The following is a 112,621-nucleotide window of genomic DNA, read 5'->3' as shown; positions in this document are numbered from 1 at the left end:
TTTTTGGAAACATGTTCTATTGTCTAATTAAGTTAAAATTGAAGCCATTAGAAATATTGACCATCAGTGCAATTGAATAAAAAATGAGAAGCTTGCAAACCTCAGAATATAATTTCAACTGTGAAGTACAGGGGGGAACAGCATGATGTTGTGTTGGTATATTTTACTGCACGAGGGATTAAAGAACTTCACAAACTCGATGGCATCACAGGAGAGGAACATTACGTTTAAGAACTGAAGCAACATCTCAAGGCATCAGCCAAGCAATTAAAGGCTTGTGCGCGAATAGGTCAAACAGACAATGACTGTAAGCATACTGCCAATTAGCCACACAGTGGTCCAAGGAGAACAGAGTCAATGTTCTGAAGTGTCTGTCACATAACCATGAGCTCAGTCCAAAAGCAAATTTTAGAGCTTAAAATGGTGTGTGTGAGCAAAGTCTACATCTCTGATTGAGTTACACTGTTCTGAGGACTGGGCCAACATTCCAACAAACTATAGTGGAAATCTTGGAAAGGATGTTCATACAGTACCAAAATAAATGTCTATAAAGTCAGAATTCAAATTATGAAAAATATTCTCTAAAAAATGCTCTAGCTCATTGATTTGGCATTTTAGCAAATAGAAATAATTTTAGTAGTCCTGGTTGACCCGGAGCATCAAAAGCTTAATCTGGTTTAGTATCAGACAGTAAGAAAGAAAACTTTGTGTTTTTACACGGTGTGTTACATGCTGGCTCAAGAACTGCAACAAACAGGAAGGCAACATGAGGTGGTAGAATTTTAAGGAAATAAATTATTTATCTAAATCAGGAAAGTAAAAGGTTTGATCAGTTGTCAGTAATTTCTGGATGTGAGGAAATCTGTATGGTAAAAACCCCCAAACATAACCAAAATACAAATATTAGAAGTTACCAGGGAGCACTCCCCACTAAGCAGAGGCGTCACCACTAAAGAACAGGTAGAAACAGATTTTAAAGGGTAAAGGAACATTGAATCTCATACCACTAAAGGCAGGTTGCAGCCTGAAAAAGAAAAGAAAAAGAGACCCCCTAATATTGGGGTTGTCACAAGGACACAGGTAATTTCCATTATTGTTAATTACACAGGAAAAATTCACTGTGTATATGCAGCACTAACATTGAGTATCAAGAACTGTACACTGTAAAATTTGCCCGTGGTTTGTAAACTACAGTAAGTATTTATTTTTTTTTTTCATGTTGAAGCCAGTAGATTTTCTTTTAAATCAGAGCTAAAGTTTGATTTTATAGCCAAACCAGTCCCAAGTTTAAAAACACAAAAATGATGTGGGTTATTTGACACCTAAGATATTATCGATGTGTGAATGAAAATCTTCAACAAACACCACTAATCAACAGCAGAGCCTCTAATTTCCAAATAATGTGCTTACTGTATATGTTTTGCCACTAATCAGTAAAATCACCTCTTAGAAATAGGAACAATTATAATCACAAAGCAGAGACAGATATTTAGAGTATTGTTAATTATGAGTACTATCTGAACACTGATGTGAGTTTCTCCAGAGTAATTAATTTAATTGTTGAATTTTTACAGCACTTAAAAAGTTTGAGAAAAACCTAATGAACTTGACAAGGCTGCTCGACTTCTTTCATTTCTATTTTGACCTTTAATACTTAATTAAGTGTTTTTAATTAATGGGGTCACTTTGCAATGACATTAGTTCTCTATATATTTACATGAACTTGATAGGTTTAGGTTTTTTGTTAGTCCAAAACATTTTTTCCAGTCCTTTCTGTTACACATATCCACAAAAATACGACATATATTTAATGGACTACTCCCTTGCTGTCTTTTTTTGTTTCCTGCTAAAAAGATTATTATAAATTACGAAGGGCTACACCTTGGTCTGTTTAAAAAAAAAAGAGAGAGAACCAAACGTGTTATCCTGCAATGCTCATTAATCAGGTTGTGTGTTATCCCTTGTGAAAGAGTTTCCTTCTACAAAGAAAAATATTTGCATTAAACTGATGTACTTTTCTTAGGAATGAAAATGAAAAACCATAGGACAAATCTGACCTATGGTCTAACCACACCCACTGATTGTTGTGATCCTAATCTTACTTATTGTCCAACCCTCCCCATAGCTCACAGAACAAGCCTCGGCACAATGTGTGTGGCTGCTTCTATAAAATATTCAGAACAGTAAAGCAATGGGATGTAAAATTCTCAGGATAGTTGAAACTTTCAAACAACGGAATTCTTTCCTTACAAGGTGTGCTGTTTTTGCAGGTTTTCTTCTCTTTCTTCCGTTTTTTTTTTTTTTTTTTTTTTTTTTTTACACATTTTGACCTTGTCTGAGAAATAACTTGGGTTCTCTGAAGGATGTGCAATTTCAAAGCACATGCAACCTGAATCTGAAATTAATGAGAATACTTGTTATCTCTGATTATTGTTCCAAGCGTAAGCTGCTGGTGTGTGGGTTTATGATGTCTCTTTGTCTTTGGGAGTTCAGACTTTAGGAACTGGATCTATTTTAGAACTCAAGGGTGCAAATAAGGGCTCGCATGTGCACGATAAAACATTTCTTGTAGTTCTATAACTAGAACCATGACGCGTTTGGAGTTGTGTCTTCAAATCTACACACAAACAAAACTTGTCATACAGAAAGGCAAATATGGGAGCTCAGGATATTTCTTGAGAGGTCAATTGTTTTAGTGGAATGCAAAAGAAAAAAGGCCATTACTTAAAAAACATAGACCCTTTTTTAAAGGTTTTCACATTTTATGATTTACTTTATCACTTACCCCTTGTGCTGCAAAACAGCCTTATTTGTTCAAACATGAACATGCCTGAAGATTATTTGTATCCTGTGATTTATAGGGTGTGGCGTTCAAGGATGTGGCTTCCTTCTGACCTGTCCCTCCCACACTAAATCAGATTGGGATCTTGGTAATCTAAAGGATGGGTAAAGGAAATGGAGGTACTTCATCTGTTACAATGTTGTTTCTAATGAAAATAATAAAAATAAAAAAAATCACAGAATCCACTTTTATCATCCCTGACACTTAAACATCCTCTTAACCTATACACCCACACACTGTATGTTGCCGTCATGTTGTCTCTGATTGCTTTTTTCCTGTCCATTAGTATGCTGCTCAGTCACACGGCTCATGGACGAATCGACTGAATGGAACGTGATCGGTTCAACTTCATAATTCCACTTTTATCAATTGATTATGTGTCAGATGTGTAAGACATAAACAGCTCTGTGGGAGGTCACGTTATTGATTTCCTCAGGACTCATGCTGTGTGCTTCTGTGCCAGTGACAGGCCAGTGGCAGAAAAATCATACCTTTTGTAGTCATGATTAAATATCCTTTTTATGAAAAGTATCCCTATCCTTTTCATTAAAATTACAATCATTCACATGCTGTGGAAGGCAGCACCAAACTGAAATACCTGAAACAAATCACGGTATTCACATAACTTAGGATCCCTGTGTTACTCAGACAACCTTCTCTTCTCTCCTTTAGACGTATGCGGCACTAATCATGAATTCTGCTTTAGAGAAAAACCGAATGTGCTGCTTTATTGCTGTGTGATTCTCAAGGGTATGGTGAAAATTGTACATATTTCTATACAGTTTCACATTATTGCAGCATACTTTAAACTTTTTGCTTCTATCGAGGAGCTGATCTGTATGCATACCTGTGTCCATGCATATGATGTCAGTCCCTGGACGGACTTTCTTTTGATATTCAAAATGCAGATTGAAGCATAATAAAACTGTTACCAGACATGTTTTTTTTTTTTAAGTCCTTTACTCAACCAGTCCCTGAGCATCTACATGGATAAAAGTAATGCCTACAAAACTGTTAGTCTCAGCACAAGAGCTCCTCCTTTCCCGAAATGGGTTCTTACTCACAGTGTTTAAAACTAAACTTGAGTCTCATCAAATCTAAAAATGCCAGACCATGCACTTGTACATACATTTTATAGATAAACACATATTCTACCACAGATTGCAATCTCAGAGTTTACCCTTCTGGAACTGTACCCACTCATTCTCCTTGTTACGATATTCCCAGTGCTAGGCTGCTGATTGCATCACACAGACATCTGGGTCTAGATGTGCGTGGAGATGCAATTTAAACCGAGCCAATAAATCTATATCAGCTGCTTTCTGGGGCTCTCAGGTGTGTCTTAAAGACATATATGTATCTTCCCTTGTCACAGCCTTGGGTAATCTGCTTTCGTCCAGTCAGGCGACTGAGCACATGTCAAACATGTTAGGGAGAGCAATATAAATGCGTATGTGAGTCCATTCATGTATCTTCACTGTACTTGGTGACGGATACGTTTAATATTTAAAAATGACAGTCCTGCAAGGTAATCTAAATAAAATAGCATAAAGACGTTATGTTAGTCATAAAGCCTTTGTTTTATATATATATATATATATATATATATATATATATATATATATAAAGTTGATTTTGTTCTGTATATTTCCTGATAAGAGACAGGGGGACAGCTGCACTATTTGCCCCGGCTTAATGTTGTTCTGCCTCAGCAAAGGTTTGATGGAGCAAACATTCCCACTTTGATCACAGCATTTTCACCTCTTCTGTCATTTAAGCTCTGCTCAACAAATGATTAACCTCGAATCATTCCTACCTGAAAATAATCACTACCAACATCATTAACCTGGTTGACCTACAGTTTCTCGTTCAGCTCATTTTTCTCTCTGGTTAGGCCTGTTCTCCTGCCATTCATCACTCCATTTTGACATGATTTCCAAACTCCACAAAAGAAGAGAGGCATGTCTTATTGATTTCCTGGCAATGCCAGAGACTGACCAAAAAGAAAGTGATATAATGCTCATACTGTGGTACTGAACAGAAGATGAAAAGAGAAAAAAGAGATGCTGTATTATTGAAAATATACATTTCTCTTTGTCATAGGTATTTGGCTCTCTTGACTATATGAGCTCCTAATATAGACACTAACAGGTTTTGTGTTACATCTCAGAATGGTTCTAAAATAAAATAAAATAAAATAAAATAAAGTGAGTAAGGTAGCTAATGTATTGGATGACAGATTTTCCTTAAAAGGGGAAACTAATTTGTCTCTGGCAACACTTTAGAGATGTATGTCATTGTGTCTTGTTTGGCTTTAGTTTCTTCTCACAAGAAGCTGCCCTACATTTTACCTGCTGCCCATTAGAAGATTGTCTCCTGCTTTTAGGGGGAATAAAAGGAGCCGGTTTGATGGACATCACTGAACTTATTCAACTCTATGTGCTGATAATGTAATAAATCTCCAAAGCCCAATTTTTTTCTCATTCTGCCAGTGCTCGGGTAATACCTAAAAGTTGCAATTGGACCATATGACTATAAAATATATAGCAGGATTACATAATACAAAGGATTGACATATCACAATTTGAAATGACAAGATCAGATAAATAATCTTTACTTTAAAGCTTAGCAGTTTAACAGTTTTGGTAAAATTCCTGCTATAATTATGTTTAAGTTCTAACTTGGTGTTCAACAATGGCATGCAATATGGAACCATGTCAGGGCAAGCTGTGCAATAGTCGACCACTGGTGAAATAAAAGGGAAATATTGCTCTCCACAGAGGAACAAATGAAAGCATGGACTCTTAGAAATAAATAAATATACAAGCAATGAACCGAAGATTTGCTTGGTTTCATTTTCTTTTTCAGTGGGAAGCACAGGAAGTGGTGCTCCTGACATTTTGTTCACTTTACTTTGTACATAGTTTATGATGATGTAATTGTCTTGGCTGTGTCACATGTGCCAAACCTATCATTGTGGCCTTTCTTTAGCAAAACTAAAAGGAGAGTTTTTTGTCTTACTTATTCAGTGTATTGTATGAGACACAATTGCTCTCCTCCTTGAAAAAAGAAACTTCAAACAGAACTTCCTACTCATCCTAGTGCTCTGAGGCTTTGTTTTAATTTTCTATGACAGCACCAGAACACTTGTACACAAAATGCTGCTTGCTACCATTTGTTGCAGAGGAATACAAGGAGTGAAATATCCTTACAGGGTTTTTATCTCTGACATGTCTCAGTTGAAATTAAAATTTTAACTGTTGTCATACAGCGACAAGAAAGGACGGCTCTCTGTGGAGCAGAGCTTTAAGAGATGCAACTCGTCCTTCATGACTTCACAAACAAAAGGAACCACCTGTCAAAAAAGACATTTCTGAATTGCTAGGCCTTTAGCGAACAGAAAAACTCTGTGTAAATCAAATGTTTTAGCCGCGACTCAGACAGAAATTGAATTCGCCTCAGCCTCTTGAAGATAACCAAAAAAAAAAAAAAAACCTAAGCCAGGCTTCAGTTTCAATGTTGCATTACACATCCCTTCTTTAATTTTTACATCCCAAGTTTTTATGCAAAACTTGTATATTAGTAATAGTTGTACACCAGTGGTTTAAGAACCTTGACCATAATCGAAATAGGCTTGAGTTACATTGTGAAGTTACTTAGTACTCATTATTTTCATCTAGTTGGTGAAGGTAAAGGCACCATAATTCTGTCAGCATGGTGTGCCATACCAAAGTGCTTTTTTCCAACACACAGGCAAACATAATTCATTATGAAACATTTCTTTGGATTTTGGCCTCTTTCATCATGCAAGTGCAGTCAGTCAAGGACAACAGTCAAGCTTTTGTTTCCTGTCCACACTGGCATAAGCACAGGCAGTGTGTGTGATTTGTTATATCAAATGCATTTTCAAGGATACAAGCCGTTTTTGTAATGGTGCCAGACTGCTCATTTGTTGAGAAATGCATAAAATAGCTTTTTTATAAAATACAATCGTACTTGTAAACTAGGCCATAGAGTATAAAGATGTACAAATGCATGATTCTCTCTTGGACAAGCTCTAGTTACGTAAAGACTCTGCCACAGTCTACCTGTGCTTTACCCACCTTTACACTTTGGTTTTGTTCATAAAATAAATTAATTTTAGGGACTTTTCAAGATGTGACAAATCATCTTGACTGCCAGAGACTGACCAAGAAGAAAGTGATATGATGTACAGAAGATGAACAGAAGATGAAAAGAGAAAAAGAGATTCTGTATTATTGAAAACATACATTTCTCTTTGCCAAAGGTATTTGGCTCTCTTGACTATATCAGCTCCTAATATAGACACTAACAATTTTCAAGTTACATCTCAGAATGGTTCTAAAGTGAAATAAATTATTAAAATAAAGGGAGCAAGGTAGCTAATGTATTGGATGACAGATTTTGCTGAAAAGGGGAAACTATCAGATGCTAAATCACACTGGCTAATGAGTTGGCAAAAAGGCACAAACAATGACACCAGAGCAGGTATCAGGCAGGATTGTGAGATCGCAACTATCTAACAAAGGCAACATGACAAATAAGGCAATCTCAAACAAAGAGCAAGAGAGACTCCAAGCAGTAACGAGGCTAGTGTTGGACACACAATGGGAAGTAGGGAGGTGTAAAATCAGGCAAATAAACCAGGTGTAAAAATACAAGAGCACCTAGTAGACAAGTAAAAAATGCACGGTGGAAAGGATGAATATTCCTGAATGGGTGAAAATTATGAACGGCACGACTCAAGAAAACTAATTATATCTCCGCCATTAGACAAAGATGTTAAAGCCCCCTTGTAATTAACAATTCAGTATGCAAATCAGGTCGCCTGAAAAAATCTGATGCCTCCACCATGTTTTATTTTAGTAAAAATGGAGACATCTCAGGTCAAACAAGTCTGGTTTTTGAAATAAATAATTGCTCTGTGAAGAGGCAAGCACTTATAGTTGTTAATTATCTCCTGCAAAATGTTGAAGTCTCTGTCAGACTTTGGAAAAATAGACTTTTATAGATTTTGATTTAATCAAATATTTTATTAAAAGTTAACTAAGATGTGCCACCCATCTGTCCATCAATCTTTGTCATCCATCAACAAGCTATAAGTGACCTAAAATTTGCAAAGGTCATTAGTTCATCAACTTGCACTCAAACCTACAGCCTATTTAGATATCACCAGTTTACCTAGGCATGCACTGAAAAAACACACATACTGCACACACCTGAGATATAAGCCTTAGACCTTCTTGCTTCGAGGTGACAGTGCTGACCACTACATCACTGTACGGACATTGCACTATCCAATCTCTTAAAATTACTTTTAGGAAGAGGTAGCAAAATAAAAGTTAAGTCATCAATTTTAGTTGAATCACTTTTTTTCCGGGTTTCATTTATCCAGCCACATGTGACACTGTTGCCCTTAAGGTCAGAAGCTTTAATCTCTGCTAGGTTCCCATATGGATTACTATCAGTCTCTCTGGAAGCTGTTACAATTACTTTTATTACTAACCTCAGCGACATCATGTCGCCCCGTTTTCTGTGCACTGTTTTTCCACCATCACACTTAAGAGGATTACATCAATTTTAGTAGCAGAAAATGTCAACGTGTAACACAGCAGATGAAATCTAACCTACACCATTACAACAAAGAAAGCGTTTTTGGGTCCCATATACTCAAGGGTCTATACAACATAATCTGTTTCAATGGACTGATAAAATAAATGTTATTCTAAAATAAATCCTTCAGGTGTGGAAATTGTCTTTCCATTGAAGAAATTGTTAACTGTAATTAGGGTTCCAAGTCCACAGAAGCAGGCTAACGCACCATGCTAAGCTTGGCCATTTCTTGCTCCCAGCATAGTGGGGAACTCTATTGTGGTTGTAGGGATTTTTTATTTCTTACTAATTATTATTAGTGTAAAACGTGTGGGCCAGAAGAACCAGAAAATGCTGGGATAAGCTGATTAGGCAATTTGGCAGAAAAACCCAACTACTACTCAGACTAAAAATTTCCTACCCCTCAATATCTTGGGAACCCTATTGGGGAAGACAATGTGTTTTCACTAAGGACTCCTAAATTGTGGGGCCTTTTCCTAAAGAACCTTATATCAGCTCAATCCTTCAATGACTCTACATCACTTTTACATTGGGCAAGCCCACTTCTACCAAACTAGATTCTTTTTCTATAACGAGACAAATGCAAAGTTTGAATTACGCCTCCTACATTGTAAGATGGATCAGCGTAACACATGGTGCATAACGTTTTATGAACCTGGCCAGTAAAACTACAAGGAAAAAAAATAGTTTTGAAAATTTGAAAAACAAAAACAAGACTTTTATTGCACACTAGCACAGCAGTTAGTTCTATATCACCATCATATCTTATGGTTACAAAGTAAGCACTGAGATCCTAAGAGGGGATTAGAGATCGCCGCTTTACATTGACATTTATGCGGCCTTAGTAAAAGAGGACGCAATACGGTCATATACCAAAACATGAATATGACTGAGATAACATTGTGCATAAACTAAGTGTTCAAAATGCAATAATCTAAGTAAAGAAATTGTGCAAATTTAAATGAGGAATTATGCAAATAACCTTATGGCTTTTTTCTTCTTTTGTTTAGTATCATACCTAAAGAGCATGGTAAAATACAATCGGATTCTTATTTAGATGTAATTTGATGTTGCACTAAAACAATTGAAATGTTCTTTGGTGCAACTATGACACTTGTCAGCTTATACAAACAAAACTTTTTCTGAGATTTTGATTCATTTGCTGACAGACAACCATACACAAAGATTTATTTCTATTGTGAACTGTGAGAACAAAGCTGAAGAAAGTAAAGCTCCTAAATCAAATCAGTTCTTTCATAAATCCATAAAAAAACAACTTTGATCTTGCTGGGCTTCAGAATCAAATAGCGTTTTGTATTCTTAGACATTAAGCCATAAGTGATAAATAGAAAGAATGGGAGCACGGAATGAGAGGTAGGTCCCCACACATTATTTTTTTTCTTTAAATTGTCTTATAATTGTTAATGCGACTGCATTGAACATGCTTGGTTTACAAGTCTGCAAAGTTTAAAAGGAACAGATCACATAATGAATTGAAAAGTATAATACATTGAAAATACAAGTATTTTCTTTTGTCTTGGTTGAATTTTAAAAAGAGTTTTATCCAGAAGCCAGCCTGAGGGTTCCTTCTATTTACAAAACTCTTTGCCTAACTTGTTCATTATTTAAGACGAGAGCAGGTCAGGTCTGAAGTGTGCTGGCAGAGGTCACTGTTGGCTGTCACTGTACAGACGAGGAGAGACAAAGGCAAAGTCGGGATACATAAACAAGGCAACATGACTCACAAGTGCTGCTGGTGGGTAAAAGGTCGCTCACTCCTGCTAATCCACAAATATGCCTGATGTCTGCACATTGTGCAACACGACAGCAAGATCACGTTACAGAAATTTGACATCAGCATGCTTTTTTTTGTAGCTGATTGTTGTGTCCAGTGGTGTCACAGGAAGCCAGTAACATCTCTGATGATCTGATGTTATGGTGTACATTTTCTATGTTCAAATATTTTAATAGGATACATTGTTTTCTTAAATAATAACAAGACAGATTTGAAGAGCTTATCTCATGCCACTTTGAAGCATTTTTATGTTGATTTATCTCTTAAACACAAATATTGCATGCATTTATTTTCTATCTCCACAAATTCTGGGCTAATTGTATAACTATTTTTATATATTTGAAATTTTAACTGTCTTTTAAAGTTGTAACTGTGACCTAATGATAAGTTGCTGAAACAACTTGGCTGCTGCCATAGTGTGGGATAAAAAAACTGCATATTTACAGTAGCGTCTCAACATTATTGCTGAAAATGTAACATTTCACATAACATGCACATCAGTATCAGCGATATAGATGTGCTTTGAATCTTGCAGGGATGGCTTACCTGTTTCAGCACATACTCACACCATTCAAGTTTACTGACAGTATGATGAATCCTACTCAAAGTTTTCATCTGAATTATAAAGATGGGAATGGAAAGTTATTGAACCAGGCAACAGTTTTTAAATCTATTTATGTTTCAGAAAGCTTGAGTGAACTGTAACCACAAATATTCTTTGATGGCAATAGCAGCACCCAGGATGTCTTGATGCTGCTGTAGCCCACCTGCTTCAAGGTTTGACATGGGCATTCAGAAATGGTATTCTACATACTGCGGTGTTAACAATTGGTCAGTTGAGTTGTTGTTGCCTTCTACTCAGACCCCCCTCCCTACCTTACAACCAACCTACAGTCAAAGTACATACACCCAGTCAAGAGGAAACTGGGACAGTGTACATAGGGTATAGACATTTTAACTTGTCGAAGACCTGATACTCAAAAATCCAGTTCTGCAAATAGTGGATGTGCCTGCACATTGTCCCAGGCTCATTATTTAATTAGTTTTAATTAGCTTACAAACATATGGGTATGCTTTCACATAACTATTCTAACAATTTTCACCCGAAGTCTAAACTCACACATATTAACTGTACTGACGCATGTCCACCTGTAGGTTTATGTGCCCATAATAATTAGGATGTAGAGAAAGCGCTTTCAAATCTATTACAGTAGGAAGTGATATTGAGTGCACAGAGGTCAGGCCAAAATGATAATTAGATGATAAAATTGATTCCAGCTACTTGTTCCATTTGCTTCAGGCCTTGCTTGTCCTATTTCCATTCTTTTGTCTCTGTATATTTTTCCCTCCATCTGTGGTGGAGGCTGGCCACCATCAGAGTACGGAGGAAGTCACTGAGCAGTGGTGCACCCGCACAGACTTGAGGGAATAAACGGGTGGAACATGGAGCTATTTTGGTTGCGCTCCTCCGTATCTAGGTCTACGTGATTAAAAGAGTGGTGCCTATATGCCTAACACCTATTAAATTTCAAATGAGAAGGTGTTTCACGTTTTATAATAGTAATTATCACCAAACTGAAATTATTTTCACACAAATCTTTTTTTTTTTTTCTCATTATTTCTCAAATACAAACACATTCCTGTTTATTTATATTCTGGACTTTTCTTTCTCTTTTTCAGCTGGTGCTAAACATGTAGTGCAAATGCCACATTGACTCTCATGGGCTTCCATATCTAACCCAAATCCTTCTTTTTAACTTGAAAAATTGCTCACTGTGCTAACCACAAGGGACTTGGAAGAGAAATGCCTATTCTTCCCAACACTGCTGCTTTAGGTTACTTACTGTAAGATCTCTCTTCATTCTGTCTTACTTTATTTTCTGTCTCCCTTTGCTTAAGCTCTTCCTCTTCCACTCCCACCGTACCAACAACCCCTCGACTCTCGAGATCTGACCATCATGCAGCCTGACCGGCTTCAGTGTCACGGCTTTTTATTCTACACGGTCAACATGGCAAAGAGGTTTGTTGTGGAGGCCCAGTTAAAACAGTAAGCACTGGGGCAAAGCCTAGTGGGGCCGTGCTGAATGGATGAGCTGTCAGGCAGCCAGTTCTGTGATGAGAAACCCAGACTTCCTACATGCTCAGAGGGAAAGGATATTGGTTCCTGTCGACTCCCCAGCAAAAGAGTGTCCCATGCCAGAACTACCCTGAAGATGTCTTTGAAAGTAGGAGGGGTATTTGTCTGAAGGAATAGTGCAAAGCTGTCTGGGGATTATAGCCTTCATTTTTAACTTTCAAGCCTGGCACCTATTTTACATGCACACACACACAGCATGCATCCATGTCTCAAACTGTCTCTAAATATCTTGATTTTTTGAAACAAGAGCAATGGAGACACATCTTTGCACTTACTACTGATTGGATTCCTACTGCATTGAATCTTTACTGCAATATCTTTGATCCTCTCAATTCGATATTTCTGTTTAAATCTTTTTACAATTATGTCTCAGGAATGTTTGCTGCGAGATGTGCCGCAGGGAGTCCAAAAACTGACAACAGACTCCGGGGGAAGGTAGAGAAAGTAGGAGGGCAGGATAGGAGAGAGGATATAGAGGGAATAAGGAGACAACCGGGGTTCCCATGAGAAATAAGATGACAATGGTGTCTGATAACGCGACATGGAGTGACAACACAGAGAAGCATTAGTTGGAAGAGAGAAATGAGGATGAGGACAGAAGTTAAAAATAAGGAGACAAACTGACAGTAGAGACCAAAGGGATGCCAATTTCAGTCTCTCTATTCTTCTTTGCGAAAGTAAACTTCCCAGTTTTTGTTATTGCATACGAGGCACGTATCACATATGCATCTCATTCTGCTTCTTTAAGCTCCATAATGAAAGTAAGCCAGCTTCTGGTTTCCTGACAATATGAGCCAATCTTTGTAAAATGTCCTTTCTTGCAAAACGGTCTCTTTTTTTGTGCAATAATATTGTTTGAAGTCTAGTGAAACTTTGGTTTCGCTTAACATCTATTTGAGAGCTTGTTTAAAAAAAAAACAAAAATCAGTCAAACAACTAATTGACCAAGAAATAATTTAACCAATTTACTAATCAACCACTCAATCAATTGATTAGACCACTAATATGTTTATATACAATTATAACATTTGTGCAGTTTTCCTTATATTTTTCTTGCATATTTCCATTGAAACGAGACACAATGTTTTATTTATTACAAACATCCAATGTTGCCACATGTGCAGATGAGTCTATCAAACAACACCTTACTGCATTATAACAATTAAAAAGGTTTGGCTCACAGGAGTCAAATCTTGCATGACAACAGCAATTGTTGGAAAAAAAACAGACTGTCTGGCTTCCATATATTTAATTTATTATTTGTAGAAGCAGGTGTTGTATATAATTGCCCATAGCTTGCAAAAAAGCCAATAAATGTCAGGCAAGCTAAAAGTTGGACTGTTTTATGTTTTCTAACTTGTAAAGTTTACTACATGATTTTCCCCGTTTCCATTTTTTGTACCTGCTCTCTGGTTCAGGGTTGCAACTTATCTGAAACCTATACCAGCTGACAAGGTGCAAGAGAAGAAGTAAACGTTAAACATATCGCCAATCTATCACACTGCCAGGCTACGCAGGCACAACACAGTAAAAGATCGGTCTAGACCGTGAACCATCACAGATTTTTTTTTCCCCCCATAAAAGAATAAAAGTTAAAAAAGGCTACTTACATTTCGCGTTGTATTTTCTGGCCAAATAATGACTGTTGAACTAAATGAAACGTAGGGGTGTTTTAAAAAGAAAATACAAAGAGCTGTTTGAATCAGCTATAATGTAATTTGCTTCAGCTTCAGTAAGAAAGTGAGTTTCAAAAAGTGAAGGAAAAACATGAAGGGTAAAGAGTACATGCCAGTGAAGCAATAGGACAGAATTAGCTCAAAAGGCCAGACGTACAAAAAAAAAAAAAAAATTGGTCTATGGTTAAAGAGAGGAGGCAGGCAAAGTAAAACTGTTGAGATGAGTCGAGAGAAGCAAGAGCAGGAAAACATCAGTGGATAACTCATCGCAATGCAGTGCAGCAGAGCCGCTCCCAGCCTTCTCAACAGGAATCCCATCTTCAGAGCTCAGAGCAGGTAATAGGAATGCTCTAACCATTACTGTGGTGAGAAGAACAGCAAAAACTCTGTGTTCTCTCTAGAAGCCATAGATAAACTCTGATTCAGCAGCAATCTGACCATGCACGCCAAGAAAAGACAGTTTAAAAGCTGCCTGCAATTTATGGCACCTGACTTGCATATATACTGTGATTTAAAACACAATTCTGAAAATGTACACATTTTTTTTTCACTTTAAGATTTTTTTTATTATTATATTTGAAGTCTATTTTGTTGCATTTTTGAAAGTCCATTTGCTTTAAAACGTAATTAATTCTGACAAGCAAATTAGCCAAAACTCTTATCTGAAAACCTTTAAGTCAGCATTGCTGTCCCTTAAAGGTGAATATAATCTTATTTTAATGCATAGTTTTCATCATTATCTACAAATAATTGCATCTATTTTTTTTCAATAAAAATAAAAATCTGTAAGAACTGATGAGTGAAAGAAATTAGTGCACTAACAAATTTAAGCATGAAGTAGATAAGATTTCTGCTTGGTTGGTGCCAGCAGAGTTTGGATATTGCTCATTTGCAGTTGATATCCTCATATGACATGACGGTGGTAAGGCAATTCAGAAATTAAAAGTTTGAGAAGGAGGAGATAACCAAAGTAAAGTAACATAGTAAAATATCCTGTGTCCCACCCAGTGCTTTAAGGGGGCTGGTTTGTATGCAGTTCCACCATTTCTACATTTTACCCTTCAATATACTGGAACATTTTTTTAAACCACATTTTTTTTCTGGTGTTGTAACAGGTGTTAAAGTCTGTCCATGGTTCCCCATCAATATACTCCCAATACATTTCTGCACCATACAGCCAATAAAAAAACCGTGTCCACTTGCTCCTAATCCGTCACCAGCGCACTCTGCTGGTACACAGAGGACTATGGGAACCTGTCAACCTTCATGCTCAATAGACATAGCACAATGTGCAGACAACCACTAATGACAGGCATTATCGAGAAATTTAACAACAACATTTTTAAAAGTCAAGAACAGGAAGACCAGAGTAATTAATTAGCTGTGACTTTTTTTTTTTTTTTTTTTTTTTTACCAGTTTTCATAAAATGATTACTGAATTTGATAGTTTTCAATCTGGGTTAAACTGGACTGCCTGTAACCAGATCTAAATCTGACTCCATTACTTGACTGTATTGGAATGCATTGTTTTTGTCATAAACTGCTGCGAGATTATCTTTGTCGTGATTTGATGCTATGAAATTTGCAATAGAAACGGTTCCATACTTTGTGAACAGAACAAAATGTGAGACATCACTTTGTGTACTAATGTCATTTCTTTATTAATTTTCCTTGACAGTTTTATCATGCTTAGGGTGTTGCATATAGCTCTGTATATATTTGAACTTTATGAAAGAAGAGCTTTATTCTTGATAGAAAAATAAGTCAGCTGTTCAGGAGGAATCATGTCTTTCTCTGTTGCTATCATTGCTTCTTGTCTCTCATCCTGCTAACATAATCAGCAGCATAATCAGCTCAATCTGTTTGTCCTGTGCCACTGGTGGAATTGAAGCTGTGCTTGCCAGCTTTCCTGGATGGCACTCACCAGCACATTGAATTCAGATCAATTGGTATTCACTAGGCATCTCTTGCTGCCTTTTTGCATTTGTCAAATCCTGGCATGAAAACAAGTTCTCCCATGCCCCTGGTTGATGGGTCATCTGGTTATAATCTGATCCATTACAGTGATTCCATGCGCTGCTTTGGTAAACTTTCACTAAATGTGTGCAATCCTGTCCTCACGTTTGTCCCGTCTCTTCACTTTGTTTCTTCCACTCACAGAGAGCAACACGCAACACCCACATCCCTGCCAATATGGAAAAATTACACCATGACTAAACACAATTTCACAGTGAAAATAGAGATTTGGCCACAACAGAAGCTAAACATTTATTGTTTTTGTTTTTGTTGTTGTTGTTTTTCCCCTTTCGCACAGTGCTGAAAATTTTGGGTCGTGGAAAGATAATCATCTATGGCTTCCAAAGATTAGGAAGCCAACCACTTTTCCATGTCTTATGGTAATGAAGGGTTGTTTTTTAATAAGATACTTCTAGAACTGCTCTCCTAATATCTCAGCCTAAGTGGTGATGGGGGAGAAGGGGGCACTAAGGTCAAATCCAGATTAAATTGCTACTTACTTTTTAATCCTGAACTTTTAACTGTCTATGGAAACACAAAGATTTCATAGATGACTATCATGCCTTTTTGTTGAAATTAAACTTGGGTAAGGTTTAAATATTTGCTTTTAACTTTATGTGAGGGGTTGTACAAGTGTTTCTGTTATTAAAAAAACTTAACAAAAGACCATCTAAATTTGAAAGTCTCAAAGGTACAATGATCAAAGGCTGTAGCTTAAATATTCCCTGTGAAGTAGCTTTATCAGACCGGATCTCCTGCACCTGAGATCTCCTCAAACACTACTTTAATTAACAGATGTGACTTATCAAATATGTCTTTGAGACTATTAAAATATTATTTGCATGTTTAATGAGCCATGTGCATGGAGCCAGAAGTTACACTTAATGGTATTATCATAATTTAATGAGCACTTCTGTTACATTGAGGAACACAGGCTCACCAGTGAGGCTGTTCCAAACTTTAAGGGCTACTCTAAAGCTCTTATATCACTCATGTTTGGAGAGTTATTCTCAGCATTAACAAGAGAAGTCACATCTGCTCAAGACTTTCCCTCCTCACCCTTTAGAGGTCCATCCCTCCTATTTCCAAAATTAAGCAAGAGCACAAAAGGGACCACAGATCGATGAGCACTCATCAGCTTTGCCATCTGGCCTCAGTTTGTTTTCTTAGCAAATGAAGATGATCATTGAGCAGAGTTGGTAATGAAACTGAAATCTACTGGGTTGCTCCTGTCTTACTCAGTCCCTCTGCATTCCGCATCAAACTTTATTCGAGAACAGATACTGTGACACATTAAGCAAGCAAGAACAATAACATGAGGACTGGTAATATTTACATGTGTTTTTTTTTCTTCAGATTTTCTTAGATAGAGCACCATTTATTTCGTTATTTTTATTGGCTATATTTGTTTCAAATAAAAATAAAATGCACAAGACTAAACTCAAAATTCTTCAGATACCTGGATTTTATGTTTAAATACATTGCACAAAGAAAACAAATTTGATATTTTGTAGTTTTTTTTTTAATGGATAATATAAACTGACACATTTCAGTTGAATATTGTTAAAGATGTTTCAGTCTGTTTGCCCCAGTTCCTGTTTGCATTGCTGCACCACGAGTAAACAAGATGTGGCTGCTCTGATATGCACTGTGCTGCCAACTGCTTTATTTTTCCTGCAGCAAGACCCTTTACTTGGATGGCATAACACACCCAGATGGTAATCCCATTACCCACACCAATGCATCCAACCAAAACAACCGGCAGAAGTCAGACAGAGACTAAATAACTGATCTAGACATTTTTACCAAGAGTAACCAACCACACAAATTCATGGTCACCTTTCTACTTTCACCCATCAAGGCATGAAGTGTCCAAAATAAAAAGCCTAATAAAAAAATCTGAAAACATGAAGAATTGAATAACATTATAAAGCCCAATGAAAACTTACAAGCCAGAGCATGAACACAGAATTGCAAAACCAAAACACAGAATATTGCAGAATATTAATGTCGCAACAGTACATTTTAGAATAACTTTCCACTTCCCTGTGTTAATGCTGAACATAAAAGCATGAAATATGAATTCTGTAAAGTAAAAATCATGAATATTCTTTGTGATCTATGCTGAGGGTAGCTAGTTTAACACTTCTGATCACAGGCAAAAGCAAGACATAGTTCTGCAACATTTTCATTCACACTGGTTCAAAAAGATCCATCCAAATTTTACGTATCTGGAGCTTACAAGGTTTCAAGACCTGAGCAGAGATCCATCCATCCATCCATCCATCCATCCATCCATCCATCCATCCATCCATCCATCCATCCATCCATCCATCCATCCATCCATCCATCCATCCATCCATCCATCCATCCATCCATCCATCCATCCATCCATCCATCCATCCATCCATCCATCCATCCATCCATCCATCCATCCATCCATCCATCCATCCGTTATTGCATAGCTTCTCTTTATGACCTTGTTTAAAGCATATTTCAGCGGGACAAATTTGAAACAATACTTTTAAAATCCATTTTTTGCAGAAGTCCTTCAAAAATAATCCAGATTTTTCTGACGTGATCTCCAATCATTTTAGCCAACAATGCCACCACTCCCTTTAGTTCATCACTGTAGAATATGATGTTGGGATCAAGTGCAGAGAAAGTACAACAATTAGGAAAAAACCCATAAATTGCAGAATTTTAACATATAATTATTGTAGAGCCTTCAGAAATAATTTAAATATAACAAAGTTTACAGAGACACTGAAAATGTAGGACAATTAAACATAGCCTTAAAACCATAGATATAATAGGAGCAGTAGCTATATCTTTATAATTATCTCACTATGGCGAGATTAGAATATCTTCTAATATCTTCTAGGAGACCTAATCAAACAGGTACAGCATTACAAGTAAGAAGGTACAAACTAAAACATTGACATTCACATCAAAATAGATAAAGAAAAAATAAAACTAATCATATTGTTTTAAATGTAACAATGTGTAGCGTTGGATTGGAGTTTCTCTCGTTTCTTACAGAAGTCTTTAAAATAACTTTAAACTCAGAGAGTCAAAAGCATTTACCTTTAGTGAACTCTCAAGATCATTTTATGACCATGGTGCAAAATAAGAGAACACATTTCAGTCAAGTTTAATACAGAAACTGAACTTAAAGGGGAAGCAAACTCAGTAATTACAAATCATAGTAAGTGTTTGAAGATGTTACAAATATACTCAAAGACACAATGACATTACCCAAGAAAGTTTTGAACATAAAAATGCCAAGAAACCAGGTTATAAAATACATTGTAAACATTTCTGTACAAGAGTAAGGAGAACATGGGTTCATAAAATGCTCTGAGTTCTTTTTTTCATTTCTTCCAATAATTAAACCTTTAGATTTATTCATCTTACCTCTAATTCACACTAAGTAAGAAGTAATTTGACAGCCTGTTCACCTGTCGGGGGCGCCTTACTCAACACAAATAAATAAATTAATTAAGTCATGAATTAGTACTTAATTAATTAGTACTTTAAGTTGCACAAACTTGAAGTAAATAGTTCGTAGTCTGTTGTCTGCATACACTTTGATCTCAATTAGAATAGCAAGGTTTTTGCTTATTTGTGTAAAAACAAATTCAAACAACATATTTTGGGTTTTTCTCTTACTGTCACAAAGCTGTTAACATCTAATCTAATAAATAAAACTAACATATTCCCTTCAAATATTCACTTTGGTCAGAAGTACTTATTTGATGAGTGACACCCTTTGAAAACTAGGGTGACTTGGTTTTATTTAGTATGGAAGTGGTGACAGGAAAACACATTTTGTTTTAGTATAACACACCTTCCTCTTCAGCGTGCACTGCAGTCCTTCCAAAGTGCTCTTCACACTGACCTGTCAGTTTCCAACAACAGAACTTTCACCCTGACTCGTATTATACATATATAATTCCCCATTCAACACCCAGGATCCTTTGGGAATTAAAATGAGGGGCCTGGGGGATTAGAAGACAGTGATTAGTGGCAAAACCCAACGGTTTAAACGGCACATGCCCCAGTAAGACCATTGACACCACCCCGTAGCCCATTCCTTTGTTTGTTTGAATCACACTCCAGCGGTACCATACCACCCTTTCACAGTTCTCGTTCATTAGCTTCCTCAATAGCTAGGCAGCTTTAACTGCTTCTTCGCCCAGCTGCCTGTCTTAACTGCCCACACAAGGGCTATTGAAAAGCTCAAAATCAATAGTCTTCTCCATTCACAAAATAACGCCCTTTGTAACTCATTCATTACGCAAGGAAAACTTTTATATATCTTTATATAACATTTAAGTGATACCTAGTCATTTACTAACAAATGACTATAAAAGTCTGATGTTACTTCATTCCATTGCTATGTTTGGGAAAACAAAACAAAACAAAAAAAAACATTTTTAAATGAATACAAAAATCTGATTGGTCAGAACACTGACGTGGCACGACACCATTGGTGGAAAGCTTGAGTTTCACATCCCTTTCAAATGATGCATGTGGCAGATGCCAGGGGTCACCGGGGTCCACTTCCAGCAGATGACTGTCACGGAAATCTTCACATCTATTCAAATGCGTGAGGCCCCAAAATTCCAGATCAGCAGCGACAGGATGTGATGTCGTTTTCTGGTAAGCTGATACACACAATGTAGGAGAACAATAGCAACAATACGGACAGCACGTGCTCCATTGTTGCGGTGGAAACTGAGACATACGGCCTTTTCCCCCTGGGGCTTCCTTCCACCTCATATCTGTCTTTGTTGTCATTGGTTGTAGACAGCATGTGACTCCAATGTTCTCATTAAAAAAAACGTGGGCCCCACTGTTAATGTTATGTTTTTAAAAATAAGTACATGTGTGGTGGTTGCTGAGGCCATAGAAGAAAAAAAAAATATTTTATTGAAAGTTTGTATTTCACTTTGTAAACTGAGGATGGATAAATTGAATGAGTTGCAATTAACGGAAACAGAAAGGCAAACCTGAAAAATCCAATCAAAACTCTTTTCTGCAAAATCCAATGGAAAGATGGAGAAACTAATAGTCCCACCTTTGTACAGTAATTGTTGAATTTGATGTTACTCGGCATATCAGAGTGATTAATTCTGGTTTTGGTATATTTGTATTTGTTCATTTGCCATTGTCAAAATATTTTTGGCAGCAGTTTTTTGTTTCACCGCATTGACAAGAAAAATATAAGCAAATTGCTCATGGTCTAATGTTTTATTAGATTATGTATAGCCAACAAAACATCTCCAATTTACCTTGGTAGTTTGGAAAAATAGATTTTTTATAATCTAGCAAAAATAAACAAAAACATTACTGCTCCTAAACCTTGAATACATGATATGCCATGCAGACAAGCATGTTCTGTCCTGTGTATCTGGCAAAGGTAGAAATGTCAGCCAGTAAAGAGCTTTATTAAATGGAGCTTAACAAAATCTGCAGAGGTGTTGTTCAACAGTCGTTTTACAGCCAACCAGAATAGCACTTACTTTGTCAGTTTTAAATAGGCTGCTGCTAAGATTCAGGGAGTTGCAGGCTAAGGGTGTGCAGTGGAAGTAGCACTGTGCCACTAATTTGTTGTCAATATACACAAAGTATATCTAAAAACAGAAGTCTGATGAAAGATAAAAATGTATCCCAAACGGTAAATAAAGTACTCAGTGGTGCAGAGACAAAATGTGCTAAAGGGACGGTATTTTTTTAATATATTACAGTCTGAAAAACTTTACCAAGCTCTTGATATGTGATATTTTCAAAGTCATATTTACTTTTTTCAAGTTCTGAACATACACTTTTATTAAATATTTGAACAATATCAGATATTATCCTTACTCGTTAATGGTGGAAAACAACAGTTTAGATTACATCTGCGCAAAACTGAATTAGTTTTATGCAGGGCAATAAAACTTATTCGGCTGAATTATTTTCATCCTAGCATGAAAATATTAGCATTTACATTTTTGAACCCATTCTTTTATTTATTACATTTAATTATTACTAAGACTAATTTGTGTTACTATAAAATTAATAGGAATAGTTTTGGTTTTTGGAAGCATAGGAAAAAGCTGTTCAGCAAAAAAACAAAACACTGCCAATAACAGTAACGTCTTCTGTATTTATCAGCTGCATATGCTGATATTAGAAGAGAATGATATCTTGTGCGGGTTTGTGTTAGTATTTCCTGCCGGCGCGGAAGCAGCGTGCTGAGCTGTTAACGCGCTGACTGTTCCTGCTGCCCTCTGTGTGCCAATGCCAACTGTTAAGAAATTAAATTGATACATTTGTTATTGAGGAGCTTACCGTCTTGGAGGTACACTACCTAACTGAGGGGTTATGTAATTGATACATCTACTTGTGGGTGTTGGAGGAAGTAGAGGAAATTATGCATATTTATGAAAGGGTAGGAAGGGAAATTTAACAAGGGATCTCTTTTAGTGCTGGAAGGATTTCCGAATGGCTTGCTTTTGTTGTCAGGAATATTTGTTCAGGTTTATTTTGTTTTCTACACAACCAGTGGACCTCTGCCAATTGCTTGTTTAGCTTCCACAAAGGTCCTTCTTATGAACCTTTAATGCTTTAAAATGCTCTTTAGCCATGTTTTTTTTTTCTCTGAACCATTTAAATGTCAGCTTGTCTAAAAAGTAGCCTTCAGTAATCTTTTTTTTTTTTTTTTAGAATCAACCAAAAACAACAATCAGTTTACATTGTAACCTCACAATAAGAAATCTTTTCTTTTTCATTTACTTTCTGCTTGAGTTGAATAAGGTAGTTTTGAATTTAGTTGAATTCGTAATCTGAAGTTCTTTACAATAACTCATGAAAAATTGTGAGCAACCATTCAAACGTTTTCCTCCAATCACAAATAAGAATGGTGAGCATGTAGCTTTAGCATGCCCACCAAAATCTAATACTAAAACATACTCTTATTTTTTAGTCTTAGACTAAAAATTATATCCACAGTCTGTAAACACCCATAGCTTCCTGAGACAAGTGTCTGTGCAATTTCATCAACTCATGCATAGTGTAGTAAGCACGGATTGTTGTAGTGCCAGCAGTGTTACTATAAATGATTTGGTGCACTGTCACTGAGTAGGCATGAGGACGCAATGGCCAGTACCCCTTTAAATTATCTAAAGATTGAACAGAAAACATACGTGTGGGACAGTAAACAGAGTGGACATGTTGCAACTGTTATCACACAACAAAAAAATACACCATCACCTTTTCACTGAAGTTTTGTGCTTATATACATCAGTCCGCAAACTTTTAATTAATGTGGAGAGGTGAGCCCACAGATGATGATAAACTGTTGGATGAATTCCCTGGGACAGATGACAGATTTTTAGTTTTACTTGCACAATAATAATGGGATATTAATCTTGTCCATAGAGGAACTATCTATGCTAAACAAATATATTTTTTTATTAAGAATCCCTGCAAACTCAATAAATCATGGATATACAAACCTCTTGGTGTTGACACATAACCAACCTAATATTTTAATTATCTTCATTTGAGGCAACTAACACTAGACAGTAATAAAATTTGCATCATACCAAGTAGTAGACTTTGTACATACTTGTATAACATTTGTACATATTTTTTAAACACTGTTAATTTAATGGCTAGATGTCTGGTTTCTGTATCCATACTGCATGTACTATGCCTTTGTAAAAAAAAAAAAAACATTTCTGAAGTGCTATTACATTCTCATAAGTGAAAAGAAATTTATGTCCCCCACTTGTACACTATTTCATAGGTTTCCACACACATTAAGCTCTTTTAAATGGTTATTTGTTTTCAGTTCATTTTCATATGCTTTTATTTCTATCAGTATAACCCTAAACTCCCACTATGTCCTCCACAATTCTTTTTTTTTTCCAAGATAATATTACTTTTCTCATCCCTAAATGCAGAAGCAATAATGAGCAGAGGCATCAATCCTACTTTCTGACGTTTTACGCTTGAAGAAGAATTTTCATGTCAGGCAATAACTGCTAGTGAGCCTCAGTGGCACAAGCTCTGGGCTTGCGCCTACACCAAAGCCTAATGGGATAAATCAGCTCTTGCATAACTAGGGGCAATCACTCACTCCGTCTCCCCCATGACAGAACTCAGTTATGGCTTCTGGATAATATCATTTCTGTTATCTTAAGATATCAAATTTCTGTCTTTATTGGCAAAGACCTTAGCAAATGGAAGGTAGTTTGCTTGCCTTGGGAGGACAGGATGAAAAATGAAAGAATATTTATCTATCTCAAAAGCCCCATTTTGGGTAGAGAGCTCAGGACTGAGGTGACATGTTCACGCAATCAGCAATATCTCACACACTTCAGTGATACTGATGTTTTATTAAAGTAGAATAGTAAAGTCTCTACCAAATGCACAACTTTTGCACCACTGGTTTCTAATTTATGAATATCACATTGTGATCTTATCATCGTGAAATATTCAAAATGTATATAAACCTTTTTTTTAATTTGTTGCTTTTTTTTAAAATTGAGGTAATATGCTCATGTAATAAGTAGATGGCTTACTCTGATTACTCATTTGTCTTCCTCAGTTATTTGAAGTAGACCAGGGACCCTCAAGTCTAGACCAAAAGGCCTGGAGTCCTGCAACTCTTTGATGAGTCTCTGCTTCAACACACCTGAGTCCAATAACTAGGTCATTAACAGGATTTGGAGAACTTGACTGCACAGTGAGCTGGTGATTGAGGCATTTGATCCAGGTGTATTGGACCAGGGACACATCTAAAAGTTGCAGGACGCCAGCCCCCGAGGCCTGGCTTTGAAGACACCTTGTGTAGAGTATTGTTCTGCCAGCACTGCAGATATAACTTCTTCGGCATAAAGCTCTGTGCTTTACATCAGTGCAAAACCAACTTCCCACTAACACAATAATTACTGTAAATATTTGGTTCCACTGATATTGATGAGGGAGACGAAACACTGCGTGACGTTTAACAAAAACAAATCTGGAAGTTTCTCAGTAAAGTTAAGGAAAGAGCTCCATAGTAGCTTATCCATGTGTGAAAAGGATGCATTCCACTTTTTTTTCCCACCATTCTTTCACAGTTTGAGCTTGATGAATCCTGGCAGTGTCATCCTCAGCACATATTACCACGGCAATTATGAGGAAAACCATGGAGACATTAGATTTAGTTAAAGATTCTACTGATGCCAGATCTGAAAATGTACTGAGCTCTATTGACCCCTGAAAACACTCTGTGTGGTATCAGGACATACACAGTGCCTGTTCAGATTTGGTATTATCATGTGCCCTGGCTAATAAGGAATTAATGAGACAAGCCCAAGAACCACCATGCACACCTGTATCAATTTGTGTTGTATCATCGCTGCACTCTTTGAAAACGAATAGCCTCATCACAGAGCAAGTTGTCAGTATAAGTATCCAAAAGGATTTTAGCAGACTTAATGATACCAAGTAAACATTTTCCTCATATATGACATTACTTTGCTTTTCCCTTAGCTATGTCAAAATAGCTATGAACGATGAACTAGAGCTATGTCTAACGAAATGATCCAAACTAATTGAAAAACTTGTTCCTCCTCCTCACCTGTGGTGGCGCTGCACAAAGAACTACAGAAAGAATCGAAACAAAACTTCTGAAGAAGACCCGTGCAACTTCCTTCCTCACAAAATGTAAACAAAAATCGAGTAGTGTGGGACTTCATTGACATTACTGGTTTGGACGTCATCTCTTAGCCACTGCAGCTAGTGACACAGTGCTCTATCTGAAATTCCTTCCACTGAGTTTGTTTTCTCTAGTTCAGTTTCAACTGGAGAAACTGAACACATAACAACATAAAATATCCTTTTGTTATGGAAATGTTCTGCTCTGTTTTAGAATTATAGTCTGCCTGTAGTTTGGCAATGACAGGGAAGAGAGTGAACCCAGTTGTTCAGTCTGTCATGGCCGCGCTTTTAAATATTGAATTAGCATTAAGAGTTACCTTGTTCAGCTTCTCTTTTTGCAGAGGAGAATGGTTGTTTACACCACAGGCAATTTCCGAAAAGCTTCGTAGCCTTAAACTGGCACATTACATATGTCACAGGAAAACGTTTGCGACTGGGTGCAATTTTAAATTTCAACACAGTCTACGCCTCCAGGGAGCAATTATTTATTATCTATAGTCAAGAGTCCAGACCCTTTGTGTGAACAAAAGCTTAGAACTGTTTTTAAGAAAGCTAGGTAGCTTAAACAATTTAACTATATTGTACTGTGACTTTATACAAGCATTCAAAACTAACTGTGACTTAAACACAACATCACAAAATACATGTCTTACATTTGCGACATTCGTGGGATAATATATAAATAAATGGATCCATGGAAGAAAACATACATCTTTAACATTGGAGCTTTGTCCAATCTTCATCTAGAATCGCCTGACATATTTAATTGCCATTACAGTTACAACATAAACTAAAACCCGTCTCTTCAATCTGATCACTTAGATGTATGTTGTTACCAAATAATCAGAATAAGTTTAACAGTAACTGTTTTGAATTTAATTGATGTTTCACCCTGCCAGTGTTTCTCCTAAATATTTCTATTGCAGTTGATTCATTGAAAAAAAAAAATAAAATCAAGACTATGGCTCTCTATGTATGTATATATTATTCAAGAGATAGATAACGGGAGATTAAGAGCATAAAGCAAAGCGCAAAGAAAAAAAAATGCATAGTAGAGGACGACTGTACAGCCAAACAATAAGAGCTAAATGATAAATATATTTTCAGTTACGAGGAAAAGCAGTAGACTCTGTTTGTCTCCGATACACCATGCCAGGACATGAACAGAGTATTCTCCTCTGAGACTAATTTGATAACCTACTATGGCTAATTACATGCCGACAAAAACACAGCTGGCAGAAATGTGTTGGGGAGATTAATGCTCTACAGTAGAACCAGGCATCTGTAGATAAAAATGGAATGACGCGTAAATTAGGCTGGTCTTTGAAATAGTGATATCAAAATAAAGAGTAATTTTACATGAATATTTAGGGGTGTCAATATTAACGCATTCATTTAATCTGAAAAATTTAACAAGTTAATATTACATAATGCAGATTAATCAAACAATCTACTGTGATCTAAAAAGCCTCTCTTAAGGAGAGAGGCTTTTAGCAGCGTGTTATGGGTTTGACATCCTGGAAGTGATGAACAACTGTGAAAGGTAAAACTTTTCCGTGACACCAGACAGGAGCATAAGTTTAACATTTTTCATCTGTCTTGTGTTGCTTGTCCACAAGTTAAAAATTTCACATGCACAAATTAAGTCGGTCACTTGGCTGGATGAGGAGAAGCGATTGTCACCATATCAACAGTAGGAAATGAATGAAGAGGGACATTTCCAAATTAACTATTAAAACAAAATGACTTTCTTTAAGCCTCCCTGAATAAAATAACATGGAAAACTGAGAATCTTCAGACATGTTTCGTATGAGACAAACATGTGAATGTGCATACACTAACGGTTTGATATGGGTTATAAGGGCAGTTACCCAGGGTGGCATCAGAAAGGGGTGGGACATCCAAGAACTAGAAAATAAAAATATAGCTTATCTGTCACTTGAAAAGAGTTTGCAACTACTTGTATACATGTGTATAGAAGTAAGTTTCAGTGAGTTGCTCTTGAGTACAGAGAGATTACATCACCTGCTTTCTGCTACAAGATAATTCAGATAATTGAAGTGTGGCAGAAGTTGTGCTTACCTACAGCACCATTCCTGTAAGAACTGCAACTCTGTGCATATTTCAAGCTTATAAAGTTAGGCATAGTGATTAATCGTGATTAATCACTATATATATATATATATATATATATATATATATATATATATATATATATACACATTATAATTTTTTTTTTCATAGTACCCCCAAGAATTTAAAACTACTTTCATCCCTGACTATGCCTAACTATGCCAATAAATCTGCTTACAGATCTTACTGGGATTTTAGTGCTCGGCAAGGCTGGAGACCTGTTTGGAAGATGACACACTTTGAAGTCTTCCCAGTTGTTATTTAGGCCTAAACACCTTCAACTCCTCCAGGGATAAATAAGTTCCTCAATCCTTCCCTCTCGTGCTGCCACAGAGGATAAATTATATACAGATCTAGTTCTACTTCCTCTCATCATAATAATATGCTTTGCATGGCTTTCCCACTTCATCTAGAGTCACGATAATCCCTGTGCTTCTGTGTAATTATCTCTCCTCTAGGCTGATCTCAGTGCTCCTCACCTGCTCAGCCTAGTCACATTACCTCCTCACTTTTATCTATGACTCTTAAAGCTGCTGCCAAGGGTCCTCTTAACTCACCCCACAACTTTTCCCTTCCCATCTTCTCCCGAACACATTCTCCATCTCTTTCACCTCATCATCCCCTCTGTTTCCCATACTAACCTTCTAGAGGATTGTGATTAGCAGCAGAAAAAGAAATAAATGAATTTGTATTGCGAATATATCCCTCATTAGTCTCCTAACCATTTTAATAAGGGAAATGAAAAGAAAATAATAAAATATAATTTGCTAAATTGACAAGGAGTCACTGGCTACCTGGGGGAACAGAGGCTGCACTCGGTGTCATGCATAATATCTGAACTATTCTTGTGGCTGATGCTACTCAAAGAGAAGATTAGCTATTTTGAATGTATTTCTTTTCCATGTTTTACTCAGTTGTCTAGAGAGATGAAGTATGGAAATCTTGTTTTGTAAAAATTTGATTAAAGCTAAGTGTGTTTTTGTAAGTAAAGACTTTTTCATCGTCAAATGGAGTGGTTTGGATCAAAGAGTTTTCATTATTTAAAACTAAACATAACAGATCAAGTTCAAATCTAAATTCAATTATGAATCGGTGGCAAGATGTAAAAATGATTTTACCAAGCTTGATCTATTTCAGAAATAACATTTGGCAAAAGATTTCATCTTGAGATCAGCAACGCTGCTAATGACATTCCTCAAAAGATTTCCAGTTGACAATTTTTGCTAAGTGACAATGTGAGAAACTTTGACAGGGATTACAGATTTTTGACCACCCTACATATGAAGAGGTTCAAGAAGCAGAGTTCAGATATTTACCATTGCTGGGGGTCTACAAGGATAAGACACAGACAAGACAGTTCAGCCCAATGATATGGAAAGAATTTAAATTACTTAGTCTTTAAATACTGTTTCATGCTGAACAGTGACTGAAAGCACAGGAGGAATAAAGTTACCATTGATCAGATGAGAAGGGGAAGAAAACCTTTAAGAAAGAGATGAAGTTTGAACTTAGGACAGCTGTCAAGCAATTGTAATACAGAATGCTGATTAAAAGCACAACTAATTGATAAGTATAAAATAACAGTGATAGTTTTTCTTTATATAGACCAAATCGAAGTGCATCTCTCCTTGAACTGTAGTCTGATTTTTAAACAACTTCAGTAACAGTGGTAGATATCAAATGTTTCATTAGACGCTCTCTGGCAGACCCAGACTAACTTCACTGAGTAAATAGAGAAAAGATTTCAATGACAAGAGACAGGAGGAATAACTATTTATTTTAAGACTTTTTTTTTGGAACATTAAAAATTTTGATCACAGCATTTACAGACCTCTAGTATTACATCCTTTACACCAGTGTTTTCCAACTCTGATCCTCAAGGCACACTGCCCTGCACGTTTTAGGTGTTTCCCTGCTTTAACACACCCAATTTAGATGATTGCAGTTCAGAAAAAGCTTGTTAATCAGCCATCAATTGAAATCATGTGTGTTGAAACAGGGAAATACCTAAAACATTCAGGGCAGTGTGCCTTGAGGACCAGGGTTGAAAAACACGGCTTTAAACTGTTGTTGACTGTGTGTGTTCCTCTGCACATGATAATTCCATCCATGTTTAAGTTTCCATCACAAGTTACACACCTATGTGGTTTGAAGGTCTCTCTGTAGGGACAGCACAAAGGGCAGAGGTGTTAATTATTCTACAGATCAGCGATGTCAGCACACCTCTCTCATTGCACCTAATTGTCCCTTTGGGGGTGCTCAAGTCCTCATTATGAGAGCACTTTGTAATCCAGTGTTGTTATTTTGCAGAGGCGTTTTAGAAGCAGCCAAGACCTGTTCATGTACTTAAAAAGTTGAATAATAATTTACCTTGATTATTTATGCAGTTTGTAAAAATGTATGGTGACTTTTTTCTAAGATTTAAAAATTTAAACTTAAGAAATAAAAGAAACACTCCACTCAACAATTGGCTGCCTCACTACTGAAATCAATGGAGACTGGTTAAATTATTCTTGGCAAAACTTTCATGCAAAGTTGCAAAGAGGAATTTGGATAATTGGATATGTTTCTCAACTTCCTTCTTCCAAGCAAAGGGTGAGAGAGGTGGTTTTGGTGGGAAGGGGTGTCCAGGGTCCTGAAATTGACAAGCTTGCAGTTTAAATCTCTCTCTGGATCATGGAGGCAAATCTCACCAAAACAAACAGGTAGCTCCATTTCTTAAAAGTGCTAAACTGCACAGTCTGGTACGCTCTTACAACACTTCTGTTAAAGTTTATTTCATCACGTGGTTCTTTTTCTACAAAAAGGTTCATATGATTTTCAGGAAACACTTAAGCCAGCAGAAGGAAAATTGCATCTGGGTTATGAAGGATAGTAGCAGCAAGGTTTACTTTATCACAGAAAAAAGTGATATTTGTTTGCTTGTTTTTTTCTTTTTTCTGGGTATTTAGATGATGAAGATGTGGAAACAGCAGATTGAGACTGTTTTCCAGACAGCCAGTGTGTCCCAAATTTTCTATAGTCCACTGCTCTTGTTTAAATCCCTGACATCAACATCCATGTTATCAACCATTCCATATAAATTTGACATTTATAAAAACAAATTTTCTTCTCTCAAAATGCCATGTGTGCAGATTTGAATATTTGACAAAGAAATATGAAATGCAGTGGGAATGACAGATTGTATCAATTCAGATGTCAATTTCCATCCTGAAAATGTTCTATCAATATAAAAGGAAATGGTTATACAAAAATTGGCTGACAGAAACAAGATTTTGTTGTTGCAATTTGTCAACAGCTGAACACTCTATCAATCGACATGTCAAAAGTAATTATTTTGGTGCCATCATTTTCTACTTTCTAACAAAGTGTTCACATTCTAAATTAGTGACAAGACACGTTTTTCCTGTTTCAGCAACACTGGATTATGCAGCATTTTTGCACTGATGCATATCTACAGTCCCAAAGACATCCTTCTCAAGCCACGCATTTGACAGTATTGTTTATTAAAATGTATGATTGCTTGGGTTGTCCTGCATTGGAATGACTCTCATTGCTCATCCAGATAGTAAACATCAAGCTAATGCGAAAAAGAAAGTGTCAGTAGCCACTTGTCTATGAGAGGAAAACAGACTGTTCCACATCCATCTTAAACAAAGCCTGTTGATGAATACTCAAGGTTACTTGTCCTCTGAGGTCAATGGACAGAAACATATTTGAGCTGTAGGAAGAATAAAAACTTAACCTGGAACATACTACCAATGCAGTAATTAATTATTTACTAGTACAACAGAAACAATTTTATTAAATGTTCTAAGACCTTGGACCTAAAAGAACACATTTTGATCTAGCCTTGTCAGAAGTAGCTATACTGTATGAATGAACACAGGCAATGGTTTAGGTTAATGCAGCAATGTAACATATTTCGATTACTGATGAGGGTCATGGCTGAAATCAGTAGTTCTTTCTTCTTAGGACCATGTGTTTTAGTTTTTAAGAGACGTTAGAATAGTACTATTTTTGACCTAAGAACACAATTTTGTAAAGTTTGATTACTGGTTTTGGGAAAAATATTGGACAGAAATGTGACAGCAATAGAGAAATAGCTGAATATGTTATGATTCATGGCTGTTTGTATTTCGGTTGGATTTAGATAACATTAGTGTTATTAGTGTCTCTCCAGATTAGTACCTTTTAGTATTACATTTCTTTGTTCGGTGCATTTTGGTTCAATCTGTAATGTTGATAACAAACTCTTAGGTTTTGGTTAGTTAGATCCTTTATGTTTCATCTTTCCCTCAGTTTGATTCTCCTCCAGCTGCTCTACTTTCTGCTGATTGTACTCACCTTGGTTCACATTACTCATCACGTCCTCACAGTATTTAAGTTCCTTGGTTTCTTTCTCTCTCCCGTGCCTCTATGCTGTCTGAGGAGTCAACAGTTGTGGCAACGCAGAATGGTAACTTTTTGTTGTTGTTGTTAGATGCAATTAGCATAAAATAGAACAGAAAAATTCTTTATTGTCCCATAATGGGGACATTTCTGTGCACTGTGTTTATCTGAGAAATTAATTTTCAGTAGTAGTTTCAGGACTAGATTTCAAATTTACCTTGTAATTTTTTCAAGTGGCTGCTCACGTAAGCAAGTAGCAAGCGGTCTCCTGGAGCAGATAATATTTACAGTGTGCTGCAAACTCTGTGATTACTTATAGCTAGTCTAACTGAGCCAAGAATGAATACTGTTCTTTTTTATAAAGAGGCATGAACTAAGTAATTATAAACAAATTTAAGAGATAGAATAGCCATCACTTAGGACCATTAAAAGAACATAATAATAATTAAAAAGCTTCTTGTTCTCATTTTGTGCTCTTTAACTATCCTTTGATTTGAGGCACATCTATGAGCCTAAACCAGCTCTGTCACTGGAAGCAGTTAGTCAATGTTTTAGCATGAGATACAACAAATACTGGTCTTGTGACAAACTCAGCAACAGAACATTTGGACATATTTCAAACATATTTTTTTATGAGAACTCATGAAAAATAATCCTCTCTTCCAGCCGTCTCACTAATAGTAATTTATTTCACCGTATTATAATGTTTGTACATGTTTGTTTGTCCTTGACTTGACCCATAATGGAATTATCGATATTATTTGAAGGTAAGAAGCAACTGTTAAGAAAATACACATTAAATATTGATGGGTCAGCAATGGAAGATTGTTTCTTTCCCTGATGCTGCATAGACATATTTTTACTTTCTGGTGCAGTAGCATTCAGATCAAAGGTTCAGCTCAGCATTAGATTAGTGCAGTTCACTTAAATAACATTGTTCAAATGTTGTAAATGTTCAGCAATTTGACTGAGAAGCTTGATTAGAAAAATTAGAAGAAATAATGTATGAACTTTACTTTGTGAATAAACTATTTTACAGCATGTACTATAAGCACTCAGCATTCGTTTTGAACGTCATTTGGTAAAATTGTTAATGCTTATGACCGACTATGAAATCTCACTTACTGTTGTTTATTAGCAGCTGGGCATCTCTGCTCAAACTATGGTGCCTTACTTTAATCAAAATTAATCAAAAATGCGAATAATTTCACTGATAGCAATAGCCTTACCATCTGCATGCATTTAGGAAAAATATTAGTAGTCAGTGCAGTTGTCTCAGCTTGGGGTCTCCTTGAGCCACATTCCCTTTGAAATAAAATACTAATTAAGGTGGTGAAAACGGCCCACTGTGTATCATTTGATCCCACTGTTACTGTAGATTGTCCTCACTGTGGTGGTCCTTTATGCAGAGACTAAAAGGAGAAGACAAAAAAATAGAAAGGATTAGCAAATGATGTACTAAACTCCACCGCATCACTTCTGGCTATAAAATCTGTAATGCAAACATCGTAGATGGTACATTGAGCTTTATGTCTTGAGATGTGTAGAATCCTTTAGTATAAATGCACTAAAAATCATAGTTTGAACAAAATACTAAGTGACAACTATGCCAGAAAAAGAATCACTTTTACAATATCAGATTCAGTCTTTATTTTAAGAGAAAAAACTCTCCTTTCAAGTATTCTTGATTTTAACTTCTCTAAGTTAAATTATTAAAGTAAAGCAACATATAAATCAATAACTACTTCTATTGTTGGAAAAAAAAGGTAAATGGATTGTGGCACAGCACATTAAGTATGTTGTTTTTGCACATGTAATCTATGGGACACCTACACTGTCAAAGTAAGTGCGCAGAGCAGACGTCATACACAGCATGCCCAATTCTTACTGGCAAATCCATTTATATACCTTCAGTTTCCTGCTTTGCTATTCAGTTACATGCAACCAAGCTCTGAAATCTGTCCCTCTTTCAAATGCTGCAAAAAGCTTAAAACATTGTCTCAGACCAAACAACCTAAAGATGCTCCACAGTTACATTAATCATTACTTTTTTCCTAACTTTTTTTGATGTTTCCTTTCCTTAATGGTGTATCAGACATCTTGATGTTTTAGTGGATGTTGTTCTGCTACCAATTAGAGAGTGACCCCATAAATAACTAATGATTTTGTTCTACCCAGATTCAGGGCAGAAATATTTTGTTCCCCTCCTAATTAAGTGAAGATGTCTTTCAGCATAGAATTAGCATGTTCTCCTGCATGAGTGCTCTCTCCGGGTACTCCAGCCACATCCTACAGGCCAAAAACATGATTGTTAGATTAATTGGTTTCTATAAATTACTCTTAGGTGTGAGTGTGTGGATGCATGACTATTTGTCCTGTGTCTCTCTGTTGCCCTGTGATGGACTGGCAACCTGTCCAGTGTGTACCCACCTCTCGCTCACTGACTATTGGAGACAGGCACCTGTCTCCTGCAAGCTTTCAAGGATAAGTGAGTATTGACAACAGATGCTTTTGTCTTTCTGTATTGTGCCAGTCATGGCGAGGTCTCTCTTGTAAAAGAGCCCTTTTGATCTCAGTGGAATAAACCTGGTTAAATAAAGGCTGTTATTATTATTATTATTATTATTATTATTATTACATTTTGTTATTTTATTATCATTAATGATGATGATAATATTGTTGTTATTATTATGGGTGGATTGATTGAAAATAGTGAACTTATAATTTTGCTCGTATTTACATGTAGAAATGATTTGTTTTACAAATACCAATTAGATTTGAAATTTAATTGGTATTTGCACAATGCAATGTGCACTAAATTATTTATTTAGAATATTTAACAACATTCAATTTCTAATTACAAAAGGGATGAGTGCTGAATAATGTGCAAACAACATCTGGATCTGAATTTAGCTTGAGGTGGCAAATCTTCTTTTCTTAGTTGCTAAGGTGTGATGTCTTTCGTAGCGCTCCGTTTTTCGTTTTAGTGCAACCTCTCTCCAAAATGCTTTCTCCTCTCTCTGAAAATCTCATTCAATCAGAAAACTTCTCTCCACCATTTAATGTGTCCTCTTCCTTCCTCTCAATGCTCTCTGCAAAAAGAATTCTCTTGTGCTCTTAGCATCCAGGAAAAAAGAAAACCACAGTCAGCTTCGCTCTCTTTGTCACACCCATTGAAACATCGCTCATCTGTCTGCCCAGAAAATAAGCTGTCAGAATGGAGAAAGGCACTTGTCTAAGGATCATATTTATGTAAGAGTTGTGTCTGCTTCCAATTTCACATAGGTGCAACATCTTTCACCTTCACACTCCACTCCAGGAAATTCATGTATTTTCTTCATGTGATTGCAAATTACTATTGCACTCAACATCCCTCACTCATATTTCAGCTGCAGCTAATGGATCAAGTCTGTCCCCACGAGAGCCGCATTTCCCATATAGATCAATGACGATGTATGCATTGCTGATCACAGATGACTATGAATTTTTAATGCTGTAATTTATTTTGTGTATAAAACTTATACATCAAATATAATATTTACAAAACAATAATTAATCACACTGTTTCACCTTTAGATGTAGAGAAAAAGGCAAATAGGAAAAAGGAAAAGGTTTAAATAGTCTTGTGCAAATCACATTGTAGATTAATCACACAGAGACTGACGATATGAAGCCTATACTGATGTCAATTATGATGGTTTTCTGGACATAGCTAATGAAAACAAGACGTTTATGATAAGAATATTACACCAGAGAGAAATGTGGGCCTAAAGAAAAGTATGTTTAATACCCACTTAAAGGTTGATATGTTCAACATGTTTTGTTAATCTGACAAATGGGCCTTATCGTAATATATTCAACCAGTCACACAAAAACACACCAACTAGGAACAGGTCTCCCGGGGGTCATGTTGACTTATTTACAGTTTTTGAATGTCACAGAGTCGTCAGTGAACCTTGAACTTTAGTGGAATTAAACCTTGCCTGAATACGACAAGTTAGACAATGTTTTCTTTCAGCCTAAAGAAAGCCCAGCATAATGTATTATTTCATTTCACATGTTACGGCTACTAGCTAGTGCAGTGCGTACCACTGCTCAGACCCGCCTGTCTCATTACAGCCACAGCATATGTGGCGGTGGGATGCTATGTATAGTAAGTGTTCTAAAAACAAATGTTCTGATCTCACCCCATCAAAAACTGAAAAGCATTCCTGCAGGCATGAATTTCCCCGATCTTATAAGTAGTCCTGACAGTAGTCCTGAGTGTGAGATGTTGTCATCTCACACTCAACTATTATATTGTGCAAAAAATAAAAAAATAAAATCACTGTTTTCTCAGAAATGTATGTATTTTCTACACTTTCTCTGACTTGTTCCTACTTCTCTCATGGCCCGTCGCAAATAAATGTGGGAGAAAAAGTTTCCGTCACTCAAAACTCCTGTGAGTTGTATTTACGTAGAGAAAAGTACTAAAACAAAACCCTTTACCAAAGATGTCTGGTGTAGTTGAGATTGGAAAAAATATAGGTCACCAAGTTTATGTCCAAATATCTTTTTTTATTTATTAGTTTTTTTATGGCCCAATAATGGAAGAAAAAAGTATGAGACAAGAAACACATTTTCCTGCCAATCCAGTTGCAAGTGCAGCTTCTCTGCAGGAGTGTGATGAGAAAATACATCACATAGCTCTTACAACAAAATGCGCATACTCCGTGTATAAACCACGCATGCAAAACTCAGAGCACGCTTGAATGTGAGACTAAATGACTGGGTCATATCATATGTGAACAACTGCTCTGTCACCACACTTTGATGTGCTGTTTTGTCACTCTCCACCCCCTGTGCACCCATGCCTACACCCCTCTTTTTTGCTTGTCATAAACGTAAGCTATCTCTATCAAAGTAGCTCAGCATGTCCCTGCTCTGTGTGTCCACAGGGAAAGTAAAAGCTTCAGATGGTGTGAATAGTGCAGTCATAGTAGGCTGGGGCTTCAGTCACAGGATGCAATGTCTGTTAGTCTGGTGCTGAAAGCCTTGTGTTGCCGGACATAAAATGACCGTGTACCTGAACACAACAAGCTTTGTAGATTGCTTTGCTCTTTCAATTCAGAATAATTTCAAGATTTTTTTTTCCTTGCATTAATACACATAATATCATCAAATATTTTTTTTCTTGTTTTATTTAGTAATGTACTCAGTCTTCTTCACTTTTGGCCTTTCCTTTGAGGTGTCACCACAGTGAATCATCTGCATCCTTTACCCTCACACCAACTAACTTCATGCCGCTTTTTACCACATCCATAAATCTTCTTTTTGGTCTTCCTTTTGTGCAAACCATCTCAGTCTGGCCCTTTCGGAACATCTAATAAGTGCAGTCCCTCTGATGTACTGATTCCTGATGAGTACATCTCTTTAGTAGAACCTCAACATATTGAATTTTGCAGCCTCCACTTCTACGTCTTGTCTTTTCATCATTGGTACTACACCCAAACCACACAATACGACCTGTCTCATTACTGTCTGGTACACTTTTCCTCAGATTTTTTCTGGTAACCGTTTATCACCTGACACTTTCCTCCACTCATTCCAATTTGCTTGCACACTTTTCTACATTCTCCATTGCTCTGTACTGTTAACCCTAACTACTTGAAATCCTACCATCTAGTGTTGCGTCTTTCATGAATGATCTGTTCAAATGAATGAATCATTTGAGTGAGGTAAATTAAACAAACCGTCTCATTAAATGATTTGTCCAGTTCTCATTTCAGATGAGATCAGCACAGCGTTTGAATAACTTCGGTATTCTGCGGCTCATAAAATGTATGATAAAGATTCACCCAGTGAGATACACAGCGCCACCCCATTTTTGCATTTCTTTTTTATTAAATAAATTTTAAAAATGTGTTAGAAAATATATATTTTTACCCTGTTAGCAATCACTGGAATTGCTTTATTGTCATTGTGGCAATCAACTGCTTCTTAAAATTTTTGATATGGTCTCTGCATGCCTCAGCGGATATGTTTGACAAGCCATCTTTTGTGATTATTTCTAACTCTTTGAGGTTCACAGGCTGACTACCCATCACTCTAAATTTCAGCTTCCTTAACAGATTTCTCAATCAGATTCAAGTTGGAACACTGCCTGGGCCACGCAAACATGTTAACGTTACTCTCCGTTAAAAGCAGATTAAAATATGACCTTGAAAATAAATCTGCCAATTAAGGGCAGGATTTTTTTAAGTTACATTTTGTTAAGTTGTGCTTCATGTGACATTTCATATGCAGCACCTTTACATGTTTTAATAACGTAAAACTCATAAGATGGTCTTCTCTTCCCTTTAAAAAAAGCCAGCACAGAAGATCTGAACACCCAATATAGAAATAATTGTTAAAGCTTTGTTTTAATTATGGAAAATAAAAATTTATAGGATTTGTAGAAGGGTTGCCTAAGATTAGTCTAGGTCATTTTCTCTTTCACTTTGTCCTTTTCACACTTTTCTAATGCAAAAGTAATTTAAGTTGTTTCACTGTGCAGAACACAGAGGAATTAGTTAATGACTTCCTCGCAGTTACAATTAGTTTTATACCACTATAACAGTCACAGCAGCATTCTTACCTCACAGTTGCACTCTCACTGAAAAAAACTCCCTTGATATTAAATGTACCTGCTGCGTAAATAGTTGTCTTAAGCTCTTTGGCTACTCCCTTCTTTGTTTCAGCTTAACACTACTGTGATATGTACATAAGCACTGTGGGATGGAGACAAGCTGAAGCAGAGAGACAGGCAGAGGCCAGGGGACAGAGATTAGAAACAGGACAGCAAAGACAGATGCAGTTGGGGAGGGTTAATCCTGTCTGTGAGTGAGTGATCATGTCCATCCACCCAGCTGTGGCGCCATGAGGGGGCCATGGGGCTTGCTGGCAGTCTGATGAGGCGTCACCGCCGTCTGCTGCTGGAGAGATCTCTCACTCGACAGATCCTGTCAGCGGGACAGCCAGCCAGGTAGGAGGGAAGATAGAGGGAAAGCAGTGAGACTAGCAAGAAGATAGAATTGGGGAAAACGAGTTTTTGTCTGTACCATACATATCATTATAAAGTCTTTATCTGCCAGTTTATGATCTCTGTGGACTTGCGATGCTTTGCTCTTTGACTGTGAACAGCAATGTGACGACTTAACAGGTTTCCCTAATGAGATAATTAAGGTTGGCTCGATTAATTTCAGTGTGAGGTTATCTGCAAGGTCTTTTCATAAGCAATAATGAGACTCTCTCAGCAGGACGTCACACAAGACGTCACCTTCTACCTGCCCAGCAGAGGGAGAAAATGAGCTGATTTCCAGTTTAAATTATTATTTGATTGTCAAAATTTGAAAAGAAAAAAAAGTTTAATGTAAAATAGGACATGAATTTTGCTATGAATTTATAATGAATTATCCGTGTTCAACAGATACGATTTTGTTTAATCTAAAACTTCCCTTGTTCCTGTGTGTCATCTTGTTAAAACAACTGCTGCCACACCTTTTAAAGAAATAACACTAAATAAGTCAGAGATCATGGGATACTGATGTAATGTTTTAGCTACCAGATGGATAATTAAAAACTGAGGTCAACAAAGAAAAAACTTTATTTCAAATAAAGCAGAACAACTTTAAATTAACTTTGAATCAGAAGCAAAGTAAAACCTTAGATCATCAAGTAGCCTTAGCATGACCTCTTTATACAATTCCAGACACTCAAAGCTCTTATTATTTTGTATGCCCAGAGGATAACAAGCATTTCACAATAGGTTTTTCTTCTAAGAAAAGTAATCATATTCCACTTTTCAGATGACTAAATTCTAAGTTGTTTGTCCGTGCCCTCTGCTTTACCCTCAAATCTCCAGAGGAAAAATAAAGAGGAATAAAACATCAATCTTAGCTAAAAGATCCCCATTTAAGATGGCAGAAGAACTGGAACAAAAATGGCAGTGGATTAGTGGGAAAGCGATCATCCTCCAGTTGTACGATTAGGGATTTGGTCTGTTGTCCCTTAACATATCAGTGTAAAAGTGCTGAAAACCTAGAATTAAGTTATGATTATCTTTCTATGCAATATGAATAAGTTAAAAATGTGTTATATAGGTTTGGAACCTTTTACAATTTTGGCCCGTATTCACAAATATTCTCAGAGTCCTCTCCGAGTGCTCCAATTTTAGCCTAGAAATTTCTGCCAAAGGCTCCTGGCTTATGAGTGAATCATTCAGCTGCTGAGAGCGGCTCTGACTGAGGAGATGGCAGAAATTTCTACCGTAGTGAGGAAGACTGGTTGACTGTTTCTGGGTGTGACGCTGTTCTCTAGGGACTGCGATTGATCCCTTCTTCTTCTTCTTCTGTTTGACGGCGGATGGCAAATAACTTATTGGAGAATTACAGCCACCAACATTGGAGAAGTGTGGACTAAATGTCACCACCCAATCAATACAGTAATGCTATGGGTAATCATCTTTACCTTTCAATGCATGTAATGAATTAGACCGTAGAGGTCACTGAATTGTCTGTTTATCTCCAGTCTTGGATAAGTGGAAGACAATGGATGGATGCGTCAATGTAGGTCAGCGAGTGACCTCACTCAAAGAGTGTGAAGCGACAAACCGGTGCCTGCCTGTTAGGCACATCATTTTTAATCTGTTGTCTTCTTTTGTGAGTTCATTTTTGGTTCAATGTGTTAAATCAGCAGGCTAGTTTTTACTCATATGAGCAATCATTCTGGCTCTTTTGAATAAATCTTCCTGGGAAAGGGTAACCATGAGTTGTAAGGCAGCATAGTGGACCTAGTGTGACATTGAAAACAGATTCAGAGCAAAGACAGCTTGTGTTTCCAAACGACACAGACACTGAATGATCCTCCTGAGTCAATTTTATCGATGCAATATGATCCAGGTAACATATTGAGGTTGATGTTCAAAAACTACAACTATGTGCAATGGCAGCAGCTACAGCAAAGAGATTGTTTTGGCATGTAGTGAGCTGTTTGAAGAGAATAGTTTAGAAACATGTCTGTATTGTCTCCTACAATAAGCTCACATTTATGGACATCTCTTAAGCATAATATTTATTTTTGCAGCTGCACCTTTAATCCGACAACGAGGTGCCTGGTGCTTCAGCAGGGGTGTATTACATCTGTAGTCTATTGATTTTTTTTCTTTTATTACCGACATACAATTTGATATATTTAAGATGATAGTTGCTGCAAAACTTAAATTAAATCAATTGATAGATATTGATAGATTAATTTATAATCTAATATCCACAAAGAAGAACAATCTTTGACCATTCGGGGTTGGACACCACATGGGAAAAAAAGACGGTAGTAAAATGAAGTAAAGTCGTATGTATGAAAATCAAATTACTTCACATTTTACAATTCACAGTAAATTTCTCAGGCTTTTCTGAAGCAGGTGTCAGACTTAATAAGTGATGCTCAGAGAGATTTGTCCTAAAAAGTTTTTATTTTATTTTATTTTATTTTACAGATTTAGCTCCTTTGCATCTAATCAATAATGTCTTATGAATATTTTTCCCAGTAAACTAATTACTGGTTTGTAAGCAGTGTTGAAAATAAGAAATGGAAATTTAGATGAGCAGGTGTTTTTTATGTTTGTCATAAAAGGCATTTCTAAGAGTGTAAATAAAGTGTATTGAGCATTCAGTGTAATAATGTACTGAGTACAAGATTTGGAATCAGAAGCTACAATCCATAAAATATTTTATTACTAATGTAAGACAAAATATTGACTTATTTCCACACTTTTAATTATATACTCTGAATGTACAGGATAGAAAATGTATTCAGAAAAGTGATGAACCTTTTTATTCCATCTGGAGACATTAAATACAAAACAAATCAGTGATTCTTGAGAATAGGGACAAAATGGGTTTAAATTTTCCCTTTTTTATTATTATTTCTCAACTTTATGTATGCAAATATGAGAAAAAATGTTTTGGAAATGTAAAGATGCTAAGGTACAGGCTCCCAGTTGCAAAATTTTTTTTTAATTACATTTTTAATCGACCTGACCCAGAACTTTGTCATCACCATCTGACAAAAATAAATATAAAATATTTTTTTAATGACCCTATTAGTGATATTTACTCAGTTTTTCAGGCAAATGCTTCTCAAGAAACAAACGAAATATTATTTAAAACAATTAACAACAAAAAGTCCATCTGATGGAGTTGACACTACATGACAGAGTTGACACAGAGCTGAAGGTGGTGACAAACTAGTGAGTAAAAAGAAATACTTGATACAGGTGAAGTAATGCAATTTATGTAAAATTAACTGCACATTTAAGTGAGATTTGTCAATAATTTTACTGAAAGAGTTTCAGAAACTGATGGAGTTGACATCTGACGGAGTTGACAAAATACCAAACTACCTCCATTCATATGATGTTATTCTGAAGGAGGCCATATTGTAGCTCATTAGGTCCATGCAATATTCACAGTAAACTAAAATTAAGCTTTTATTTCACAAAATGTCATCAAAGTTTTGTAAATTGTCAGTTATGGTGTTGTCACATAATGGTTCTGACTAGCAACTTAGGGATAAAACAGAAGAAAAAACCAAAGAATAACATAAGCTAACCAGAGCTGCCTAGCCCTCTTAGCAAAGGAAGAGGAAGGAAGTGGTCATGGGGTCCTCAGAGGTTCTTTTGCCCCTCAATAATGCCTGATTTTTTTTTTTTACATTCTTTTTATGTCTAACGTGTTGACAAAAACGTGGGACAAATTTTAATGGAGTTGGAAAATATATAAAAATTATATTTAATTCAATTTATTGATACTTTTATAATTATTTATTTCAATACTTTTACTTAATTGTCATAATATATAATTTTAGTATTTCTTTAATTATTTTAAACTATTATAATGTATTGAGTTCTGCTCCAGGACAAGGGATTTTAAAGACACCATCCACTGACTACAATGTTTAAAATAAAAACATATTCAGCAAACACCAGGAAAATATACATTGTTGTGCTCACATGACCCAGGTTAGTTTAGTCAGATATTTGAAAAAATAATATTTTGTGTATATTTTATTCAAATTTTTCAGAGCAAAGACAGCTTGAGTTTCCAAACGACACAGACACTGAATGATCCTCCTGAGTCAATTTTATCAATGCAATATGATCCAGGTAACATGGGACCTGTTTTGTCCCTATTCTCAAGGATCACTGAAATACATGTGTATGTTGTGTATTTAGATACTCTCTTTTTGGCTATATTAATTCTGGTTGATGGAAACTGGACTTTAACATTTCAAAAGTAATGTTTGAGTATTAAGAAGCAACACAAGTTTTAGTCTGCAGTGTCTCCTCTATTCAGTAATTCCCTTTCTCCTGTCCAATCGTTTAACCGTCTCTTCAAAATCCTTGAGAAATTTCCTTTTCTGTCTGTGCCAGAACATCTTTCTGCTAGGCTTCCCTAACATATCCTGAAAATGTACACATAAATGCCATCAATGCCCACACGCAGCCAGATTGCCCCTGTCAAGCAAACACAGCCAGCCCAGACAGTTCCGCTTACGCGTTATGAAGAGGACTTGAAAAGTGAAACGATCCAGAGAAATTGTAACCCATCAGAGAGACTGCTTCATGAAATCTTAAAAGCAGATGTGTTATACCCTTTTTGAGGATAAGTTTCAACTTTGGAGTCCACTGAAAACATTTGTTCTTTTTAGCATTCATACTCTCTTATGCAGAAAAAGCAGGATAAGGTCAAGGGCTTTTCTTTGCCTGTGGGTAAGACTTGCATATCATTGTACTGCGTTTTGCTGTTACTTTTATATGCTAAGCACCACTTAAGGATATTCATCAGCGCCAACTATTTAACTCAATAAACTGTTAATATTTCATATTTCTGGATGAAGTACATTGAATGTTTCAGCTTAATATAAATGTGTGGTTAGTGAGATATTTGTGTTCTTTCCTTCCATGACAGTGAAAAAGGACAATTCTACAGAAGTGTCTCTCTCGCTCATTAATTACATGTGATAGCACCGTTCTCCACAGGATCAATCTCTGTGTCTAATACACTCATTGACCTAAGACCTTCTCTAACTAACTCTCCTTTTGTGTTCCCACTGACTCTCTTGAACAGAGAGAATGTCTGCCTGTCAGAAACCCTGTGCCTACCTTTCCACTGGGAAATGAAATCACATTGGCATGAACCAATAGGCAGCAATAAAGAGGGTGGATTTCAGATGGCTGGCCATTGTGTCTCCAATGACACATGGAGACATCTACCTCATTAGTTCTTCTTTTCAATAGATAACCACTTTTTTTTGTGGATGTAGCTTCCTATTTTACTCACTTTCTGTCATCTGCGAGTTTGATTTTGTTTACTCTATAATATAAAAATCAGAAATGCATTTGAAAAATATCCCAATTGGCTTCCACAACTGTCTTTAATTATAGCCTGGCCTTTGGCCTGTCTTTCCAAAAGATAAATTGGACCAGAGCGGAAATGTATCATCCTTTCAGCTTTGGCCCATTGGAACTCTTTTTACACATTTATCAGATTTACAGGAAGTCCTGATTATTCATTGAATCAACTGTGTTTGTAATATGATGGAAAATCTAGAGACGTAGGGAAAAATCATTTCAACTTTGAAGAAATACAAAAATATAAACATCTAAAAAAATAAGTAGTAGAGTTTTAATACAAAACTTTTTTTGCTTGCTCGTAAGATCCACCCATTCCCTTTGTATCCCTCACATTCTCTCCTCATGCACAGCTGACATAGCCAAGTGGACATGTTGAGTTATTGTGCTGGAGGCAGTAGTACTCTGCTGTGCTTCACAGATGATCATTTCCCAATTCTACAGCCGAAGAGCGCAGGCCTACAGTAATTGCTGCAATGCATCCAACAGCCAGTCCTTATCTGATGCTGTGACACGAATAGGCCCCATTTTATTGGTCTCACACCCTATGTAATTACAGTAGAGCTTGCATCATTTCCTGCAGAGGAGATGACCATGATGTTGTCACCCTAGGGTGCTTGATGCTGATTGGATGCACAGTGTGGCCCTGAGCAAATAAATCACTTTTGCTCTGTTCAGAGTAGAAACATAAGCCCTTTGGGTGACCAACCACTCTCATCACTGAGACAAAAATACATACACACACCGTGCTTAGCACAAACAATTACTGCCTTGATTCCCTAAGCACTAATCAGAGCCAACACAAGACACATGCAGCATACTGGTGAGATCATAATTAAAACCTCTCTCTTGGCGTATTATGTGGTATATCCCAGAAGGAAGATTTTGTGACTGTAAATATACATCACGGTAAACCACCACCAGAATAAGTGCTGCTATCAGTGGGCAGTAGTGTTTTTAATTATTACATTCCACAGATACAAACGATTTTAGATTTAAAAAAAATTTTAAAAAACAGAACAAAAAAACACAAGTGAAATGCATAGCAATGAATTCAACGGCAAAGACTACATTTTACATTTGAAGATGAAATGTTAAATAAAAAAAAGGGATGGTAGAAGATTAAACGGTGATTTCTGAGATGGATGGACGGACGGACGGACGGATAGTAATTTTTTTTTTACATTTTGCTAAAGATTCTGAGAAATCTAGCAAAATATGCTACATTTTGCTTTTAGGAATTTGAACTTTCTCTTACCTTTCTAAAACATGTGGAGAACTAAATAACACTGAATTATTTCACAGCGCTGCCAAATCTGCTCTGTACACAAACCTCCACCTGTAATTGCTTAACAAAACAGAACATTTTATATAGCAAATCAGGATCCCTGTTAGCATATATGTACAAAATGCTTATGTTTTTCTGCAGAAATGAAATGATCAGCCATCTGTAAGAGGAAGCAGAAGAATGAGCCTACTTGTTCTTGAAGATGGGAATATAAAATACAGACAGGTTGCTGACTCCACAAAGCACTGTGGTGTTTATTATTGGTCATAGTGGCAAACATGGTGTCTGTCTTCTCTGACTACAAGTGCCATACACATTGGTATCTGCATATCTAAAAAGTATTTTAAGTACAATTATGGTCATACATCACATTTTTATTACACTATAAAGCTTGTTTCACTGTGGTGCATGAGTGACTTGTTTTTTTCTCGCAGCTACGTTATATTTAATAAAAGATACCTTTGCTTGATTAGTTTTATTCTTATCAGACAATAAATAAGCAAGTAATAGCCATATCAATTCAGTTCATTGTAAAGAGACGTTCAAAGGAATTGGATTGTTGTGAAGATTACATCACATAATGTAATGTTACATCAACAATGTTGTCCCTGACATTTCATGTTTAAATTGGAAATTTCCTGAAAAATAAATGTTTTTATAAAAAATTTAATTAAATCAAGACTTGATTTTTCTTGATTTATAATAATGAATACAAATTTTTAAACATTAGAAAGAAAAAAAAGACACCGTAATCCAGTTTTTTGTTGTTTGGGTGTGGGAGGACCACCTGCAGCTCGTCGCTGCTCTCTGTTTTGCCGGTGAAACTTTCTCTGGCTGTGCTGCGACTGAAAATGCTTCTTTAAATTTGTCGTTGTGTTTTGGAAGCTAAAAGAGGTTTTGTCACCATCACAGTGTACACTAACTCAAAATATTGATGGTATTTCCCACTAGAGGACATGCATCTCTTTTCTCCCTCAGTTGTTTTATTCCTTTGTGTTACCAACTGATTATATTGAATTGGCCTCGTAATGAAAATGGGACGCATATAGAACGCCATTCACAGCAACACAAGAAAGAAGCAAAAATGTATTTTTCACAAAGGAAAATTACAAAAATGGTAACACACACTGACCTGGATGCGTTACTTTAGTCTGATTACTGGTTTGGAAATGTTAGAACTTGAGATTATTTGTTACAGCAAAGCATGGTCATATTGGAGTAACATGTTATTAATAAAAAAGTCACCAATACCAATGGCTGCAACAGAAAAACACCAAGACCTCTCGGGATATTTAGACATTGGGTGGAAAAGATGGAGAAAAAGGAGAACCAGAGGTTCTGCCTTCTATGCCCTTTTAAGAAGCCGTAATCTGTTAAAGGGGCACATTTTTATGTCTTGTTAAATTAAGAAAGTTTATCAATTTAACTAGAATCTTTTGCATATTGTTACAACGAGAAACTTTCTTGCTTTGATGAGTTTTTTTATGTCTTTTTAAAATGTAAAAGTTTCTTGTTACGAGATACTGCTTCTGAATTTATTTCCAAACTCTGGCATTTAATCACTTTTGTAGACTCTCAGCCTACATCTTCCTTGTCTAGAGGAAGCAGATAGAAAAACTCCCCAAAAAGGCTTTCTTTGTGCTAGGATGCCCCTTCAGTCCAGTGCAGGGGGTGGGAGACAGAAGGACTGTGGCTAAACTCACTGTTGGACAGTGTCTCCAACCCAATGCACAAAGCTGTTGATGATCTGAAGAGCTCTTTCAATACTAGGTGCACAAAGAAGCATTAGTGCAGATCCTTATTTCATTATAAACATTGCTGCTCTAATGTTAATGTAAGTGTGCTATTTTTAACATCAGCACAGCTTTTTTACTATTTTGTCCTTACTGTACAGTTTCTTATTCCTGTTTTCATGTTTTGTTTTACCTTTGTGTGAATATGAATGATACCAATCACCTTAATTTGCTGCTGTGATGCATGTTTGTTATCCATTGTGGAATGATAAAGGGTAGTTCTGTTCTATTCTAAATCTTCCTTTGATACAAATAATTTTGGACGTAAGTGCATTTCTCCCAGCTTTATGGAAACAAACACAAAAGAAAGATGGTCACAAATAGATATTTTACTGGACTGTGTGTATCTTCTTTCATGCATTACAAAGTTGTTTGGGAGCAAATCCATGCTTTTCTAATTAGATGTACCTACACGTAGAAAAGCACAATAACTTAAAATTTGACTCTCGGAACAAGACTCATTTTTGAATTCCTGTTCAAATTGTCGCTGTCAAAGCTACGTTTGAAAGTTTTGGGTGTAGAAACTAGACATGCTTCACTTGTAACTGCCACTGCTAATAAAGTAAATCCAAACCCTGCTTTTCAGGACTCTATCATTATCCTTCCCTCAGCAGACACGCTGGTTATAGCAGAGAAAGTCTGTAGATTACAATTATTAGTCAGCACTTAGTAGTTATTTGTCAAGGATCTCTGTGCACTGCGCCTCACAATCAAAATATACGCACTTCAGAAAAGTTGTGTTTTGTTTTGACTGCACACTGATCTTTATATTTGGGCATGTTTTTTCTATAGTTCTATATTATTTGAAATTTTTTCTGTACAAAAAAGAATGCAAAGGAAGCTCATCATAGAAATAAGGAGGAACAAGATTTTTTTAAGAAGAAATAGCTACATAAATCATATGTTAACTGAGGAATTGCTCAATTTAAAATAGCGAAGGATTAGATTGCTTTCTTTTGATCCCTGAAAGAAGGGTGAAAGAGCACGTACATGTATCAACATTAAAGCACCATTCTGCTGGATTAGTTTAGGTTTTATCTGTGAAGTCTTATTGTCAATGTTTGTTTTTCATCTGATTAAAAACAGATCAGTGCTGTATCTAATGGACTTATCATGGTTAGAAAGTGGATAGAAAAAGGAGGCCCAAATAAATTGCACAACAATATGTGAACATGCAATCGTTATTTGTACTAACAAAGTCTGTCAATTTCCTACTCATATTGCTGCCTATGACAATAATGTGTAAAAAGGCTGAAAATTATTAGAATTATATTACTGTTACAATAGTATAATCTCAAGATGAAATGTTCACTAAAGTCACTTGTGTAACAACAGAGAACCCCAATAGTTTCAATAGAGTAAATGTGTCTGAAAAAAAACCTGTTATTTCTATTTTATTTTATTCAAACACTTTACCTGGATGTGACCAAGTTATACAATTCACACTGCATTTTTTTTTACTAACTGGAGGTAACATGGTTACTTGACTGAGGCAGGCTGTGTCATTTTATAGCACAATTTATACAATTATACAATACCATCCCTTTGAAAGATTAAGGAGAACCTGAGGATGGTGTGAAATCAAGTGAAGAAAGTACAGTGGTAGACCAGGAGACCGAATTAGACATCAGGTTGTGCAGTTATCATTGGGGGTTAAAAAAGAAAATTAAACAGTTCTTCCTGAGCTCAGGCACCACACTTGCCACCATCAGTAGCACCTGAAATGTGGGTGATCTGTATTCCTCTCAAACCTACCACGAAGAGGGAGGAACACAATGTGACCATAAGAAAATGGAAAGAAGCAGGCTGTCTAAGAAGGAGCAGATAAATCAAATGTGAAGCAGAATTGGAAGAGAGGGAAAGAAAGAGACTGAAAATAAAGATAAAGGCAAAGTTAAGAAGGATGAAATTAAGAGTAAGCTACTGGGATGTACATTTGAAAATTAGAGATAAGATGGAAAAGGATTTCATACCTAAGGATATGAAGTAAATGTAAAAATTACCAGTGGTCAGTAGTTAAAATCAAAAGATGTAAATAGCCATATATGACATAACTTGAGCAGTGTGATCAAGTACATTTATTTATACTGTGCATTTGTTTCATCAGTTAGTAATGCAGCTGATATTTCCCAGTTATGTTTGAGGAGGTTTAGGTTCGGTAACATTATTTAGACAGTAATAAAGAGTGGTCCAGTGTAAACAGTTCTTAAAGATAAGTAGTCATAAAAAACAGTGTCTATCACATTGGAAGGATTTTTTATTTTTAGAAGCTTTATAAAATTTTATGTGAATTGAACACCAGCTACTGGTACCTGGAATGAGATGTCTTGACCGAGGTTTAAATTATTTGGAAACATGCTGGCCACACAGGAATCCCAGAAACATTAGCTGCAGTCTCTGGAGGCGTCATTAGACTTTGGAGCTTTCCAGATTGGTGTGGAGTGCCCCCCTTCTGAAGCTTACTTAAAGTGGCCATTTGATGAACTGAGGTTTGTGGAACCTTTGCAGTGGCTTTATTTTTCAACACAGGAGATTGTTTTTTAACATTTCATATGCAGTATAGTGTGGTAATATATATAGCTGCAATTGAACACTGTATAATATTAAAAAGTGTGGGATGTGTTTTTAATTATTCATTCTTGTCGAAAGAGTTTAGCTGCTCTACTTTCAGTACCTGGTTATTTTATTAACAATGCCCAGGATGTTTAAAAGATTGGACAGATCTGGACAGAGTCCTCACAGTCTTTTTCCATAATTCTGTTCAAATAAGGTCTAGCATTGCATGGAAAATTAGATTTGTGTCTCTTGTGAAATTATGTCTATCCATCTGATATTTCAATTTGCATCAGTTGTGTATAACATCATACTTTAAATTCAATCATGCATTTGGCCAGTGAAGCAGTCCTACATATTATCTGAGATGCAGGCTTCCACACCTGTACTAGTTAATATCCTGACTGTTTTGCTCATTTTTACTATGAAGTGTTTATGTCTATTTTCTCCAAGACGCAATACTGAAAAAAAGAGTCCCATCTGGCCACAATGCATAGCTTATATAAGTACCTTTCAATAAAGGGACATCCAGGCATAAACCAGAATGATGGAAAGGTGATAAGGACAACAAACCTCCACTGACCAAAGCAGAGAACAAAAACAACTAAATGTAATCATCAGGAAGGAGTGAATCTGGGTACATATTCCGCAGACGTGCAGCTGTGTGCCTGATGTGGTTACCATGAGTTCCCCCCAGCAGCCCAGGAAGAGCTGGGTACAAGCCTTTCTGCTGGGGCTTTTCTCAGAGCAACAATGGCAACTTGTCTTGCAATGTCCCGCACCTTCAGTGAGGTTCTCAAATGAATCTGAACTGGCCGAGCTGGTGCTCTCTACCTGACCAACCAGTTACCAGCACTCACTATTCTTACACCAGGACCGTAGACCGTAGAGAAGGAAAAGGAGAAAGAAAAGGTCAGTCAACTTTGGCCTCCAGTTTTTCCTGATTTAACATTATGCACAAATTTCAAGGAAAATATACCTACTTTGAACACTGGAAACATGTTACCCAGTGTAATCTGTAAAATGCCTATCACATATATTTCAGCTTAGTTTATAATAATTGTGCACATATTGAACAACAGCTATGTTTAACATGAGTTAAGAACTACTACTTGAAAAAAAATATATTATGCATATTTATGTCTTTTGACAGTCGATTGTTTATATTTACAAGCAAAAAGAGCATGCTTACAGAGACTTTGCAGCTATATTCACAAGCAGGGTTCACAAAAAGGCTGAGATCCCTTATGGAAATGAAACAATTTCAACCCTTTTTTTTAACCTATTGTTATAGATAAATACCCTGTCAGCCGTACTCATTGAAAGGCGTACGCCTTCTGCCTCTTGATTGGTCGTCCACCTCCGTAATGATGTTGCATAGATGCACATCCATATCCCATCAGTTCCAATAATGTGGATACCTTCAAGGACCAAACATTCCTAATATCCCCCATAGAGACGGCAAATAGTCAACAGTGACGTGTGTTAATTTCTCTAAAGGAAGACAAGTCATCTCAGCAGAGTGTGTGAGCTGTCTGGTGAAGAGATGTTATATGTACACATATATGCAGGCAATAAACTGTGTCTGAGTCCCTGTTATCAACTTATTTTGATTAAGTTACTGCTCCTGCCTGTTTTAGGCCATGAGAAAAAAACAACAGTATGACACACTTTCTTGTGCTGGTCTCCACTGAGTTGTGCCTGCAGCATTCTGTCACATCTGGTAACATGAGTTAGGCCATGCAGTTGCCAAAAAAATGTGAATTGGTCCCGTATCTTAGTATTTCTGACACATAATATATTTGTTTTATCCATGGGCTATTTTCCGTTTCTTTGATTTTATTTTTGGTGAAGATTTTCTCAGTGGATCATCGTGTTACTTCTTACATTTTTTCATGAACTGTGGCATATAAAATGCATTAAATGCCATTCTGTGAAAGTTTTCAGTGAAAGGTATATTAATCAGAGTCTTCAACTTATTATTATAATGACAAATTGCAGGTACTCATCTGTGACACAGCAGTAATTGCACAGTATTTGTGTGATTAGTACAGTAGCCTAGTTATATAGAAAAAAAAAACACGTTCTACATTCCAATCACCCAGTAGCAAAGATTTCAGAATGAGAAGTAAAATCAATCTATGTTGCGGTTTTGCTAAATTGCTTGCGCAGCTTTTTATATACTGAATATTACAGAACAAAATGTCAGGCACAACCCAGAACAACAACCGGCCTCCTCGGCACTCAGACTGGCAAAGCACCTGCATTTCCCTCAGCATATGGCAGAAGGTTCTCTCCACCTGTGCTTGATCATAACCTCTTAGGCCTCCAAAACACCTGATTATGTTGGTGCTTACAATGCCCTGCAAAGTGGAGATGGAGAAAGTCACAGAGGGAACACTCGGAGTAACGGGCATTACTGGAGATGTGCAGAAGCAACGCCTGGAAAACATTTGGTCCTGAACAGAGGATTTGTTGGTTGCGCCCTGTGCAGAGTTCTCAGCAAACTGGGCATTTCATTGATGGCTATAAAAAGAGGGCAAGAACATTTGCAAGAAAATTCACAAAGAAAGCCGCTACATGGATTTGTTGGAAGAGGGCTGATCTGTGAGTTGCTGCAGAGACAGAGGTCTGGGCCTGTTCAACCCAGCCTGATCCACCTGAGTAAGGGTGTATTCTGTAGAAAGACCTGAAGTACCTGCTGATTCCAGGTTACATTTCCAGGAATGCATTCCAGTGCATCAAAAGGATTTTTTTTACCGAGCAGATTTGTTCATTTTAATTACTGAGTTTTTGTCTCAAAAAACATGTGGATATTGGAAAGATAAATACTGAAATATTAAATACTTCACTGGATTTTTTTTAAGGACATTAACTGTGTGAGTACCCCATTTTATACACATAACTTTGAATGTGGATGATTTTTTTTAAACCATTTTATTTATTTATTTATTTATTTATTTATTTATTTCAAAATTAGCTATTGACAGAACGACCACAAGTTATACCAATAAAGATACAACATGTTATGCTGCAGATTTTCTTGCTTGGAGAAATACTTATTTCTTATATTTCTTACAAACTATATCTTTTAAATCTGTTACAGTGCTTCTCTGCCAAGGCAAGGGCAGCATAGTTTAGCTGGTGCCTCTGTCATGTGCACCTGTACAGTGAGCAAAGTCTTTAAAGTATTGTTTGACAGTGAAAACAACTTTCCATTGTGAAAGCATAAAACCAGTGTGCCAAAAGCATGTAGGACTCTCCTGTTTTGCACTGCCACAATGCCTCAAACTGCGCCATCTCAAATGCCTTCTCTCTCTAGCTTATGCTGCTCCGGTCAGGCAGATTAACGAGCATAATAGGGCCGCCCAGCCGACAATAAAGAGCGGCGATCGGAAAAACTCAGCCCACAAAGCCCGAGCAACCAAAACAAACAGCCCCCGTGGCCTTTATTAAAAACTCAACAGTCACGAAACAGAAAAACGTCATCTGAGGGCCTGTCTCTTCTAGTGGCTCATAAATTAAATCTCCCTATTTGTCTCTCAGAGAGATGTGCAGCGCAGCACCTCAAGTTCATCATAGAGGAATGGCCACAGGTGATGTGGGACCATAGGCAGAATCTGATTTAGGGGCCCCTCTTCCCACTGAGAGCATCAGCACCACTAACACTGTTCAAATATACATTTGGTGAAATTTGGTAGAAGAGGCCCAGGTTAATTGGCTGCGCTGAAAAGCAATCACTGATATTTGGTCATTTGCTGAGTTGTATTTGTGTACAAGACAAGCTGAAATATAAAGATTGTAGCCATGGTAAGACAACAAAATGATTCTTTGCACTTTTACAATGTAAACTTCCAAAATAAATCCTAGATTTACAGTTTAAGTTTTTTTTATTAGGGGCATGCCATAGCAATGCATAAGGAGAGCAGTACTGACTTGCGAAGCAAGTCAGTACTGCCTCCATGCATTGCATGGCAGGCACCTATTGTTCTACACCCAATAGAATGTCTCTTTATTATCAGTGAGAATGCATTCTGCATTCTCACTTATAGTGTTTCTGTTTTTCTTTATTATCAGTGAGAATGCATTCTGCATTCTCACTTATAGTGTTTCTGTATTTCTTTATTATTATTATTCTGACTTCCGTACGTTTTTTGTCGCTTAACTACTTTCACTATCTTTCACTAATTGTACTAAATTATATATCAAAACGTTCAGCTCCTTCAGGAGAATGGTGCTATGACTTTTGGTAACCTTCACTATTGCACTTTTTGAAATAATTGCACTTTTGTGCAAATATTTTGCCCATTGAAATGAATGGGGAAATTCGGCGAACTGCCGTTTTTGAACTTTTTCTGCTGTTTGACAAACAAAATTATGCTGTTCATACATATTTCACTGTAGAGAAATATTTTATGCATTAAAATATAGCCACTAGTGTCTACTTTATGGAATTATTACTATAATTACTACAGGATTTACTGTTTTCTGTTAAACTCCTCTGGAGTACAACCTTGTCACACTTTCTCCTATTCTTTCAATGTATTTTCTTCTTGTGCTCTGTTTTTATCTGTGTCTATGCATTCTGCTTGTCTACTTTTCTGTTTGCCTTCTGGTTTTACTGGTTTTACTATCTTTTAAGATCTTCTACTATCTTTAATCAATTTTATCAATTCATATATCAAACATTTCTACTTCTTCTGAACCTTTTTGCTTTTGGTTTTCCTCTGTTTTACTCCTTCAAATATTTCTGGTTTACTGTTTCCACTAATTTTTATACTTATTACTGTTTCACTATTCAATTGTTTCAACTATTCCTGGGATTGCACTAATTTCCTGTTGTTTCAATTATGCTCTTTCTTCAACTCTGTTTCACTTTTTGACTTTTTCAAATAATTCAGGTTGCACACAAACTCCTGCTTCTGCTGAATTCTGGTATACCTTCACTAAGTTTCACTATATATATATATATATATATATATATATATATATATTGAAGTCATATATACTTCATATATGACTTCAAGCCTCTTTTTAAAAGCTAAAAAAATAAATAATAATGATAATAAAGAAAAGCATTAAAGGTGAGTGTTCTCTTTAGCGTTGGCAAAAACCCAGAAATTATTATTTAATTTCTGGGTTTAATTGGTAGGCGGCACAGTGGCGCAGTTGGTAGAGCTGTTGCCTTGCAGCAAGAAGGTTCTGGGTTCGATTCCCGGCCTGGGGTCCTTCTGCATGGAGTTTGCATGTTCTCCCTGTGCATGCGTGGGTTCTCTCCGGGTACTCCGGTTTCCTCCCACAGTCCAAAAACATGACTGTAAAACCTCAGGAGCGAAGCCGGTGAGGAAGCAGCGAGCTTAGCCTCACGTGCTATTGCGCAACCTCTCGCTAACTGCACTGGCTGCCATTCTATGGGAGCCTGTTCGTCCTGTCTGTACGCCAGCAATAAAATGGCTAAAAACATTTAATATATGGTCTTATTTTCCATAATTTTGCTTATGTATATAATGCACATTGTTTTTTGTCTCTAACTGTGTGTGTATCGTGTTTTGTGTGCGAAGGAGCGATAACAATCGGCAGAGAACAGACTCGAGGTGAGGCAGGCAGTTCTCTTGCCTCACCGCTGGGGGCGCTCATGATCCCAGATATTGTGACTGCACAACTGCAGAGTAATACACAGTGAGCTAGCCATGGAGCTAGCCACACAGTAAATAAGTAAAGTACAGCGATATATTTGTTTTCTTCTCTCCTCCGACGTCAACATGAAAGATTACATTTCTACCCTTAAACAGTTTTCTAAAGTGGATTTTCAATTGAAGCAGGAGATGATAACTAAAGGAAGACCAACACCGGAGCTGAAGGTTTTACTTCAAGACAGTTTGATGATTCTCAAACCGAGTAGAAAAGACATGCCGAGGATCAACTTGGCTTTGGATGAACAGATATTTTTGTGCAGAATTAGGGGTGCATGGATTTCATTGATAGGTAAAGGTAAGACAGCAATAAGATGTTTTTGTTTAGTTTTTTAATGAAATGTGCATTTGGTGGGCTACAGTTAATGTTTAAATAATTCAGTAAAGTAGAAGCGGTAGCTAATCTACCACAGCAATAATTTATTAATAAAACATTAAGCTTAAAACGTACTACAACAACAGACTGAATGATTTGTTGTGTGTGCAAAATTCTTGATTTTTTTTTTGGTGTTAAATCCTAAAACATAAAGTGGCATTATTGTCAGTTGCTATGGCAGCGAGTCTGCGTAGCTTGGGGAAAACAGATCACTTTGCTGTGGATCATAGCACGAAATTAATACCTACATTTAAGTTTCACTGAGTTAACGCGGCTATAGATGACATGTAAAATATTAGTCTTTTTGCCCCACAGCGTTGTATGCATGCGCGAAATTTCCGTAGGTCCAATAGCATGCATGGTGTCTAAGTCATAAGTCAGTGCCTCACCAGCAATGAACCTCACCGTACGTCACTGATATATATAGTGTGTGTGTGCCAAACTGGTGCCAAATCTTTCGAAGTGAAAATATCCAAGTGCTCCTGAATGTCTCTGACGTTCTGCTTGGCGTTCTCTGCCGTTACGTTCTCCCTTCTTCGTTTGTGGAGTTACAATATCTGGGTTCATGAGCGCCCCCAGCGATGAGGCAGAGAACTGAATACCTCACCTCGAATCTGTATGGCGTTTGCCGTCTCGAGTAACATGCCGTTTTCGATCGCTCCTCAGCACACGAAACACGTTACACACACAGTTGGTGACTATAAAAACAGTACATTAAATACTTGGAATTAATTATGGGAAATCAGTTAAGACATTAAATGTTTTTAACCATGTTATTTGCGACGTACAGACAGACGGAGCATGCTCTCATAGAATAACAACCAGTGCAGTTAGCGAGAAGTTGTGCAATCCCAGGTGCTGCATCACTGGCTTTGCTTGTTATACTTATTACTGTTTCACTATTCAATTGTTTCAACTATTCCTGGGATTGCACAAATTTTTTCCTGTTGTTTCAATTATGCTCTTTCTTAAACTCTGTTTCACTTTTTCACTTTTTCAAATAATTCAGGTTGCACACAAACTCCTGCTTCTGCTGAATTCTGCTATAATTTATATATTATATAATTGTATAATTTATGCAGTATAATTCACTATTAATTCACTATTAAATATATTAATATAGTATATTCACTATTCAATAGTTTCAACTATTTCTATTTCTTCCACTATCTTCTGCTTTCTTCTGCTTTCTTCTACTTTCTTCTACTTTCTTCTACTCCTTAAACTTTTCTCTACTTTTTCTTGCATTTCTGCAGCAGTCATTCTGCAAATATGCATTCTCACGGCTGTTTCGCTAGGAACAGCTATTTTTCTAGTTATTATTATTATTCTGTCTTCCGTACGTTTTTTGTCGCTTAACTACTTTCACTATCTTTCACTAATTGTACTAAATTATATATCAAAACGTTCAGCTCCTTCAGGAGAATGGTGCTATGACTTTTGGTAACCTTCACTATTGCACTTTTGAAATAATTGCACTTTTGTGCAAATATTTTGCCCATTGAAATGAATGGGGAAATTCGGCGAACTGCCGTTTTTGAACTTTTTCTGCTGTTTGACAAACAAAATTATGCTGTTCATACATATTTCACTGTAGAGAAATATTTTATGCATTAAAATATAGCCACTAGTGTCTACTTTATGGAATTATTACTATAATTACTACAGGATTTACTGTTTTCTGTTAAACTCCTCTGGAGTACAACCTTGCCACACTTTCTCCTATTCTTTCAATGTATTTTCTTCTTGTGCTCTGTTTTTATCTGTGTCTATGCATTCTGCTTGTCTACTTTTCTGTTTGCCTTCTGGTTTTACTGGTTTTACTATCTTTTAAGATATTCTACTATCTTTAATCAATTTTATAAATTCATATATCAAACATTTCTACTTCTTCTGAACCTTTTTGCTTTTGGTTTTCCTCTGTTTTACTCCTTCAAATATTTCTGGTTCACTGTTTCCACTAATTTTTTATACTTATTACTTTCACTATTCAATTGTTTCAACTATTTCTGGGATTGCACTAATTTCCTGTTGTTTCAATTATGCTCTTTCTTAAACTCTGTTTCACTTTTTGACTTTTTCAAATAATTCAGGTTGCACACAAACTCCTGCTTCTGCTGAATTCTGGTATACCTTCACTAAGTTTCACTATATATATATATATATATATATATATATATATATATATATATATATATATATATATATATATTGAAGTCATATATACTTCATATATGACTTCAAGCCTCTTTTTAAAAGCTAAAAAAATAAATAATAATAATGATAATAAAGAAAAGCATTAAAGGTGAGTGTTCTCTTAGCGTTGGCAAAAACTCTGGGTTTAATTGGTAGGCGGCACAGTGGCGCAGTTGGTAGAGCTGTTGCCTTGCAGCAAGAAGGTTCTGGGTTCGATTCCCGGCCTGGGGTCCCTCTGCATGGAGTTTGCATGTTCTCCCTGTGCATGCGTGGGTTCTCTCCGGGTACTCCGGTTTCCTCCCACAGTCCAAAAACATGACTGTAAAACCTCAGGAGCGAAGCCGGTGAGGAAGCAGCGAGCCTAGCCTCACGTGCTATTGCGCAACCTCTCGCTAACTGCACTGGCTGCCATTCTATGGGAGCCTGTCTGTACGCCAGCAATAAAATGGCTAAAAACATTTAATATATGGTCTTATTTTCCATAATTTTGCTTATGTATATAATGCACATTGTCTCTAACTGTGTGTGTATCGTGTTTTGTGTGCGAAGGAGCGATAACAGACTCGAGAACAGACTCGAGGTGAGGCAGGCAGTTCTCTTGCCTCACCGCTGGGGGCGCTCATGATCCCAGATATTGTGACTGCACAACTGCAGAGTAATACACAGTGAGCTAGCCATGGAGCTAGCCACACAGTAAATAAGTAAAGTACAGCGATATATTTGTTTTCTTCTCTCCTCCGACGTCAACATGAAAGATTACATTTCTACCCTTAAACAGTTTTCTAAAGTGGATTTTCAATTGAAGCAGGAGATGATAACTAAAGGAAGACCAACACCGGAGCTGAAGGTTTTACTTCAAGACAGTTTGATGATTCTCAAACCGAGTAGAAAAGACATGCCGAGGATCAACTTGGCTTTGGATGAACAGATATTTTTGTGCAGAATTAGGGGTGCATGGATTTCATTGATAGGTAAAGGTAAGACAGCAATAAGATGTTTTTGTTTAGTTTTTTAATGAAATGTGCATTTGGTGGGCTACAGTTAATGTTTAAATAATTCAGTAAAGTAGAAGCGGTAGCTAATCTACCACAGCAATAATTTATTAATAAAACATTAAGCTTAAAACGTACTACAACAACAGACTGAATGATTTGTTGTGTGTGCAAAATTCTTGATTTTTTTTTGTGTTAAATCCTAAAACATAAAGTGGCATTATTGTCAGTTGCTATGGCAGCGAGTCTGCGTAGCTTGGGGAAAACAGATCACTTTGCTGTGGATCATAGCACGAAATTAATACCTACATTTAAGTTTCACTGAGTTAACGCGGCTATAGATGACATGTAAAATATTAGTCTTTTTGCCCCACAGCGTTGTATGCATGCGCGAAATTTCCGTAGGTCCAATAGCATGCATGGTGTCTAAGTCATAAGTCAGTGCCTCACCAGCAATGAACCTCACCGTACGTCACTGATATATAGTGTGTGTGTGCCAAACTGGTGCCAAATCTTTCGAAGTGAAAATATCCAAGTGCTCCTGAATGTCTCTGACGTTCTGCTTGGCGTTCTCTGCCGTTACGTTCTCCCTTCTTCGTTTGTGGAGTTACAATATCTGGGTTCATGAGCGCCCCCAGCGATGAGGCAGAGAACTGAATACCTCACCTCGAATCTGTATGGCGTTTGCCGTCTCGAGTAACATGCCGTTTTCGATCGCTCCTCAGCACACGAAACACGTTACACACACAGTTGGTGACTATAAAAACAGTACATTAAATACTTGGAATTAATTATGGGAAATCAGTTAAGACATTAAATGTTTTTAACCATGTTATTTGCGACGTACAGACAGACGGAGCATGCTCTCATAGAATAACAACCAGTGCAGTTAGCGAGAAGTTGTGCAATCCCAGGTGCTGCATCACTGGCTTTGCTTGTTATACTTATTACTGTTTCACTATTCAATTGTTTCAACTATTCCTGGGATTGCACTAATTTCCTGTTGTTTCAATTATGCTCTTTCTTAAACTCTGTTTCACTTTTTGACTTTTTCAAATAATTCAGGTTGCACACAAACTCCTGCTTCTGCTGAATTCTGCTATAATTTATATATTATATAATTTTATAATTTATGCAGTATAATTCACTATTAAATATATTAATATAGTATATTCACTATTCAACTGATTCAACTATTTCTATTTCTTCTGCTTTCTTCTGCTTTCTTCTGCTTTCTTCTACTCCTTAAACTTTTCTCTACTTTTCTTGCATTTCTGCAGCAGTCATTCTGCAAATATGCATTCTCACGGCTGTTTCGCTAGGAACAGCTATTTTCTAGTTAGGGGCATGCCATAGCAATGCATAAGGAGAGCAGTACTGACTTGCGAAGCAAGTCAGTACTGCCTCCATGCATTGCATGGCAGGCACCTATTGTTCTACACCCAATAGAACGCCTCTTTATTATTTATTATTCTTCCATCACCGTTAATGCGGCTCGTACCGCTGCGTGCCCAACCACAAAAGTGGTATCAAATCGTGCGGCTCGATGCCGGCATTATTGCTATTATTTTTATTGGGGATCGGAGTTACAACGGCGACGTAAAAAGCGAAAAACGAGCGAAATTTCCAACTGCCGAAACCTAGAGTGTAACTGAAACCAACTGCCGCTTTTTTAGAGTGAGAAACAGGGTGGAATTTTGACCCAAAAATAATTTTGAAATTGCTCTCATGGCCACAAAACTTGTGCTATTGGTATGAAAGTTGGTCAGGAAATAGCACCGCATGTCTGCTCCGGTAAAATGTTTTCAAAATTTTTCTAGGGCTTACGGTTTTCTGTCCAGGTGCTTCAGAGCAAAGTGATGGGACATGACCAACTGACGCTCCTCCTCAGTGTTTAATATAGGTTTTTGAAAAATTACTGAGCTCACCACACACCATTTTTCTCTCATCTGTGCAATTATTGTGAATGACCTACAGATATGAATCACGGGACTATCAGAGACGACAAGTAGCCCTCTCATATGCTTCAAACGGTTTTTGGATCGGCATAACGGTTCCCGAACGGGAAGGGGTCGTTCAGACTGCTTTTTTCATTAAAAGTGACTGGGTGTTCTCAAAGTTGCATGAAGTGTCTCACACACACACACAGCAGTTGGCAGAGGCTTGATCGCTATGGCATCTGCTGGTTTGGCCTACAAGGTCTGTGTAGTTCTAAACATGGCGGAGCACCTTAATACAGAGGGCAGAGCAGAAGGTCAGAACTACAACATGGCGGATCATTCAGTTATTACAGAGGAGGGCTGAGCTGGAATTTAGAGCTACTTGCTGTTTTGGGCATTATATTGGTGGATTAACCAAACCACTGTTACACATTGGATTAGTGTGTCTATTTAAAATGAAGCTTACTGAAAATTTCAAAATAAAAGCCCTGACATTTTCCACATCAGGTTATTGCTTTTTTGGGCTTTATGGGACTGGTTTAAACAAACCAGAGTTGCACATTGAATTAGCGTGGTCATTAAAATGAAGCTTACTGAAAGTTTCAAATTAAAAGTCTGCCTATTCCTCTAGTGTTAGTGCACCGCCAAAGGCGGTGCAATAATATTAGCCTTTTTTATGTTATTTACTTGTCAAGATAGTGAACTGCCTTGCGCAGCAAGGCAATTCATTAACATTAGCACAAACATTAGCATTTGAGCCCCCTTGACTAAATGCTTCACACGGTTTTCGGATCACTCTAAAACAGTGTTTTTCAACCATTTTTGAGTCAAGGTACACTGTTTTAATTGAAAAAATCCCGAGGCACACCACCAACTAAAAATGGAAATAAAGATACTCTGTGGCCGCCTATATATAGTAATTCTTATCAAAGTCTGAATAGGAATCAAATAAACACTAAAATGTATTTTTATCACATTTTACATTTCTTATTTCAAATTGCACTTAACATGTCCACTTCAAAAATACACCTGAACAGCCACAACACTGTGGTGTTAAATTTAAAGAAGTTGTAGAAAACGTCAAACTGTTTTACAAACTAATCCACAAGCATTCTTATAGCCGGAATACAGAAAATAATTCTTATTCTGAAAGAAGCAATAATATTTGGGAAACAATTCACTTCATATTCACTGTTACAATATGAAGAGTTGCATGTACGAAATGTCAATATCTGTATATTTTACCCAGCTAGTGTGAAACCTGTGCATGTTTGGATGAAAACAGCTGATTTACTGGCAGAAATTTAAGAAAGACAAAGCTCTTCCTCAACAGCTCCCAGTCTGTCTCTGGTTTTAGTTTTTATAGTAACCAGATTTGAGAAGCTCACTTCACACAGACATGTTGTGGGAAATGGACTCATGTTCTTTCTAACTACTGCTGAGCTTCACTGTCTTTTCCATCACTGTCATCACAGTCTTTCTAGATTCAGTGCTCTCATCGCTACCTGTAACATTCATGCATCACTAATTCTCTTGTTTTAATGTAAAATGCTCTGTACCTACTGCCATCTAGTGGTAAGAACATTACATGATTACGCCGCTGCTACTACTACAGCAGATACTCGAAGATGTCATTATTTGCAGACAATTCATTTTCAAAAAATCTTTTAAAACCAATTACCGTATTTTTCGGACTATAGAGCGCACCATACTAGCACTCTCAATTAAAAAAAATAAAATAAAATAAAAACTGGAAGCTGCTCTCGGTTTTTTATTAGGACCCAGCAGAGGGCTGCGTCCTAATAAATCTGCTGGACGCAGCCCTCCGTCTCCAAAGCCGAACCATGGTTTCGTTCACACCGAGCTAAAGTGCAGCGGCTCTATTTCCCTCCTGTAGTGCCAGATCGACAGCCCTCGACTTAATAGCTGCATGATATGAGTTTGAAAACATTTCTCTGTCGTGCCTGCTGCTAGCATGTGCTTGTTCTAAATGAAAATTAGCCGTTCTTCTTTGATTTACAATTTTGACTTCTAATGATTCACTTCCTGCTAGAGAGCCCCCTGGTGGTTGAAGAAAAATCCACATAAAAGCCACAGCGGGCTACAATCCGCATGGTTCAAAGTTAAGGAAAAAAGTAGCAGCTGTTAGTCCGAAAAATACGGTACCGTAGTAAAATTGAATAATTTCCACGGCACACCTGACGATCACTCACGGCACACTAGTGTGCCGCGGAACAGTGGTTGAAAAACACTGCTCTAAAAGATCCTGAATAGGATGGAGATGGTTGGACTTCTTTGTTCAGATAAACTAACTGCTTCAAACAGTTAGAATCTGTTTATCCCTTTGTGTCTCACTCACACGATAGTTGAGCTGCTCTTTAGAACTACAATGAATGAAGGTCAGAACTACAACATGGCGGAACTCTCAAATAGCACATAGTGATGAGCTGGCTCTTAGATCTGCTTGCTGTATGGGGCATTATAGAGCTGGATTAACCAAACCACAGTTACACAGTGGATTAGTGTGTAATCCACTGTAAATAAAAAAGCTATTGTAAAGCTATTGTAAATTAAGCTTACTGAAAGTTTCAAAATAAAAGCCTTGACATTATTCACATCAGGTATTTCCGCTTTTGTGCTTTATGTGACTGGTTTAAACAAACTACAGTAACACAATGAATTGGTGTGGTAGTTAAAAAGACGCTAACTGAAAGTTACAAAATAAAAGTCTGCATATTCCTCACGTGTTAGTGCACCGCCGTAGGCGGTGCAATAATATTAGCTTTTTTTTATGTTATTTACTTCTCAGGATAGTGAACTGCGCACTTTTACCTAAAGTTAGCTTTTAGCTAATTTTCTCATTAATTAGACATGTTTAGTATACTGAATGGAGTAGTAAAATTAAAACAACATGGTCCTGTTGCTCCACATGCTACTGCCAGCATTTAAGCTAACATTAGCATATTGGCTAATTTTAGCTTATGCATCAGTTTTAACATAAGGAATGGTACAAGTACAGCTTATTCTACATGCTTCTGCCTCTCCGCAGGTTATTGACTACGTTGCAGCTTTCTTTAGCATTAATGCTAATTTTTAGCATAAAAACACTGGCTCAAAGCCGACGGGCACACTTTGGCATGCCCCTTTAAAATTTCTGCAGGAATTTTCTAGTTATAAATATAATTTATTATTCTTCCGTTACCGTTAATGCGGCTCGTACCGCTGCATGCTGACCCACAAAAGTGGTATCAAAACGTGCGGCTCAATCCCGGCAAGTGAGCTATTACTTTTATTGGGGATTGGAGTTAAAATGATTACATAAATTAATAAAAACGAAAAAATTTGAGATTTGTGTCTCACAGAATCAGTAATCTTTCTCTATGAAACACACACACAGGACTGTTTATGGCTGACTCAAAAACCCTTTTTAAATCCCCCTCACAGGCATAAATATCGCCCTATTGGTCTGAAAGTTGGTCATAACATAGATACACATGCCTGCTCATGTACAATGTTTACAAAAATTTGCTAGGGCTTATGCTTTTTGTCAGGGTCCTTCAGACTGACGCCTGGTGTCTCCCAAGTATAGAAACTGTGTCTGAAGAGGATTTTCCCGCTCTTTGGCTCTCACAGCTGCAGGGGATTAATTACCATAGCAACAGAAGAACAGAGTGTCTGGAACTGCAGCTCCCCAGGACTGCACTGTAGGGTTTACTGGTATTTACAACTGCTTGTGTTTTCAGCATTATACTACTGATTCAAGACTATAACCATTACACATATGTCCCCCATGTTAAAATCTGACATAAATAAGAATAAATAGCTGATTAAAAGTCTATGGACAGAAAATAACGTCGCTGCTCCTTTAAGGAACCAGCGGCACAGACGCAGCGCCTGCGATGCTACAGATCACAAACCTGACAGAGAGCAGAAGAGGATTCGTAGGAAAAGAGCGGTGATGCTCAGCAAGGCAGGTCATTAGCATTTGTACAAAAGTTAGCATTTCACTGTCTATGACTAGTGCACTAGCACTTTTACCTAAAGTTAGCTTTTACCTAATTTTCTCATTAATTAGAAATGTTTAGTATACTGAATAGAGTAGTAAAATTAAAACAACATGGTCGTGTTGCTCCACATCCTACTGCCAGCATTTGAGCTAACATTAGCATATTGGCTAATTTTAGCATATGCATCAATTTTAACATAATGAATGGTACAAGTACAGATTATTCTACATGCTTCTGCCTCTCCACAGGTTATTGACTACGTTGCAGCTTTCTTTAGCATTAATGCTAATTTTTAGTATAAAAACACTGGCTCAAAGCCGACGGGCACACTTTGGCATGCCCCTTTAAAATTTCTGCAGGAATTTTCTAGTTTATCTCTGCTGTAGCCATTGAATCAAATGTAAACGTGCTGTTTACATTTGACCTCAACCTCAATTCTCAATGAACAAATGCTAAAATTGTAGGTCCATGATCTGTGTTACAGTTTAAGCATTTATAGGGGCTCCTGAAGTTCTGGGGTTCCTAAGAAGCTGCTGAGTTTGCTTTGACTTGGGCCAGTTTGGTCACCATCTCAATCCTCCACACAAGCCTACCAGAGCCACGAAGATGCAGCAGCAAAAGCAAACAACAAAAAAAGAAAGGTTCTAAAATTAGGCAATGATTAAAAATATGGCATAAAAAATGAGTTTTCTCAAATAATAAAAGGAAAAGTCAATGCAGCTGAAGTCCGTAAAGTGCACAAAGAAGCATGGCTCACTCTTGCCGCAACAGGGGCAGCCCTCCCTGTCGGCCTGATTAAACATGTTTCATATTCACACCTTCACAGGTGTGGCTAATTAAGATGATCAAGGCACTGAACCCCAGATCCCACCCAGGGGTGCTTGCACTGCTACTACAATGCCAGCCTAGATGCAGAGGGGGTGTAACAAGTTTTAATTCCATATTATCAGGATCTAATGAGGAAAACAGCCTTGAAGTCTGGTTTGCACTCTAGATGCCTATTGCTCAAAAAATGACAAGTGGCTTAACAGGCTGGAGAGGAAGTAGCAGACAACTACACCCCATATGTTTATAGTGTATGTCAGAAGTGAAATAGCACAAAATCTTCACTTTGAATCCTCATATAATATTTTGAGGATATTTTTATGTTAAGGGCATGATCAGAATAAAGTTTATATTGTATTACGTAAAGACTTTTGGGTAACACTTTATTTGACGGGGTGTGCATAAGACTGACATGACACTGTCATAAACATAACATAACACCTGTCATGAACATGAAGGAGTCTGTATGAATGTTTACATCTGTTGTCATGAAGTGTCATTCAGTAAATAATGACACATATAATGCAAAGTTGACAATTTTAATGGACTTTTAATACAGGTTTTAATGCAACTTTGCATTAAATGTGTCATTATTTATCGAATGACACTTCATGACAACAATCGTAAACATTAATGAAGACTCCTTCATGTTCATAACAGGTGTTATGTCATGTTTATGAAAATGTCATGTCAGTCTTATGCACACCCCTTCAAATAAAGTGTTACCGACTTTTGTGTATCATTACATTATTAAAACTATTTGGACTTTCCTATAAAAGTACTATAAACGATTAAACCCACAAGCACCCACAAGATTAAACCTCTCACTTGTTTTAAAGTCCCTTTAATGTCACCCTAAAAATGCTTACATGTCAGCCAAGGATACCAGTGTCTTGATGACAGTGAAGGCCTTTAAAAAAATTAAGCTAAATGGACAAAGGACTGGAGAAAAGAACTGAACACACCCTTGATGCTTCAAAAATATTTAAAACATAACTTATGCAGCACTTTTCCACGATACATATTCAACTTGCTGTACTCACAAACATTTGTATCCCAATGTGCAGATCAATAAGCAGCTTGAAGATAAATGTTTTCCCAATGGCAAATCAACATGTGGCTGTGAATGCCTTGGAATCAAACTCCCAACTTTCCTGTAGCAAGATGATTCATCCTACTGAGCCAGACACTGTAAGGTCAGCAATGTAATGCAAAACAAATCAATTTAATTAAGTGATAATCATTCAGTATGATTATCTCTTTGAAGGCTGGGATCCTGGATGATCCATGCCATACAAGTTTGTGTTTGCACATTAGACATTCAATAAAATTAAAGGAGCCATTGTTGATTTTTATTAATAGAAAGGTTAAAATCTGATTACCTCCCAAATTTCAAGAAAATTTAGTGAGAAATATTATTTATAAGTGGAAAAGGTTTAAAACAATTGTCATTATTTACAAGAGTAAATACAAACAAATGTGCCATAGTTGGACCACCAAGAGAACTTGCAAAGGACCCAACAGCTACTGTTTATTCTCTACAGCAGTGGTCTTAAACTGTACTCCTCAGGAGTCAAAGTCCTGCGACTTTTAGACGTTCCCCTTGTCCTACACACTTGAATTTTATGGTGAACCTGCCTCACTAGCATGTAGCCAAGCTCTACAGTGCTCTGCTAAAGAGTTCATATTGGAGCCAGGTGTGCTGATGCAGAGAGACGTCTAAAAGTTGCAGGATTCTGGCCCTTGGGGAATGCAGTTTGAGACTGCTTTCCCCAACTGCATAGTTAGATAAATGATGGAAATGGCTTGTTAGAACGTTTTTCTGCTTCAGCTCTTTCATTAAGGGGTCACTAGAGTAAATCATCTCTCCGTCAATCCGCAGTTGTTCAGTTTCCACCAACACTGTACAGGTCAGCAGCAACAATTGCTTACCCAGAACTCAACTGATCCATGTTTGTGTATTGTGTATTTGATTTGGCTTATGTTTTATATCGGATGCCTTTCCTGACACAACCTTTGATATGTACCTAAACTTGTGACTGGCACAAAAAATCACTGGCTTGTAAACCCTTATAGTTGCATTGGATGACTTGTTTGCAATGGTTTCCAAGAAAATATCAAATCTATTTAAAAGCTACGTGTTAGAACAACACATTAAATTAAAACAGATATATCTGACTGCATAGAGATGATTGGCAAAAACCAAACACACCCAAACAGTTCATTCCAACTATCCTGCACTCCTCTGTATATCAAATTACTCTAGAGTTAAGTGTTGGTCCATCAGACTGACAGCTAAAACTAGAACAAAACTGTATCATCAGCAAAACAATGAAACAAATCTATGACAATATGTCTGAAAGTAAAAGAATAGAACCAACACATTGTAGTGGCTGGTTGATAGTACAGACCTCAAATAGACCAAGAGATCTGTAGATAAATTATTGTCTGCAAACATAAATGAACAAATGCTGCAAACAATAGTAAACCAATCCCACACAGCATCGAGAGGAGCTGGTGAAGTTGTGAAGACCAAAAAAAAGAAGATATCTCACTACAGTTCAACGACATCTGGCAACCCACACTGACATTCATGGAGACACTTAGCACCCGCTGTGGTCTGATGTGTGATAAAATATACATAATGACTAACTCTTTGAGTCATGCATATTCTTGTGGGTCTAATAGGTGTTGCAAGTGGATGATATGCACTAAATGCTATATCTGGTGAAACATCAGCAAGAAAAGGGGAAGGCTTTTTTTCAGAGAATAAAGAGGTTCTACATGACGTCTTTCTCAAATTCAAAGATGTAGTCTGTTCACTTTATCCACAGCAGCAATAAATCATTTTTTTTATAGTAGAAAAGTCTTGATTAACTCCTTGGTGACTTCAGGTTATCACGGTCATAAACCCTAACCCTAATATATTGTTTAATTTGACAAATAGATGATTAGAAACCATCCTCTTTCATGTTTTTGTGGAAAATATTTTTAATTTTAACCAAAGCAGCTTTCTCTTAAAATCCTAACCTCTTCTGGGCAACATTTATCATTAAAATTCAGCCCTTAATTCTTACTTAGTCTTCTTGATTTGGATTAACAGGAATGTTAATATTGGCTTCAGGATGTTAATTAGATAAATCAACAAATTAATCTGCTCTGGAGGGACCTGGGTAGTGGATGGTAGTTGTCTATCAGCAAGAATTTTGCTATGGATTTGGCTAGACAAAAAATTCCCATGGCAACACACTGCAAAAGGCCTGGATGGAGCAGATGGCTACCCTCTTACTCTTCGCTGGTGCTTGCCAGAGAGTCAGTGCAACAGGTGTGACAACATGTCCAAGCTGGATCAAGGCCCAGTCCCAGGTGTTCCCCCTTGATCCTCAGTTTCTGTCTGTGCTTTTTCTTCAAATTCAGCATTTTTTTTCCCTTGCCATTTTATGCTCTGTCTTTTCAATTCACATTCTCCTCGATTACCGTAAGCCAAAGATCATTTGGCTGCATTTACAAGCTAGGTGAAGGGAAAATCAACTGCTGCCAAGGATGAAGCTAACATAGCTGTCAGCCTGAAGGACCTGTCCATGTGACTGCTTTAGAAGGTGACATGCAGTTGGTGGCAGGAAAAATGTCAAATGAATAAGAAATTATGTAACTGTAATATTTTCCAAGCCAGCATCAACAGCAGTCAAAAAAACATAGTTTCTGACAATTCAGAAACTATGTTTCAGTTCATTTTTTGTTTTTGCAAAACCTATTGATTTATTTATTTGGTGTGTAATTCACGTCTTAATTCTCATAATAAAATTCAACTGACGCAAAATTTCGAAAGGTTTAATGTTATACTGTGAGCAGAGCATGTTAAGGAGCAGCATAAAATAGCACTGTGCGGAGTTAAAAATAAATCTGCTTGAAGGACTGGAAGATGATTTTCCTTGACCCTTGAGTCCGCTTACTTTCAATTTCTGGCACAAGAAAAGAAGAATTTTGATTTTAAAAGGAATGAATAGAGGTGATTGGATGTTCATGAGCGCCGTAAGCCCATGGCTACTTACCGTTTTATAAATTCCTCAACCATTCTTGCCAGGTTTAAATCAGATTGCAGATGCACCCTAAGCTGCTGGCAGCACAGCCCTCTACATGGATTATAGATAGATAGAGAGGATTTATATTCTGATATAATGTTGATGTAGTATTCTAGGAATCCACCATACAGGATGTATTTCTAACAACCTTTTCTATTTCTTTAGGTAAAATCAAGAGAGAGGGATATAACTATACAGTAAACATGTATTTCTATTTCAGCTGAGTCAATGTATGCCCTGCAAGTGAATAAAACAGACATTAACTAGTCATAATAAGTGTCCAGAAAACAATGAAATTGATTGAAAGACATTTAGGATGAAAACAGGAATTAAGATTTACAAAAAAGTTGTTTGCCTGATGTGAACCCAGCAGGGGAAGCAACTCTGCTTATCCTTATGAACAAACTGACTTGCAAGAAGCACATAAAAAGCTTGACCACTAAGTGGCACTTCAAAGAGGGATAGCTATCAAGGCTAAACAACATAGCAGTAGTTGGTTCCCTGAGCAGAATTCAGATAAAAATCACTGATTTATGTTGACATTTAATCAACTCTGAACCCATAGCCTTGAGTGTTAAGTTTTTTTTAAGTGTTTTAGATTGTATGTATTTTATATATACTTTAAACAGAGTGATGAAGCAATAATAGACATTTGAGATGTGAGAAGCAAGGTTACAATAGCAAAAGTAATCAGTATCTACAGTATCTTTTGCAATAAAGAAGTACTTTCTGTTTTTAAATATGCAAAATTCCATCTGCATATCCATCACTGGAGAAGCTGCTATTGTGTATTATTTCGCTTGATCCACCTAAACTACCTGAAAATGAAGCCAACTGGCCTTTACAATGCCGTGTTGCTTGACATGAGATGGCGAGTACCTTTCCACCAGGCTTCTTTGAAAGAAATCCATTTGTTTCAGATTAATTTCTGATGCCTTCATTTGAAGGTTCTTTGATCATTATTGACAACTCTGTCCTTTACATGATTTCAGTGACTCCTTAGTCACAGACTATGACATCAGATATTTGGGTGCTAAGCTGGAAGATATGCTACAGGGAATCTGATCTATACGTTTTTCTTTTTTCTTGTGGATGAGTTAGCACTGTTCTACTGAAACACTTACATCCTTGCACCTTTAACAGAAAACATATTTTATGAAAATACATATCCTTATTTGACATGTTACAAAGCATATCACCTACGTAAATCCTCAGAATATTTATTGTAATTTAAGTATGTCTTTCTTAAAAGTTGTGGAAGTCAATCCTCATTTACTTTTTCCATTGCTCTATCTGTCTTTATTTGTAAACCACTGATATATTGGACAAAACATATTTATTTGTTCCTTAGACCTGGTCATTTGAATAGTTGAGGATAGAAAGGATGTGTGTGCAGAAATGTTTTAACTTTATTAGAAACTGATTAGGGATTATGTATTTATTTACATTTTATTTTACAAAAATCAGCAACAGCAGATCAATAGACATGAGCCTCCAATTCCAGCACATTCCCCCCAGCAGATGCCCAACAAAGCCATGGGGCTCAGATCTAATCAATTAATCACCAAGGCGACCAGCACAAATTCAAGAAAAGAGCACAAGTATTTTATCTTTTGTAAAATGCACACACAGAATAAAGTAAGACATCAATTCTTTCATCTGCTGCATGAGAAGAACAACTAAAAGAGACATAAAATGTACCATTCTGTCTTCACATCATTTATGCATTGCATTCCAAAAAAAATTAATTCAGCTGAGTCCATTTAGGTATGTTGCTGTTTATTTTGGGAGCCAACATTCATTTTGTCAAAGTCACTGAAGCATACTGAAATCTCTCATACTGCATGTCAGGTGGTGTTTTTTGCAGCGCTTTTCCCACAAAGGCATTTTGGTCAAATTCAGACAAAACACACTTTGTTGCTCCTTTCAAAGGGCCAAAAAGAGAGAGAAAATTGTTAATGATAACATTTACAACATAAAAAATACAGTAGCCTTAACAACTTTGACAAAAAGAAAGTGTCCACTCAATCTATGATTGAGTTAGTGGGAAAAAAATGTAAGTTGTCAAGCCTCATTTTTTTTTAAATGTGTCCACTTATGGTGTACACACCTATTATTAAGTATAAGCAAAAATATGGCTTGTATTTGTGCCTGATTGGCCAAATAACAGAGGGTTATGTTGCTGCATGCAGTAAAACACTACTGATTTAAATTTAGAACCAATAAGTGTAAGAAATCACTGCAGAAACATGACAAATGGTAAAAAGGAGAAACAGAGACACTTTTAGTAAACATAGTCAAAAGGCTCAGGTAACAGGTTAGCAAAGAAGGCTTTGATTTATCTGAAAAATTATGTTGAGTTTGTGCAATGCTAAATATTTTGTCAGTTAATCTCCAGATATAAAAGTTTAGGTGTTGTGTTGTGACAGCAGCTGGTATTTAAAATTAACAGAGCCAAGCACATTTTGTGTTCAGTAAAGATAGCAGATTATTTGACAACTAGACATTATTTTTGCTTATCAGTTATTTCCTTAGAAGTTCCAATAAACGGAAAATAAATAGAAGTATTTCTAAGGGAAGGCATAAGACATAAGAAAAAAGTAGATTCTGGTAGTTCTTACCAGATTTGATCTTTTTTTATTCTATCTCCTTATTCATATATAGTTGTGTGTAGTTCTCGACAGAAATGGTTTTTAGATCTCAGTTTACTTTCTCCCAACATATGTTGGCATATGTAAAATATGTTTTGCGTGGGTAACGAAGCACATTTTGCGAAACATCTAGTCCTGAAACAATTTTAAAGTATATTTACTGCCTACGAAGAGAAACTCGTTACGTACATTTTGCACGTCTATTGAGATGACATGCTCATCTGCATCAGGAGCAAATGAGTTACATTTGAAGAGTTTAGTCTTGTGATTTTCATCATTGTACTTCTTGCATGATTTCAGTATTTCCTTGATGCCTTTATAGAACAGAAGTGGATTCTTTACTGCTTTTATTTTTGAAGAATATAACATTGTTATAATATTGTTATAATATTGTTATACATTTCACATGTATAACAATGTTAAATAACTCTGCAATAGTGGCAACCTAATTCAGTAGTACATTGTTCTGATGAAGGTCACTATGTAAGCTATCCTCAGTTCTTTGAATCGCTGTCTGAAGTTCTTGATCAACTGGGAAGCTCTTCATTTTTAGGTGCAGGAATCGTTGCTGCAATTTTCTGCTTGCTTCACTGTGCATCAAAATGCAAAAAATACTTCTTTGCAAACAGAAAAAGACTGACTTCATTCATAACTGCTTGCAAAACACAGCATTAGTGTCATTTGTAGACCCTGGACATCAATTAATATTGAGATTTTTGAGGTCAGGCAGTCTTTTCCACAAAAGGGATTCTAATGCCTCATTTTAATGTCCTATATAATTTCCAGATTAGTCTAAAATACATTTAAGGTGTAATATCTGGCTACCCAATTTGCTGAACAACCTTTATAACTACACTGAGAAATAAAATTTTCCTCACAAAACAACATTTCATCGAGCAAAACTGGAGCCACAACCTTCACATGCGAAGATAGCTTTCTACATATCGTCAGAGCAACTGATTCCACAAAAGAAATAGCCTTCAAACATAATGGAAGCAAAAACAAAGAAGAAATCATGCACCTCTACTGCGCGTTAATGCTGCTTGATTCCCATTTCCCAATTATAAAATGACTGCATCAATAAAACCAGCACCGTCAACCCAAAGGGCAGACCTTCATGGTTTGATATTGTGAATTGAATATATTAGCCTGAACACAGTGGTATCTCTGGCCCTGATAGATGCAGACAAAGATATTACCTTGGATTCATTATGAGCTACTGGAGCCTTCCCTGGGAAAAGGGGACAAGTGCAGCTTGCCCTAATTGAATATTCATAGGCCTGACGTCAAAATCCTTGTCCTTGGGCAAGCTAACTCTTTGTTGGTTACATGGACATATAAGTAACAATACAGCTCATGTATATCTTTTTACGCAGGTGTACACAGAAGGTATATATACACATTTTGCATCATCATGTGGTTGTACAAAATCTAGTGTTAAAAGAATAGCACATGCTTTGATAAAATATACTCAGCAGGCTCCTTAGAGCCATTGGACTAAAACGACAAAAAAATGTTTGTTTTTTTTTGTTTGTTTGTTTTGTTTTCTTATAAACTTAATACAATTTGATTTCAGGATTGTTTTTTCTCATATCCTTTCACTTCCGTTTTGGTAGATTGGATGCAGTGGTTCTAACAGCTGATAGTATTTGACATTTATTCAGGGGCGTAGCAGTGTGAAGGTTATCGGAGGAATTTTTTAGGCTCGTGCCATATCTGATGATTTTCTCTCTAGTAATCCGTGCATTTGAGTTGAAAGGTATGTTCCTTCTTATAGTCAGAAATCAGCGTTCTGTTTCAGTGCACTTGTAAAATATCTGCAAATCCTAACACCACCACACATCACCAGGTGACATTACAGTTGCCCCATATTTAATAGCTACATCTTTGTAATCTGTGAAATAAAGTTAGAGTCATTACTGTAAATAAGTAAAAGCCATGTCATATTAAGAAGAAAGTATTAGCCATTAGGCAACTCTTGACTCTACACAGCTCATGCATTTATACATTTCTTTGAATACCAGTAGGTCATAATATATATATTTTTTGTATTACCTACATTCTAAGGAAAGTAGCTGGTTTTTAGGCTCCAGTTGTTCCATTTAGCCAGTTGCTACCCTTGTTGTTTCCGAGCAAGTGGCCTTGAATGGAAAACTCTACTTGCAGTTTAGAGGTTAGAGGGATTGGGAATCATTTTTACAAAGTCAGACTCTCATTCACAACTACTTTGTCCTAACATTGTAGTTTGGGCAGTATAACACCAGGAATATAGCTTGTAGGAAAGGTTTTCTTCATAACGAACATTTGTCACTGGTGGCAGAATAATTAAGCTTGAGTTATTTTGGGACTGGTTGTGATGAATACACAAGTCGTACTAATAGGAGGAGTGTAATTCATGAAAACAGGAACAGGAAATTCAGATGCTTTAAGTGTGTCTTGAGTCTGCTATTAGACTTTTGCTAAGCATGATTAAAAGTAGTACATGAAGCACCTGCTCACTCAATAATGTGTTGATGAATAACGGTCCAAAGCAAAAGGAAGCAAGCAGTAAATTAATTTGCCTTTTGTTAAAAAAAGAAGGTTTCTGTAAAACTGCTAATAGCTTCCTTGGAGACTGTGTTCCTCGTCGCGACCAAGCATTGAATTGTAAATGATGCATTAAATTACTTTAAAATATGGGTAAAGGGATGCAGAAAACATAATGATGTGTCAGTTACTTAAAGCTAAGAGAAAGAGATAAGAACAAAATAAGGGAAGCAGAATCAGCTTGCAGTTCTCTGTCTTTTTGTTTGTATTCCTCTCATGTCTTTTCTTGACCCTGGGATTGTTTGTCTTATTTGCATCAAATAATGAATGTGTCTCAGCAGCAGATACATACAGGTCTCCTGTGACTCAGTCATATCTCCAGTGTTTTGTTCCTCCTCTCGCAAACACTGAATCCTAAACTGTAACTTTATCTGCCAACTATGAGGGTTGCCAAGGTGATCTTATTTTTTTGAACTTTTAGTCACGCTTGGTGATTTTTGACTTAATACTTTCATGGCTGAGCGTCATTGAGTTGTTTATGAGTCCAACGCTGGTTTGTTGAACATGGCAATGAGTTAACTGCAAAGGTCTGCAAAAGTAGGATTTGTCTGTCCTTACTGCTTTGCATGTGTTGATGTTTTTTTAGACAAACATTTCTGATGAATGTTTCCAAAGCTTTTTTGTATCTATACTACAAAATATTTAGATAAAAGAGGGTTCAACCTTGTTCTAGCAAGCTGTGCTTTTTAAAGTGGCCAATGGCCAAACATCTGGACTCCAGAAAAGCTACAAAAAAAAAAAAAAAACTTAAATAATTTACCCAGTAGGTGTCGCTCCCATTCTGACAGGCTCTGGTTAAATTTTGAAAATAAGGTTGAACTCTAATCAACACAGCAAAGTAGTGCCACATTATTAGCAGTGAACTATTAGCAGGGGAGGTAAAAATCCACCCTGTGTAAAGCCATGCTCATTAACCCATGGTGATACAATAAAACCACCACTCCCTACATGGGCAAGGCAATTAATTCAGTCATTAAATTCAACTCATTAGTAGTGGTTAGACCAAAATAACTACTGTGTGCCAGACAAAACCATAGAAAGGTAAAATTAGAGGGCTGTTCTTAGATGTGTACCTTCTTTAGTGAGCTTTGAAGCTAATGAAATTAAACTTGTGAACATTTTTGTTAAATGTTAATGTATGACACTACAAAATGAATCATAGTGAGTTGGTTATTCTTTGAAAACAAAATAAGTTAATTTTGTAACATTTTGAAGATGTGTGTTAGACTACACACAAGTCTGTTATATTATTTTGACAGATAAATATCAGTGTAATTGGGTGAATGGCCATTAGTTTACCGAACCATGTAATTAATTTTTTTTTGACATGACAAGATAAAAAAATTAATAAATAAATAAAAATTCATAAAAATATTCATGTCTTTTGATGTGGAAGCAAAATACATTATTTTTATGCAGGTGCCGTGTGTGAAGGATTACAGTTTGGTTCATTCATCTGTAGAGGTCAGTTTTCATTTCAACAATTTTATTCACTCCTCTTTGGGTTGATTATCTTTACTGGGTGACATATTTTCAATGTAACCAGTCAGACTAATGAAGCTCTGGTAAAATATTTTTATACAATTTTTATAAGATTACAGACTTGTCAATGTCAAGGTTACGTGTTTTCATTTTACTTATCTTTTTTTAGCATAACAGAACAGCTATGCTTCATAAGTACTTCATAGATGCTATGCCTAACAAAATACTATGTAGCAGCTTTAGTATCCGACAACTAACTTGGCCAGTGTCATGCCACTACCTCCGTAATGAAACATTTTCACAGCAATCCCTATCCCAGAGCTGATATTACACCGGAATGGCTTGCTGTATTACTGGGGCTGTTATAGTAAGCATCTAATGTTGCAATTGGGAGTAATCTTTGATCTTCTGTGCATTGTAATGAATAATGCAGTACTGTGCAATTTGGGTGACATTGAGAGATTATTTTTGCTTTGGTGGAATAAATCCAACTTTGAAGAAAATGAGGGGGATTCATGTCCTTATTATGCTTTATTTATGAATCTATGTCATGGTTTTATTACATAAAAAACTGGAATGTGCAATTTATGTTTTTTTACAGAAATATAACTAATTATTTTTCAAGTTTTATTATTGTTTTATTCATGCCCCTAAAACGACAGAGCAGGTGAAAATTGTTCAAATATGACATTTACTGTGTTGAAATGCATGAATAAACATTATTAAATATAAAAGTACATTGATACCATTTTAAGATACCATTTACTTTTGCATAGAAAACATCCACATTTACAAGATCCTAAATATATAAAAGTTTAAAATGTCCTCATTGCATTACCAGAGGACACAAAGTATCCAATGGTAAATGCTGCTAATTAGCTTTCTTTAAGGGTATACTTTAGTGTACAGGGTGCTGTAATTTCGAGTCACCTAAATTATTCAAGCAGAAGCCAAAATTACATTCAAACACTTGTTCTGGAGTGATTTTTTCAGTTCCTTCTGAGCTACAGTGATGACATGGCAGAAAAGAAACTCAGCAACCCTTGTTGCATTTTAGTTACATACTATTTATGTTAATTTGGTCACTAACTTTAATCACAGCTCATCTTAACATCATAAAATGTGTTAAGATGATATATAATATCCGTACTGGACACAAATTTTAAACAATAAAAGCCTTAGCAATTCTCCAACACCAGAAAATGTATTAAATCTTCAACAGTTCCCTGTATTTCCCAGTATTGCTTGTTTTTAATTCAGCCTTATCTTAATTCTGTATTATTTGAAGAAATAATTATTTGTAAAACTACAGTAAGCTTATTTAGTATGTGTGATTTCTTCTCCAAGATAAGTTCTCAGTACATTACAATTTCATGGGAGAGTTGGATTTAATCACGTATATTTGTTCTCTTTAACTTGTTTTTTACACTTCTGGAGCAGACAACTTTTGATGATGGCAGAGGTGGAATGATAAAAAAAAACATGGAGTGGTTAGTTTCTTTACTCACCTAATGTACAAAAAAACCCTCTCAATTTTAGATATAAACATAATTTGTCTTTGTTTTGGGTTATTTTGTAATAATGAAGTAGAACATGATAAAAAAAAAACATTAGATTACTTCACCTCAATTTGTTTCAAAACCCTCATGGTTTCTCCTTTTTACACACACGATGTGGAAGATACTGGCATGTATTAAAGGGATACTGGCATGTATTAAAGGGATACTGGCATGTATTAAAGGGAACAAATTGGCACACATGGGCACACAAACAAAACTGTCACCTACTGTCTACTGACTTGTGAGAGATTGGTTGGTGACTTCAACTATCTTTCTGTACAATTCATGTATCATTTATCATTTTCTAAAAATAGACATGTATAATATTATCAGTAAGACAGTCATGTTCATACCAGGTAGGAATTATGGCAAACCAAAAAAGGTATGTCATAAAAACAAGGTTTGATGGAGGTTTATTTCTTAGGTCACCAAGACAGTGACCTAAGAAATAAGGCTCTTATGCAAACTTAGAGTCGAGTGGAACAAAGAAGTGGGAAATTAGCTCTAAGTACACCACCAAGGAAAATAGAAGGCATATTGTAAATCATACATAAACAACTGTTGGAAGAAATTATAGAAATTTAAACTCATTATTAACGCCCTAGGGAAAATATTTCAATTCATTTATCCTGAAAAGCTTATTAGCTTGTGCCATCTTAGTGTCAGTATGAGAATAAATTCACTAATCTGAAATAAACATGAGGATTATTAAACATGGTCCTGCCTGACTAAACGCTTAGTGATGCACATTGTTATGAATTCTTGCACATTAATAAATACTTCTCTATCCAAAAATTAAAGCCAAGAACAAAAATAGAAGTTGTACAGTTTGACTGTGAAAAGAAATGTTAGCATTCAGAAATGAAAGCACATCTTCTAGGCAGATTTCATAAACGTCTTGGGCTGAGAATAAACCTTTAAAAATGACGATTGCCAAGGCGAGTGCTGTGTTTTTCACATGCTTTATCATGTTTTAATGTTTTCCAGGTGTCACCCTGTTTGTGATGTTCTTTACCTATCGGCTTACAGTTACAACAAATCATTGTCCTTTTTCGGGTTATAATAGCGCAGAGAGTTTTTAAATGTTCCAAGGAAGAAGTCTGTCATTCAAAACAGTTCTTACACATTTTGAGACCACAAGTTAAGACATTTCCCAAAAATATGATTCTGTCATTCAAAATGACACATAAATTGAGCTGAATTGAATCGAGTTGGTTGCCAAGAAGAGCCTAACATTATAACTCCATGACTTACAGGCAAGTAGGAATAAGACAAAGAAAAGCTTTTTTGTTCATGGAAATAATGCAGATATATAGTACACACACACCAAGGACTCAATAACACAGCATTCAACGTTAAACGGTCTTTCAGATGCATTAAAACTCCTGAGAACAAGGGAGTCTGATGTTTTCTGTAGTACACATTTCTAATTCATAGAAACCTCAGCCTACAACTCTGATGGCTGTGGCAATTGGCGCAGCATCTGTTTCGTCGTCAGAAAGTTATGGGTTTGACTCCATTTTCCTCCCCTGCCACATAATAATGCCTTTTTGGGCGAGGCACTCAGTCCAAAGTCATAACATTTCTGTATTGGTGCATGAATGCATAAATGTGTGAGAGTGCTTCGAGTGGTGGTCAGTGTAACTAGAAAGGTGCTTATATGTTTATCCCACTTCCTCTTAACAACCATAAGTGGTTCTTTTGCTATGGGATGAATTGCTGCGATCCCATTGCAGCCCGAGCTGTCAGAGCTTTGCCTGACCAAAGCTTGTTTTGAACCAAAAGTGGGATCAAATTAAAATGACTTGCTTTTCACAATGCTTTGGCTTACATGCGAGTTTCTCACAGCCTTCAAGGAGGACGAGCCTTAGCAAAGGGTCATCTATACGAGCGCCATTCCTTCCACTAGACTCATGCTGATTCAAACAGACATGTTTGACTCTGTCGTCTTGATCATTTTAACGACTGTGGCAAGTCACTGAACCATTTTCCCGAATATTAGATTTGTGAAAGCAGGGAATGAATAATGACATCAAGATACAGTGAACTGGACTGATAAGAAAAAAAGGCACAGAGTTTGTTGAAATTGTGGTTTATCTTCAGAAGCTCGAAAAATTTCTGTATTTGTTGCATGAAAGCATCTGAAGCTCCTAAATAAGCAGTGTGTGGTCATTTTCAATCTTCCCACTGTAATGGGCAATCAAAGGATGAGCAAAAATATTTTAAAATCCTATTATATTTTGAGATGTATTTGATTTGAGTCATTTATTTCAACATTTTCTACTTGCAAAGCTTAATGCACCTTCTAGTGTAGGTTGGATTTGTATTTAATGGCTGAGAGGAGGGGGCAGTAATATTCAGCAGGACAGTCAAAAACTCATGACCGCACTGGTACTGGGAATCCCACAGTGTGTGTCTTACCTGGCTTGTTTAAACAGCTGCTGCTTATTTGTACATGAAATAAGTTATACATTATACGTTATAGAAAGTTAGGGAGATTAAATTACAAAGTCCCTCTTAGCATCCACATTTTTACCAGCCATCACATGACACCTACTTGTGACATCACTTATCAGTAACTGTCTCAAAGAGATACCACATAATTACCACTGCTGCAACCGGCAGCAGATGGAAGCCAAAACTTTATGCACCTGCAGCATGTTTTGACAAGTCATTTGTAACTAAACAGGAAAGTTTTTTAATGAAAATACATACAATTATTAAGTTAGAAGGGCGACTGACTTTGGGCTTTTCTATGGTAGTCATGTGTGAAATCTCATTGGCACAGCCACAAGGTTCCTTCGTCTGCCATTTAAAGTTGCACACCAGTGATTTCTATTAGAAATTGCCACACAAGAGAAAAAAGAAACAAAAAATGTAAATGTAAATCTGGGTTTGGCCAAATGATAGCAGAACCCTTCCTGACGCTCGAATAACTTTTGCCATTCACAATTCCCCAGTGCAAATAAAACAGTGTACTGCCAACTAACTTTTAAGAGTTTTGGTTCACTGCTGTCTTGCCCATCAGTAATACATGACATATATTTCAATAGGGTATAGAACATTATCTCCAACAGCATTACCAACTGTGTCGGTGTGTTGTTTGGTCCTGTGGTGAAATCCCCTTAAACATTCTCCTTCAAAGATGTATTGTATAGTAATGAGATGATGTGCTCACCGGTACATGCTGTAAAGGGAACGTGCTGCAGATAAATCAGTGGAGCAGCTTCAAGTATTAAGCACAGTGAGGGGACACAACCAAATAACACAATGCTTCATTTGCTTCTCACATGGAAAATAAAAAACACATTTTCGCAAAGTATACCATTTTCACTTAGAGGGATGCTGAATGTCCAACTGCCCTTAAGGGAGTTTTATATGACAGCTTGTATTGAGGCTGTTCTGGTTAGTGATAACTGGAGTACACAGAGCTGTCACACATAATATTACGTGACAGTAATTGGAAAAATGATCTGAAACAAGGATGGCGGAATGGGTGTAAAGTTCGACACCATTTCCATTTTAGGGTGTTAGAGGAAACATGGGCTGTTTTTCTTGTCAAAACGAAAGCAAATATTTGGAACACAATCGGTGTTTAATTTTTTCAAGTTTTTAAAAACATATCACACATAACTTGTTTCTCTTGTAAATATTGTTGTATTCGTGTTTCTTGGTCTTCTTTTGCCTGCTCCTGATTGAAAAGCAGGCTGTCTCTATTTACTTCTGTCTAGTGGCAGCCATCTTTCACCTACCGCCCAGAAAATACCATGTTTACAGATGAAAAACACTCCACAGTCAGAGCACGTTATATTAGTCATTACTGCAGAAGGGTTGAGACAGAAGCAGAGAGATTCAAAGAAAAAGACAGATGAAGATTAAATGGGTTGTGAGGTAGGAAAAACAATTAAAATCATGAAACTGGTTAAGGTTAGTTTCAGAAACTGGAAAACAAAGGGGCCTGTTGATCTCTGCTCATTGCCAAATATTTTGAACCAAGGATAGAAGGTCTTGATGGTTCTCAAATTAAAGGAAAGTGTACTTTTCTTCGTTTACTAGCAACCTTTAATTAGAGTCTATCAGTCTAAATTAATGAGCTCCTTAAAATGCCATCAGTCTCCCTCTGTCGTTGTTTCCTGCTCTTTCACTCTTTGTTTTCCCCTTTCATTTGTCAGTGACAATGAATTTGGCAGCATTTATGAACTGATTACATTGGAACCCGGTTCATGAGTCACTTGTGACAAACTGAATCACAAGTTTCTAAATATATCTGGGTTATTCATGAAGATTTCATGAAGAAAGCATGTGATATGATGCATGGAGTACAAGATGTGCCAAGGTCACTGTGGTTGTGTTGCTTTTGTATTAAGTTAGGTCTACTGATTTATTTTATTCCAGTCTTGTCAATTTTGTTTTCTACTCCCAAGTCAGACTTTTTCAATCTTACAATGTATCAGTTGTTTACCTACCAGAGCCTCCATTAAATGGCAAAGCACTAATGGTCATCATATCTTGTAGGTGGTGAGCAAAAAAAAAAATTAAGACAGAAACTTGGGATGAGTACCGTAATGGTAATTCCCTTGACCTGAACTAGTTTTTGTATAAAGTACAATGTAACTTACTTTTCTGTCCATCAATGTTTTATTACACAGCTTAGGTAGGGATTGACCTGTACAATCAAGATATTATTACCCAGGGGTCTCCTCCCAGTTATTTATTTTACCACAAATAAAGTAAATGCATGTCAAAATTAATTTATTGACAATGATAGTGTGTCAAAAACATATTCTTGAATTGTATTTCCTCTTCACCGCCTATAGAAAAATGAAGATAATGGAAAAAAGCTGTATTGATAGTACAAGTGGATGTAGAAAGTGATTTAGATTTTATTCATGACCATCCACAAGAAAAACATGTTTTTTTGTTTGTTTGCTTGCCTGTGTTTTGTTGGAAATATGCCAAAACATTGTGCTGCCGAGTTTTGTGGGAACACTAAAGAATTGTGTGAATATACACAAACCCATCAGTATCTGTCACATCTCCTGACGTTGATGCTGCACTCCTCCGTTTCCAATGTCAAGTCCAGTTGTAGCTCAGAAATGCACCAAAAAATGTATTTTTTCTTCAGAGGAAAAGAAACACAAAACATATAAAGAGTTGAATAGTGGTAAGATAAAACCTTTACAAAGCTGTCTGATAAGATGGGGTCATTGCCATCTGTCAGTCTGCTAAGGGTTACAAATCCATTCCTACTTCTTAGAAGGTGTGTGTCCAGGTGATTTTTGATCTGTTTATACAGAAGTTTAAATACACTTATTTACTCAGTACTCTTTGCTTATGTTGTTAGAGTTTAGAACAAAAAATGTATGCTTTGTTAATCAGTGCAATTCAAACAAAATGAACCATAGAGATGCTTTTAAAATGTGTTCTTGACTCTGTTCACACAGTGTCTGACTGGACATTTGAGTGTGAGAAACATTAAAAAGGAACTGACTGAAAGTGAAGAGAAAAAATACATTTCTGAGGGAGGGGAAAATAGACTGCCTCTCGGCACAGAGTAGCCACAATCAACCACCAATGGAGAGAACCTACCAGCAAAATAAGACTGGAAGAAAAAACTTTTACTGGGCTTCAGGCTTCACCCTCTGAGAAGATGCAAATGATTCAGCATCTGTTTGGAAAAGTTTTCTGAGATGTTGCCAAGTAGGCTGGAAATGCCACTGAGAACCACTTTATCAGAACAAACCTTTGTTTAAATCCATACTAGTCACTGAAATGTCAGTTGTTCATGAGCAAGGTGAAAATGTCTCATTCTCTTGTAGAAACCCAATGAATGAATTAGTTATAGCAAAAATATGTTGTTAAATTATTTCTTAAAATGCTAAACTATGATTTTGATTCATTTTTTAAATTTGATTAAAATCTCACAGTTTGTTGGTACAAAGTGTAGAAGTTTGTACCTACAATAAAACAGCAGTGACAATATTTGGGATTATTTAGATTAGACTGTTGTAAATCTACTTCATCAACGTTTTAGGTTTTGGCCAAACAAGTTAATGTCATTTTGAATAGAAAATAGTCATGGTGATATTACTCACTGTTAACTTATCTACACACTGCTTTGAAGAATGTGCTTTATGTAAAAAAAAAACACCAACGTACTCTGACTTCTTTGACAAGGCATTGCATTTGTCTAATTTTGTCAATGGCTAAACGAGTAAAAGAGAATTTGATTCACTTCCAAAGTGAATGCTTGGCTGAAAATAGGATAAATAAAGTAGTCCTTTCATGAAAATCTGACCAAATGCCTCCAGTCTGACATTTGTATTTTCCACTTTGTAAGGCACTGACTTTTTTCAACCCTCCATCGGGATATTTGTCATGTATATGCAATAAAGCAGGCTTCGCATGAGATGAATGGCAAGATCATCATTTAGATCGAGAGATAGCTGTCATGTTCGTGTGACCAAGCAGATAGCCCAGCCCCAAGCACCGATGCATTGCATCGAGAACAGAGAGAGGAGCAAAATGAAATCTTACCCTTTCAGAAGGGATTAGGTTTAGTTGCAGAAAATAACTCAGAAGATCATGGGCAGATACAGCAACTGTACCAGCGGGTATGGTTGAGAGCACACTGAAAGAGAGGGTGTGTTTAATAATAAAGAAACAAGACATTCCCTCCACTACACCTCTTTAGGGCAAAAATGCCATTAACAGAGCTCTGAATTTAGCAGGCTCATGTAATCCAAATCATAGTTATTATCAAATTTTTATTACCATATTTTGTGCCTGGAACAATGTCAGTGACTCTGTTTTGCTTTTTGTTTTTCTGATGCAATTTAATGTTGTTAAAATGAGAGAAAACAGTAAAATTAATTTTGTAACCAAAAGGAAGTCCATCCATCCATCCATCCATTTTCTTGCACCCTTTTTCCCTCAGTGGGGTCAGGAGGGTTGCTGGTGCCCATCTCCAGCCAACGTTTCGGGCAAGGGGCGGGGTACACCCTGGACAGGTCGCCAGTCTGTCGCAGGGCAACACAGAGACACACAACCATGCACACACACACTCATACCTAGGGGCAATTTGGAGAGGCCAATTAACCTGACAGTCATGTTTTTGGACTGTGGGAGGAAACCGGAGTACCCGGAGAAAACCCACGCATACACAGGGAGAACATGCAAACTCCATGCAGAAAGACCCCAGGCCGGGAATCGAACCCAGAACCTTCTTGCTGCAAGGCAACAGCTCTACCAACTGCGCCACTGTGCAGCCCAAAAGGAAGTCCTTGTAGAGGAATACAAGATATTTTAAAAGGTTCAAATGACTACATGGTCTTTTCTTTTTCTAGCAGCTCAAACGTTTTTTTATTTTTTTTATTTGTTTTTGTCTTTAGTGCAAGAATAATGTCTGCATTTACTTATATGATCCTTTTTTTATGTGATGGTAGACATCAAACAAAAGCCTGCCAGCTGTCACTCAAAATAAATGGCATTCCGTTTGATAACGTTTGCCACCTATTGAGCAGAGCATTAAAATTATATGAAAACATCATTGCATATTGACAATAAAACTGACATTTCAATGTCAAAACTTTAAAAACTAATAATCTAACTTAAAAGTATTGCTGAGAACTGATCTGATCTAAGGCAACAAATGTGTTCTAAAAAGCCTCAAAAGCTTTAGCTATATCCAAAGTTTTTTGTTTTATTTTTTCTCTTGTTCTGACATTAGAACTACATACCGAATTAACAGTGAGTAAATCAATTTGATTGCGCATTCACATGTCATCTAATGGATTTAGTTTTTAGTGCTATGAGATGTTTCCCAAACATTTTCTGGTTCAGCAACAAGATAAGCATTTTCACTGTAACCAGAGAACTGAGGGCACCATGAATCCTGCCAACATTTTTTACCACGTCTTTATACTTTTTTAAACTACTTAAACTAACACTCAGCGTGTGTGATAAGAAAGCTGCCCTGTTGCACTTATGCACCAGTATTTACCCCAAAGCAACTGCCAGTTAAGATCCTCTTTAGTCTGTAAAATGGTGTCTCTTCCCTCCATCGTTTTTATCTGTCTGTTTTCTAACAACTTTCTTCCAAACTTAGTTCCTCTCCACTTCAGGTCATTTCTTCTCCTCCCACATAAAACTCACAGAACTCAGTTCTAAGATTTTGTGTTTTTATATACTTCTCCAACCACCAGTTATCTTGAACACAATGTATTTTTTATTGGGTATTTATCTTCAATCCTATAGATAAGTGCTTAATTAAACAATATATTGTGTTTTAACATTTTTTTAGAACCTTGTATTCTTCCAAAATGATGCACCAGACATTATTTTTCACTTGCATACCCAAGCATCTCTGTCAAACACTTTTTTTAGATTCACTGGCAACAATAAAAGCATAAGTGAAGGTACATGCATTTTCCACTGGCCTTACAGTGCTGCTACAATTTAAATGCTAAATATTTTAGACACATAAGATTATACATAATTGGGACTCAAATTCATGCAATGAACAGATTAATAGTAACATTAATAAAGATGTTCTTGGCTATGGAGAATCTGTATTTGTGCATAAAAAGGAAATTAGGTATCAGATCAAAAATCCTCTTAATTTGTTGAACAAATGTATTGACTCCTCAGAAAAATAAGTGAGACAGATGACCATAGTGTAGATATGAGATACAATTTATCCAAAAAATAACAAGAAGTAAATTGCTTTCTGAAAAAACACATGGTCAATGATTGTAAACTATAAAAAAAAACAACATGGTAACTGTTGTTGCCTGAAGCTTTAAAAAATCTGTGTTTTAGTAGATGGTGAAAGTGACCTTAGTCTGGACCAGCAACAAGCTGCAGTTTCTTTATTGACAGTTTAACTAGGATGCAAATGTCAAGAATACAAAACAAAGTTGTAAAAAGAGCTAAAGGATGTAATATCATAAAGAACTGGAAACAAACTACATTATGAGACTTTAAAACAGATAATATATGTCCTTCTTTATGTTATAGAGGGTTTCGATAGAGCAAAAAAGTAGATTTGTAGTTGACTTTCCAGAATATATGCAGTTTAGACGTCTACAAAGGTAGATTCTTTATAGAAGATGTATCAAACACTGCAATCAGTAATCTAAGGCATCCGGTTTTTTTCTATCCCTTTATATATATTTGTAATCTCTTTACTTTTTGCAGGTAAAGAAATCATTTATCATTTATACACAGAAATACGTGTGAAATTAGATATTTTTACTTTATTTGAGACAAATGACTTCGATTGTAACTTCTAGAAGTGAAATTATTACTTGCTCAAGATCATGCCGAGATCAGAGAATAAGAAAAAAATACAGAGTTTTCACAGGGCGGATGGTTGGCTCCAAGAGATCACTCTGTCCTGGTGACTAGTCCAGAAAAAAACAAGAAGAACTGAATCATACTGAGAGGGAAATAAGGTGCATAAAACTTTGCTAGATTAATTTTAGTAAAAAGACTTGAGCTTTATTAACCGAATTGTTAATCAATTGAATTGCATTCAGCTTCCCTGTGCTAATCCTTTGAAGTTATAGCTAAACGTTTGTTGGAGTATGTTTCTGTGTGCTTTGCATATCAAGAGGCAAAATTGTGTTTCCATTCTTCTTATCAAAACAATTAAAGTTCTGTCAGATTGAATGTACACACACCATTTTGATGCAAGTTTTCTTAACCAACCAGAATGCATCTCCTCCAGAGTTATCATGGGACTTTTGGCAGCTTCTCTCATTAATACTCTCCTTGTCTAACCTGTCAGCTCAGGTGAACAGTCATGTCTTTGAGGTTTGAACTTACACCAAGCTTTTTTTTTATTTCAAAATAATGGATTGAGTAGTGCTTCATTAGATGTCCAAAGTTTCTGATAGGTGTCTTCTACTAATAATAGTCGATTGCACTTCATTTTATTCATGGGTATCAGAGTGAATGGAGCTCCATACATACCCACACAATACTTTTTAGATATGTATTTGTAAGAGACTTCTAAAATCAGGCTATGTGAAACAACACTTTGATTGCTACGAATCCTTTGTGAACTCAACTGTTTGTTAGCAGTGACTGGTTTTATTTTAAGTTAAAGCTCAACTTATCAAATAACACTGTTAGTTGGCATTTCCAGAAGCCATCTGTTTGATTTGATCAAAATGTCAGGAGGTGTGAAGAGTTAGAATCAGTTTTGGTGGTGAAAAGTAAGTGTGATGTAAATATGTGAGAATGACCGTTTCTATTGTCAAGTATTACGTCTGATTTATTACGTTTGATTTAGATGTGAGGAACATTTTTCCAACAATACTATATTGTGAGAAGAGTTTACACCTCATCCAAACCCTGGCTCCCATAACAAGAGGTGTTCTTTTGGGGTTATGGATTACATAGGTTTAGGACTAAGGTGTGAATTGAATTTAGATTTAGAGTTAGACATGTACTGGCAATGGCTAGGTTTAAAGCTAGGGTTAAGGTTCAGGAAAAAAAAAGAAAAGGAAGTCAATGCAAAGTCCCCGTGAAGATAGAAAGACGAGTGTGTGTGAATGCGTGTGTGCATGTGTGTAAAATAGGTGTCCTGATGCCGAGTTAAAGATCTGGTCAGCTAATTGATGCTGTGACAGGGAACATGTCGGAGTACAGTGTCCTCTGTGGTAGACAGCTAATTAGATCACACTGAAGGGCTTTTTTCTTTCTCTTTCTCCTCCCCTTTCTCTTTCTCCTCGCTCTCTCTTTCTCATTCTCTCTCATGGTTACCCCCCCGCCTGCTTAAAAGTAACACCAGCCATGAAACTGATAAGGCAGCAATATAATTATGAATATATTTGCATTTTGCTTTTAATTAGAACTTTTGTAATTGCAGTAGCTAACCTATTTTTTAGCGACAATTTCAAAAAGTAAAATCAATTTGAACAATGAAAGTGAAGAGAATGAAAGTGGAAGAGAATGAACAGCCGTGCCTGAAAAAACTAATGAAACTGAGCCACTTGAGTTTTAATTATAAAAGGCATCAGCATGTGTTGTCGTTTAAAATAAACTCTGTTGAGAGATTGTCAAAATAATAAGCCGGTTATGCTTTCATGCTCCGATCCTCTTGTCTTGAAGGATTTAGACCAGACAGTCCTAAAAGAAGTGTCTTATAGACAGCATACTTATTGTTGTGTGGGCAAGTGCACTTTCTGAAAAATGCATTGGACGTTGTCTGCTGCTCCAGTGTTACTTAACATCACTCTGATTATTGGATAGGGTTGTCACTTGTCATCAGGTGGAACATTTAAAACCCTGGAGATATTCAAGGATTATGAAAAGCTGATGAGAACAAATGTTCTATTCAAATCTGCGCTCGTACAAACCAAACGTTACATCAAGCAAAGCTTCAGGAAAGCTGCACACCGGGTTTTTTCAGAGTGGTGCTGCACCAGGATGCCATGAATAATTCACTAACCTATTGATCTGAGGCATTTGGTTCCGCATGCCGTTTTGGCGTTGCAGGCCTCTTGGCTATTTTTGCGCTGGATAGAGTTCCCAAAATAACTGCATTGATTTTTGATTTGGATAACAACTAACACCAATAAACTTCCTGAAAATGAATCTCAGTACGTTTTTGGGCTTCGGAACATGGAGGACATTTTAAGGTATCCACTCGGTGAAATATTATCTGATGTCAAACACACTTTTCTATACATTCACTCTAATCTGCGAGAGGTTGCTTTTCTCCGTTTGGATGTTCCTTGGTAATAAAAAAAAAAATATGTGTACATAGTGTTTATGAACTTTGAGAAAAGTACATACATATTTGTATATTAATATTTAAAAAAGCAAAAATATTTTTTCGGGGAAAAAAAAGAAAACCCATCTCTCATTTCTGAAATAAGGGCTTTTATGTAATGATAAAACATTTAAAAATATTAGCATGGTCCTAAAATATTAATGCCCATCAATAGTTATTATGATTTTATGAAATTAATATGGACGCTATGAATAAGAAGATTACAGCCAAAAGAAAAGCTTCATATCATGTTTAGATGCATTATCAATGATATGCTTCATGTCTCTGTAGGCTTTAGTTGTTAAGTGTCTTTATAAAATCTGAGTTGGCTTAATGTCTCTTGGATTGTTGCTTAATGCACAGGATGTCTGATATATGACTGTGTCTTAATAACTATTCTGAGGCCATTGATATCTTCCAGCCAAGGAGGCTCCCACCCTCCATGCTCCTTGGCTCTTAGGCCAGGCTGACGACTCGCTCTCAGCTGGTAACTGAAGCTTCGGCCCTTCAGGCTAAGTGCAGATGGTTCTCACTGAGGCTTGCCCATGAAGATTATCGTCTGCCTTTCAGCTTGATTTCTTCATAGAATATCACAAGCTTCAGATTCATCTGAATTTTTAAAAGGCTTGCAAATTAGTCATTAAGTCCTAAGTAGCCAAGAGGTTATGGGTTAGGTTTAAGACTAAAGAGTGAACTGAGTGAATTGAGGTTTAAGCTAAAGCATGTACTGGTAACAGTTAGGTTTAGAGTCAGGGTGAAGATGTGTGTTCTTAAGGTTTGTGTATAAAAGAAGAATGTTCAATAGTGGGCCTTGAGATCCACAGATCCTGGAGCACGGAGGCAACTTTATCCCAATTCCCCACAACGGAGCAGAGGAGAGGCCTCAGGATCCTCCCAGCAGCTGCAATGCAGAAGCCTCAGGGGGCTGCACCAATGAGACCACAGGCACTGCCGGCAACCAGCTACTCAAAGGCAAATCCGGTCATGGACACAGAAACCTGAGCTCCAAAGGCACTCCTTCTCCCAGCAGAGGCCCGACACAGCCAGGCCTCCCAGTCCCACCAAGCAGTCACCAGGGGTGAGCCGGCACATACCCAGATCTAGACACCAAGAGCCAGTGATCACCATCTGTCACCGGCAGGGAGTGTGATGGAGAGACCTAGGCCCCACATTTCCCACAGTGACACATGGTCAGTCAGTGAACTGGTCCCTGATGGAAGTGCCATCCCACTGGGAGAGCTGCTCAGCACGGCCTCTCAGCACAGCAGCATGGGTTTTTATTTAATAAAGTCCATTATGACAGGGACCAGTCAGTGACAGATTCTAACATGCTCACCACCCAAGAATCCATTCAGTTGGAAAAGGTGCAAGCACTTGAAAAAGAGACATCTGTCAGTTGGATCCTGAAGAAGTTTTCCTATGCTTATTTCAAATATAAAACATTATGTTGGAAAACATTGTGACAGAAAACAGAAAAAAATGCTTCTTTAAAAGATGACCATTAGTCCCTGCAAAATTAACCTGTAACCACTAGACTGAATTTCTTTGTTTTTCCCAAGGATGTAAAATGCATTCATTTTATTAGAGCCACTTTAGTTTTATAGTGCTATCAGGTAAAATGAGTAGAATTGACATTACATGTGTTAAATCAATAACAGAGTGGGGGATTATTCTAAACTCAGCGAGCATTAGAATTACATCTTTAAGTGCAGCAAAAGGATGCATCCACCTGAATCACTTAGGCTCATTCTTTTTTCTTAAGCAGATGTGCTCTTCTTCTTCAGTGAGGAATTACGGGAATCTGGAGTCATTTATTATGGTAAATCCACTAAATTTTCAGGTTTACGTTGTGAGGAGTGAATTTTCAGTAAACACAAAGTATCCTAGAAATACCACAAAGAGACTTGGAGTAATAGTTCACAAAAATATTCAATTGGGCTCATTAAATAAAAGCGGCGCAGCCAGGTTTATTTAAGTCTGCCATGCAACAACCCAAAACCAGAGGTTCAGAGAAGCGAGCTGCTGCCATGCATATTCACCGGGAGAGAGAATCCAGCCACACTGCAGGGGAGATAAATAGACAAGATTACTAATTACCAATTTACCTGCTGCTGTGACTGCAGCACTGTGCCTCCGCTGATGCCACCAGCCCAGACAGAAACAAAAACCACACCCTGCTGTTTGAGCATTATCTGTGAATGAGTGAAAACCTATTAGCTGCAAACTATCTGTTTTGCGTTCGTGTATAGGACGGAGAGAGAAGTCACATGTATTGTGGAAGTGCAAGATACAAAGACTGCAGCGGTGGGGAAGCGGGATGCAGTGCGTGCGTGAGTGGGGCACAAACTACAATCTTACTCATTACTAAAAGAAATTAGTGCAGATGGTCACACTGACATTGAAGATTCTCTCAAGAGCAGAGTAAAGTGCACACCGTGCTGCTGGTATAAATGATTCATATTAATACACAGGCACAATTCCTTTTAAGATCTTTTTTTGTCATTAAGCAGCATCTGAAATAGGAAGATTCCAATTTCTAGGTGGAATTTGTAAATAAATATTGAACCTTATTCTACAGAATAAAATTGAATAGCAATAGCATGGAGGTAGATATGTTTCAAAACATTTGCAGAGCCAATTTGCACAGCTGGATATTTGAATTTGTACCACTAAAAATGTACTTGTAGCAAACAGTCACATGCATGTAAAATCAATTGGAGGTTTTAAGTAAAAATGTCACCTTCAAAAAACTTTCTGAACAAGCTCCAAATATAAAGTTGTAGAAAATAAATTATAACTGACATTTTGCATTTACATTTTTTTTTCCACTGCACTACGCAACTTCTAAAATCTGTTGCTGTTCATGCGCAACTCTGCTCATGCAACTTTTTTCTTGCGCGACTTTTGAACAATTTATTTCAGTTGTTTGTGTCAAAACCCAGTGGTGTCTGTAGAGGTGAGAACAGAGCAGAGGAGAGAGGGGGCTTTATATAATGTTATGATGTTATTCCCTCATCAAAGTTTTGCTTTGAATCTTTCATGCATGTTTGAGAAATCCTTTAATCTCACTTGGCAGCCGTTCGGGGGTGCCTGAACACTTGCTCTCACAAAGCGTCACCTACTTCCTCACAGAATATCTGTTCTCCCCCACACAGCTTCTACAGACTAGTGGCAGCAGTAATTAGCAAACACCTGGTGGAACTGAGCTTGCCATGTATGGAAAATACATCTTGCCCTTTAAATTTTCCATTAAAAACATTACAACAATATTCAACTTAAAATAAGGGTATGTGTGGAATTGTTTACTTTTAAGACTGGGCCTTACGACAAAGCTTACTGTTAAAGCAGCTATCTCGAATGCGGCTATAGGCTTCAGGTACTGGAGGACAAACTGACCACTTTTCACTCTGCTACATTCTCCTGCTTCTTGCCAATTTTGCAATATTTGCTGCCATTAGAGCTTTTAACTTCTCTTTTTTTTTCCTGTTCATAGAACATACATCTGGTCTGGCGTTTGTAGATGTGACACCATCCTGGAGGGGGACATTTGCTGAGCTGCTGCTGCCAACAACTTGACTTTCTCCTTCTGTAGATGATACACATTGCTCTTTCCTTCAGGGTTTAACCTTTCCTCTCTCCTAGACAAAGCTATTGGCTGAGCTATTGTTGAGGCTCACTATATGTACTCTCTTTCTCTCTACACGTGGGAAAACTGGCTCAGAGTTTAGCCGAAGCCAATAAACTACTGCTATTAATTTAGAAAGTACTCCTACATTAGCGCTTCTGTTTCTTCTGTGGGTGTTGGCTCTGTCTTCTCAAACCCCAGTCGCTCACAGCAGTTGTTCATTCTGAGTCAGGTTTTTATTCTGCTGAAAGTTTCTTCAGCAGAAGGGGAAGTTATTTCTCTCCACTGTTCCCATGCATGCTCGTTCTGAGGGATCGATGTAAAGTCAACAACACACCACAAACAATTGTCTACTGGCGCTGCATACTCATCCAGGAGTGAATACTGCAAGTTTGTGACTGGATGCAATCTGCTGAGTTGTCTTGCATAACCTCTTTCAACCAGTCTGAACTCTAAAATGAACCTGACTCCATTGTTTGACAGCTAGCATCAATTGGAATGGATTGATGATTAAATTAATGAACTATAAAATGACATCATATTTAGAAATAAGCACTGTTTATTCTACTTGTGATTGTGAAACACATTAAGTACAAGTTGCTCAATAGTCATGTTTATATGTAACACAGCAGAACAACACATAAGGATGAACATTTTTCTTCTACCTAGTTTCAACCTAAGCACATTCACAGGGCTGAAGAGTCCTTGAATCTCACAATGAAACTGTTGCAGCCTCTGGAGTGCACTTCTCAAGCTGACCCAGGACTCTGACATGCCTTCTCACAAGGGTAAGCAAAAAGAGGATTTCCATAAGGGGATCAATAGACTAACGCATAATAATTAGATTCCCTGACCTTTGCCCTCCTCCTCGCTACCATAGGGACATGCAAAAACATCTAGACAGATAATGTTTTCTGTTAAGACTCAAGAAACCTTATGTATATTATTTTTAATATTATTTCCTGCAGGAAATACACAGCACGATGGTTGTTAATCTACTGATGGATTTATTCCTAATGACACTTCTAACTCTTCATCTTTAAACTCCATTGTTGAATTGTGCAAAATCCATGACATAATATGCCTAAAGCAGGAATAGGAAGAAGCAAACTAACACATAATAATATACTTTGATGACTGCGTAGAGCTAAGAGTCCAGGGGAAAAAAAGTGTATAAAATAGAAATATGGGTATAGGTGCACCTACCTTTGAGAGCCAGTCTCTCTCATTTTGTTAAACCGAGTTCTCCTCATCAGGCCACTTGAAAATTTGTGTGTAGCAGTAAACTATGTCCCAAAGGAACCGGGAATGAAATAATTCATTCTCCTTGTAGCATTAACAGAAATTCAAAACTAAATTTAGAAAACCAATAAACAAATAGACAATTGTTACAAAAACCAATAAACAAAATCCAAGATGGCATGTTCCTGGGATATGTACCGGAGCTTTCTCAGTTGTTTTTCTCCCCACTTCCATTTTCTCTCCTGTTTCTCTGTTACTTCTGCTTAGCTTTTGGCAAACTTGTAACTCACTAGATTATCAAAAGCAGACAGATATCCATCGAATATGGTTAAAATACAACTTTTATCAATCCAAAGCACTTTTAAAAATTGCACTAAGTTACATTTTGTTGAATTTCCTTTAGAAATCAATCAATCAGTCTTTGAAATGGGAGTCCTTGTGCTTGAATGTTCTCTATGACTCCTATTTTCCCACACTCACCTGAAACTCATTTGCTTTAAGGAAAAAAAAATCCTTCCCTCAGCTTCTGGATTAATCTGTCTTTCATTGATGCTCACCACTACTCCCATACCAGTCTTTCCTTCCCTGATGAGACACCCTGGGGCTCACTTAGTTACTTACCTTTTGTACCCTTATTCTTTATTGGCAAATAAGTACTTTCTTTTTTATTGCTTAACGCCTTTGGTACATCAGACTTTGTGGTCATGAACTCTGTTTTTGTCTGCTTTTAATTCAACTTTTGTTGATATACTAGGAATAATTCTATTCTAAATCTGAATATTTTTACTTGTGTGTTTTTGTTTCTGTTATGTTTTTAAGATTTTATGTTTGTATGAAAACCTTAAAAATATGACAAGTGCAAATGTTACAAAAACTACATTCAGTAGATTACACAATGTTTAAAGCTGCTGTTTAAAGAATGTTGTTTTTTTACATATTTATTCTTTTTTTACATATTTATTAAAACTGTTACCATGTCATCATAGTATGGTATGAGAAAGATAATCTGTGAAAAGATCGATGTCCTCCACCTCCACCCTGAGCTGCTATTGCCATTTGAAGGAATGCACCACTCACAAATTAACAGTCAGGAGAAGGGCCTTAGCGCTGTTAATCAACCTCATGTACTCACTGCTAAATTTCTAATGGCAGAGAAACAACTTTGGGAAACAAAATACCTCAAGAGAGTGTGCTTTTCAGAAGACTTGTGTTGCTAAACCTGGGGAAAAAAGACAGAGACATGATTAACAAAAGCTAATCAATAACTACTCTTTGAGGAAGTAAAAGAAGAAAAATAGATATTTTTTTAAGATACCACATCTTTTCCCTTTGGTTTATGAGCAGATCATTATGCACTGCAGTCACTCGCTCTGGGAAATTTGATGATTACTCATGAAAACAGTTGTCCAGACTCATATTTAAGGGTTAATTAAATGTATGAGAAAAATATTTTTTTATATAACTAAATCATAATTAAACTTGTGTTAATCCAGCCCTATTCCAACGTTTCCACTGCTTCCTGATTCAAAATCCATATTGTCCAATCCAAATAGTTTTGAATCAGTGAGAGTAAAGGTGGCAGGAGACGAGATGAAAGGGCTGCAAAGGTACAAAACTGCAAAGGGCAAAATTTTCAGCACATTTGGAAATTGTTGCATTAGCAACAGTTAACAACTAGAGGAGATAAAGTCATTTTATCCGAATGGGAACACTTTGGATTTAATGGCACAGATGCAGATCAAAAACACATAATGTGCACAGCTTCCTCAATTGTGAAATTTGTATCTTGTGGCATCATGCTGCGCAACAAATCTTTGCAGCAACCTGAAATTTAAACTGGGAATTATGTATTAATGCAAATTCATTAGATATGTATTCATAAATTAATTAAAATGGAGGTTTTGCATCCAATGCATATTAAAGGCAAAGTACATATGTAGCCAATATTTAAATAAGTGTTTAGGATCTTTCAGTAGCAGCACTAAAATGTGGGGAATGTTGGGTTAAATTGTCTTAATATTAAATGTTAATAGTGACGATGATTAACTTGCCCTTACAGTTTTATAATTGATTTATGATTTCTGTAATTTTTTATATTTTCATATTTTTTTTACTATTATTATTTCCCGTTGCGCTTTGTTGTGTTTCAAAAGCTTATGTAAGGGTACTAAACAACCCACTTTATGTTTCTTTATTTTCATAAAAAAATCCTAATTTTGAATAAATATGTTGTCAGCTATTTAATGGAAAGATTTAACAAGAAAGTGTCAGGGGAATTTCCATGCTTCAGGGCACATTTCTGTTCTTCGTGTGTATTAAATAAACACATTTTCCAGGCTCAATTAATAATCATTTAAGTAATTGTGATTTTGATATATTTCTCTTAATTTTATGACAGTTGTTTTTATCATAATCAAGCACTCCTAAGAGTTTTGCTTGCTTTCTTCACCAACTATGTAGCAATAGTTGGTGAAGAAAGCAGCAGTCTGTGAGTAGAGAAAATCTGCTAAACTCAATTTAAGTTTGATTTGTATAAGGGTAATAACAACGAGAGGGCCGTGTGAACACTCAAACAGCTTAAATGAAGAACAGGAAAAAGCCTTTCCCTTTTCTCTAAGTCCTTTTTTTTTGCCCCTTTAAAACTACATCCTAAATCATGTCACATCCCTCTTAAAGATAACAAAGTGTGAAATTGTAATTGTTGAAAGAAAAAGCACCCAAATCTATCAGAACCTCTCAAAGTGCTTAAATCTGTCTGTTGAAGATGACCAGTAGCAACTGCCCCAGGGACCGACAGCACTGTTACCTCAGTGAATGAAGTGAGTTTCTAATGGGTCACTATACTGCATCCCCAGAGGCCACGCTGAAACTCCCAACCCATGACAAGGGGGTCAAAATGAGAGAGTGAAAGAGTGACACTTATTGTTATATCCTGGCTATTCTTGTGTCCTGAGGCTACAAGTAAGTATGTTGGAAACTGATGGTGGCAACTGACGGAAGTGCATGCATGCTGACACATTTATCTAATTGTGTTTTTGTTTTAACTTTACGGAAAAGAATACATTTCTATCAAGTTGTCATGACTGTGATTCATTTTTGTGTTCCTGCAATCACTCGCATATCTGTGATTCACATCAATCCTCCTCTGTGAACCACTAGCCAGAAGGAAAGGAGAAATCTCACAGCAGATTTAGATTTACATGCAGGTTAACGCATGAGATGCTCTCTTCCATTTGAGACTTCTGTCATGTTTGTCTAAAATTGAAATGTATTTATTTTTATTATTTGGCTCTCTGTCTTTGAAGTCTGTCTTTCTGCTTGAAAAGTTGAACTGGAGAAAGACAAGCTCACCTAGAATATCTTTCATACACATTCTGACACACAGGAGTACATAGTTGCAAAGAGTTTGAAAACTTCTCTAAATACCCAAAGTGCAGAGCTTTTATATTAGTTGTTACCAGAAACAATAATTATTCTTTAAGAAAAGAGAAAAACAGTAACAAAGTAACAAATCACTGTTGTTTTCAGTACAAATCCTATGACTCACCCTTTACCACACAGGCACAGTAATAACCAAAAGCAGCTTTTTTTTTTTTTTTTTTGAGGTTTATGTATAGAAATGCAAAGAGAAATGTTTCGCAACTAGAGGTATCTGAGCATGTTGTATGGTTTTATTATAACAATTTTATGCGACAAATAAATCAAAATCAATTCTGGGAGTTTATAGATTACTGCATAAAAAACCTCACCAACATAGATTTGTGTTTAAGCCCAAAACTGTTCATACATTTACTAAGTTTAGATTTAGTGTAAGCTTTAAATTGTACTTTACATTTTGGTGTAGTGGGCAGCACAGTGGTGCAGTGTGTAGCACTGTTGACTTGTAACAAAAACGTCCACAATTTGAATCCCAGCCTAGGCTCTTTGCATGGAGTTTGCATGTCTCAACACATGACTGTTGGGTTAATTGATCTAGCTAAATTATCTATAGAATAGCTGTTTGTCCTGTGTGTCTCTTGATCTGCAATGGATTGGCGACTTTTCTAGGGTTTACCCAACCTTTTGCACAATGGCTGCACCATCCTATAAGGATAAGTGGGTTTAGGTGATGAATGGATTGATTTTGGAGTGGTCCAGCCAAAGTCCCTACTTGATTCTCTTAGAGATCCTATGCAGGAAGTTAAAAAAAACTGTGTTTTTCATAAAGAGGCCTTCCAACCACAAAGTCTGAGAGCTCATCAAAAATAATTTATCCAAAATTTTACAAAAGTTCCAGTGGAAGCACCAGTCAGAAATTATAATATGCTACCGATTGCTGTAAAGCCAATAAAGGTATTCCCATTAATTACCAAAAGGCAAGGGATATAATTTCAGATGTAATTTTTTGTTTAAAATCTAAGTAAATAGACTAGAACAGAATTTAATTAATTGTCTCACAAAGAGGAAATTTCAGTGGAGTAGCAGAAAACTGACAGGCAAACAAGGCAAAGTTCACACAAAGGTAGAATATAAAATATATAAAGACAGAATAAACAAGATGTCAAAAAATGCCAATTGGCCACCGCCCGTTTACCTTACGGTTGTTGTTTGTGTCATTTCCAGTCAGAAGCACACTTCTTAATTGAATTAACATAACTTAAAATCTAAATCCTCTGGGGATACAGTAATTTTTTGTCACACCCATTTGCTCATCTATTACTTTCTAATTTCAGATAAAAGCACTTAGTGCTGAGATACTTAAATGGTGCTCCACAATAGATATCTGGACAAAAAGTGGATTTAAAAAATAAATACATACATTTGTTTGAATAATTATTTAGCTCTTCAATTTTTTTTTTTATTATTTGTAGTGAGTAATTCATTAAGTGTGCAACTCATGCAGCCTATTCAAGCCAACCCATTCCTTAAACGTTATTAGCTTCTTTCAATGTCTTGACTTTCTTGGTTCTGAGTGAAACGGTTCCTGGCCAAAACAAAACGGTTTAAAATTAAACGCATAATGCGCAGAGCGAGGGCTTATGGGAGACAGTAACGGTGTTGAGAATCGGGTGGAGTTGATTTCCCATGTGCATCTCTAACGGTGTCTGCACATAAACAGGAACTAAGCTGATCCTTACCGCTATGCAGATGCCACATCAGTTACAGATTCAAAAATTAATAGAGCGGCTTCACTTCCACTCGCGCTGTCAATGTGTTTGCTCGCAGTCAGAAGTCCGTGTTGCTGAACCCTGGTGGTCTTCTCACATTGAAGTCGTGAATTTAAACACCTGGTCTTCCAGCACAGACTAAACAGATGGAAAATCTCTGCCATCTTACAGTTTTTCCTTCTTGTAATGTGTTGATGACTTGAGATATTGGTCTACTCTCTATTTCATTTAGTTTAATTATGAAGCAGGGCCGCTGTGGCGCACTAAAATAAATTTTGTCAAAGTGTAAGTATATAAAAACAGCTCTCGGTACCAAAAGCGAGTAGTTTAAGCAAAAATATTGTTATAACTTTGGAATTAGTAACATCTGCCAGGTCTACAGGTATTAAATCAAATATTAAAATATTAAATATTCAATAGTGATCATTTAAAGTACAAGATGAACTGAACTTGGAAGGTAAAGGATTTTACTGAGCTATGCCTCTATCAGCTACTTTGAGAACTGTCTTATGTTGACTTGTTTTAAAAAGTTTCCTCATCATGTATCTATATCAAGCTTTCTGTTAAGCTCAGTTAGCAGGTGAAGGGTCTTCTACTGGTCAATAGGGGAAATGTCAGGGGAAAGGTCAGAGATTATTTCAGTCAGAGGAAGGCAGGTGAGTTGCGTTGTCTTTTCCCTCCCAAATATCAAGCTGACTTCGTTGCCCGATAAAACCAAGGATACCAAGAGAAGAAGAATTTAAGTAAATAACAGAAAGAACAAAAGTAGATTGTTTGCGAAGGGCATGGTGAATTGTGTAACATCTATGTAACACAATGTCAGAAGTGACACACTGGAAAGTGATTGACAAAGTCTATGTACTGTAGCTTCCCATTGTAAAGAAGTAAAGCAATTTTCATGTTTACTATAACATGCTTTGTGGATAGTGTCACCATGAGTGTCACAAGAACCTTACTTCAAAATACAGAAGGATGAGCAGCACAATAACTTTAAACATCAATTTGATGCTCTTCATGGAGGCTCAGATAATCAATATGAGAAAACTATAGTTTTTATTTGTCTGATGTAATATTCTCATCTTAAACGTGTTTTAGCAATAAGCAGAAAAGCATCATTACTAACTGAAATAAAGACTTAAAAACATTGATCTGTGTGAAATAAATCTATATAATATAGATTATAGAGTAATGGGACTCCATGCTGGCAGAGTTGATGGTAGTTTTTCCTTGCAGCAAAGGATCGAGGTTTCCTTTTGCCAATTCACTGCTAGAGATAAGCGACAACATACAGCAGCTTAATCATATTGAGTTTTTTTTTTAAACGTCATATTATATTTTATGATCGTGAAAGTATAATGTGGAAGTTAGTGAATCATAAACAACTAACTGAAAAATGTGTCATTCTTAGCACTTTATTAATTCAGTTACATCTCAACCAGCTGATATTAATCTGTTTGATCTGTACATAAAGCATTAATAATTTATTATCTCCATTTTATTTCAGCAGCAAAATGTTGTGGAAAAAACCTGTTTCATTATTCTAAACAGTTTTGACCTTCTCTTGAACTTCACATCGCTGTGTTACAGAGTAACCTTTTTCAGATCCCGACTCTCTGCTCCACCTTCGCTGTCATTCATTTCATGCATTCAATATTCAAAATTCAAAGGCTGCTGGTTACAACAGTTCTTTCAAACCTGAGTCGCTCAGTAGCACTGTTTAAAATTAAGACGGCATTATTTTTTTAAGAGTTTTTGTCCTCAATGTAAAAAGGTTTTGTGTACTTCAGGGAAAAGTCACAAAGGCTATGTAGTAATGGAAGCTCTTGAAAAACCATAGAAAAGAGGAGCCAGTGATCTAGTCAAGTCAAGACAAGGGAAGTTTATTTGTATTGTATATTTCAGCAACAAACCAGGTAAAAGTGTTTGCATCATAAAAACATTATAGAGTTCATTTTTCTTCCAGGGTTCATTTTCAAACACCATGCTCTTCTCTATAGTTAATGCTTGAGTTTATTTTAAAATGTGAATCTTAATCTATCTCACTTTTGGATTGTTAACTCAAACTGACAAAAATAATTAAATGCTGCAAAGCATTGCAATGCTATTCAGAATGAATAATATGCATGCACCACCACCAATATAAAATATACAACTCTGAAGCACCAGCAAACTTTTCTCATCATTGCACTTACAGAGATCTACTGCAGTGATTAAAATCTCAAGACCACTCTTGAAACAGGGTTATATTTACTGCCCTGACAGAGTTCATATCTGCAGGGACAGACTGTAAGAACAAAGAATAAACTGCATTAATCAGTCACCACTTGGCCTGAACAGGAGCATCCAATGATAGCCATTTGGGATGCATGCACAAACCACTGACACTGTGCAAATATGTACTTTAATACATAACATAAAATATGAAAGGCCAACCTTTAGTTTTTAAATGTTTACTGAGAGTCTACATTTTTCATTGTTATCATTAGTATCACATTTTGGAGAAAAAAAAGATCAACATTCTTCTGAAAAGCTTGCAAAAGTGCTCAGCTGACAATGCAATTTCAAGAGCCTATAAGCAAAATCTTGCAAAAGTGTTAATACCTTTTATTGAATATCTTTACAGTTGGTTGTGAACCCACCATAAAGATCAGTGGCTTTTATATAAATTGTATGTGACTAACCATTCAAAGTAGCATAGAAGTGGAATAATCTGAAAGCTGCAGCTTCCTCCAAGTTCTTGGGACTTGGACTTGGATTCTCACACATTAAACTTTCTACATAAGTTCAGTTCTTCTTGCTTCCCTTCTTTTAACCCTTCTGGCAAAGATCTGGTATGGAGTTCTCCTACCTGTGACTCTTTCCTGGAGAGAAGCATGGGATACTGCTGCCAACAACTTAATGTTCTTGTGTGGGATGATACACTTGGCTCTTTCTTTCAGTGTTTAACCCTGTCTCTTTCCTAGACGTGACTACTGGGTGAGTTTTTGCTGTCACTAACTGAATGTGATTTCTATCTTATCTGCTTAGCCATGTTTCTCTCCTAGACGAAGCCACTAAACGAGTTAGGAGTCATTAACTTTGTACTTTTTTTACGTAGAAAGTACTCATGAATCGGTGCTTCTGTGTTTTTCGATTGTGTGTGCAGCCACCTGGATCTGTGGCTGCTCACACAGATCCGGGCTCTGTTGAGATGTTCCTTCAGTTTTCTTTCTGATTCTGCTATGCGTGCTCGGTGTGAGGGATTTCTGCATGCAACAAAAGTTTATTGTCGCAACCTGTTTGTCCAGGAGGAGTGAATGCATTACACTGCAAGTCAGGCTCTCTTGATTTTTTTTTTTTCTTGAAAAGTACCTTGAAAGTTGTGAATTGACACAACATAAATTAAAAGAATTACCTTTTATGACATATTTTGATAAACAACTTGTTTATGTGTTGAAATTCAAAGCTATTTCTACAAAGTGTAAACGTATACACTTTGTAGAAATATGAACCAGAAATCATCATTGCCTCATTTCCATTGTAGGTCAAATCTTAAATCCTTTCTTTTGCAGAACTGTATGATTTTGTTTTAAGTCTGTGGTTTTTAAATGGAGTGTGACTAAAACAACAGATTTTAAGCTGATAACTGTCTTATTAAGAAATAAGACAGTTTACAAGAACAAAAATGCCACAAAAACACCTGTTGCTCTGCAAAATCATCATTTCGTCTGGTGATCTTCCAATTCTGGGTCAACAATGCTAATCAGAAGTACGAGTTTTATTACTTCAACAGTCCAATAGGAAAAAAGGAAGAAATATCATATTCGAAAGGAAATACAATTTGCCATTGTTTATCAGTCACTCTGTCACTTCAAATGAATAAAAAAAATAGTAGTGTTATATATATATATATATATATATATATATACTGCTCAAAAAAATAAAGGGAACACTTAAACAACACAATATAACTCCAAGTAAATCAAACTTCTGTGAAATCAAACTGTCCACTTAGGAAGCAACACTGATTGACCCGACGAGGGTCCCCGTTGTCAATATATATATATATATATATATATATATATATATATATATATATATATATATATATATATATATATATATATATATATATATATATATATATATATAACTAATTTAAATGCATAACTGTCAGGTCAAGTGGCATCTCTCTTGACCACAGCATAAACATTATTTTATTTCATGTTAATTGTTCTATCCAACATGAGTATTCAACTCCTTGGGTATAAAAGAAATAGAGGACAATTGAATTAAAGTAAGAAAACTGTTTGACTGCTTGTTTGACTGCATGTGGGTGTTTGTGCACCCACATGTTTGACTGCTTCTTACTTGTAAACTCTAATAGATAATCTTCAAAAACTGTGATTAGAACTAAGCAATCATGGTGTGAGCGATGTTTTTTCACTGCATGTACCATTGCCTTTTTGTCTGGTTTTTTTCCCCCCCTTTTTGGCATGAGTATAACAGGGTCTGAGCTGACCCTGACAGGAAAAGAACAGCCTTTAATAACAGACATCTCACTCTGCAGGGAGCTTCTGTTTGATTTCATTGCTTGAGGCAAAGCTGTCTGAATATTACCCAAACTCCCCCTGTGCCGTGGCAGGAAGCTCAATCTCACTGTCTCCACTCCTCATATTTTTATTGGCAGCAGGAGGACCGGGGGTAGTGGGTGAATATGGGTGTGGATCAGTGTGCCTCAGATGCATGACTTGAAAGAGGCTAGGCTGACAAAGGTGAACCACTGCTGCTGAGGGTTATATGTGTTTGTGCACCCACATGTGTTCAAATACTCGAAAGCACTTCTTCCTTACCAACCTGGAAGAATGATAGATAGATAGATAGATAGATAGATAGATAGATAGATAGATAGATAGATAGATAGATAGATAGATAGATAGATAGATAGACAGACAGACAGACAGACAGACAGACAGACAGACAGACAGACAGACAGACAGACAGACAGACAGACAGACAGACAGACAGATAGATAGATAGATAGATAGATAGATAGATAGATAGATAGATAGATAGATAGATAGATAGATAGATAGATAGATAGATAGATAGATAGATAGATAGATAGATAGATAGATAGATAAACATTTTATGTGTATGTCACAGGTCAGGCATTTCAATGGAAACTTTGTTCTCAGAAGGGCAGAGGGAACATTGTCAAGACCCAAACATCCAGCCTTGCCAGACAGCCTCATAACAACACAGCTGATTTGTTGCAAACTTCCCAGCCTCAATCGCATCATCAATCAAGTCTGCAGCCCTGCTGATGGAAACACAAGCACTCAGAGATCCTGTGCCCTCTCCTGCGATACACGGTGCATTATTGCACTCGTATTTTATTTATGCGCAGTAACAGTTTTATGTACCAGACCTTGTGGATGATAATGTCCATGTAGCTATAATTCTAAGATGATTTTGAAGGGGAAACTAAAAATATTGTGTTGCCAGGGACCGTTTAGAAACCGCAACAATTAGGAAAATGTGATTAAAAAATTTAAAATGTGAAACATTGTGATTAATGATTTCTTTATGACACATTTCTGTGAAATTGACAGAAACGGACCCTTTGCATGGCTCTGTGTATGGTGCAATAAAAAGAAGTGTTTTGGCCCCTTTCAGATTTCTTCTTCTATCAGCCTGGAAAGGGTTACGAAGCCAAGCCGCGTCTAAAGCTTTCCAACTAAACAGAAGCACAGTAAGAACTATTATCCTCAAATTTAGAGAACATGGAACAGTAGAGAACCTATCAAAGATTGGCTGGCCTACCAAAGTTACACCAGGAGCACATCAATGACTTGCCCAGGATGTCACAAAAACACTCAGAAAAACATTTTAAAGCACTGCAGGCCTCGGTTGCCTCAGTTAAGGTCAGTGTTCATGATTCAACAATAAGAAAGCGACTTGTCAAAGGGTGCATCCAGGGGATTCCAGGGAAATTGGTACTCTTGTGTTCTAAAGGTGAAAACTATTTCTGACCAAAAACAAAGCAGAGGCCTATCTCACATGTAAAAAAAAAAAATATTGACGATCTCCAACAATAAACTCTAATATTTTGCTGAAGGTGTGCATCCTATTATGTGGAGAGCAATACCAAAACAGCATTTAAAAAAACATCATAGTGGTGGCCCCATGATTTCTGCTCGGTTGATGCGTTTACTCTATGGTTAAGCACATACAAGGTTTCACTGTGACTATGTCAAAGTCCAAACTTGACACAATTACTGCAAGAGTCTAAAAAAAACTGACTGCCTGTTAGCACAAATGCTTGACGCTATTCATTGCTCCCAAAGTTGGCATAAGCAACTACTCAGTTTGAGAAATGAGAAAGTGAGCTAGTTTTTAGCAATTGGTTTGTCTTTGACTGGATTTTTCCTTTAGTAAATGCAATCACAATTTGAAAACTTTTTTTGGTATACTCAGAATAACTTTGTCAGACATAAATGTATTTGATGATTGAAAACATGTAATTCTGACAAAAGAGTCAAACCAGAATAATTATGTTTTGTGGAACACTTTTTGTTTTGTTGTGTGCTATTCCTGAGCACAGCATAGTATTTTGTGTTAGTTCATTAAAATCTGGAATTCACTTCATGAATTATTCTATGTTTCAATATAGAGAATTAGCTGATATTCAAAGTGTGAACGTTTGGATTGACCCTAAAGTGAATGATGTAAAATATCGATTTTTTATTCAAATAAGCAAAATGTGCTGCAATGGCAGAACGTTCATCCTGATCCAACAGACAGAAGGCAGAGTGTTGTAAAAGCTGTGTATGTCACCGAAGACTGCTTATGCACACTGAGATAAGAATCTGACACTTCAAAAAGTGAGACCAGATCCAGTTATGATAGAGTGAAAAAACTGCTAACTGAATTAAAAATAAAATGCTAAAAAACTGTTTTATGTTACAGTAGAGCTGAATCTCAAATTTTACACTTCTTGTTTCTAGTCTATAAACATTAACTAGATTTTTTTTTTTTTTTTACCCAGCATAACCACGCTCTGCTGTTTGCTTTGGCTTTATTTCTATCAAAATCACAAATCATTCAAGGGAAAAACTGACATGGAAAAAGTGCCTTAAATGTTTTCTCTAAAGGCTATTGCTCTGCTTCCACTTTGCCAAATGTCCCACAGTGTGGGAGCCTGCATGCTACTTCTTCTCATTGAACCTAGGTGTTAGGATACACAGTAGTCAGCAAGATTCCCCCCTCACTTTCAAAATATGCTTCATTGAGGTTTCGAACAACACACTGGAAGATTGTGAGAAAAACAAAAAAACAAAAAAAATTAAAACTCCACTAAAAACTAGCTTTAGGAACTACTTTGCCCTAGAAGCAAGTATGTGTTTGACTGAATTTAATAAAGTTAGAAAGAGACAGAAATATTTCATTTCTCTCTCTCTCTCTGTTGTTGCATTTTCACATGGAGAACCTAAAACTAGAACATTAATACATCTGGCTGGAAGAAGTGAACTGTCAAGACTTATGTGCCTCACAAATTTTAATCATGGGGAGACATTATGTCTCTTGTTTGATTATATCTCACTGCGTTAGAATATTATTGCACATTTAGATTATAACATTAATTCAATTCAAAAAGCAAAACTCATATATAGAATCATTGCAACACATGATATGTGTTAAAGGTTTTTTCTTGATTTCTACTGTTATGGCTTCAGTTGATACAAAAAAATAGAATATTTCACAGGTTCCATAAGCAGGAAATTTTCATCACAGAAATATGCTATAACCATGTCTAAGCCTACACAGCCAGAGGGACATACTGCTGACTTGACAGTTGTCCAGTAAACAATCACTAACACTACCCACAGGGACGAAAAGTAAAAAAAAAAAAGGTAACTGCTAAACAGTCTGTTTACTGAGTGCTGTTTTCACCCATATGAATGAAAAATTGAGTGGATGGAAAAGTGGTGGTAGACAAAGATGCATAAGCAGCTGGGATAACCCAGCCTATGAAGGATTGGGAAGCAAAGCTCACTCTGTATTTTGATGGATCCTGTACAAAAGCCACTCCACACTGTAGGACATGAGCTACAACTGTTGTATTGTTTGTGTTAAGCCACTTCTGAAGCAGAGCCAAAAGCACCTGAACTAATTAGTAAAATGATTGGTAAAAGCAGCAACTTCTGCTCCAAAAACTAGTGTCATTGTGACTGATTTTTCCACAAACTTGCCTGACCTAAACCTCAAAGCGAATCTTCAAAAAATTGTTGGTTATCAAAGTAACTGAGCTTCCTTTACATATCAGCAAAGCCACAGGCAGACTGCCTCCATGTCTTACTGTACTGATGAACTAATTAATGCAGAAGAAACCCCAACATTCTAATATTAAATGCAGATACCGCACAGTACATTGACATAATCTTCAGTAGGCTAAATTTCTCTATTAAAAATAATTCTTATTGTAGACATTCCAGTCAAGGGAAACTGAGGGGAGTTTTATAGCAGACATTCAACAGAGCTGCAGGCTTTGGTGTTGCTGGATATGTTAACACATATTAATCCAAAATGTATCACAACTTTAGTGTTTCTGTTTAAAACAATACTAGTATGTGAAAAGGTACAAGATTTAAAGTGAGTATATTTGTAGTAAATTTATTTATATATATTTAAGGGATGCAACCAAACGGAGGGATAATGTGGATGATATTTTCAGATAGACCACCTGTTCACTTCACTGATGTTTACTTGAGCAGATGGCAGGTTTGATGCTGCTGAGACACAACGACAATAAAGCTTTGTGTGATTAATATTTTTTACAATAAAGCACACCCTCTCTTAACTAGATATATAACTTTACAAAAACAAGGATAAAACAGTGACTTTTAAATGTAAGAAAAACATAATTACACAAAACAGAAATTTGCTTATTACAAAAAATGTTCTAATATATATTAGTTCGAAAGAACAATTTACCACACAAAACTGATGTTGATAAACACATAGTTCAGGTAAAAACACCTGTAGCCACAGCAAATGAAGTAAGCTGGTTTAAAATAGAAGACTAAGTGTGTCATTTAATAGGTTTATTAAAATATTGTCATCACTGCCCCATCTTATATAAACTGGAAGATATGACTGTAATTGCATTTAGTATTCCATTAAATTATTGTTTTGCTTAGGTTTATTTATTCTCCGATGGCAAGCAAAACAATTTCAGCCCTTTTCTAAAGCCCAGGTGATATTAGACAACTGCAGGAACAAATAGTGAAGGCAGATAAAAACATAATTTAAACAGGTAAACTGGATTAGTTGTAAATCTCACAAGTAAGACCATAAGCACTAATCAACAAGTAGAAGGAATTAGTGCTTTAATCATTGTTTAGGTTAAATAAGCTGTTTTCTCCACAGAGAAACAAAATTTCTTTTAGATTTTTATCATAAGAGAATGAGGATTTACTTGGTATGGAGCACTTATGAAAGGCAAGAGAAAGGCCGTGCAGCTTGAGTTTTTACTACATAACTCGGTGTTTATCTAAGTTCTGTAAAGCATTCCACTTTGTCAGAGTTTTGCTGTGCATCACAGTTAAACATGAAATGAACAAGTGTCATAAGCTCAGTATCCAGCAGGTTACATTTGCAATTGCTTTCTTGACAAATTCCTGTTTTGTAGCACATGAAGTACTGCATGTTGAGAAATTTGACTAGTATGTCGTGTCAAACTTCCATTTTTTGGCTTGTTCCAATGAGTTAGTGGAATAAAAATCAGTGTCTTTTTTTGATTATGTATTTCAGTTCCTCACAGTTTGAGTAGACTTGATTTGTTTTGACCGGTTTTACAAAGAAACAAATAAATAAAACAGGTGCTTTTTGCTCGTAGGGTTTTGGGAGGCAGTGTAAATACCCAAGAAGCAATCCAATGTGAGAAAAGAAGCTGTAACAGCCACAGAGGTGAGTAATCGAGCAACTTAACCCAGTGGGTTCTGCATAAATAGCACACAGCATATAAATAACATACTGCGGCTCACTGCTGCTCACTGAGAACTTGTTCTGAAGTACAGTTTGTCTTGTATAGAAATTGATATCCCTTTTGCCGCCTTATGGTGGTTATAAAATATAATTTTACTTTATTTTTTCAGGTATGCGTTGAGATATACAAGAAGATTTTTTTGGCTCTTTCTTTTTGTTGACCTACATAAGAATCATATTTCTTGTAATAATTAAAACTCCTTTCAGTTTAACTTGCTGCACTTTTAGCCTTGAGGCCGCAAAGTGAATGTTTGGTCAACTTTTGAAACCACTTCACTATATAGCTAAAAAATAATAAAATCCCCCTTGCTCCACTAAACTCATTCACTGGGTTTAACTGAAGGTTAAACCTGGGTTTAACTGAAGGTTAAACCCAATGAACGGCCTAAAAATACACAGAGAGCATTTTTTTCCCCTCCACTTTATGTTGTAAAAGACTTAAAGTATCTGTGACATTAGTTACTAACGATACAACTTCAATTCATGACACTGACGTTGAATGCTTAGAAACATAAAGAGAAAATGTTGTAAAAGCGCTTAACATTAAACTGTCATGACACCAGTGTCTTCACGGACCCATCGACTCCCGTGTAAACATTTCGGAGGTGACAGTGAAGCAGTTTTTAACACAGAGCATTAGGCCAAAAGGATGAAAAAAAATATTCAAGACGCCACTAAAGATAAATTATGCAGAACCATTTAGCCCTTTATGGGAGCCCAATCATGCATATAAAAAAGACAAATTCAGCCTTTCTTTTTCACACAACCTCATACGTGCAACTATTTCTGGATTGAGGTTATTCCGCCTCAAAATTTGAAGAAATAGCCCCTTATCAAAGGTGAGCTATAAGAGACAAAACACTCCCAATTAAATGCTATGAAACACAAATGGTTTAATAAAAACACAATTATGCACTAGAAGAGGTTGTATAATGGGTCCTAAGTATGAAAATGTGTTTGATGGTCAATAGTCTATGTCATAATTCTTAAAGATGATATTAATAAATTAGACAAACAATTATGTTTTGTTAGGGTCAGCATGAGTCTTAAAACCTGATATTTTGAATTCTGTAAATAAAAATTAACATTCCACACATTCTTTTGTCTTTTCGTGTCTACTGCAAAAGAAGAAATGCTGAGTGCTATGGAGAGTTAAGAATAATTGGTATACTCATGAAGAGCAGGCATAAGCCTTTAATTCAATAACAGCAGATTATAGGCTTAGATTCCACCTTTGCTTGGGGAATGGATCTACTTGGCCTGGAAAACATGTTGATGAGAACAAGAAGCAGCTTCTTATAAAATTATTTAAAAAAGAAAAAAAAACTCACAATCGTTCAGAAACACACCAAGTCTAATTTATAAATTTATAATAAAAAGAAATCATTATTTTACTTCAGACAGGATACTATCACACTTTTAATGAAGGTGTACTTCATGTAAAACTCATAAAATAACATGGAGAATTAATCTAAGATAAGAATATTTTTTTTTTCTTTGTTTTAAAATAATATTTAAATCTGTTTGGACATTGTAAAAAATAAATATGACTGGATGTTTTCCTCTGTTTGACAGAGAAACTTGCAAAACCCTGTAAGCAAATGTAGAAAAGGTTTAATGCCATAACATCAGTAAAGATTTTTCCACCAATTACTGAGAAGTATACAATGTTTTATATAACTTTTTTTTAATAAATTGTAAATAAAAATACATCATTTTTTTCAAAATTGAAACACCTCTTATATTGTTTTGTCTTTTGAGAAATGCTATCAGAAACAGACATAAAATAAAAACGTTATGGATATTTTACAAACAACCATCAGGAGCTATAGAAAATCATGCGTGTACAGTACAGATTATGCCTGCACTGCTACATTTTCTGAGTTACACAGACGTTTCCTTAGAGCGCTAGTATACACCGTTTGAATACTCCACACTCTGTGGAACAAAGCAGACATTTCTATACCAGTGTACGAAATAAAACATTTGTTACTTATGGCATTTGTCTTTTCTGCTGAGCTG

General features: G+C 36.5%; 1 long non-coding RNA gene across 2 annotated transcripts; it reads left to right on the top strand.

Moving 5' to 3' along the window:
- The first annotated feature begins 19,213 nt into the window (after positions 1–19,213).
- On the top strand, positions 19,214–110,913 carry LOC145551085 (uncharacterized). 2 transcript variants are annotated; one of them, XR_014086882.1, is made up of 3 exons: positions 19,214–20,765; positions 110,451–110,521; positions 110,710–110,913. It is a non-coding gene; the product is annotated as an uncharacterized LOC145551085 (long non-coding RNA). The 2 variants fall into 2 exon arrangements; XR_014086881.1 differs by lacking the exons at positions 110,451–110,521; positions 110,710–110,913 and adding exons at positions 92,806–92,886; positions 94,050–94,330 and having other exon boundaries at positions 19,216–20,765.
- The last annotated feature ends 1,708 nt before the right edge of the window (positions 110,914–112,621 follow it).

This window comes from Poecilia reticulata, chromosome 3, assembly GCF_904066995.2.
Source record: "Poecilia reticulata chromosome 3, P_reticulata-male-v2, whole genome shotgun sequence".
In the NCBI taxonomy this organism is placed as follows: domain Eukaryota; kingdom Metazoa; phylum Chordata; class Actinopteri; order Cyprinodontiformes; family Poeciliidae; genus Poecilia; species Poecilia reticulata.
This window is presented reverse-complemented; position numbering and strand designations above follow the sequence as displayed.